The 135,260-nt window shown below is 42.5% G+C and overlaps 4 protein-coding genes across 11 annotated transcripts; 2 read left to right on the forward strand and 2 right to left on the reverse strand.

Moving 5' to 3' along the window:
- Positions 1-8,970: 8,970 nt before the first annotated feature.
- On the forward strand, positions 8,971-48,753 carry paqr8.L (progestin and adipoQ receptor family member VIII L homeolog). 5 transcript variants are annotated; one of them, NM_001085861.1, is given in 3 exon segments: positions 8,971-8,996; positions 20,751-20,850; positions 47,164-48,753. In NM_001085861.1, a coding segment is annotated over 1 exon segment (1,062 nt). In that variant the 5' UTR covers positions 8,971-8,996; positions 20,751-20,850; positions 47,164-47,203; the 3' UTR covers positions 48,266-48,753.
- A 6,158-nt stretch (positions 48,754-54,911) lies between these two features.
- efhc1.L (EF-hand domain (C-terminal) containing 1 L homeolog) lies at positions 54,912-67,116 on the forward strand. Of its 2 annotated transcripts, none has more exons than XM_018261925.2 (10): positions 54,912-55,392; positions 56,261-56,482; positions 57,553-57,840; positions 58,000-58,149; positions 58,381-58,573; positions 60,233-60,456; positions 61,289-61,429; positions 61,628-61,841; positions 65,150-65,280; positions 66,679-67,116. In XM_018261925.2, exons 1-10 carry the CDS (start codon positions 55,330-55,332, stop codon positions 66,706-66,708), a joined length of 1,656 nt encoding a protein of 551 aa, XP_018117414.1. In that variant the 5' UTR covers positions 54,912-55,329; the 3' UTR covers positions 66,709-67,116. The 2 variants fall into 2 exon arrangements, with proteins under 2 accessions (XP_018117414.1, NP_001086409.1); NM_001092940.1 differs by having other exon boundaries at positions 55,212-55,392; positions 66,676-66,829.
- Positions 67,117-72,056: 4,940 nt separating this feature from the next.
- Positions 72,057-96,669, reverse strand: tram2.L (translocation associated membrane protein 2 L homeolog; the record flags this gene model as incomplete). Its single annotated transcript, NM_001088641.1, is given in 11 exon segments — positions 72,057-72,601; positions 73,614-73,783; positions 74,352-74,495; positions 75,171-75,275; positions 78,510-78,580; positions 81,044-81,128; positions 81,208-81,266; positions 82,674-82,790; positions 84,891-85,000; positions 86,176-86,239; positions 96,478-96,669. Coding segments are annotated over 11 exon segments (1,116 nt in total). The 3' UTR covers positions 72,057-72,527.
- Positions 96,670-104,149: 7,480 nt separating this feature from the next.
- xkr5.L (X-linked Kx blood group related 5 L homeolog) lies at positions 104,150-125,724 on the reverse strand. Of its 3 annotated transcripts, none has more exons than XM_018264096.2 (7): positions 125,542-125,724; positions 124,892-125,075; positions 115,178-115,365; positions 113,067-113,276; positions 112,796-112,965; positions 111,145-111,256; positions 104,150-108,639 (listed from the first exon to the last, which is right to left on the reverse strand). In XM_018264096.2, exons 1-7 carry the CDS (start codon positions 125,612-125,614, stop codon positions 107,588-107,590), a joined length of 1,989 nt encoding a protein of 662 aa, XP_018119585.1. In that variant the 5' UTR covers positions 125,615-125,724; the 3' UTR covers positions 104,150-107,587. The 3 variants fall into 3 exon arrangements, with proteins under 3 accessions (XP_018119585.1, XP_018119586.1, XP_041419536.1); XM_018264097.2 differs by lacking the exon at positions 125,542-125,724 and adding an exon at positions 116,747-117,005 and having other exon boundaries at positions 124,892-125,024; XM_041563602.1 differs by lacking the exon at positions 125,542-125,724 and having other exon boundaries at positions 115,178-115,380; positions 124,892-125,027.
- Positions 125,725-135,260: the final 9,536 nt, after the last annotated feature.

Here is a 135,260-nt window from a genome sequence, read left to right on the forward strand (position 1 = left end):
GCAACCTGAGTTATACAGGGAACTCTGAGTATCACTCATGTATTATAAGGAATAATGTACCCCCTACTGTAAATGATAAGGATATTAGAAGTCACTGAGGGGTTGTTCTGTGACCATATAAAGGCACAAGGCTGCAGGCTGAGTTATACAGGGAACTCTGAGTATCACTCATGTATTATAAGGGATAATGTACCCCCTACTGTAAATGATAAGGATATTAGAAGTCACTGAGGGGTTGTTCTGTGACCATATAAAGGCACAAGGCTGCAACCTGAGTTATACAGGGAACTCTGAGTATCACTCATGTATTATAAGGGATAATGTACCCCCTTCTGTAAATGATAAGGATATTAGAAGTCACTGAGGGTTTGTTCTGTGACCATATAAAGGCACAAGGCTGCAGGCTGAGTTATACAGGGAACTCTGAGTATCACTCATGTATTATAAGCAATAATGTACCCCCTACTGTAAAGGATAAGGATATAAGAAGTCACTGAGGGGTTGTTCTGTGACCATATAAAGGCACAAGGCTGCAGGCTGAGTTATACAGTGAACTCTGAGTATCACTCATGTATTATAAGGGATAATGTACCCCCTACTGTAAATGATAAGGATATTAGAAGTCACTGAGGGGTTCTGTGACCATATAAAGGCACAAGGCTGCAGGCTGAGTTATACAGGGAACTCTGAGTATCACTCATGTATTATAAGGGATAATGTAACCCCTACTGTAAATGATAAGGATATTAGAAGTCACTGAGGGGTTCTGTGACCATATAAAGGCACAAGGCTGCAGGCTGAGTTATACAGGGAACTCTGAGTATCACTCATGTATTATAAGGAATAATGTTCCCCCTACTGTAAATAAGGATATTAGAAGTCAGGGGATAATGTAATGGTAACCTATCAGTCACAGTGTACATATCCTATAATATGGTGCACACAATATGCATCTTGCACGTTCCATATAAAAATATACATTGTTTGTTGCAGTGTGTAGTAGAGGCTAGGACTGTGCAGAAATACTAGGTAACAGTTGGCTGCTCCATTCATAATTAATGGCTGCCTGTGTAACCAGAGATGTTGTGGCTCTTGGCTCAGACTAGTCACCGGCTGGATCAGAGTAAAGTGACCTAGTTGGGAAGGTCTCTGTCTTTCTTATCAGGAATTAATTAAGCACTTCATTCTGGATTCTCGCTGTCCCTGTGCCAAGTTATTTAGTAGACTCCTCTTACTATGAAATCAAACGTGACCCATACAGGGGGCATCTGTGCCAGGCTCTGAGTCTGTGATATGTTGTGTAGTTTTGGGCTCTGTTTCTACTTTTATTTCTGTGTAGATGTAACCTACACAACACTTCCTATAGTTCACAGTTTTTACAGTTCATGGAGAGGTTATAAGAGATGGGTTTCTGTAGTGATTTTTACCCATTATCTTTTCTATTTCACCAGCTTATTCTACATTTACAATAGACGTAGAAAGCTACGGCTCCATTGCTGTGGTGTCGCTGTCTGTACCCATCTATGTACTAACGAACATAATTCTGAACAGCCTTTGTCCAACCCATTTCCTTGGGCTCAGTCCATAATAGGGTTGCCAACTTTTCCTGAAAAGAATACCAGCTTTCGTATATATTTTTCTTTTTTCCCTATTAATAACATTGGGATCAGCCATCATTTTTACCGGCCAGGCCGATAAAATATTGGCCAGGTGCAGTGGTGTAACTAGATATTACTGGGCCCCACAGCAAATTATTTTTCAGGCCCCCAAAATGTTTAGAGGTTGACTTGTTTCTCCAGTATCTATTGAAATTGTATATGAATTAGGGCCTCATGGGGCCCCTATACCTCCTGGGCCCCCCTGCAGCCGCAGGGTCTGCTTCCTCTATAGTTACGCCCCTGGCCAGGTGGCAACCCTAGTCCGTAAGAGTGTAAGAAAGCCTATGAGGGATATTGGTAAGCACTGCACCCTTTTTTTTTTTTTATTTAATTAGGTTGTACTAAAGTAATACAATAATAAGCATGACTTTTATTCGGTTTATAGGATAAATAAACCTAAAAAAAAGCCTACGGCTTAAAATACTGTATTTTATATGCTGCCTATATGCTGTCTAGCAGAAGGTCAGGAATTTAGGAAACCCAGGAACACGATTCAGCAATTCCTATAATCCAGACATTGAACCCGTGACCTGGAAGTGGTTTTATTTTCAATTTTCAACCAGGCGTTTAACGGGGTTACATTGAGATTGGGTTCATAAAAAGAAGATGGGAAGCTACTGGGGCATCTTCAGACACACAGATATTCCCATCCCTGCTAAAGGGCTGTGGTTGCCTTGGGCTGGTATAAATTGTGGCTAGTAAGTGAGGAAAGGGCTAAAGCTGAAGCAGAGTTGTAATGCACCAAACCTATAGGGGTTTTTCACTTTTAAATTAACTTTTAGTATGATTTAAAAAGGGATATTCTGAGATAATTTGCAATTGTTTTTCATTTTTTATTACTGTGGTTTTTGAGTTATTTAGCTTTTTTTTCAGCAGCTCTCCAGTTTGCAATGTCATCAATCTGGTTGGTAGGGTCCCAATTACCCTAGCAACCATGCATTCATATGAATAGGGACAGGAATATGAATAGAAGAGGCCTGAACAGGAAGATAGTAAATAAAAGGAAGCAATAGCAGTACAATTGTATCCTTACAGAGCATTTGTCTTTTAGATGGGGTCAGTGACCCCCATTTCAAAGCTGAAAAGAGTCCGAAGAAGAAGGCAAATAATTCAGAAACTATCAAAAATAAAAAATGAAGGCCAATTGAAAAGTTGCTTAGAATTAGCCATCCTATATCATAATAAAAGTGAACTTAAGGGTGAACCATCCCTTTAAGTAACAGCTTAGCATTGTACGGAGAGTATTTAACTTTCCTGTGCATGTATATTGAGAGGGTGTCTTGGCTCCAGAAGGTGCTGGGAGTTGTAGTTCAGCGCATTACTACGGCCACTGTTTCGACAAACCTGAACTGTGTGCATAAGCATGGGGGTTGTAGTCTCTCATTGAGCCCCGTAGGGATTGTTTTGTTTGTGTCTGTTTGCTCTATGTGCCATTGTGATGAGAGCAGAATAAACACGGCAGCCTCCCACAGGCTTTCTTTTTCCATAAGATGTTTGTATTGAGGCGTCACCGCGTTCCTTCAAATGCATCAGCAGGAAATCAAATTAGGGCCCCAGCGTCTGCTCCATATTCTATGGCTGGTCTTGTTTCCTTTGCACGACTTCTAATGGGAGTAACATTATGAGCAGCAACATTGCCTGAACACCGTTTATATCTCGGTAAAATCATAGCCCTTATGTTAGGAAGAAGATGGAACCTACCTGCAGGAAAATGGCGTTTCTTTAGGCTAGATGTAGCTGGAGAGCTCCCAAAAGCCTTACAGCAGCGATCCCCAACCAGTGGCTCGTGAGCAACATATTGCTCTCCAACCCCTTGGATGTTGCTCCCATTGGCCTCAAAGCAGGAGCTTATTATTGGCTTGGAGCAGTTCGGGACTGGAAGGCCCTGGCATTCCAAGTACACAAAGGCCCAAGTAGTCCTCCACCAGCCCACTAAATAGTGACTGTCTATGAGATTTTACAGCAGCCCCTCTGGCATTTGCCAAAACTCACAGATTGCCAATCCAGGCCTGGCTTGGAGACTGTCAGGAGGCCTATCAGCTCCCATCGGGTGTAGTCCAGACCAAGGAGTAAGCCCAGGGATCAAAGTCCAAGTTAGCAGTACAATTAGGGATCAGGCAACATCGAGATCAATAGGCAGGCAGATAAACAGCAAAGTCAAGATTCAGGCAGGGTCAGAAGTCCAGAAATCAGTTCAGCACAAATTACAAAGCACCCAGGCATGTTCCAAACAAAACCTATAATTGGGCATTGAACCCATGACCTGGAAGGGTTTGTATCTTTGAATATTGAACCAATCGTGTGACGTAATCGCGCCTGCTTCAGGGCGTAGGTGTCAAAATGCTGCTGCTACCCACGTGGACGGACGCGCCAGCTGCTGGCATTCCTGACAGAGATAAGTTTTGGTTGCATAAAAATTAGGTGTACTGCCAAACAGAACCTCCTATTGGCTGCAAGTCCACAGAGGAGCTGCCTATAGTCAATCCCAGCCCTTATTTGGCACCTCCAGGAACTATTTTCATGATTATGTTGCTCCCCAACAGTTTTTTTACATTTGAATGTAGCTCATGGGTAAGAAAGGTTGGGGACCCCTGTTTACAGGTTATGTTGATCCTATGTGGGAGCATATAGTGTCCCATGGGACAGACAGGATCAAAGGACACCCCTTAAAATAAAGTGCCATGGATACCTCTCCAGGAGTATCTTCTGAATCTGAGGCAGGGGACCCCAGTAAACATAAAATTGAGGACCCAGCCAATCAGGTTTGTTGAGTTCTAGTTGCACTGCTGTTGTGCGGTTGCAGCACAAGACGGAGAACTTTATAAACCAGAAAAGCACGAGTGATTTACAGTATTGCTGCCTGAAGATGTGGCTGACACAATTAACCAAAGAGCAAGAGTAGGAGAAAGCTTAGCTGTGGAGGAGGAAACAAAACAAGCATCAGTAAAACCAAGACTAAAGTTGGCCATAGACGCAAAGATATTATCGTATGGACCTTTGTTTCGTACAATTTTCAGACTGTGTGGAGTGTCCCGACATTTTTAGTAACATGGCGATCAAACAGGTTAGAAGATTTCTGTTGGCTAACGATAATATCTCTGCATGTATTACCTGTCTGCTGATATCAATGGGCGACTGACTGTCATTACTATTTGTCGGCCAACACTTTAATACGATTGCCGTCTGTCAATTAATGGCCCAAGCATTGTGTTATTTGTTCTCTTTATTATTTTAATCTGAATGGTTAGTTGTTGGAAGATTAGCAAAAAAAATGAAAAGCCAATACCTTGATCAAATGTGGGGTGTTCCCAAATTTATTGTAGACACGTGAGTCATGTTCAGACGTTTCGGGACAAACAACTGCCGTTCCTCACTTTTGGCTTTTAATTTTTTTTTGCTATATGGATAACTGGCGGTGGAGGAGGCCAGTACCAATACCTTTCCCCATTACCTCGCAAATTTACATAGTTGTTGGAGATTGGCACAGACAGTTGTTCGTCCGACATAGGCTAATAACCTGTACTGTATGTCCATGACCAGCTTAAGTGCATGAACACACATGTGGATATTTGGCGCAGTCCTCGATGCAGTTTTTTAAAAAACTGACCACAGTGTATATACGCTAGCGTAATGTGCCATTGCCTAAGCTTGAAACCACTAAGCATATTTACACTTAAACTTAAACTGGTCATAAAGGTACAGGTTAGTAGCCTAAGGGCATGAACACACATGCAGATTTTCGGCGCGGTCTGCACCGCATTTTTTTTTTTTTTTTAAAAAAAGCCGACCACCGCATAAATATGCTGTTTCAAGCTTAGGCAATGGCACATTACGCAACATATTTAAGTGGCGGTCAGCTTTTAAAAAAAAAAAAACGCGTCACGGACCACACTGAAAATCCGCATTTGTGTCCATGCCCAGGTATTTGCTAAACAATGCTTAGGGACTGCGTTGAGGTGTCGTTTAAAAAACTTCCCCTTTAATTAAGACCATGGGGCAGATTTACTAAAGGGCAAAGTTGCCCTCGCTAGCTAAAATTCGCAAGAAATCCAATTTATTAATAAACGTAGAAAAAGAGACCATTGTTAGCGCAGTTTCATGCCCTATCGCCAGGCGAATTTTTCGCTCAGGCTAACGATAGTTACACTTAAGGTGCAAATTTTACAGAATGTTACCTCTTTCACAAGAGTTTCCTTCTCCACCTTAGACCTGCCAAACTGATATGATGAAGCTACATCCTCCTCAATCTTATGTCAGTGACATCATATCCTGTATGCCGAAAAGTCATAAAAATTCCACAAAAAAAAACGCTGGCGGTTTTTTTTTTTCATATTTTAATGCGGGATTGCCTTTAAAAGTTCTAACTGTTGAAGATTTTTGTGTTAACATTTTTTTTCCAACCATTTGAGGGGCATGCCACATTTATTTTAGGGGGGGGCTCATGTCTAGGGCATAAGAGGATCTCTTTTGTCTTTATTTTGCTTCCTTGGACATGTGTAATAATAAGTGGCCACTTCAAGCATTTGCACCAACATCTCTAATAAAGACACAGTATATACTGTATGACTTATATGTACTCACCCTATTCAAATTGAGTGTAAGTGTACTAAGTTTCTCTATGCAAAAATGAACATTAGCGAAAGTTCGCTATAAAATGCTCATGCTGGCGAATTAACGCTAGCAAAACTTCATCAGGGCTCGGATACCGAGAAACAAGGGAAAGTTGTACAGGAGCAGTGACCAGCTCCATGTTGTAGCTCCCACCCTTCTCAGCTATAGTCAGGTGATCCCACTGGTGTCTAATAAAAGGGCAGCCAAGTTTGGGAGTTTTACTTTGAAAGCAGCAAGTACCGTATATACTCGAATATAAGCCGTCCCGAGTATAAGCCGAGGTACCTAATTTTACCTCCAAAAACTGGGAAAGCTTATTGACTCGAGTTTAAGCCTAGGCCCGGGGTGAGAAATGCAGCAGCTTCTGGTAAGTTTCAATCAAAAAATTGAGGGTTTCTGCTCCCATTGGAGGTGCCGGCGTCTCGCTTTTGGATGCCGGCGACCATTCTTGGATGCCAGCGAATATTCTTGGAGACTATTCGTGGACGCCGGCGACTATTCGTGGACGCCGGCGACCGTTTTTGCGCTTGACCCGAGTATAAGCCTAGGTAGAGTTTTTCAGCATATTTTGGGGGCTGAAAAACTCGGCTTATACTCGAGTATATACGGTAAGTTGTAGGTAAAACTTAGTCCCTTTGTAAAATGTATAATGAAGCAATTGAATTCTTAATGAATCAGATGAAAATTAAGCGTAGGACTGGCCAGATATGGGATGACTTTGACGTAGTTGTTCAGCTTAAATATATTGCAATATATGGACAAACAATCCCTGTTTTGTTTAAAGGGTAAGGCATTTTTCAGTAGCAGTATGCACAAAATGTCTCTGTCTTAAATATATTGATAATTGGTTGAGTGCAGAGGACTCTTGTATCGGATACCGAGACACAACTTCGAATTTTAGTGAATTAGTGTAGTGGTTATACATTTACGCCTAGCAAAGTGGTGTGATATGTAGCAGATCCTGCGCTGGCGAAAATTGACCCTTTAGTGAATTTGCCCCCAAGCATCTACTAGAATTCACCCGGCGCTGGGCTGTGAGTTGCACAAGGACAATACAATCTCTGTACCGGCCTTAGGAAATTCTTTGGTACTGAGCCAAACTGGATCTCGTTGTTAAGAAAAGCTTTTTCTAACCCTTCCAGAGAAAATAAGGAAAATATAATAAATGCAGGAAGTGGCAAGAAAGTGAGGGAAGGGCTAAAGGTGAAGCAGAGTTGTAATGCAGTGAACTGTAGTTCAGTGGCAAATCAAACACTAGCCCAGTTATTTCCAGTACTGACACGACGGGCCCCTGGAGCAGCGCCAAGATCCAGGAGAATGAATGAAGTGTGGGAAGCGGAGCTCAGGCCCCACTAAAACATAATACCCCTTAGCTTTCTCTGCTAGTCCCAACAAAGGCACTGTGGGAATAAGCGGCTTAATAATGCTCTCTCAATGGATCTTTTGTGGGGTATTTAATCAACCCGAACCTATTTTATCCTCTGGGATTAATTCTCCGACACTGATCTTACTGTACACAAATAAGTAAAAATATGCAAGGTCAGCTTGGATCCTGGTTAACACGTAGCCCCTCCAGTTATATATTTATAGTGATCAAAACTGTATTTTTGCAAAAATTCATACATGATCCTCTTCATGTTATAAAACAGTCTAAATGACCCTACTCAACTTGCAGAGGTCTAGTTGCGAGTATGGGGTGGGTGGCCAGATCTCCCTGATAACCATGCCTTAACAGCAAGGAAAACCAGGAACAGCTGCCTAATATATCCTGCTTTCTAGGGTTTTTGCAACTGTCCGGCCACCACTGTCCATAGTTGGATATGGACAAATAAGCAACAGAAGAGCAACAGTGAGTTGCTACCCTTGTTATTTCATAGTTAGATAGGTTGAAAGATACACGTCTATCAAGTTCAACCTTTTCTTTTTTTTTGTATTGAAAATTTTTATTCAAAAAAGAAAGGTTGTGGGTGCACACCTGAGGCCAATTTCAAAAAGTCTAATTCCCTGTCTCAATGATTCAAGTAAAAATGCTAGTGCATATAGTTTTGAAACAGGGTTGTTTAGTTACAAAGTTATGATCATAAAATTGATAAGCCACCATACCACGTCAAGGTAAACCCCATACGGTGGTCCCTAACTTGTTTACCTTTAATCATAGTAAAATAGGTATCTTACCTCTCTTCTTAATAGCATTACTTTATGTGAACAGCTCCTATGCCTTGGTTTTAAACTGTGTGCTAAATCCTCCCCCGCCAACTGCTATGCGGCTTATGGGGTTTACCTTGACGTGGTATGGTGGCTTATCAATTTTATGATCATAACTTTGTAACTAAAAAACCCTGTTTCAAAACTATATGCACTAGCATTTTTACTTGAATTACTGAGACAGGGAATTAGACTTTTTGAAATTGGCCTCAGGTGTGCACCCACAACCATTCTTTTTTGTATTTGCTGGGAGCTATGGCTAAGCTCCATGTGGTTTGTTGCACCCTCATACCCACCCTTTTAGATTTTTGGTGGTCCTATTGTCCCTTTAATTATTTGCTTTGGTTTGTGCAATCACTCTCCCTTAAAAGCCGAAAATGCTAGCGGCATGGGAGGATCTAGCCTGAAGGCAGTCTCTCCCATTTAAAAGCCGCATAGCAGTTGGCGGGGGAGGATTTAGCTCACAGTTTAAAACCAAGGCATAGGAGCTGTTCACATAAAGTAATGCTATTAAGAAGAGAGGTAAGATACCTATTTTACTATGATTAAAGGTAAACAAGTTAGGGACCACCGTATGGGGTTTACCTTGACGCGGTATGGTGGCTTATCAATTTTATGATCATAACTTTGTAACAAAATAACCCCTGTTTCAAAACTATATGCACTAGCATTTTTACTTGAATTACTGAGACAGGAAATTAGACTTTTTTGAAATTGGCCTCAGGTGTGCACCCACAACCATTCTTTTTAAAATTTTTATTCAGTTTTAATTGCCAGAAAAAAGAACATTGCAACATATGGAACGAAGGAAGAGCATGCTAGAGATAACATACAAAACTGAAATCTAATTGTACCATTAGTCTGAAGAACAATATATTATCCAAACATTTCTATCCATGAATGCTAGAATGAGACATCTCCTGTCCCAATATTCCAGATTTAGCACACCGTGCTTCATTGTTTCTTTGTTGGGGGGGGGATTAGGAATAGGGGAGGACAATCAGAAAGAGAAGGGAAAGAAAAGGGGAGAAAGATGGAATAGTATCATTATCTAGTTATAGTAAATGATAGAACATCCTGCATTCAGCAAAACGTACCTCTGGTCTGCAGGTCATTCAAGTACTGGGCCCACGGATGCCACTCCAACTCCCCTTCATAGCTTCTATCTTGAATCCGTATGGATTCCATTGCTCTAATCCAGTTTATCTTTGATATTAACGCTGGACGCCCTGGAATATTTGGCTGTTTCCAATTTGCTGCTAATAGAGATCTTGCTGCTGTAAGAATGTGTGTGGTTAATTTGCGAGATTGTGGAAAGTGTATTGCTCGGATCTTCATCCCTAGCAAGAATGTGTGTGGTGTTGCTTGTATAGTGGTATGTAGAACCTCAGAGAGCAGAGTCGCTACCATTTTCCAGAATGCTTGAGCTATTGTACAAGTCCACCAGGTGTGCAAGAAGGATCCTCTATCCCCACACCCTCTAAAGCAGTTGGAGTGATCTGGGTTGCCACTTAATTTACTAATGCGTGTTGGAGTATAGTACCAGCGGAATATGATTTTATAAGCTCTTTCACTAGAGACTGCACATATCGATGTTTTTTTAGCAGTATCCCAAATTGCCATCCAAGTCTTATCGGAGATTGCTAGGAAGTTCAACCTTTTCAATTGATATAATCTGCCTAACTGCTAGTTGATCCAGAGGAAGGTGAAAAAAAAAAAAAACCCATTTGAAGCCCCTTTGTCTCAGAGGGGGGGAAAAATTCCTTCCTGACTCCAAAATGAAAATGGGACCAGTCCCTAAACACCATCCAACCCCTTCTTATACCTATCTAATGTATCAGCCTGTACCACTGATTCAGGGAGACAATTCCACATCTTCACAGCTCTCACTGTAACAAACCCCTTCCCAATATTTAGATGGAACCTCCTTTCTTTTCATTGGAATGGGTGCCTACATCCAATCTTTTCATGCAGTGTCCATCTGCTGATCTAACTGGAAAGCCACGTTTACTTTCCAGACAGACCAGCTAGGAGCCAGTGGGAATGCAGCCTCCTAAGATGGCCCATACTTGCACCAGTGGTGGGTCAGTAAGGCCTGATCTGCTATTCTAGCTCATGGCCGGTTTGAGCAGAATCCAACTATTGGTGCAGTCACAGCTACATAAAGGCTCATTCACCTAATGGGCAAAATGGGTTTCTCATAGGGATGCACCAAATCCATAATTTGGGATTTGGCCAAATCCCAGAATCCTTTGTGAAAGATTAGGCTGAATCCGAATCCTGATTTGCATATACAAATTAGGGCAGAAAAGGAAAAAGTGGAAAAACATTTCTTTACTTCCTTGTTTTGTGACGAAAAGTCACGTGATTTCCCTTCCTGCCCATAATTTACATATGTAAATTAGGCTTTGGGTTTGGCTTGGCACAAGGATTCGGCCAATCCGAATCCTGCTGAAAAAGGCCAAATCCTAGCCAAATCCTGAACTGAATCCTGGATTAGGTACATCCATACTTTCTCATACATTCAAGTCACTCTCATTATACGTCAATGGCAGATGAACAATGGCCATTAATGGCTGCTGCCTGATGTACAGCTAGATATCTACCCACTAAATGGTGGGAGATTTGTAATTATGGCACCTACCTGGTTGCATAGATGGAGATTTGTGATCCCCCCTTCCCCAACCATTCTTGCCCTGTTTTTTTTTTAGTCTAAAGGGTAAACGTAGCGAAAAATCAATATCATCGAGCTTTCAGAGCATGAATCGTATAATACAAAATAGAGACTTGACTTTGTAGGGCAGTTTGTAGCTTTCTTTTTACGTCATGTTGTGCCATTTGAGGTTCCTTTGGTTCTAACCAAGCCTTCAGCTACTCATAGCGAATATACTGTACAGAATTATCAGTCCTACCTCTGCTGGATAGTCCTTGCAAGGAACAAGTAGGAGGAATACAGAACACAGACTTTTGTACGCAAGGCTCAATCTGCAGGAAGAAGTATAAATGCTCTAGAGCAGTGGTCCCCAACCAGTAGCTCATGAGCAACATGTTGCTCTCCATCCCCTTGTATATTGCTCTCAGTGGCCTCAAAGCAGGTGCTTATTTTTGAATTCCAGGCTTGGAGGCAAGTTTTGATTGTATAAAAACCAGTTGCACTGCCAAACAGAGCCTCAATGTAGGTTGACAATCCACATAGGGGTTACCAAATGGCCAATCACAGCACTTATTTGGCACCCCAAGAACATTTTTCATGCTTGTGTTGCTCTCCAACTCCTTTTACTTCTGAATGTTGCTCACGGATTCAAAAGGTTGGGGATCTCTGCTCTAGAGAAGTAAGAGAAATACAAAGAGTATACAAAAGTGGGATATGGTGAGAAACTGATATCTCCTATATCCTATACTTTAGTAAACACATTTTTCCCAAAAATTCTAAATTTAAATTATTTGCATATTTGGCCATGCCCAGACCCACTCCCAGTCTACCCAATGATTTATCAAGGAAGATTGCACACTCTGAATACAAAAAGTCAACATATGATTTTTACAACCAAAAGTTGCAAGGTACAGTTACTCGCCCTACGTGTTTCCACTAAGTGATCTTCATCAGGGGCACAAAGCAAGAGCAAAAATAAAAATGCAGAACCGTACAGATGCGATAATCGGTTTGCCTTTTTATTTTTGCTATTGTTTTGTGTCCCTGATGAACATCACTTAGTGGTCGAAACGTGTAGGGCGAGTTATTGTACTATGTAGCTTTTGGTTGTCGTAAATTTTTTACCTTTTTTTTTCAGAGTGTGCAATCCTCCTTTTTCTTTTTGATTGTTACCCACTGATCAAGAAATCAGGGACAGTAGAAAACTAGTGAGCCTCCTAGTGTCCTGACTTCCAGAGAATTCTGGATATGAGGTTGCTGGATAAGGGGTGCAGTTTCTGTAAAACTTTTCCATTTGGTTAATCTACCATAAAGTACTAAATAGGTCCCGGAGATTTGGGAGAAGAGGGGAGAAAGGTCCTCTGCATCCCTCCTATCAACTCAAACCATAGTATAATTCCCAGGAAACAATATCTTAAAGGGATCCTGTCATCATAAAACATGTTTTTTTCAAAATGCATCAGTTAAAAGTGCTACTCCAGCAGAATTCTGCACTGAAATCCATTTCTCAAAAGAGTTAACAGATTTTTTTATATTCAATTTTAAAATCTGACATGGGGCTAGACATTTTGTCAATTTCCCAGCTGCCCCCAGTCATGTGACTTGTGCCTGCACTTTAGGAGAGAAATGCTTTCTGGCAGGCTGCTGTTTTTCCTTCTCAATGTAACTGAATGTGTCTCAGTGGGACATGGGTTTTTACTATTGAGTGTTGTTCTTAGATCTACCAGGCAGCTGTTATCTTGTGTTAGGGAGCTGCTATCTGGTTACCTTCCCATTGTTCTTTTGTTTGGCTGCTGGGGGGAAAAGGGAGGGGGGTGATATCACTCCAACTTGCAGTACAGCTGTAAAGAGTGATTGAAGTTTATCAGAGCACAAGTCATATGACTTGGGGCAGCTGGGAAATTGACAATATGTCTAGCCCCATGTCAGATTTCAAAATTGAATATAAAAAAATCGGTTTGCTCTTTTGAGAAATGGATTTCAGTGCAGAATTCTGCTGGAGCATCACTATTAACTGATTCATTTTGAAAAAATGTTTTTTCCCATGACAGTATCCCTTTAATCTGCCACTGCTGGGGCCAAAGGGCTGCTGTCTAAGGGCCCCCCACTCCTGCCGCAAAGCCCCCTCTGAGTCCCCCCACCGCAACCCCCTCCAATCTGCTCCCCACGCATGTGCCTTTTTTGTACCAACAAAGTCGGAACCTGTATGTGGTATAGTCATTGCTGTAAGGGTCTGGCCACACGAGCAGATTCAGAGAGTTTAGTCGCCAGTTGACAAATCTCCTCTTCTTCGTGGCGACTAATCTCCCCGATCTACCTTCCCCCTGCCTTCCACCAGCTAAAATGTAAATCGCCTGGGAGCAAGAACACGCATCGATTTGTTTTCTAAAATCGCCTGAAGTTCCTCGTGAGGCAAATATAGACGACTTCAGAAAACGAAGTGCTCCGTGTGCCTGTCCCCTGGCGATTTTAAGAGAATTAAGAGAATAATTCTGTTTTCTGATTGTTGCCTGTGAAAGATTATCCGCATTATCGTAGTGCTAACAAACCATAGCAAGCCTGTCTGTACATTTGAATCTGGGCAATAAAATAAAATCCAATTAGTTGCCAGAAAGAATTTTATTGTGCAAAACATAAATATATTTAATATTCCTCTATTTCATAGAGCAAATATGCCCCTGGCTCTTTATTCTGCAGAGAAATACACATTACATTATCATGTCAAAGATAAAAAGGAAGTTCAAAGTCTCACCTGAATAAAGCTATTTCCATAGAAACCTATAGCTTGGATCAACACAATGCACACAGTAAACAGACGGCAGGAGAAACCCCTCCTGGATCTCACTGTAGATATTAAGCCTGTGTGTTTAATAAGCAGCTGATACCCAGACAAAGGTGGGAAATGAAGATGAATATGTGTTCACAAAGCACCAATGGCAGGGAATGATCCACAAGAGATGCACAGTCCAGAATGTTGTGTGATCCTTAGAGCTTACAGTCTGTCCTTCCAACACATGAATGTGATGGGGCCCTTAGATTGTAAGCTCCCCTGGACTTATTTGAAAGAGGTATTATCTGTTTTATGAATATAACTAAAGAATAATTAGTTGTACTTCCAGAGAGGTTTGTCCTATGGATATTATATGATTTGTATCCATAAAATATTTCTCTCAGTCTGTGTCGGTGCCTGTAGAAAACAAACATTTGCAAACAAAGGATTCTATTGTGTCACTGGCACAATAATAGGATTCTTTCGCTGAACTGAAGAATACTGTATTACATTTTTACAGCCAATGGATAATAACAGAATTTATACAATCTTAATGCATTTTGTCATATCCAAGAACTGTTTTGGAGGAGTCAAGATAGGATCTGATGCTCAGGGTCTCATACAGTGTTGGGGGCCCAAAAACATACTCTTGCACAAGAGGGAAAGTAAATTGAAGAACAACCCTAGATGAAGGGTGGTACTTCTGAAATGTGGCAGTTGACAAGTTGAAACAAGGGTTGTGCCGATCCCTGTAGCACCAGGTCTACAGGAAGGCTAGGGTGTGCTGGGGAGTCTTGGTTGAGACCCATAAAAGTGGTAAGAGCGGAAGAGACAGGAGGTATAATGCGGTAAGATGGAGACAGTAGGGCAAAGTGGCACAGGTGATGGGCAAGTGACGTGCGAATTTATTCGCCAAGCATGGATTAGTGGCGAACCTCCGGATTCAGCCGATGGCAAATTTCTGCATTCAGCCCAACGGCGAAACTGCCGCCAAAATTCACTGTGGGAAGACTAGCTGAGACAAAAAAATTGACGCACGTCAAAATTATTCGGACACCCATTGACTTTAATGAATTTGGACAAAAGAGTCGTATAAAATTGCCGCGCTTCAAAATAATATACCGCCCATTGACTTCAATGTGCTTCTCAAATTTTTTACCGTTCCACATTTCTCAGCGAAACGGGACAGATTCGCCCATCACTACTGGTGGCACATTATAGCTTCATAGCGCCTGCCATCATTGGGGTGGCAGTTGGCAATGTTGGACTGGGGTGTCCATCTTGGGGCCCCCCACCACAGCCATCAGAGCTTCCAAATCCCCTGCGAGAGCCACCAACCCCTCCTGCGGCACATCACGTACCTTACTGTGTACTCCTTGTGGATACAATTGAGCAGGGGTAGAAGGCCACAATCGGTGCCTGCAGTTTCCAGCCAGAAGAAGAAGCAGACTTGGGTTGGCGGTCATCCATGTGTTTTCCAAGTGTCCCACTGGCCAAGTCCAACCCTGGAAGTTGAGACTCCTGTCAGAGGATTTATAGCAATAGGGGCAATGACAAATGTGTTGGTCAAATTTGTGGACTTGAAAGAAAACAGGGCTTGTTGGTGAATGGGAGAAGTCTGGGTGTATCATGGGCATGTTTGGGTGTGATAGAGTGGATCAGGATGGGAATGATGAAACATGTTAAATAGGGGAGCATTTGTTTTTAGTTGCCAGGACCTACCATCCAGGGCTAAAAAGTCAGTTTCCCCCACGGGATGGGGGGGGCTGCTAACTAATTAGTATAGGATCCATGATCTGCTTAGAACGCTTTGCAAAAGATTTCAGGTTTGAGCTCTTTATTTTATTTCTGATCGGCTCATTGCCATTGTGTACTATTCAGTGTTGCTATATCTGTTGTCTGTAAAAAGAAATATATATATTTTTCTTTTTTTTTTTTTTTTGAGCTATAGGGTTTCTTAGGAGGGCCAAGAGAAAAGAGACATTTTCCATGGCGCTCCAAACTTCCTTATCATCAGGCTGTAATCTATATACACAGCTGGAAGGGACGGGGCACCACGTGAAGTCCCATTGTCACACGCTGTTGTATTGTCTCTACAGAATGTCTCTTCTGAGTCTACTAATATAGCATCTCCTATTGTTCACTGCAGATCAGAATACATGGAATATTATGTAGTAGAAAGCATTCCTGTACATCGCTGTTGCTCTATTATCCTTGTCTCCAGAAAGGAAGCTAATTATGGCATCCTAATTAGAAACATTTCCTCCCATCCTTCCTATGTCTGTTTTCTGTCTTCACTGTTGGTATTCACATGGGTATTAAGCATTATTGTTACCAGGCTAGCCTACAGACAAAGGAGGACTTGGACTGGCCTGTAAGGGTACCAGGCAATCTACCGGCATGCCCAGGCCCAACTCTTTATTATTTATTTAACTCCTGTAACATCTTCTATATTTTGTCGTGTCTATACAGGATGATACTTTAAGTATGATGTAGAGAGTGATATTCTGAGACAATGTGCAATTGGGTTTCATTTTTTATTATTGGTGTTTTTTGAGTTATTTAGCTTTTTATTCAGCAGCTCTCCAGTGTGCAGTTTCAGCAGTCTGGTTGCTAGGATCCGAATTCCCCTAGCAACCATGCACTGATTTGATTAAGAGACTGGAATATGAATAGGGGCCTGTATAGTAAGATGAGGAATAAAAAGTAGCAATAACAATACATTTGTAGCCTTACAGAGCATTTGTTTTTTAGATGGGGTCATTTGAAAGCTTGAAAGAGTCAGAAAAAGAAGGCAAATAGTTCAAAAACTATAAAAAAAAGTATTGAAAAGTTGCTTAGAACTAGCCATTCTATAACATACTAAAAGTTTATCCCTTTAAGATTTCTACTTGATGTCCTTGCAGAGGATCACGCTTCAGGATGCAGAACGTTGCTCCCTTCCTGAACTCACTCTGCTTGGCTCAGAACTCTACACAATGTGGTTTATTAACCCATTCACCAACAGATGCTAGTAACCAGGCAGTATTGACAGCTAAAAGGAGAACTAAAGCCTAACTAAAGAAGTAGGTGGAAATGTTGTACATGATGTTTTGTGCTTCTGTACCAGCCCAAGGCAACCACAGCCCTTTAGCAGTAAAGATCTGTGTCTCCAAAGATGCCCCAGTAGCTCCCCATCTTCTTTTCTGCTGATTCACTGCACACGCTCTGTGCTGCTGTCACTTACTGAGCTTAGGGACCCACTCACAATATACAGTACACATAGAATAGAAATGTCACAATATAAGGCTGATTAGTAATTAATACACATAATTACTACATGGCAGCACAGAAACCAGTGCAATTAGCATCAGAATTGAATAATCAGCAAACCTGTAGCATCAGCTTATATTACAGCCAGGGAAGCTCATTTTCTGCTGGATAATTAGTGACGAGCCCTAAGCTTAGCTTCTCAACAGCCAATCAGAGCCCACTGAGCATGTGAGTGTCACAGACACTTTCCAAGATGGTGACCCCCTGTGACAAGTTTGAAGTCCTGGATCATTGCTGCTATTGACAAGCTGAAACTTTAGCCTCGGGCAATAAGTTCACTATATAAAATATGCCATTTTTAGCCACATTCATTTTTAAGATTCAGTTCTCCATTAAAAAGATATGTGCCCAATCTGCCCAAAACCATGCATACTATCTCACACCCGAAATCAGGCACTGGTGTATAAAGAAGAATCCGCGCACTCATATGGGCTGATTTACTAAAACTCAACCAAACTCCATTCCATGAACTGAACTCATTCATCCATTATTTTTCTTAATATAAATCAGAGCGACAAAATGGAGCGCCCATTCATATCAAGTTTCCATTGAGAATTAACTACTTTTTTGGATTACGAAAAACTTTTTTGGATTTGGACGAAAACTCTTGACTTTTTCGGATTATCCGGCGCAGATCACGATGTCAAGAAACAATTCAGGGGCATCTGTCATTGACTTCTACATGACCTCGACAGGTTTGAGATGGTGTCGTTTCCGATTTGGATTTTTAGCAGCGTTGGGGTATGATAAATCTCAAAAAAATAGTTTTTTTTTACCCCTAAAAAAACTCAACCATAAAAAATCGAGGTTTAATAAATGAGCCCCATTGTGTATTATACCTGAAATGTATCTGCTACTAAACACCACCAAGTTCCCCTCAGCAAGGTGCATCGGCAGATGAAATTTCGAAACACAACAGATTCGCTGTGATCCAATCTCCATCCAAAAACCCACTACTGACCCGGAGTACATACAGTATGTACCAAAGTGCTTAGGAATTATGGTCATATGTGTCTATATATAGTGACTATAATGGCAGTATAATAAGAAATAATAACACAGCAGCCTCACTGGCTAAGGACATGTATATATTCATCCTCAGCGTTCATCAGTATTCTGTACAACCTCTGTCCAGGACTGAGTTTGGTAACACAAAGGTGTTAAATCAGCATTCATGTGCTCTGTATTATAAATTTAGCATTGTCTGCCAAAACCTGTCAGATTTAATCCACACTGGAAGAAACACACAGATCTCTCCTGATTTGTGCTATTCATCTGCAACTGCTATTTCCATGCTGTTTCCATGGATAGTGTTGGCTATGCAGTGCCATCTATTTGCTACAGGGTTACAGCCATTGTGCATTCAGGGTCCCACTGGCAACGTGCCATTCCTGTCAATCAAACTCAATAGGGGTATATTTATCAAAGAGTGAAGTAAGGGATCGACACAGTCCGCTAGAGTGAAATTCCACCACTCTCCATTCATTTAATTGGGATTTTGAAAGTCGTATTTATCAAATGATGAACTTTCACTTTCACCCATTGATAAATACTCTTTTAAGAATTCCACAGAAATGAATGGAGAGTGGCGGAATTTCACTCTAGAAGACTGCGGCGTTCTCTAACTTCACTCTTTGATAAATATACCCCAATGTCTGGTTGCCCTACACCCCCCACTATCCCTCTCCTGTTTGCGTCTGTTACAGTCCTGAGAGTATCAGACAAATGACTGTATTGTGTTACTGTATCTCTGCTACTGATGTGATACATTGAGTGACTGTAAGACTGTTGGCCATGTAGATAGATTACTGTGCAGGGAGCTGTATTGTGTCACTGCAATTCTGATACTGATGTGATACATGGAGAGAGTTGCAGCCTGTGTGTATCCCTGATACTGATGTGATACATGGAGAGGTCTGTGTGGATCCCTGATACTAATGTGATATATGGAGTGAGTCTGTGTGTATCTCTGATACTGGTGTGATACATGGAGAGAGTTGCAGCCTTTGTGTATCTCTGATACTGATGTGATATTTGGAGTGAGTTCCCTGATACTCAGGGCCGCCATCAGGGGGGGACAGGGGGGACAAGCGTACCGGGCCCGGGCATGAAGGGGGGCCCGGCAGCGCTGCATTTTTTGAAGATCCGGGCCCCCCTTACGAGCGCCCGAGCCGTACGTCTTGCCTCTTGCGTGCCGAATGCAGAAGTGCCGAAAAGCCGAAGCCGATGCGCCGAAAAGACCCGAAGTCACGGAAAAAGCCGAAGTCACGAAGCGCCGAAAAGACCCGAAGTCATGAAAACAGCCGAAGCCAAAGTCCTGAAGCAGCGCAAAGACCCGAAGTCACGAAAACAGCCGAAATTGAAGTCCTGAAGCGGTGAAAAGACCCGAAGTCACGAAAGGAGGCGAAGTTGAAGTACTGAAGCCATGAGTTCAATTCTACTGAACACCAGTTTGTGGTTTTTGTTTTTTTTAATCCCCTGACCACCAATGTATTATTTTAATATTCTATAGGCCCCTGCCACCAATCTTTTTTTTAAAACTTTTTTTTCGGGGCCCCAATTTTTTTTTTAACTCGTAAGGGGCCCCTTGCCACCATTGTTTTTTTTAAAAAAAAAAATTAATTTTCTTTTTGGTGGCCCCAAATTTTTTTAACTTGTAAGGGGGCCCCTGCCACCAGTTTTTTTTTTCAAAAAAAAATTATTTTTTTTCAAATTTTTTTTTCGGGCCCCAATTTGTTTTTAACTTATAAGGGGGCCCCTGCCGCCAATGTTTTTTTTTTTTCAAAAAAATTTTTTTTGGGGCCCCAATTTGTTTTTAACTTATAAGGGGGCCCCTGCCGCCAATGTTTTTTTTTTTTCAAAAAAAAATTATTTTTTTTTCACATTTTTTTTTGGGGCCCCAATTTGTTTTTAACTAATAAGGGGGCCCCTGCCACCAATGTTTGTTTATTTTTTAGGTTTTTTTACATTTTTTTTTGTTGGGGCCCCAAGTTTTTTTTTAACTTATAAGGGGGCCCCTGCCACCAATGTTTTTTTAAGGGGGCCCTGACCATCAATAGCTTTTTACAACTTGTGTGGGTGGGGGGGTTACTTTTTTAGCGCTGATGTCTGTGTGGTCTTTTAACTGCGATGTGGAGTGGGCGGGATATGGGGTGGAGCTTGGTCGTCAGTGTGGGCGGGGCCCAGGGGGCCCCAAAAATTTTGTTGTACGGGGCCCCGTGATTTCTAATGGCGGCCCTGCTGATACTGATATGATACATGGAGAGAGTCTGTGTGTATCTCTGATACTGATGTAATAAATGGAGAGAGTTGCAGTTTGTGTGTATCACTAATACTGATGTGATATGTGGAGTGAGTTCCCTGATACTGATGTGATACATGGAGAGAGTTGCAGCCAGTGGGCCCTGTGGGTATCAGGCGAGTAACTAAGCTGTATTGTGTCACTGTATCTGTGCTACTGATGTGGCTCCTCTGTGCTTGTTCTCTCCTCCCACCTCCTCTCACTTCTCATAAACACACCCTGTTTGTGATCCCTCTCCAGCCGAATGTTCAGAACCGTGTTGTGCAATGCGAGCGGCACTTTAAGAAGAAGCAGCCCCAGGAGGATCTCACCCAGTGATAAAGGGGATACACTGAGCAAGGTACAGTACTTTTATATCACTTTAACACCCTGGAATGTGGATGGCACAGAGGAAGGAGACAGCAACGTGAATCTCCTCTTGCTCTTCAGCTATGCTTGTTATTTAGAATTCTTTTGCCTAAGCTTTTATTGTACTCGTCAGCTGTAGGTGCTCTTAGAGGAAGAACTCATAGGAACAACCAGTAAGATGGTGTAGAGATGCAGCTGAAAGCTGCTGCAGAGCCTCTTTGACACTGGAGCTTCTCGTTGAGCTTTCTGTTGTATCTATAAAGCTTTTCAGCAGCTTAGGTCTGTGCATCAGCCACCTCCCAATAACTGACTTGCCCTGGCAAAGAGCTTTCCCAGCATCACAAAAACCGTACAGTGGGTGTGCGACTTAGCTGTCTAGTCAGCTGCCTGTCACATTGTAGTTTTGAACTTTATTCAGAAATGCTTTATTGTACCAGACACCTGTAGAATTCAGCACCGGCAAAGAAGAGGGTTGGGGGCTTGGAATGCTCAGTACAGATGTTGGATAATACTTTGCATAATGATTTTTGAAATATGTACACCATACAAAGGTTGGATTGCAGTTAGGGTTGCCACCTGGCCAGCTGGTATTTTACTGGCCTGGCCGGTAAAAAATGGTAAAAAGTCGGTATTTTTTTCCAGAAAAGGTGGCAACCCTAATTGCAGTTGGGGTGTATGACTTGTGCAGGAAATATTTAAGAGATTATGGGTTAGTTATTGCAGAATTACAGAGGTTGGAATGCAGTTGGATGTATGAATTATGCAGGAGAAATACTAGGGTCTGAGGGTGAGTTAAAACTCAATGCAGAAATTGAGTTGCAGTTGGGGTGTATGACTTGTGCAGAAGACATTTACGGGCTGAGGGTCAGTCATTGCTCAGTACAGAGGTTGGGAGATATAGAGGGGACTGAGGGTGAGTTAAAACTCAGTACAGAATTTAAGTTGCAGCTGGGTTGTATGACTTGTGTAGGAGATATACAGGGGCTGAGGTCAGTTATTGCTCAGTACAGAGGTTCACTTGCAGTTGGGTGTATGATTTATGTAGGAGATATAGAGAGCACTAAGGGTGAGTTAATGCTCAGTACAGAGGTTGAGTTGCAGTTGGGTGTATGTCTTGTGTAGGAGATATACAGGGCACTGAGGGTCAGTTATTGCTCAGTATTGAGGTTGAGTTGCAGTTCGGTGTATGTCTTGTGTAGGAGATAAACAGGGGCTGAGGGTCAGTTATTGGTCAGTACGGAAGTTGAGTTGCAGTTGGCTGTAGAACTCATGCAGGAGAAATATTGGGGACTGAGGGTGAGTTAATGCTCAGTACAGAGTACAGAGTTGAGTTACAGTTGGGAGTATGATTTGTCCAGGAGATATATAGGAGACTGAGGGTCAGTTAATTGTCAGTACAGAATTTAAGTTGCAGTTGGGTGCAGGAGATATTTTGAGGACTGATGGTGAGTTATTGCAAAGGTTGGGTTGCAGATGGGGCTTATAGAAGAGAAGACATTTAGGGGACTGAATGACTGTTATTTTAAAGCCAGTACTGATTATGGGTCATGCTGGGGTGTTTGACTTGGTCAAGAAGAGATATAAGGGGCAATTTAGAAACACTGGGCAAAAGTGCAAGAACACTAAGGGCTGCAAATGCTTTCCTGTCAGTGTTCATTCAAGCACCACTTCTTTCCCATTCTGGCTCTCAGGGGGTGCTCTTCTATATTCCTCCTATGTGCCACCCGTCTCTGGCCCCTCATGAATACATTGCTGCTTTTTGCAATGTAATGCACTGCTAATGCTCTGTGTTGGTCAGATCATCGACAGGGGCATGGTACCAGTTTTATGGAGCATCTAAAAAACGCTGTCTGTGCTAAACATGGGGACACTGCTTTGCCCCTATAGAACCCAGCACAGTAAGCCTGTAGGACCAGTCAGACAAAAATAATTTTTAAGACTGTTTTTCTCAAAAAAAACTGCAAAAAAGGTCAGGGGAGTGCCCTTTATATCCTCTGTTTCTGTAAACATTACAATAGTGTTATGATTCCCATGCACAGAAACCAAAGAGCTGTGGTCTTAGAAACCAGAATGTGGCTTGAACGCCTGACTTGGGAGGTGGCAGGGGAGACAAGTAGAAGTTATTTAAAAGCCACAAGTGTCCATAGAAACCCAATGTTGGTTGAAATCTAGCAAGCAGGAGAAGGGACTCCTCTTTAGCACAGCAAATCATTCAAAACCGCAAAAAGAAAGCCTTTCAGTCTAATATTTGGTTACCACTAACTAGAGCGTTTAAAAACCTTCAAACAGACGTGTGACATATTCCAAAGTTCTTATTTTATTGGTTTTTTTTTCTTTTTAAATGATACACCCTTTTATTCTTATTGGTGTAACATTTTTTAATGCTTGCCAGGGGGGAGTTTATTTTATGGTGGGCATATGAATGTGTCAACTTACTCTATGGTTTCAGAATCAGGGAAATAGTCACATAGGACTCCTATTCTGATCCTTTAACTTAATGGCTTATTTATTATTAAGCATATTATTATTATTATTATTATTATTATGAATTTATTTATTTATTGAGCACAAACATATTCTCCATTTGGGTGTATTTACCACTGCGACAGTGCTGGAGTGCTAAGAGGTAGGGGCAGCAGTTGGGTTAAAATTCCATTGCAGAGTGCAGCATCTGCCTCAGGGGCCTGTATGTCCTAAATGAACCCTAAGTTTGGGGCCTGTTTGGGGACAACCATCTCCCGCCCACATGGTGAAAGGAGCTGCATGCAGAAATGGATCCAACTTTTTTCTTTCCTCTGTGCAAATAAAAAACGTTGGCCTGTAGGAGCCATGTGCAAATCTTCTAGGGGCAAGGAGCAAAATGGAGCAGGTCATCTGTTTTTTGCACTATGTGCCTTGCCCTGGTGCTTATTTTTGTGCCACATGCACACTAAAGCTGGCCATAGACGACAAAGATTTGATCGTACGAATCTCCGATTCGGACAGGTTACAAAATTTCTCTCGGCTACTGATAATATCTCTGCATGTATTTTGTGATCTGACAATATCAGTGGGAGACTGTCACCAGCTTTTCTCGGACACATCTTTCACACGATTGCTGTTAAGGGGCAGAACATCATCCAATCTGTTCTTTTACTACTTTTTTTGATCTGAATGGGTAGTTGCAGGTCGGGAGATGGCACTGAACGATCGTTTGTCCAATATGTAGGTAAATCTGCATGTCTGTGGCCAGCTTAAGGTCAATTTAACCTTCCTGTATTCCTTCACACTTAACCTACCTGTATTCACATTTACATCACTTTTACTGAAGAGGCCTGAGATAAACGTAACTAGGAACACGCTGCATCCAATGAATGCTCCCTAGCCTGTGTATCATTTACTGTGGGTAGAAGTAGGAGCCAATGTCGGACTGGAACACCAGGGGCCCCCCAAAAATCGTAGACCAGGGGCCCACTCTCAGTACTAATATTCTTCCTCTCCTCACTCAACCTCTATTCCCCTAGTCTCTTTTCCTTACACACGATAATCTGTTATTCCATCTATTTAGCCTCTTTGTTCTCATAGAAATAGGGAATGGCCATGATGATAAGCCAAAGTTTAGCAGCATGAGGGCCCACTGACACCTGGGCCCACCGGGAGTTTTCCTGGTATCCCGGTGGGCCAGTCCAACACTGGTAGGAGCTGTGTATTAGGTAGTGTCAAGAACGCCGCCGGCTTCACTCCCAAAATGGCGGCACCCATGGCCGCAACGTGGGTGCCGCCGCATTGACGCTGACGCGGTGACATCACCAGTGGTGCCAAATTTGTAAATAAAAGGGCGCGCTGGCCATCTAGTCGCTGCCCAATTATTGGATTTGCTTATTAGTGTTCCTGGGTGCTTTATTATTGGTATTCCTGGATTTTGATTCCTGCCTGGACTTTTGATTCTGTTCCATTCTGCCTGCCATTGAACCCTTGCCTGGACTTTTAACCCTTGTCTGTACAACTTGATCTTTGACCCTAAAAGACTTCCTCCTTGGTCCTGACTCCCCCACTGGGAGTGGATAGGCCCCCTGACAGGTAGGCCACAGCCAGATTCTAAGATTAGCACTCAAATGGCATAAATCATTGGCACTTCCCTCTTGGAGCCATTTTCTGAGGCTGCCTTTAGCATCCCGTGTCAGGGTGTAAAATAGAACCCAAGCTGCGACTGGGTGTGCTGGATGCAACATGTAAATATGTGACATTATATGACATTTCCTATTTCCAACAATGGAGAAGTGGCATATGAAGCTATCTTCTCAGAATATGCAAAGGATATTTTTGTACTGGCTTCTCCCTATCAGCAGTATTCCTTTTAATTTCCCTTTTCAGAATAATTATCACTAAAAATGGGAAGCAAATCATGTAGCACAGATACAGATCTAAAAGTTCAGACAATAAAAAATATCTATAACCCCACTTATCAGATAATTGTTACTACTGCAACACCCAGAGGAGACAGAGAATTACTGTATGCATTAACAAGGGCAAAGTCTGCCCTATCCCATGTGCCCATAACAGATTGCTTTCATAAAGCTCACCATACACATAAAGATCTGCTTGTTTGGCAAGGCCACCTAATGAGCGGATATTTGCCATATACATTCTGGGCCACCACTTTGGGCTGATGGTTACCAGATCATAATGTAGGCTTATTCAGACCCTTTAGGAGAGGATCACATCAATGCTCCAATGCAGTCCTCATCCGACTGGATTTTCAAGCCTGCCGGATAAGATGTGTGCCCAGTTTTTGGCCAGATATCTGTCAGGTTATGCCCATACAGGAGCATCTGTCTGTGTGTGGGATAGCTTTGTTCTAACTGCACTAGACCAATAACCAGATAACAGCTGATTTGGTCCCTTATGTTCTACCATTTTCCCTTGTGTTCTGGGTAACTAGAAGCTAAAAATATCAAAAAAGATGGCAGCACTTAAGATTTTTTATTTTCCTATGTAAAAAAAAAAACCTTTAGCAGTGTTTTTATACAAACTGGCTTTAGGATAATACAGATGGACATTTGCACTTCGACACCAGCTCAAGAATTGGCACAGTTTTCCATTTTTTTCACCCACAATACTTTAAGTCCAGCCTTGGTACAATATAAGGTATTTTTAAACGTGCCGGTATCACTTTGATTACAAAGTGTGAAATGGAAATGCACATTGAGGCTAGAGTTACAGGTAGGGGAAAGCATAATGTTTACAGGCAATGGTATAGTGTAGCAGTCAAGTCAAAGCTGAAATAGGAAACACAGAGGCTTATTGCTTTCCAAACTATTTCAGCAGTGAAAAGAAATGCAATGAAAATACACTGGGATGACGAGAAGCCAAATGCACCTGAATTTATAATGTGGCACTATATAAAGGAACTCACATATACAAATGTATCCCTCAATCATTAGAGAAATATATAGAGTACTAGCAGTACTAAGTGCCTACCTGCCAGTTCTATATTGATAAAAAAAGTTCTATGGTATCTCTCTCTACAGGCTATGACTGTCCCCATATCTATAGAAAGGCCTGGCAGGGCTGCATCTTGAATGTGTATTGCCAATTTGTTCTCTAGTTCACGAAAAGAAAATCCAGAGAAGAGGCTGTTGATGGGTTCTTCTCAGGTGTGTTTACATTACAGTAGGTGCCTGTAGGATCTATTTATACAAATAAGTACATGGCCCCACAATAGTTTGTCTGGGAACTGATTCCCTATATATATTCAGAGGGCCCAGGGGTATTCTGTATAATTAGAAGGCAGGAAGGTTTCTTATTCAGTGATGGAAAGGGGAATTTACAGTGAGGTAAGTAGCCCATAGATTTTGTAGCATGTACTGGAGACACACACACTCACATTCTCAGAAGCATACGGGCAGGCTGTCTTTGTGTAATGAGGGCGGGTCTGTCACCATCCTGTCTTACGTTCTAAATCTTGCCTTACAGTCATCATCTTGCTCTACTCTATCAATGTCCTACTATCTTAGCCTTGCCCTGCTGTCTCCATCTTGAGTTACTCTATGTCCTACTGTCTCAGTCTTGCCCTACTGTTTCCATCTTCCCCTATTCTCCTTCTGTCTCAGCCTTGTCCTACTATCTCTATGTTCCCTGTCTTCATCTTCCCCTACTATCTTAATGTCCTACTGTCTCAGCCTTGTCCTACTGTCTCAATGTTCTCTGTCTCCATCTTCCCCTACTATCTTAATGTCCTACTGTCTCAGCCTGGTCCTACTGTCTCAATGTTCCCTTACTGTCTCCATCTTCCCCTACTATCTTAATGTCCTACTTTCTCAGCCTGGTCCTACTGTCTCAATATTCCCTCACTGTCTCCATCCTCCCCTACTATCTTAAAGAGATACCAACACCAGAAAATAACCTTTTTTTAGATCTATCATATCATTGCCTTTGAATGCGATATTTAATTTTGCCATAAATGTATTTGCATGATGCTTTTACATTACCTTTCTTACCTCTATGTTCCTCTATGAGGGGGCTGCCATATTTGTGCAGCAGAAGTCCGTTAGCATTAGAAACTCTGACAGGTTAAGAAGAGACAGTCAGGTTTAGGAACTTCAAGTAACAATTACTTACAAAAGCAGAATTATCAGCAAAAAAATGGCTAGCATGACCTATAGGTAGCTTTTAATGTAGATTAATATTTTGAAAAGAAAAATGTCATACTGTCTCAATCCCCCCCCCCTCATTTATCTGTCTTCACCTGCTCTCTCAATGTTGCCCTGCTGTCTGTCTTGCCCTAGTGTATCCATCTTGCCCTGCTGTATCAGTCTTATCTTACTGTTACCTAGGGTTGCCACCTTTTCTGGAAAAAAATATCAGCCTTCCTATATATTTATCTTTTTTCCCTATTAATAACATTGGGATCAACCATCATTTTTAACCCTACTGTCACCGTCTTTCCCTTCTGACAATATCTTGCTTTGCTGTTGCCATCTTTTTCTCCAATCACTATCTTGCACTACTTTCTTTATTTTCCCCTAAGATAACTCACTATCTTGCCTTTGCTGTCTCTATCTTTCCCCCACTACACCTTTTATCCCACACTATTTCCTATGTACATCTATCCTAGGGGCACCAATATTGCTGGGGCCCAATACAGTTGCCATGGGATTGGAAGAGACACCACAGGCAATAAAAGCAATGGGACACCCAGTTGCTACTGTGCCTAGAGCCCCAATCCATCCCTGAAAGCTGTGAGTGTGTTGACTTAACCCATCTCAGCTCTGCATGTGTTAAATTACCTACAATTCCCAATTTTGTAAAAAATATTTAACCTTACAATGAATTTTTAAGAGGGGCTGAATAGAAAGCAATAATAAACTGAAGCCTCAACATCAGTCATTCTGGGGTTTTTTTTGTTGTCAGGGTCACTGACCCATGACAACCAGATTCAATTTTTAATTTTGGTTGGAAAGATTCAGAACACACTATATAATAAAAAATGAAGAGCAGCTGAAAGGTTACTAAGGACAGGCCCATGACTACACAGTAAAAGTTTAATATTGAGCTAAACTTGCCCTGTTTTCTTTAGTTGCCATGGTCTTGGAGGTATAAACACAAATTCGTTCAATGTGACTCATTTGATGGCGACTTTACTGGTTGAGCAATATCCGCCTAAACTGCCGTTGGTTTGCTCAACTGGGAATGTGCAACAGTGCAATACTTCCTTTTCTAAAGGGATATTGTTTATCACCTCCGCAAACAGAGAAATAGCAGGAGACGACCTTGTTGTGCACTGTGGCAGCTCCCACCATGAAATGTGACTTTGGTTCTCTATAGACAATACACAAATCCTTCCCTGGAAACATTCGTTTATGTGCTTTGTGTATAGTGAATGGTTTACAGACTATGGCTCACTTTATGGCAACCAGCAAACAGATCCTAAAGATATTGTGTGATTCTCAGAAAGGTCTGACAGATTATGTACGTCTATGTTATTCTGTCACCATAGTAACACTAGCCTGACAGGAAGCTGCAAGGGTTTGTGGGAGATTGTACTTGAGGCAAAGTAAAACACATATACAAATGCTAATCCTTAGCTTGTGTGTCTGTCAGGCCGGTGTCACGCAATGTTCATTACTAGTTAAAGTACCAACAATTATGTATCCATGGCAACCAATCAGCAATTCACTTTTCTAGTCTTCAGCAGTTGTTTTGTAAACATTTCTGGGAACTTAGGCTTAGGGAACTCCTTGACAAGACAGATTTTTATAACAGTCCTAGAATCTCACGAGAGCTAGAAGTTCTATGTTATATCCCCCCGTGCCCCTACATTCTCCCTGTAATGATATTTTAGTGCACTTGGCACAGATTAAATGACTGAATTCTAGTGTCTTATATTAGTGCTCTGTTATACAGATAGCTAGAATCTCAGCTGCCATAAAGCAGGACAGGACTGCTGCTTACAATGGGGATCAGATAGGATCTGTGCAGCCACTGGGACAGAATGTTCTGTTATACAGATAGCTAGAATCTCAGCTGCCTTAATGCAAGACAGGATCTGTAAAACTTCTGGGATATAATTTTGTGTTGTGAAGATAACTAGAATGGGTATTATTCTTTTCCTCTACTTTACAAATTACAACACCTAGATTGCAAGCCATTTAGATGAGTATTTCATATTTGGAGCACCAAGGCTTCATTTGGGAACCTAAATATCCCAGTTGCTTTCTTTGAATTTCACTTGATGCATTTATCAAGCACAACAGGCAAGTAAATGCAGGAATGGGCATGAGTCAGATGGAAAGTCCCAATATAGGCTTCTCTTCTCCATTCTCACTGTTTGGGGAACCTCAGATGACTATGATGATTATGGCTTTATGTCATGTGTTTGGCAGCGGGTTGAATTGAGGATGAGGCTGTTACACGTCAATTTCATTAGTGGGTCCAAGTACATAAAAACACAGGTTGTCAAGGCAGGTGTGGTCCCTCCATTGGAGCCAAACAACTCACTCGTCCATTTGAATGCCATAGACTGCATCGTGGCAGTAAAGCAAATTCTGCACAGTTTCATGAGTCCCTGGTAACTTTTTTCATGAGATCATTGTGCTAATCCCATCCAGCTATTCCAACCTCAGTAGCATCAAGCTCAGCAAAGCCTCCATTGGCGATATCTAAAGGCAGAAGGCAAACAAAAAGTCATCTTTAGAGGATTATTGGTTAAATATTTACTACATTCCGCATTTTGGCTCCTTTCTGCAGGGAACATTATGTTTTATTTATATGAAATCCTAGCAACCCTTATGTACTGTACCAAGCTATGCCGAGCACTGGCAAACATATTGAACAGCTAGATATACAACTAACCCTGCCTGTATCTGCTGTATGCACACTAAGTACAAGCAAGGGAGATGCAGAATGGTTCTGGTCATTCAAGTAACTTGATACCAAAATAACTTTGTTCATTAATCTTCTGGCTTTTTTGGATTCGGATTCTGTGCGGCCATATATTATTATATATGGCTTGGTCATGGGTTGGATGGTCTGATTGAAACTCAGCGAATCTGAATCTTGCTGATTAAGGCCAAATTTTACCCAATTCCGAAACCAAATCCCGGATTCGGTGCACCCCTACTTTATACTCGATTACGCCTGCATGCACCCCTGTTTGGTGGAGACTTTCACCGAAACTGCTGAGTTGGACCAGCCTACCACAAGATTGGTGAGTCCTGGCCCTATCCTAGGAGAACTTCCATCAGCACAGGCCTATTTGCACTAGCCTAGTAGAGGATTGTGGGGCTCTGGCCCTAGTTGGCCATAGCCTAGGAAATTTTCCATAAGTTCATCCAGCCCAAAACATATATAACCAAAACTGCATGATTGAGCTGCCTATGTATAACCAATACTGCAGGGTCGGACTTGCCTACCAGAGGATTGGTAGGCCCTGGCTCTAGTTGGACCTAACCTAGGAAAATTTCCATTAGGAAATCCAGCGCTGGCCTACATGAGGATTGGCAGTCCTTCGCCCTATCCTCCGAGAATTTTCACCAGTCCATCCAACCAGGGTCAGACTGGAGCACTGGGGGCCCACCTAGGCTGCAACACCAAGGGCCCTCCTAGCAGGCCCCGAGGCACCCTTCCAACTAGCAAACTTCCCTGCACATGCATGACCACTGGCGCAGCATTTTATCTGTTTCTTAAGAGGGAGAGATCTGAGCCCACCTGGCTTTTTCCCGGTGTCCTGCTGGCCCAGTCCGAACCTGCATCTAGCCCATGCTTATTTAAGACATGTATAACATATGCTACTAATTTTATCTAATTGATGTGAGAGTGGTCCCAGGGTGCAGGTTCTCTGGTGGGGGTCCATGAAGCTGCAAAACTTTACTGTATGCTTTATATGGTGTCTAATGTATATTTTTCCTTCCTATTGATCATTCAATCAGGCTTATAATAATCACATCAGATGATCTGGTCTCTGTTTATGTGTGGGCCACTTGAGTGAGCAACCAGATTGGTTTATCAAAAAGATAAATTTGCTTCCTCTCCTCCCTGCCTCTTCTCAGAAGCGAGCCAACAAGCTCTGATTAAATGAGCGTAATAACTGTTTGTTTTGTATAGTAATGCCGGATGATCGCAGGGCCGAGACACTCAAGTGCCTTTCCAATCAATTACATCAGTGGTTCTACAAGCCTAAAAACACTCTCCTCGCTGCTTTTGAGTAAATAATTCATTTTATTGTTCTGAGACTTGTAGAGAATTGGTGACCTAGAAGAATCCGATGCTGCAAAAGGTTACCAGGGAGCGATAGGAATGGGCATTCAGGGCCACATCGGTGGACATAACGTCCCTCTTCACTGGTCACTGCACCTGATACATTTGAATTAAAAGGGACCTTTTGGACACAGGAGAGGTGACAGAAGGGCCTTTTGTCACCCAGAAGGGTGTCACTACTCCTGCACCCAATAGGTTGTTTTTCATTCAATAATAGTAGGTCCACCTGCTCCATATACACCCAGTAGGTACAGCAACTTTTCATTCAGTAGGATAAGAAGTGGTGAGAATGTTCCTTAAAGTCGTTGTTCCCCTTTAAATGAACTGTTTGGTGTAGAGAGTGATATTCTGAGACAATGTGCAATTGGTTTTAATTTTTTATTATTTGTGTTTTTTAGTTATTTAGCTTTTTATTCAGCACCTCTCCAGTTTGCAATTTCAGAAAGCTGGTTGCTAGGGTCCAAATAACCCTAGCAACCATGCACTGATTTGAATAAGAGACTGGAATATGAATAGGAGAGGCCTGAATAGAAAGAGGAGTAATAAAAATACATTTGTAGCTTTACGGAGCATTTGTATTTTAGATGGGGTCAGTGACCCTCATTTGCAAACAGGAACGAGTCAAAAGGGAAAAGCAATTAATTCAAAACTACAAAAAAATAAATAATGAAAAGCATATCTAGAAGTTAAAGGGGTACTGTCATAGGAAAACATGTTTTTTTTCAAAACGCATCAGTTAATAGTGCTGCTCCAGCAGAATTCTACACTGAAATCTAATTCAGTTCATTATCACAAAATAAATCACTTAAACTTTGCTTTCCTTCTGGCTCTCGAAATAAGCGCCGGGCCCAATCTACAATAAGATGAAATACCTAAACATTTTGCTGCACTTTGTAGGGAGTGTGAGCTCGTCCCCTTCTCCCTCTACTTCATTGGCTTTGGCCACGATGGTAAATTAGGGTGTTTCTCATTAAACATTTACTCGCAGATCTGAGTCACATGGAATCTTTTTTGTTTATTGTGGCCCTGACTCTTTCCAGTATATCGTGTCCATGTCAGCCCCAGAGCCCAAGGTGTTGGGGGGCAATTCATTTTATTCCATAGTGGAGTCATGGTGCTGCCCCTCTCCATTGCTAAAGAGAGTGTAGGAATATATTTTTTAAAACAGGCCATTTTGTAGGATTGACTGTCAAGATAGACATCACCATGTAAGCGAAGATAAGTCCAGAACATCACATGACCAGCAGCCTTTATTTGACAAATTAATAACAAATTATTAAAGGTTATTTTACTATAAAAATCACATTTTTAGATGGAAAAAAACCCTAACATTTTTGTGGAATTTATTAAACCCCGAGGATGTTAAAAGTCTGAATAAAAAAGTACTCCAACTCAGACCTGACGAGTTCATGCAGAAGAATATATGGCACCGCTCGCACACCCTGGCCTTCTTAAAATAATGCCACGGTGATGGAGGGATCGGCTCCCTCCCAGATGGACAATTCCAAAGGATTCACTGGCACTCAAGGCTAGTTCAAGCAGGGACAGACCCTTTTGATGTTTTCAGACAGAAATCTAAAAAAATTGTACGATTCAAATTTTTTCATGTTTTTTTCGAGCTTTTTCCCGCGTAGGAAATATTCGGCAAATTGTATCGATACATAAGAGGAAAAAAACCTGTGCAGATTTGGTCAGAGTAGCTTTCAGAAAATAATTTGATGTTTTCAGATTTTGATAAATATCCCCCCAAAAGTGGCAATAGTTCCCCAAAAGTGACTCAATTCTCGAACCTAAAAGTCAATCTTTATGAGTTGTAGATGACGACATGAGCTGTGTCCAGGTGGAAATGTTAAAACCTGAGTCCTTACATGTACAGGTATGGGACCTATTATCCAAGACCTGGGGTTTTCTGGATATCTAATTTGCATCTTCATACCTTAAAGGGGTTGTTCACCTTCCAAACCCTTTTTTCAATTTAGTTGTTTTTAGATTGTTCCCTAGAAATAATGACTTTTTCCAATTACTTTCCATTATTTATTTTTTACGTTTTTTCCAAAATCTAAGTTTAAAGTTGAATGTTCCAGTCTCTGGTGTTTTGAGTCTGACAGCTCAGTAATTCAGGTGCAGATTCTGAACTGTTACAATTTTGCAACATTTAGTTTATACATTTCTCAGCAGCATCTCTGGAGTATTAGCAACAATTGTATCAATTCTAACAGCTGCCTGTAATGAAACCCAGAGATTCTGCTCAGCAGGGACAAAGATAAGAAATGTATCAACTAAGGGTAGGGACACACTGGGCGATTTGGGGAGATTTAGTCGCCTGGCGACTAATCGCAGCGACTTTTCTCCCCGAATGCTTCCCCTCTCTCTGCGCCTGGCTAAAATGAAAAATCGCCTGCGCTAATGACACGCAGCGATTCGTTTTCCGAAGTCGCCCGAAGTTGCCTCACGAGGAAACTTCGGGCGACTTCGGAAAACGAATCGCCGCGTGTGATTAGCGCAGGCAATTTTTCATTTTAGCCAGGCTCAGAGAGAGGGGAAGCATTCGGGGAAGATTGGTCGTGGAAAGTCGCGGCGATTAGTCGCCAGGCGACTAAATCTCCCCAAATCGCCCAGTGTGTCCCAGCCCTAAATGTATCAATTTAGAACAGTTTACAGGATCGGCGACCCCCCCTCCCAGAGCTGCTTCAGAAGGAGAGAAATGACACTTTATACTTCAATATTAGAAAAACCGTGACACATAGAAAATAGAAAGTCATTGGAAAAAGTCGTTATTTCTGGTGATCTATCTGATAACAACTAGTTGTTTGAAGGTGAACAACCCCTTTAAGTCTACTAGAAAATCATATAAACATTAAATAAACCCAATAGGCTGGTTTTGCCTCCATTAAGGATTAATTATATCTTAGTTGGGATCAAGTACAAGCTACTGTTTTATTATTACTGAGAAAAAGGAAATTTTTTTTAAACATTTGGATTATTTGGATAAAATGGAATCTATGGGAGACAGTCTTTCTGTAATTTGGAGCTTTCTGGATAAGGGATCCCATACCTGTACTTTAACCCCAAATAGCAGTCATAGGTTAAAGGGATCCTGTCATCGGAAAACATGTTTTTTTCAAAACGCATCAGTTAATAGTGCTGCTCCGGCAGAATTCTGCACTGAAATCCATTTCTCAAAAGAGCAAACAGATTTTTTTATATTCAATTTTGAAATCTGACATGGGGCTAGACATTTTGTCAATTTCCCAGCTGCCCCCAGTCATGTGACTTGTGCCTGCACTTTAGTAGAGAAATGCTTTCTGGCAGGCTGCTGTTTTTCCTTCTCAATGTAACTGAATGTGTCTCAGTGGGACATGGGTTTTTACTATTGAGTGTTGTTCTTAGATCTACCAGGCAGCTGTTATCTTGTGTAAAGCTGGCCATAGACGCAAAGATCTGATCGTACGAATCGAGGATTCGTACGATTTTCGAACCGTGTGTGGAGAGTCCCGACATTTTTCGTCCAGGGGAGATCGGTCGTTTGGTCGATCGGACAGGTTAGAAAATTTCTGTCGGCTGCGGGTAATATCTCTGCGTGTATTGCCGATCGTACGATTTTCAGTGGGAGACTGTCACTAGCTTTGGTTGGACATAGATATCGTACGATTGCTGTCAGGGGCAGAACATTGCTGATCTGTTCTTTAACTAATCTGACTGGTAAGACTTTGATCTGAATGGTTAGTGGCGGGTCGGGAGATGGGAAAGTCCGATCGTACGATGATTCGTACGATCGGATCTTTGCATCTATGGCCAGCTTTAGGAAACTGTTATCTGGTTACCTTCCCATTGTAATGTTGTTAGGCACTCCAACTTGCAGTACAGCAGTAAAGAGTGACTGAAGTTTATCAGAGCACAAGTCACATGACTGGGGGCAGCTGGGAAATTGACAATATGTCTAGCCCCATGTCAGATTTCAAAATTGAATATAAAAAAATCTGTTTGCTCTTTTGAGAAATGGATTTCAGTGCAAAATTCTGCTGGAGCAGCGCTATTAACTGATTCATTTTGAAAAAAATGTTTTTTCCCATGACAGTATCCCTTTAAAGCGAGAAAGCTACAGAAAGAAACAAGAATTCCCAGAAGGTGTCGCTGATATCATAGTAACAGTTCATTTTAGGATCAACTTCTCCTTTAAACAGGGTTATTTAAAGGGGAACGTCATCCAGATAGATTTTTGCACAATGAAAGGAAATGTCACTCTTCTACATTGTGAGAAACTTCCATTCAATACTCAATTTCATTCATTGTTTATGTGTAATTGTTATTGAAAGTGTCCTGGCGACTGTAGAGACAACGCAACAGACAAGGTAGACTAATGGCCAGAGGCACTGCAGCAACTTTTAGCATGTTATAGAATGGCTCATTCTAAGCATCTTTTCAATTGGTCTTCATTATTTATTTATTTATTTTTATAATTGTTGATTTATTTTCCTACTTTTTCCAGCTTTCAAGTCACTGACCCCCATCTAAAAAACAAATGCTCTGTAAGGCTACACATTGAGGGGGTTATTAACTAAACCTCAAATTTATCAACTTTAAAAAGCTCAGGCTTTTTGGGGTAAAACTCAATATTTTTTTTACAGAATCCGAAAATCCACCATCTCAGACCTGCCGAGATAATACCTGAAGTTAATAGTGAAGTTCCGCCACTAGAGTGAAATTCCGCCACTCTCCATTTATTTCTATGGGATTTTTATAGGCATATTTATCAAAGGGTGAACTTTCTCTTTCACCCATTGATAAATACGCCTTTCAAAATCCCATAGAAATTAATTGAGAGCTGCGGAATTTCACTCTAGTGGCGGAACTTCACTCTTTGATAAATTTACCCCAACATTGTGTACAAGTCAATGGCAGAGGCCCCTATCCTAATTGAAAGTTATCATGGTCTGTACTAGATGTAGCCCGAAAATCCAATCTTTTTGGGCAAAAAACATTACCATTCATGGAAAAGTCTGAAAAAATCATACAATACAATTTTTTCTGTTTTTTCCCCTGAACTGATTAATTGAAGCTTTTTAAATAATAAATAAGGTCAAATTGAGTATGGGAGTTTGGTAGTGTTTTTTTTATTAAAATAATGAGATAAAATCGGATTTTAGTAAATAACCCCCTTATTAACTTAATATTTCTATTCAGGCCTCTCCTATTCATATTCCTGTTTCTTAATCGAATCAATGCATAGTTGATAGGGTAATTTGGACCCTAGCAATGAGACTGCTGAAATTGCAAACTGGAGAGTTGCTGAATAAAAAGCTAAATAACTCAAAAACCACAAATAATTAAAATTTTCAAATTGTCTCAGAATTTCACTCTCTATGCCATATTAAAAGTGAACTCAAAGTTGAACAACCCCTTTAAACTGAGATTTTCTCTATAAGGTGAAAAGAGACTGCACAAAAGCACAAAAGCAAAGGGCAGAGTGAGGGGCGCAGGACAGAGATCTCAGGAGTGTAGCGCTGATCTTTCAGGAGTAGTTCCCCTTTGTGCCCTTGTGTCCTCTGTTATTGTTCTTGCACAAATCCCCTTGTTCCCCTGTAAATATTAAAATGACATCATCTCGTTGCCCAGCACCGGTTCTGTTTTCGACCAGCACAAGAACTGCTTGTTCCACACACAAAGAAATCACTATTTCTCTTCTCTCGATAGGATGAAAAGACCTAAACCATATCAGCGGGGGGGGGGGGGGGAAGGACACTTGAGTTTATGTTTAACGGCATTTCTCTCTTATTTATACCCTGGGTACCCCTGGAACTATAGCAGGGTGACTGTTACCCCAATGTTTCTATATATCTGTAACCTTGTTATGAGCTAAGGGGGCCCAGCCTGAAGGTCAGTTAGGGGGAGATTTGGGGTGAGTGTTTATTTGTACCCTGGGTACCCCTGGAACTATAGCAGGGTGACTGTTACCCCAATGTTTCTATATATCTGTAACCTTGTTATGAGCTAAGGGGGCCCAGCCTGAAGGTCAGTTAGGGGGAGATTTGGGGTGAGTGCTTATTTGTACCCCGGGTACCCCTGGAACTATAGCAGGGTGACTGTTACCCCAATGTTTCTATATATCTGTAACCTTGTTATGAGCTAAGGGGGCCCAGCCTGAAGGTCAGTTAAGGGGAGATTTGGGGTGAGTGTTTATTTGTACCCCTGGAATTCAGTGCATATGCAGAGGGCAGGTAATGGGGGTTAGTATCTTTAGCACTGGACATACATATAAGTCACAGACATAACCTTTAATATGGTATATATTATTCTCCCTTAATATGTTTTTTCTGCCCCCAGAGCTCAGAGCGGTTACAGTGCAATGGAGAAGCAAATCATTGGTTGGCTGGTGACGCTGGTATTTGTAGTTCAGCATCTGCCTGAGAGAGTTAAAGGCTGGCAGTTCCCTTAGAGAAATGACTGATTTTAGCTAATGAAGTTGTGCCATTAGCCCTACTGCCAGGCCCTTTTACATTCCCCTGCAGCGAGACCTATAATTATTTTTTCCGGTTCCCCGGTGCGCTAGCAAACTTTTCCATTGACTCCCTGTGATTACAGGTTCCACTTGAGCAATTTCACCCGCATAACCACTTATTAAATTTGGTATTTTAGCTTCTGAGTATATGATAAATATAAACAGTGGATAAGAAAAGGCAGCGAGCGTTTGTTAGAAATTGAAGATATTCATCTATTTATAAAGGGCAATTATTAGGTGGAAGGGGATTTGTATCTTGGGTTGCACTTTTTTTATTTATTCTACTAAAATGCTCAGAACTAATCCAATAGGTTAGGCCGAGGATACTGTGTATTATGGCCAAACCAATCATTAGAGCATTAGAGAACAGGCCCACCCGAGAGGGGCCCAGAATCTTCCTAGGAGGCCTTGTCTGATGGAGAGATTTGGAAAGAACTGCAGAAGAAGAGTAACTGCAGAGGAAGAGTAACTGCAGAGGAAGAGTAACTGCAGAGGAAGAGTAACTGCAGAGGAAGAGTAACTGCAGAGGAAGAGTAACTGCAGAGGAAGAGTAACTGCAGAGGAAGAGAAACTGCAGTGGAAGAGAAACTGCAGAGGAAGAGTAACTGCAGAGGAAGAGCTAATACAGAGGAAGAGTTAATACAGAGGAAGAGTAACTGCAGAGGAAGAGTAACTGCAGAGGAAGAGTTAATACAGAGGAAGAGTTAATACAGAGGAAGAATAACTGCAGAGGAAGAGTAACTGCAGAGGAAGAGTAACTGCAGAGGAAGCAGACCCTGCGGTTGCATGGGGGGCCCTGACTACTGGGTCTGCTTTCTCTATAGCTAAAAATAATAACCCCCTGGCCGCTCTTTTACCTGCAGCAGGGAAGGGGGGCTCGAGGGGGGTGCTGGTGGCTGGGAAACTCCAGCAGGGAGTAGGCAGATGGGGGCAGGGAGTAGGTAGCCATAGGGCATGGAGTGGGCAGACACAGGGTGAGGAGCGGGTGGACAGGAGGGAGGTTTTGCGCAAGGGGCCCAACTTACTCTAGTTACACCACTGTCTTGTTATGAGTAAGTGGGGTCCCAGCCAAATTTTGGGTCTCAATGTGGGGCTTGATTAAAAAAAAAAGTCCAGAAACCACTGCATTAGAGGAACCAACTCAGGGGCTCATAATATTGTTCAGTGGGAGTGAAGGATACTTTTGATAGTTTAATACTCCTACATAAAATTCCCATGATGCACAGTTAATAAATAATCATTGAATTAATCTGATAGGTTAATACTTAGCTATGGGTCTATATTTGTCACTTCAGTGTTGAGAATATACAAATTTAAAAAAACTATGCCCCCTCAAAAAAACATTTTTTCAAGAAGACGCAGGGTGGATAGACCAGGGAGCGGGGTCGGACCCGTTGGGCTCCCAGCTCTTGTCGACCCCGCTGGCCCAGATCCTGTGGTTCTACTTCTTGCCGCAAATGGCTTAAAGAAGGGCCCAGGGCCCGAAGAACACAGTGCGCACATTGCTGATATTGTTTGGCTCGTCTCCCACCATATACGCACCGAATATTGAACGAAAATTAGTACCACTTTAAAAGTGGACAGATTTCGACTAATGGAGTAACCCATGGCAACCAATCACATTTTTACTTAGCAGATGCCTGAAGAAGGTTGATCCCTGATTGGTTCCTATTGGTGACTGCACGGGTGTAGGTTTTAGACAATGAGCCCGTGCTAAAGTTTAGGTAAAGATCATTGTGAGTGCAGGTAAAGTCTTTTTCAGTTGGTTGTGGATCCAGCCGGTGATGGGATAAATAAGCAGAAGAGAAGAAATGTTTAAGTTCAGGGTAAACAGTTTGTGCACAGAGCCCTGGGGACCAACACCTCTCAGGGGCAACTGCTTTAATAATGGAGTCGGGTTTCCCATGGGAGTCACTGGCTGTGATGTCTTAACCCCTTAATGGCAAGATCCACTCCCTGCTTTACAGTACTGATGCTCCTCATACTATAACAGTGCCCCAATCTATTATTTATACTTGCTATATGTGAAGGCAAACTGTCATCACATAATCACCCCATCCTTTTACTATCACACCATTTAAGGTTTTTGCACCAATATAGTGCAATATGTCGAAGTCTGAATGTTAAATTCTAGTATTGACTGCATCAATTGACTTTAATTGGGTTACAGGAGACTCTGACAAAGCAAATGTGCTTAATGCATTCTATTCCTTGGTATCTACAAATAAAGGAACCAGTGTTACAAAACTTACATTGTAGTAGTATAGAAGGCTTATCTCAATCATATTGGCAATGGGTGACATAGAATAGTGTACCTAAATATTAAATCAAATTTAATGTGAACAGTGTGGGTCACAAAACTTGATTAATCATGGCTTTGCAGAAGGAGGGCCCGATGTAATTGTACAATATGTGGGTCACTGGGGGGGATGGGCTTTTGAGGGATTGAAAAGGCTTTGGGAGACTGTTGGCAGGACATAATGGTGAGTGGCCTAAGTAGATTACCATGTCTCTGCCGGGCATTTTTTCCCCGTTGAGGTCCCATTCTACTAGTGGAGAGTTTTTCCTTCAACAAGCATGCCACTGGTTGCCATGGGTTACTAGACCCCCTGTGTGTCTGAAAATTCATTTGTTTGAATGAGCTGTGATCTCAGATTGGGAAATCCCTTAGCCTGAGCTTATGAAACCCAAAAGTTAGTCAGCGAAAGGTGTGACATTTGCTTTAACGATAAGATAAGGGAGTGAAAGAATGTGCTGTGATCTAGGTCCAGCATCAGACGCAGAGGCTACGCTCCAGCAGTTACTACTCATACAACATGGCAGTTACAGTAGTTTCAGTATGTGTATGGAAAAGGCCTCATTCCCCTAAAATACATTTTTTTTTCTACTGGTTGGCAGGACCCACTGCCCAGGAGGTCCAGGTTGCCCAGGTGGCTAATAATTGAGGCCCCTTTGGGGCAATAGGGGGAAGGCCCTGCTAGCCTAGTAGCATACCTCCCAACATTCAAAAAGTTGAGGCGTGAACATTTTGGCCACACCCATTTTATGGCCACACCCCCTAACTACCATGTCCATTTGGCATGAAAGTCTGAACACACTTTTGGGAGTGCAATTTTTTTTCTGTATTATAACAGTTTTGTTAATGAAAGCGGATTGCCCTTTCAGCTGCGTGTCTCTGTTCTCCCAAGAGACCGGCTTATCTTAAATAGTTACAGTTGTATCTTTGCTTATCTTAAATTGTTACAAAAGTATCTAAGTGCGGCTGCTGAGTGTTCTGGGCTCTCTACCAAAAAAAAAAGCCTCTTATTTTAATTACGTTTCAGAAACATTGTATCTTTTTCTGGGGTCAGTGCAGGAGATCAAAGAGAAAGTCGGGACATTTCAGTAAGAATCCCCGAGCTGAGCTGTCAAAATTGGGACTGTCCTGCAGAAAACGTGACAATTGGGAGGTATTTAGTAGTAAGTAGAGACAAGTTTACTGACGTCAGCCTTGATTATCCCCCCCAACATTTCACATAATGCTCTGCCCTGGCCCCACACACCCCTGCCAACTTTTTGGTAAAGCCCCGCCCATTTTTGGATTAAACAATGAGACTTCCCTAGGGGGGGAATTATGTATTTCTGTATAACGACCATTAATAAATGAGTGTCAGATGTAGTCCCCTCCTGGTATTTTATTATAGACCCAGAGAAGGGTAACACACACCCCCATGTCTGTACAGTGCAGCAGACAGACGGACGCCTGGTGTTCTTATCAGAGGGTGTCACACATGCAGGGCCCCCACTATCTGCTCAAACCATTAATACACATGGGGCTCAGCCAGGGACTGGAAACCCGCAGCTTCCCTAATCACCAGTATAGCTGGGGTGTTGGGAGTTGTAGTTTGATAACATTTGGAGGGGCAAGTTACCCTTTGCAGCATAATTTTGTGTGTTTTTGGTAAGAGGTTTCACTGGCTGCTTCCTGAGCCAATGCCCTTGGGTTATGTTTTATGGCAGTCAATCAGCACGCGTCACATATTTGTTCCACTTCATAAAGTCACGGCTCCATGAAGTTTAAATTAAATGTAGAAACACCTTAAAGGGGAACTGCGCCCCAAATACCTTTTTTTTTTTTTTTTTACAAACAGAAAATGCAATTCTAAGTACCTATTCATTATGCTTCAATTAAAAGATTTCAGTGGTTTCCTAGAAATGTAATTGCAGCTGAAACTAGTGTCATCACTCAGTACCACGTGGAAGGATAAGTTCTGTAGGTTGCTTGTGGCTGCTGGGAGTAATCGTTGGAATAAACTAATTTAAATGGAAACTAAGATGCCTGTCTCCTCTGCACTGCTGGTTACCCCTAGTGAGTGTTAGGCTAAAGAACACGTGTCTCCTCTGCACTGCTGTTCTCACATAGTGAGTGTTAGGCCACAGAATGTTTGTCTCCTCTGCACTGCTGCTTACCCCCTAGTGAGTGATAGGGTACAGAATGACTGACTCCTCTGCACTGCTGCTTACCCCTAGTGAGTGTTAGGCTACAGAATGACTGACTCCTCTGCACTGCTGCTTACCCCTAGTGAGTGTTAGGCTACAGAATGACTGACTCCTCTGCACTGCTGCTTACCCCTAGTGAGTGTTAGGCTACAGAATGACTGACTCCTCTGCACTGCTGCTTACCCCTAGTGAGTGTTAAACTACAGAATGACTGACTCCTCTGCACTGCTGCTTACCCCTAGTGAGTGTTAGGCTACAGAATGACTGACTCCTCTGCACTGCTGCATACCCCTAGTGAGTGTTAGGCTACAGAATGACTGACTCCTCTGCACTGCTGCTTACCCCTAGTGAGTGTTAGGCTACAGAATGACTGACTCCTCTGCACTGCTGCTTACCCCTAGTGAGTGTTAGGCTACAGAATGTCTGTCTCCTCTGCACCGCTGCTCTACAAATAATCATTGTAGAAGTTGTTTTGATGGCATATATCAGCAGACAGGTAAATACTGTCATATTTCATTCATTGCTAGTGATGCTGCACGGAGCCCTGCCTAGTGACAGCCCCAGTCATAGGGAGAGGTGTGTAAGTGGTTTAGCCGGTTCATAGGGGTGTAGTTACTGATTGAAACCTTCCTCACTTCACTCCAGAGAGCCACAGAGAAGGGCCACAGTCTCAGAGCCAGGTAACATATTCTGACATCCTAATCCTTAATACAGGCAGGAAAATGAACTTTCTTATGCGAGGATGAGTCTGCCTCCTACAGGTCTGGGGTGGGGGCAAAATGGATTATTATCTAAAACAGAGGTGATCTGTAGAAGTGTATATTCTGTACAGAACCAAAGAGGTTAACAAAAGGCAAAACATGTATGTTTTCGAAAGGCCAATTCAAAGCAGCTTTTTAATTGGTCTTCATTTTTTTATGTTTTAGAGTTTTTGTTTAATTATTTGCCTTTTTCTTCTGACTCTTTCCAGCTTTCAAACGGGGGTCACTGACCCCATCTGAAAACAAATGCTCTGTAAGGCTACACATTTATTGTTATTGTTACTTTTTATTACTCATCTTTCTATTCAGGCCTTTCCTATTCATATTCCAGTCTCTTATTCAAATTAGTGCATGGTTGCTAGGGTAAATTCGACCCTAGAAACCTGGTTGCTGAAATTGCAAATTGGAGAGCTGCCGAATAAAAAGCTATATAACGCAAAAAAACACAAATAATAATATAATTAAAAAAAAGAAGGCACCAATTGCATATTGTCTCAGAGTATAACTCGTTAAATTATACTAAAAGTTAATTTAAAGCCGAGCAACCCCTTTAGTATGATGCATATTAAGTCTTCATTAATGCAGTCTGTGGCCCCTTCTATGCTTATATGGGCTCCCTGTATAGACCCCCATGCTACCTGCTGATCGGTTGCTATGGGTTACTAGACCCGGTGCAAACTTTGAGTTACCCCATAAAGTGCTAGCTGAATAAACTGTTGCTCTAGCAACCAGACGGTTTAAGATTAATAGCAGTCTTTTAATCAGGTACTATACCAGTATGTCCCTTTATTAGCTTGGTAACTGGTTGCTATAGACAATCTTCCCTGTAGTAACAATAAACGAGCACCCAAAAGATTCCATTTTTTATTGGGTAAAACAGTAAACAGGCATTCTGATGGCTCCTCTACTCCTAAAGTACTGTAAAACGACTTCATTATTGGTCTGTGGCATCTTTATTATAAATCACAGATAAAGCAACTTATTGTAGAGCTTTACTGTTCCTTTGATGTTACTGTGGAGGAAGATAGGGGACTGATCTATAAAGGGTTTGCTGCATGGGAAACACCAAGATCTAAATAGAAAGTGCCGAGACTGTCTCTCATCATCCAGCAGCTAAAAACAAGTCATTATTCTAATAACAACTCTGAGCCAGTCCCTTCTTACTAGTGCACTTACCTGCTTATAGTAACTGCACCAACACTGCTCATATTATACTAGATTTGTATAAACCACCGGAGTGGTCCCGGCCTAGGGGTCCCCTATGTATAAATGCTGCCCTGGTACCACTCATGTATTATAAGGGATAATGTACCCCCTACTGTAAATGATAAGGATATTAGAAGTCACTGAGGGGTTGTTCTGTGACCATATAAAGGCACAAGGCTGCAGGCTGAGTTATACAGGGAACTCTGAGTATCACTCGTGTATTATAAGGGATAATGTACCCCCTACTGTAAATGATAAGGATATTAGAAGTCACTGAGGGGTTCTGTGACCATATAAAGGCACAAGGCTGCAGGCTGAGTTATACAGGGAACTCTTAGTATCACTCTTGTATTATAAGGGATAATGTACCCCCTACTGTAAATGATAAGGATATTAGAAGTCACTGAGGGGTTGTTCTGTGATCATATAAAGGCACAAGGCTGCAGGCTGAGTTATACAGGGAACTCTGTGTATCACTCATGTATTATAAGGGATAATGTACCCCCTACTGTAAATGATAAGGATATTAGAAGTCACTGAGGGGTTGTTCTGTGACCATATAAAGACACAAGGCTGCAGGCTGAGTTATACAGGGAACTCTGAGTATCACTCATGTATTATAAGGGATAATGTACCCCCTACTGTAAATGATAAGGATATTAGAAGTCACTGAGGGGTTGTTCTGTGACCATATAAAGGCACAAGGCTGCAGGCTGAGTTATACAGGGAACTCTGAGTATCACTCATGTATAATAAGGGATAATGTACCCCCTACTGTAAATGATAAGGATATTAGAAGTCACTGAGGGGTTGTTCTGTGACCATATAAAGACACAAGGCTGCAGGCTGAGTTATACAGGGAACTCTGAGTATCACTCATGTATTATAAGGGATAATGTAAATGATAAGGATACTAGAAGTCACTGAGCAGTCGTTTATGTAATCTAATCCTAAAACCTCACCCATGGTTTTCGAGTACTCAGGAAACCCCTAGAGGTTTGTAGCACCATTTAGTTGACATGGCCCAGGATTCCATTCTATGAACTGATTGCATAACACTTGCATAACAGATCTTTTCAGATTCACAGTCGCAGACACCTTTGTTTGCAGCTTGTCATTCATCCCTTTTGTTCTAAAAATACATTTAGCATTTAAACCTTGCGTCTGTTTGTATCAGATACATACAATCCACAAATACAACCCACATTTTATTTATAAAACAGAAAACAGAAAGCCCCGTATCTGTGGGCGACCCCCTTAGTGCACATTAATATGATGGTGGCGGTCAGTGCTCTGGCATCCAACTCACAACTGTCAAATGGACATTTATTAAAGGCGTGGTTCACCTTTAAGTTAACTTTTAGTAAGTTATAGAATAGCCAGTTCTAAGCAACTTGTCAATTGGTCTTCATTTCTTCTTTTTTTATAGTTTTTTTTTTCATTGTTTGCTTTCTTTTTCTGACTCTTTCCAGCTTTCAAATGGGGGTCACTGACCCCATCTAAAAAACAAATGCTCTGTAAGGCTACAAATGTATTGTTATTGCTACTTTTTATCACTCCTCTTTCTATTCAGGCCTCTCCTATTCATATTCCAGTCTCTTATTCATATCAGTGCATGGTTGCTAGGGGAATTTGGATCCTAGCAACCAGATGGCTGAAACTGCAAACTGAAGAGCTGCCAATAAAAAGCTAAATAACTCGAAAACCACAAATAATATGAGATGAAAACCAATTGCAAATTGTCTCAGAATATCACTCTCTATTTCATACTAACAGTTAATTTAAAGGTGAACAACCCCTTTAAAATTAATTTTAGAACTTCTTCTAATGCTGTTATTACTCATCAGAGTCCTATTTACCCCTTTTAGTATGATGTAGAGAGTGATATTCTGAGACAGGTTGCAGTTGGTCTTTTTTTATTATTATTTGTGGGGGGGGGGTTTATTATTTTGTTTCTTGTTCAACTCCCTAGCAATTAGGGAGTGGCTTGAATAAGAGACTGGAATATGAATAGGAGAGGCTTGAATGGAAAGCTAAGTAACAAAGAGTAACAATAACAATCGTTTTTTTGTGACCCCCAATTCAAAAGCTGAAAAGCTCCAGAAGTAGAAGGCAAATAATTCAAAATGAATTAAAATAAAAAAATGAAGACCGATTGAAAAGTTGCTAAGAATTGGCGATTTTATAATATACTAGACGTTAACTGAACCACCTCTTTAATTAGGGGAAATAAGGACCCAATGGGAATCTCTTGCAATGTCCATAAATCCCAGGATTGTAGAAGAGACCAGACATGTGATACAGCGGTGTTACCCATAAACATTGTGCCTTTTGGCTCTTCTGTTGCTAACGGGGTGGGGGGGATGGAGGCCGCTGGGCCGCAATTAAGGCCTTTAAACTGGTTAAAGGGAAGAAATTGTATAATCATCAGCCATTTGTCTTTATTTGCCATCCCAGTGATTACTCATTGCCACTTATTCCTCCCAAAATGTTATTACAGTGAGCAGCATTTATTTATCGGTGACCTATTCAGAAGGGAGGCTAGACTTGTAGTTTATCATGTGCACCTTCCTTCCAGCTCCCATACTAATGGATCTCTGGATCTTTGTTTCTCCTCTGTCAGGTTGATTGTATCCACGGGTTCCTCAGACCCCCCTACTACCATGACTACCGCAATCCTTGAATGTATCAGCACCCTCTCCATCAGTTTCCAGCAGCTGCGCCGCCTCCCTAGGTTCCTGGAAGGCGGCACCACCAAGATGCCCTTGACCGTTACGGATTCAGACGTGCCTCGCCTGTTCCGGGAACCCTATATCCAGACAGGGTATCGACCGACGGACCAAGACTGGAAATATTACTTCCTTAGTCTATTTAAGAAGCACAATGAATCTGTCAATGTGTGGACACATCTGCTAGTGGCCCTGGCTGTGGTTCTCCGGGTTGTTGCCTTTGTGGAGGCCGGTTCTCTTTCTCTCAATGTCGTATCTTTCCCTTTATATTTATACGTGCTATCCTCGCTCACCTATCTCACATGCAGCATCCTGGCTCATCTGCTCCAGTCCAAATCAGAGCTGGCTCATTACACCTTCTACTTCATAGACTATGTAGGAGTAAGCACTTACCAATATGGCTGTGCTTTGGCTCACTACTACTACACTTCCAATGAAGCTTGGTATGACAAGGCCTGTTACTTCTTCTTACCAGGAGCTGCTTTCTTGGGTTGGCTGTCTTGTGCCGGATGCTGCTATGCTAAATACTCTTATAAAAGGCCCTATCCGGTGATGAGGAAAATATTCCAGGTTGTCCCAGCTGGTCTAGCGTACATCTTGGACATAAGCCCCGTTGTCCACCGGATAGTTACCTGCCATATGGAAGACTACACAGACAAGGCCGTCTGGTTACACTCTCTACAAATGATATTCTTCATCATTGGAGCCTATTTCTTTTCCTGCCCCGTACCGGAAAAATATTTTCCAGGTTCCTGCGATTTTATAGGGCACGGTCACCAGATTTTCCATGTGTTTCTGGGCCTCTGCACCCTCTCCCAGTTGGAGGCTCTCTTTATAGATTATCAGACCAGGCAGGAGGTTTTTTCTGCCAGATACAGTTCCAACTACACCTTGATGTGTTGCGCCTCGTTCTTCTTACTCATATTATGTAGCACCTTCACTGCCGTTTATGCACGGAGAAGAATCAAGGAAAAGTTGGCCAGAAAAGAACTTTAAGGCAGGACAGTTTGACCCAAATCACTTAATTGGAAGCACTGATCAACACGAGTAAAAGACACATTAGAAGACCTGTTCCAGCCAAGTCCGTTTTATATATTGTCAAATATAAGAGTTTATACCTTACCCTCTGATAAACATATTGGGTCAACGGCTGGTCCTTGGCCCACTACGTTTTATTTAGGGTTCCATTTTTTTTTATATATATATAAAAAAATGTGGTTGACATTATGAAGGCCGTTGGGAACCCCAAGAATAGAATCTGCATGTACAGAGAGATGTTCCTCAAGGCCTACTGTACCCATTTGTATATTTGGTACTGTTTTGGGGGGGAAGTGATGTTGTTACTAAGTGTTATTACGATCAGAAGTCCACATAGATATGGGACAGCACTGATGGAAGTCCTGTTAGAGACCATCATCTAATACTGAGTTGTCCTGTTTAAAGGAAACTTGATGTATTGAGTAAAAGGCACTTACTATGGTTGTAAAAATTGTTTTATTTCAGGGAAAAGAATTAGAAAGTTCCTAGAAAATTGGGGTTGTTCCATTTAAGGGTGGGTGAAGCTACCTAAATTCTGAAAACAAATTAGGGTACCTAGGACCATCTTTAGGGATCAGCAGCTGTTTTTCTTCATTTCCGAACAGGAGGTAGAATTGATTGATCTGCTGTATTAAAGCAAACATCAGATTGTTTATTATGGATTAAGTAGACCTGGGCCAATCTTTGCTACTGAACGTCAACTTAGGATCTCAATAAGACCAGGTCTTTGAGGAAACTTGCACATTTTGAAGACACAGGATTTTTTTAGCCCCTTCCTTTGGCTTGCTACTGGTTAAGAAGTAACTTTTTGTATTAAAAAATAACAAATACTTACCGGGTGCAGACCACCCCCATTTCTTTTTATACTTGAAGGGGTTAAGTTTGTAGTACACTTGACTCTAGTTTTCTTTGGTGCATCTCGTTAATGAGCTTTGATATGGTTGAGGTATCTGGGATCCTTCAGAAGGAATAAAACTCCGAGATATAATGAGACCTGCTCTTTAATGAGAAATTCTGAGGGGTCCCCCTTGTTCCGACACCTATGAAATATGGTGCAGCATCTCTTTAACCTGGACATGATTAATGTTCTTACAGAGCACCAATGTCCCTTCTTCTAGTCTCTTTAACAATATCTTATAATTTGCAACTTAAACAAGGATTTTACTTGATTTATTTACAAAAACTGTAACTTTTTTATATATAGGAAGAGATAAATAAGTTGGATGGATGAACTTCCCTGCAGAAGGCACTTTCATAGATGATGTTGGTGTTTGCTCAGCCAGCTAACATATGAGTCGCGACCATTCTTATGCTCTCATTGGCTGCTTCCTCAATCCCGAGTTTTGATTGGCTGCAGGTTGGTTCTAGTTGAGTCGTAGAGATGAAAAAAGTTACAGTAGGTGCTCAAACCCCAGTCAAAACAACTAAAAGCCTCTCCTATTGGTACTATGTATTGTATGTATTATATATACTAAATATCTGTATTGATTAGTTATAACAATATAAATATATATATATATATATATTCAGCTTCCTGAGAAACCAAACCGAGTACTCTGTGTATCCAACAGGGATACTACTATACTTGATTCCTACCATTTGCCTTATAACTACTCACTTGCCTTAAGTGTTGAACTTTAGAGACAGGGCTGGAGTTAAGCTGGACATACATGGGTTGATATTAGCTGCCATGCCAAGACCAAGATGGATGCTTGTTGGCCCTTGCATGGGGCCCATATGACAGCCTGCCAAACCAAAATCTGACCAATGATTAAACTAGAAGGAAAGCCACCGAAGCAGTTTATTGCCAACAGATTAGCCACAATAGTGCAAGCTGTAACACTATATTTAAGGAGAGAGGAGCAAACTGAGCATGCTCAAGCCCTAGCCCTGGAGGTTTAAGATGAAAACAGGAAGTCTGATACAGAAGCCCATGAGTACACAATAGAAGGAAAATAATGTGCTGTTTCTTTTGACAGAGGACTCAGAGCAGCATTACTTTGAGGGGTTACTGGTGTATTTATATAGACCTTTCTGATAAAGCTACTTAGAGTTAACCTTTCCTTCTCCTTTAATGCATCATCTCCTGATCTGTATATAATTTTATTACCTCTCTCTGGTGAGTCAAAATATCTGGCCAATGATTTATGTATCATATCCTGATCTCTATAGACTCTTATTACCACCAGGTGGTGGGACAAAATATCTGCCCAATGACCGAGGCCTCATCATCTGATCTGTATGGGCTCTTATTACCTCTAGGCAGGGTCCCAGGGGCCAAACTGCTGGATGGGCTTATTTTGTCCCACCACCTGGAGGTATGTGTAAATGGTCAGCTTTATTGTAGAAAGGGCCTTGTAGGCTAGGGGTGAAGGACATTCAGCTACCTACTCAAGAATGTTGGAACTTTCCTACTGGCTTTGGACTGCAACACCCAGAGAAGCGAGACCAGAATGAAGCTGCCAGCAGGCACCTAGAACAGTAAGAACGTTGGTCATTATCTCTGGTTGAAATATCTCCAGTCACTTCATGCCTGGTGTAGAGAGGGACCCAAGTGGGAAATAAGTGCTGTATTCTCAGCCAAGAAGACTAGGGTCCCATGCCGACACCCTCTTCTGCTCTGCCTACACCCAGCCGTGTTTGTAGATGTTAAAGGGCATGTAAAGGCAAAAAAATAAAATCCCATTTTTACTTTCTTTAAGAAACCCATCTCCAATATACTTTAATTAAAAAATATGTACCGTTTTTATAAGAAACCTGACTGTATGCAGTGAAATTCCCCCTTCATTTACTGCTGTGGATAGGAATTGTCAGGCGGTCCCTAACTGCTCTGCAGGGCGGGGAGCCCCCGCCTTACTTCCCAGCCATGCAGAACTCAAGCAGCTTTGTTTGTTTCCCTGTAGAGCAGTCAGCGACTGTGTAGAGATTTGTATTGGATTTTATTTTTGCCTTTACATCCCCTTTACTGTTTCCAACTCCAGCTGCAGGGACAAAGATCATGGAGCCAGATTTAAACAGATAAACTGGGATTCTATTTGGAGGATTATTTTGCTGCAGCCACTGGTTCTGCAGAGTTGGAGAAAGTTTGTATTAAACAATACAAAAACTATAAAATCCACATTAGATTACATGACAACACAGGAGCCAGTGCAGTCTGTATATTCTGATTATTAATCAGTCTTGTTGAATCTTCTTCTGTCAGATATTAATTATTTTGTGCTGTTTTGATAATTGATGACGATCCCTAGGCAGCCCAGACCACACTGAGCATGTGCACAGTCTTGGTCTTGCAAAGATGTTTAACAAAGTAACAAGATGGTGACCCCCTGTGGCCAACTTTGAAAGCATAAATCATTTGTTTGATTAGGCTTGTGGTGCAGTAAGTTCATGTTTGTGTTTAGTATACAAAATACAACATTTCTAGCCTTATTCTATTGTAGATTTTACTTCCCCTTTAATCTTTATTCTGTATCGTATATACCAGCCAAACAGTTTGTGCTCCTGTATCTGATAGGCTATAACAATAGGGACACGGCCAGGCATCATTCCAACCTGGGAGCTGGATTTATCAGATTTACATGTAGTGACCAAATAAAAGAGATTAAAGCAAATCTGTGTCTTTCTCTTATTTATTTCAATTCCATCTGAGTGGGATCCTTTACAGCCTGTACTTGTGTCCCACTTCTGCTGGGAACCAGATCCAGGCTCCTTCTTTGTACTCCTTTTTCCACGCCCCCTTTGTAGCTGATTCAAGCTGATCTTCCATTCCTTGACCAATCCCGGGACACAAACAAAAGTAGCAGCGGGGGGCAGTCAAGGTTTCCCCAAGAGATAGTTACAATTGTTTCTTAAATTGTTACAAATGTATCTAAGTGCATCTGGCACATATTCTGGACAAAAGCCAATTAAGGTTTAGAAACTTTTTCTGGCTGTTCAGTGCAGGAGATCAAAGAGAAAGTCGGGACATTTCAGTAACAATCCGGGACTGGAGGTTGAGCTGTCAAAATCAGGACTGTCCCGCGTAATACAGGACAGTTGGGAGGTACAGGGGCAGTGATTACTCTTTTGCTTCATACATTCACAGAAGTGCAAAACATTTCCCCATTGAGCTCTTAATAATTCTGTAATACAAAGGGAAATATATATAATGAGGCCCTATGCTTGGAGGCAGAATTCCCCTTCCTGCACAGTGGAACGACCCAAAGCTTCTCACAGCAGCATTTTATTGCAGGAGAAAACCCCTGTGTGCTCACTGCTGGAAGAGTCCATCACAACAAGGGTGGGGCCGCCAGATTCCCTTGTGCAAATTATTTATAGTGTGTGTGTGGGCGTCAGATTTAACCCAGAGAACAAAACACACCAAGTTAAATAGGACTGAGGCCTCCTCCAGCCCATCCCAGGGTGTGACCTCCTCAGTGACTGATTCAAATCTGATCTCCAAAGAAACTACATGTAGCAACACAAACACTCACTACAAACAGACACTCACTCTAAACAGACACTCACCCCAAACACACTCACCCCAAACAGACACTCACTCCAAACAGACACTCACCCCACACAGACACTCACGTGATTTGACACTTGTTAGAGACAGAGTGTGTGCAACAATGGGGCAGATTCACTAAAAGGTGAAGTGACTAATCTTATCGACTTTTTGCCAGCGTAGCGTTGCCACCTGCAGGGACATCACCAATTCACTGGCGTAAGAGACCGTCGCTAACGTTCGTTCACACTATCACCAGACGACTTTTCGCTCTGGCGAATGATCGTTACTCCGCAAATTCACTAAAGTGCAAATTTTACCTCTTTCACTAGAGTTGACTTCGCCACCTCAGACCAGACAAGTCCTATAAAGCAGCGAGATCTTCCTCAATCTTCTGTCACTTACATCATATGCTGTGAGCCGAAAATGCATTAAAGTTGCAAAAGCGCTGGCGACTTTTCTTTTTTTGAAGTCCGAACTTGGACTTTTTTGGGGTAACTGGTTTTCTCCAGACATTTCATAACTCTATTGTCTTTATTAAGGTTCCCTGGACATTTGTAATAGAAAGTAGTAACTTCAAGAATCTGCAGTAACATTTATAATACAGACCTCCATTTAACTTTAAATTTCCCGCCCTATGCAAATGGGCCCTCAGTGTCGCATTGGAAAGGCCCAGACTGAGGAGACAGGAGAGGCTGAATCTGCACTGGGTCTGGATGGGAGATACAAACAGTGAAATTCTCCTGCTGCCCAGGGCCCAGTACTGCTGTGAGTAGAATTAGGGTCACTACAAGGGCCAGGGCCGGTATCAGGGGTGTAATTACAGAGGAATCAGACTCTGGGCCCAGGAGGTATAGGGGGCCCCAGGAGGTATAGGGGGCCCCACGAGGCCCTAATTAATGAGAAATTTCAACATATATTGGTAACAGAACAAACTCTGGATATGTTGGGGACCCGAAATGAATTTGCTGTGGGGCCCAGTGACATCTAGTTACACACTGGCTGGTAATAGAAATTTAGCTGGAATTAACCCTATCCTAACTAATGGGAGGACAAGTCACCCCCCCCCCCCACACACACACACAGTCAGATATTGTAGATCTAGAGATTGGTCCTACTTTGATTTGATAACCTTCCAGTCTCAAGCTGGACAGCCTGGTTTTAATTTGGGTTCAACATTGTCTGTCCACATTTAAGTTATCTGAAACCTTATTGGGTATCACCATCTCTTCACAAATCTAATTCCCTGGGGGTGGACCTGTACCCATCCCTTTGGGGTACAACTAGGGTTGCCAACTTTTCCTGAAAAAAATACCGGCCTTCCTATATGTTTATCCCTTTTCCCTATTAATAACATTGGGATCAACCATCATTTTTACTGGCCAGGTGGCAACCCTAGTCACAACAGAAGACACAACACACCAACTCCGCTGCCCATAAAAGCCCTTAGCAGCCAACTTTGCTATTAGAATATTTGGGAATTTTCCCCTTTTGTGTTGGTCCAGCAGGAACTGTTGGTATTGCGCCAACTAGTGGGACAAATCAGTTGCCTGACCCTGGAAACTGAACATCAGTTAAAGGGGTTGGTTCACCTTTAAGTTAACTTATAGTACTTTATAGAATTGCTAATTCTAAGCAACTTATTTTTTATAGTTTTTTTCAAATTTTTGCCTTCTTCTGACTCTTTTTAGCTGTCAAATTGGGGTCACTGACCCCATCTAAAAAACAAATGCTCTGTAAGGCTACAAATTTATTGTTATTGTTATTTTTATTACTCATCTTTCTATTCAGGCCTCCCCTATTCATATTCCAGTCTCTTATTCAAATCAGTGTATGGTTACTAGGGTAATTTAGACCCTAGCAACTAGACTGCTGAAAATGCAAACCGGAGAGATGCTGAATAAAAAAAATCGAAAATAACTAAAAACCTCAAATTATAAACAATGAAAACCAATTGCAATTCAACCACAGCCATGTGGCGGTAAGTTCCCCTTTAAAATACATAGCGCCATGTACAAGGGGTGCCGTAAGATATTATGGAGTTCATATATAAACACCATAGCAACCAATCAGGGATTAGCTTTTATTCAGTCAGCTGCAAGTAGAACAGTGAAAGTAAAGATTTGATTGGTTGCCATGGGTTACTGCCCAGGTGCAAATTTATAACTGAGCCCAACAGGGTGAGCTACAGAGAGAGCTCTGGGCAGTGACATACAGAGAGTAGAGCGACGCAGGCAGTTGATTGCAGGCATAGAACAGGCAGTTGCAGATGATCTCCAGCACGGAGTGGGCGGAGTTACAGACTGTTTACTGGCACCATGGAGACTGGATGCTGCTGCTGCTGTGTGTAACCTGGAGACGGGAGCTGAGGGGAGAGAGGAGACAGACAAGAGCTGACGGGCTGTAGGGGCACCGAGAGTCTCACTCAGGAGCCATAGAGAGAGAGGGGCAGGGAGTCCACCCCACGAGACACCTGCAGGGACTCATTGAAGCAGAACATTTGAGGGGAGCGCCCCCAGTTTACTGGACATCAGACATGGCTTCTCACCCTGTGCAAGGGTTGCCCTTCCTTCCCGGGAACACCTACAGGGACCCCACGGTAAGTACCAGCGTCTCTCCATTCTGCACCAGGACAGGTAACTCTCGGGGGGCTTTAGGGGTGTTTTTTTGGCAGTTGGACAACAGTTTTCTATTGATTTCTGTAATAGACTTTCCCTTCCATATCTGGGTCTGTTTTACCTTCTCTGATTCAGTTATACCATGTGACACGCACACAGAGGATGATGGGTAAGTAGGTGGGGTCTGTTTATACGCTCCTCGTATTTGAGGCGTATTATATACATACAGTACAGACATTCTGATACAGGCGCTGCCAATGTCGGACTGGGACACCAGGGGCCCACCCAAAAATCTTAGACCAAGGGCCCACTAAAAGATCTTAGATCAGGGGCCCACTCTCAGTACTATTATTATTCTTCCTCTCCTCACTCAACCTCTATTCTCCTAGTCTCTTTTCTTTACATACTGTAATCTATTATTCCATCTATTTAGTCTCTTTGTTCTCATAGAAATAGGGAATGGCCATGAAATAGGCCAAATGTTTTGAAGCACGAGGAACACTGACACCAGGGCCCACCGGGAGTTTTCCTGGTATCCCTGTGGGCCAGTCCGACACTGGGCGCTGCAATTGTAGTTATTAGAGACCTTGGGGTATATTTATCAAAGAGTGAAGTTAGAGATCACCACAGTCTGCTAGAGTGAAATTCCGCCTCTTTCCATTCATTTCTATGGAATTTTAAAGGCGTATTTATCAAAGGGTGAAAGTGAAAGTTCACCCATTGATAAATACGCCTTTAAAAATCCCATAGAAATGAATGGAAATAGGCGGAATTTCACTCTAGCAGACTGTGGTGATCTCTAACTTCACTCTTTGATAATTATACCCCCTTGTACCGATTCTGTTCCAGAAAAGCGCATTTCACCGCTCCCAGACCTTAACCTACAGGAACGGCTACAGTCGGCCCATTCTCCCCACTGTCGGCATCGGACGGGAACCCATCACAGTCAACCAACTGTCCCAAGCGGAACTGGATGAGCTTTCCAACAAAAGACCGACGCTGACCTATGGCCGTGCCAAGCCGGCTCCACCATCAGATTTTATCCCTTCCTACGTGGCCTTCGATAAAAAGGTAAGAATTAATAAATATAGCAGTGAGGGACCACTTCAAGCCCCCACTAATGGGCCAATCTTTGGGCAATCTTTCATACTGTAGGCAGCAAATAAGCACTCACCCCAAATATCACTCTTACTGGCTTTCAGACTGTCCCCCTTATCTAATAACAAGGTTTAGATATATAGAAACATTGGGGTAACAGTCACCCTGCTATAGTTCCAGGGGTACCCAGGGTACAAATAAGCACTCACCCAAATCTCCCCTAACTGACCTTCAGACTGGGCCCCCTTAGCTCATAACAAGGTTACAGATATAGAGAAACATTGGGGTAACAGTCACCCTGCTATAGTTCCAGGGGTACCCAGGGTACAAATAAGCACTCACCCCAAATCTCCCCCTAACTGACCTTCAGGCTGGGCCCACTTAGCTCATAACAAGGTTACAGATATATAGAAACATTGGGGTAACAGTCACCCTGCTATAGTTCCAGGGGTACCCAGGGTACAAATAAGCACTCACCCCAAATCTCCCCCTAACTGACCTTCAGACTGGGCCCCCTTAGCCCATAACAAGGTTACAGATATATAGAAATATTGGGGTAACAGTCACCCTGCTATAGTTCAAGGGGTCCCCAGGGCACAAAAAAGCACTCACCCCAAATTGCCTTCAGACTAAGCCCTCCCATGCCACTGCTTTAGGGTTCCATTTCTGTATTTATAGTATTGGTAATTAACCAATCAAATCAGTAAATAGTTATGCCCATATAGAATGGGGTTGGTCTTAGTGGGGAGGCCCAGCCCAAAGCTGGGTTTAAGGCTAGAAGAGACTCCATATTGTACTATACAGGAGTAAAAGTTCTAACCATAATTTTGTGTGGGGGCTTGACTAGTTGGACAGCAAAATTGGGGCAGACGGGATGTAAAGTTCTAAAGAAGAAGTTCTAAAACCCCCATAGGTTACAGAACAGGAATTGTATGTGTTCCCCTGTTGGATCAACACAACATTTTCTCAACAGCCCGGTGATCCAGTAGCCATAGATCCAGTAGCCATATCCAGCAGCCGATTATTTCTCTGTAATGTTTCAGGTGCTCAGGTTTGAAGGCTATTTCCAAGAGACCGTCCCCCTGTCCCCCGACGAGCATTACCGAGTGCGCAGAATCACCCTGTATTACTATCTGGAAGACGACACCATATCGGTGGTAGAGCCGGCCGTGGAAAATTCTGGCATCCCCCAAGGAACTTTTATCAAGCGCCAAAGACACCCCAAGAATGAAAATGGGGATCCCTATCACTGGAAGGATCTGAATGTGGGGATCAACATCACTTTGTATGGCCGGACCTTCCGCGTCATCAACTGTGACACTTTCACTCAGGTACCTTTGTTCTAATGGGTTTAGAGTGGGTTCTGGGGATTGTAGGAAGCCTGGAGCCCCAATATTAAAGGTACACATGGGCACCCTATGACTATGAACTGCATGAAACATGCTGGTGAGGTTTTTGATGAACATGATTTTCTTGCTTGGCACGGGCAGGAATTCCTGGAGAGTGAGGGCATTGAGCTGAACCCACCAGAGGGCATCCCTTCAGACCCATATACAGAACTGAGGAGGCAACCTGATCGCACCTTTATCACCCCATCTGACTTCGATAAGCTCAAACAGTTCATCACTATGGACCGAAAGGTGAGTCACTGTGCATCAATAATCAAGGTCACTGGCCTTATAAACCAACCTCTAGCCCCACTTTTGTGCCACCCTAAGACCAATAGAACAGCTCCCCTAGTGGTCATATACACACAATTCTATTGTTTTACCTATAGAGAATTACTTGCCGCCATATTGTTTTGTCAAAGAAGTCCTTCTAAACCAACCAGGCAATAAAACCAGAATAAAACTCATTGGCTCCCTCCATAGGTTCTGCGCTTCTTTGCTGTGTGGGACGACACGGACAACATGTTTGGAGAGAAGCACCCAGTGCTCATTCACTACTACCTGTCTGACGATACCTTGGAAATCAGGGAGGTGCATGAGCGAAATGATGGACGAGACCCGTTCCCAGTGCTGATGAAACGCCAACACTTACCTAAAGTGGTAAATAATACAAAAGGTGAGAGCAGGGCCGCCATCAAGGAGCACAGGGGGAACAGTTGTTCCGGGCCAGCAGGTTTTTGTGTCTTATGGGGGTCTGGCCATGCTTCACTTACTTGCTTAGGCGGGCCCCCCTGCTGTAAGCTTCAGAAGAGAGGACGGGAGCTCCTGTGTACAAGGATTGGATGGGTGAAGTAGAGACTTACCCTCCCGCCTATCTAATCCCAATTCAGCTTTACCGGGACTTAAACTTCAGTGACAAATGAGGGTACAGAGAACCAAAAAGAGAGAAATCATGCACGCACGGGGGCTCCTGTCCTCTCTTCTGGAGGCCCTGGCTATTTAAGTAAGTGAAACATGGCTGGGTCCCCTTAAGAACCAAAGTTTTATGGGGGACCCTGTCAAGCAATTTTTTTTTTAAATTTGGGGGGCCAGGCCACCAATATTTTTTTTTTTTACTTAAAGGGGAAGGAAACCTAGTTGGCGCAAAAACCCTCCCCCCTCCCGTGTGTTGCCCACCCTCCCTCCTCCCCCCTGGCCTACCCGTCCCTCTGGGCAAATGCCCCTAACTTGTTACTTACCCTTCTGCGCAGGTCCAGTCCAGGGAGTTCACAGACGACATCTTCTTCCACGCGATCTTCTTCCTGCTTTGAACGGCGTATGCGCAGTAGGAGCATTTCGCCGGTATGATCTACTGCGCATGCGCCAAAAGTACATCGTGACTTTTGGCGCATGCACAGTAGATCCATACCGGCGAAATGCTCCTACTGCGCATGCGCCAAAATGCCGGTCAAAGCAGGAAGAAGATCGTGTGGAAGAAGATGGCGTCTGTGAACTCCCTGGACTGGACCTGCGCAGAAGGGTAAGTAACAAGTTAGGGGCATTTGCCCAGCGGGACGGGTAGGCCAGGAGGGAGGGTGGGCAACACACGGGAGGGGGGAGGGTTTTTGCGCCAACTAGGTTTCCTTCCCCTTTAAAGGAGGGTCCTGGCCATCATTGGCTTTTTATAACTTGTCGGGGGGGGCCTAGGCCATCAAAGAATTTTTTTTTTTACTTGCGTAGGGCCCTGATCACCAATGGCTTTTTATAACATGTATGGGGGTTGTGGCCACCAATAGCTTTAACTGTCTGTGTGGCCTTTTTACTGTGGCGCAGGGGAGATATTGGGTGGGGCTTGGGGGAAGGTAGTGACCAGAAGTCCCAGAAAATTTTGCAGCAGAGGGCCCCGTGATTTCTGAAGGTGGCCCTGGATGAGAGGCTACCTGAGGTAGGAAACCTGCTGCTCCTAAAACTAGTTGCTTCTGGGAACAGCTCCACAAGCAGAAGCTCTGGATCCCAATTTTCCTCCACCACCACCCTTATATAGTTTAGCTTAGACAACACATAACTCAAAAGAAACTCAAGAAAGCTCAAAGAATGTTGGGATAGTGTATAAAACGGGTTTGCCAAGAACTGGATGTGGTCCTCCAGGAGCCCAGTAGATGTCATTATATATATATATCTGCCCCCCAAATAAGTGTTTTATCAGATAAATTCTGCTACATATGGAAAATATTTGAAAGTGTTAATGGTGGTGGAGTGGAGGCACCATTTATCCAGTGAGGTGATTGAATATGCAAATGCTTACAAACCATGTATTGATGGTGTGTTCCTGATTCTCCATATTTACCTTGGCCAGAAACCTTCCCAGTGTCCGTGCTGGAGATTTCAGACCAGGAGGTGAAGGAGTGGTTCTCCCCCAAGGATTTCTCAGTGGGGAAGCACGTTAACATTCTGGGACGCAAGTTCTTCATCTATGACTGTGATGCCTACACTAGAGACTTCTATCAAGAGAAAATGGGGGTCCGTGACCTTCAGCCTGTTGAGGTGAAAATGGACAGAGTAGATGAGAAGGTCATCCAGGTAGGCTTCTAACCAATTTACTTCTGATATCTTCAAGCTACGAGTATGTTTCATGGGTACCATCAACGTATTTTAGACACCAAGATGGTGTGATTGGAATATGTTTGTGGTAACATCTACATAGTTATTAACAGCTTTTAGAAGGTCTTGAAGAGTGGTGGTGTGTCCAAAATGTGCCAGTTTATCCAAGAATGAGCTCTGAATTGGAAGTGCAATGCACTAAGGGCCACAGTTCAGGCCGCTGCTTTTCCAAAGTAATAAGAAGACCTGTTATGCGACTGAGATTGGAGACTGGAAAGGACCAGGCTTCATCTTGTGATATAGGGTTTTGAAGTAGGCTTTAAGGAGGTAATTAAAAAGCTTAAGATAATTTTTTTAAACATATATTTTTTAAACGACCAATGGGCAGGGTCATCTTCCTCTATAGTTACTCCCCTAGTAAAAGGTGTTTGAAAGAACACCGTGATGCTTGTCCTGGGCACAGTTTTATTATTTTGCCCGGTTCCTCTTCCTCAACCTGTTATCCCTGGGGTTCTTTCCTTAGATTTGCCCCTGGGGTTTTGTCTTGTAGAGTCCCTGCTGTTGGTTCTGATTAATAGTTATTGACCCCTGCCCTGGCTGACCATGTTTATCTCCACCTACATCTGAACTTGGGCTGATGATGGTGGAGATAATGTATATGGTTTCAGATGTATAGATTGTGGTCACAATCCACAGTATAACACCTGGGGGCAGTACTTATGGGCTCCTAATGAAAGAAAAGGGATCGGCTTCAGTTGGATGGAGGCATTGTATTATACCCAGTGTATATAGCACAATTGTCTGATTGCAGGAGGTCCCTCCATACAATGGATTCGGTTTGCTTGAAGACTCTCTACAGAACTGCCTGTCCCTGGTGCCCAAGCCTCCCAAAAAGGATGTTCTTAAAATGCTGGAGAACGACCATAACGTCTTGAGATATGCAGTTATTCTGGTAAGGAGCTCCACATCTGCCCAACGGGCACGTTGCTTGTTGTCCTATAGAAAGCACTTTCACTATTTTGGTTCTTACTGATCCTTGAAGCTACATAGGACTTCTTCCTGTGACCAACTGTACGGCTTCCCTCTTGAAGCTGTTGGGCCTTTTCATCCTTTCAACATCTGACTTGAGTCACAAAAACTATTTCCGTAGGACTCCCCAAACCCAGAAGACAAAGTGCGTCGCTTCGTCCTCTCATACTTCCTGGCCAACGACATGCTGAGCATCTTTGAGCGTCAAGTTCGGAATTCTGGTATCATCGGAGGGAAATTCCTAGAGAAAACCAGAGTTCCGGTACCGGGTTCTACCATAGACAACCCGATCTACTACGGACCGAAGGACTTCACTATTGGGGCTGCTATTGAAGGTAACTAGTGGCAACACCATACCCAAGGGCATCAGCTAAAACTCCCCATGGGTTTCATGGTTGGCATAGGGATGGATCCAACCAAGGATAACAGTAAAGTGCTCTCCTGTGCGCCATCTAGTGGCAGAAAGCAACATCCATTAATAAATGTATTCTATTTATTAATGGAACACTCCAGTGTAAAAATAAAAACTGGGTAAATAAATAGGCTGTGCAAAATAAAACATGTTTGTAATATAATTAATTAGCCAAAAATGTAATTTATAAAGACTGGAGTGACTGGATGTCTAACATAATAGCCAGAACACTACTTCCTGATTTTCAGCTCTCTAACTCTGAGTTAGTCAGTGACTATAAGGGGGGCACATGGGACATAACTGTTCAGCGAGTTTGTAATTGATCCTCAGCATTCAGCTCAGATTCAAAAGCAACAGTTATGACCCATGTGGCCCCCCATCAAATCTCTAAATGGTTAGTGCCTGGTAACCAATCAGTGGAAAGCAAGAGAGCTGAAAAGCAAGAAGTAGTGTTCTGGCTATTGTGTTAGACATCCAGTCACTCCAGCCTTTATACATTACATTTTTGGCTAATTTACTTTATTACAAACATGTTTTATTTTGCACAGCCTAGTTATTTACCCAGTTTTATTTTTATACTGAACAATTCCTTTAAAAATTCCTTCCAACACTTTTTTTTCAGTTCAGTTGGTTTCAGACAGTTCACCAGAAATAAAGACTTTTTCCAATTACTTTCTATTTTCTAGTATCGAATTCGTAAAGTTTCATTTTTCAACTTTCTAAGCAGCTCTGGGAAGGGGGGTCGCCGACCCTGTAAACTGTTCTAAATTGATACATTTAGTTGATCCATTTCTTATCTTTGTCCCTGCTGAGCAGAATCCCTGAGTTTCATTACAGGCAGCTGTTAGAATTGATACAATAGTTGCTAATACATCAGAGATGCTGCTGAGAAATGGATCAACTCAATGTTGCAAAATTGTAACAGAATCTGAATTACTGAGCTGCAAGACTTAAACACCAGAGACACCAACATTCAACTTTACACTCAAATTTTGTAAAAACAGTAAAAAATAAAAAATGGAAAGTCATTGTAAAAAGTCTTTATTGTTCTGGAGAACATCCCCTTTAACGCATGTATAAAATAATGAGAGAGCGTGACTGTCAGACCTTTAGGTTATTCTCAATACAGTGGCTTCTGATCATAAGGATAAATCCAGGATAGAAAGGGAGTTTGTACAAGAATATACAGATCCCTGAGCTGAACACTGCACAGACACATTCAGCTGTGTAATAAGTGGAAAGCAGCTCCCCCTTGTGGCTAGAGGTGGATGAAGCCTGTTGGCTCTCAGCCCAGGGATTAGACCAATGCTGATTAAATCATGGGGGGATCTATGGATCTTAAGGGGCTGCACATTACACACTGTGGCACTATAGGACCCCAAAACCTCCAGTCTGTTATACCCAATTTTAACATATACGAGCCCTTCATGGGCTTTGAGTTTAACCAATTAAAGGAGAACTAATCCCTAAAAATTAATATGGGCTAAAAATGTCATATTTTATATAGAGAATTTATTGCACCAGTTTAAAGTTTGAGCTTGTCAATAGCAGCAATGATCCAGGACTTCAAACTTGTCACAGGGGGTCACCATCTTGGAAAGTGTCTGTGACACTCACATGCTCAGTGGGCTCTGATTGGCTGTTGAGAAGCTAAGCTTAGGGCTCGTCACTAATTATCCAGCAGAAAATGAGCTTCCCTGGCTGTAATATAAGCTGATGCTACAGGTTTGCTGATTATTCAATTCTGATGCTAATTGCACTGGTTTCTGTGCTGCCATGTAGTAATTATGTGTATTAATTACTAATCAGCCTTATATTGTGACATTTCTATTCTATGTGTACTGTATATTGTGAGTGGGTCCCTAAGCTCAGTAAGTGACAGCAGCACAGAGCATGTGCAGTGAATCAGCAGAAAAGAAGATGGGGAGCTACTGGGGCATCTTTGGAGACAGATCTTTACTGCTAAAGGGCTGTGGTTGCCTTGGGCTGGTACAGAAGCACAAAATATCATGTACAACATTTCTAGCTACTTCTTTAGTTAGGCTTTAGTTCTCCTTTAGGTGCCAGGCGATACACATTACACCGCAACAGATTTTACCTTTCCAGGTTTCCTATTGATCTATGTCGGATCCCTTTATTTTCTGGCAACATCAAAAGGTACCAGGTAAATTAAAGGGGAAGTAAAACCAAATTCCAGCCCATAGGCCCCCTGCATAAGCCTCCCCACTCTCCAAACACAGCAGCCCTGCTCTCCGCTAGAGGGAGTTTTAAGGCAGAGTGGGGGTTGGAGACCACATGTTTGTCCTCTCCACTACCAGTTGCCGACTCAACGGTGCTGATCACAGACCCCGAACAGAAGCAGTGTAAGTCAGGACCAGATCAGCACCCAGTGTTAATGTGTCTGTGTGACTATCAGTGCCAGGGAGTGGAGTGCAATGGGCAAACATGGCAGGTTCTGCCTTCTTTGGAGCCAGGTTGCTGCAGTTGGTCCTGTGCAGGGGTCCCTATGGTCTATAATTGGCTTAACTTTCCCTTTAAAGGGTGTTATAGACTGGGCAATTCTAAGCAACTTTTCAATTGGTCTTCCTTATTTATTTTTTTATAGTTTTTGAATTATTTGTCTTCTTCTTCTGACTCTTTTCAGCTTTCAAATGTGGGTCACTGACCCCTTCTTAAAAAATGCTCTGTAAGGCTACAAATGTATTGTTATTGCTATTTTTTATTCCTCATCTTTCTATTCAGGCCTCTACTAATCATATTCCAGTCTCTTAGTCAAATCAATGCATGGTTGCTAGGGTACTTTGGACCCTAGCAACCAGATGGCTGAAATTGCAAACTGGAGAGCTGCTGAATAAAAAAAAGTTAAATAACTCAAAAAACCACATATAATAAAAAATTAAAACCAACTGCAAATTGTCTTAGAATATCACTCTCTACACTAACAGTTAACTCACGGTATGCAGTGCAATTCTCCCTTCATTTACTGCTGTGGATAGGAATTGTCAGACGGTCCCTAACTGCTCTGCAGGGAAACAATCATATATACACTTTACTTCCCCTTTAAGAGACAAGGCCAACCCAATGGCAGCTCCCGTCCATAGGAATGGATACAATAATGCAGGGAGTGTACTTTACAAATGAGTAAGAAAAATCTCAGGTTAGACAAGGGGGTGCGCTGTGCCTTTAAATAATCAGTTAATAGTTGTATTAACAACCTTTCTCTCTCTCCAGTCTTCAACCACAGATTTATCATCACTGACGCCGACAAATATGTGTTGAACTACATCAATGCGCACAGCGAGGAGTTCCCGGCCCATGTACTCGACTCCCTGCAAAGACACCTGCACCCCCACAATGGCAAGGTGAGGGCACTGAATGGGTTACTGCTTTTGGGAGTCTCATTTTGAATGACGGTAAAACCCAATATATCTTATAGGGGGGCTCCTTTGGCCTATAAGATGTATTAGAGCTCACTCTATTAAACTCACCAGACATCATGTCTCTCTACATGCAGGATTTGTGCAAAAGGCAGTTATTTTGTTAGATTTTGTTTGTACTGGAATCAGTTATTTGAGTGAGCTCTAATACATCTGCTAGGAAAGGAAGCCTCCCTTATAAGATACATTGGATCTAACTGTCAGTGAATATCTGACACCCAACTGCTGCATGAAGACAGAATGAAGAGAAACAGATGCTGAGAGAGGAATAGTGAAGATAAACTTGATTATTTCAGAAACAATGCAGAATATTTAATTGACTGTATTGAGAAAGTTTCATATTTCAGTATGAGGAAGCTTATATTAAAGTTTCATTTTCACAATAGTTCCAGTCCCCATTAAATGAAAGGTGAACCTCCCCTTTAAAGCAGTTCTTTTGGAACATTCCGTTAGAGTAGCAAAGCCAATAGAGTAACAACATTCTATGGATCAAACAATTAGATCAGGAATATTGCTGGAGAGTACATAGGAAATAGCCGTGTTATGTCGGAAAATACCATAAGAAGGTCCCGTGGGTAAGTAACTGTGATCATTTATTGCACAAGCGGCGTTTCTTTGGTATTTACCATGACATCAATGTTCTGTGACCATGAGCCAGTACAACCGCCATTGTTACTACTCTTTTTCACTGCTTTACTACTCATTGTTACTTCTCTACTACTCATTGTCACTGCTCTACTGCTGTTGTCACTGCTCTACTACTCGTCACTGCTCTACTAATCGTTATCACAGCTCTACTAATAGTTGCCACTGCTCTACTACTGGTTGTCACTGCTTTACTACTAGTCACTGCTCTACTACTCATTGTAACTGCTGTACTGCTGGTTGTCACTGCTCTACTACTGGTTGTCACTGCTCTACTACTCATAATCACTGCCCTACTACACATTGTCTCTGCTCTATTACTCGTTGTCACTGCTCTACTAATTGTTGCCACTGCTCTACTACTGGTTGTCACTGCTCTACTAATCATTCTCACTGCCTTACTATTCGTTGCCACTGCTCTACTACTGGTTGTCACTGCTCTACTACTCATTGTCACTGCTGGTTGTCACTGTTCTACTACTCGTCACTGCTCTACTAATCGTTATCACAGCTCTACTAATCGTTGCCACTGCTCTACTACTGGTTGTCACTGCTCTACTAATCATTCTCACTGCCTTATTATTCGTTGCCACTGCTCTACTACTCATTGTTACTACTATCTGAGTGATGAGACTCTCCCTTCTATTTGAAATTTCCTTTGAAATTTCCTTTCAGCAGATCCATGGCATTGGGGAGACCAACATCTAGTTGAAAGACTTGACCAAAGCCTCCAACTGCAGCCCGGCCGCTTAGAGAGAAGTCATTGAATGATTGGATGTGATTGGTCAGTGCTGTGCATGACTCTGCTCATATTAAAGCCAATTGCAGAGACTCACGTGTTTCTCCAAGATTCATGTTCTTGTCCCCAGTCCAATGTCCCTAGTTCTGGCCCAACAAGCATTGCTCATTTTTTTGTGGATCACTCATTTGCATATGCCAATTAGGCTTCCAATTTATTTAGGAAATTCAACTGAATCTTTTGAGGAATTGGTGTATCCCTTCCCATAATCCTGTTCTCTAATGAGCCCCAGAGTTTAACCACAGAAAGGAATGAGTATTGAAATTACAGGGGTTGTTCACCTTTGAATTAAAAATTTGCAGTTGGTTTTCATTTTATTATTTGTAGTTTTTGAGTTATTTAGCTTTGTATTCAGCAGCTCTCCAGTTTGCAATTTCAGCTGTCTGGTTGCTAGGGTCCAATTTACCCCTAGTAACCATGCATTGATTTGAATAAGAGACTGGAATATGAATTGGAGAGGCCTGAATAGAAAGATGAGGAATACATTTGTAGCCAAGAGTGATGGTTCAAGGACTGATTTTGTGTTGGTGCAGCTATTGGAGGCTGATGCAGTGATATAGTTGGTACTATCTGGAGCGTTCCATTCTCTCACTGCAGGACTTTCTTCCCACAGCTCCAGTACTACAGGTAGCGGCTTCTCTTGGTGTCTCTAGTAAGTTTTATTGGGCTAAATACCTGTATGAATCAGTGTCAGAATATTCCCCAACTCTGAACACAAGGACACCTAACTAAAGACTTGAGATAGTAGGTATAAAAGACCCGGTCAACAAGGCTGACAATCTAAATAAAGGAATAACGTTTTAACTATTCAGCTTGCAATTTTAGCCATGCCTATGCAGCCATTGTGTCTCAGGCTGACCAAAATCACCTCCCATTGCTCCCCTAATGTGTTATACTATTGTAACATGACATATGATCGTTTGTATGCCCAGCATAGGTATTCCCTGTACTAAGCACAATTCAGCAGGAACAGTCCCCTAAGTTTGCTCATAGTCTGTACAGAGAGATCCCATAAAACTATGGCAGCATAGGTATTCCCTGTACTAAGCACAATTCAGCAGGAACAGTCCCTAAGTTTGCTCATAGTCTGTACAGAGAGATCCCATAAAACTATGGCAGCATAGGTATTCCCCTGTACTGAGCACAATTCAGCAGGAACAGTCCCCTAAGTTTGCTCATAGTCTGTACAAAGAAATCCCATAAAACTATGGCAGCATAGGTATTCCCTGTACTAAGCACAATTCAGCAGGAACAGTCCCTAAGTTTGCTTATAGTCTGTACAGAGATATCCCATAAAACTATGGCAGCATAGGTATTCCCCTGTACTAAGCACAATTCAGCAGGAACAGTCCCCTAAGTTTGCTCATAGTTTGTACAGAGAGATCCCATAAAACTATGGCAGCATAGGTATTCCCCTGTACTAAGCACAATTCAGCAGGAACAGTCCCCTAAGTTTGCTCATAGTTTGTACAGAGAGATCCCATAAAACTATGGCAGCATAGGTATTCCCCTGTACTAAGCACAATTCAGCAAGAACAGTCCCCTAAGTTTGCTCATAGTCTGTACAGAGAGATCCCATAAAACTATGGCAGCATAGGTATTCCCCTGTACTAAGCACAATTCAGCAAGAACAGTCCCCTAAGTTTGCTCATAGTCTGTACAGAGAGATCCCATAAAACTATGGCAGCATAGGTATTCCCCTGTACTAAGCACAATTCAGCAGGAACAGTCCCTAAGTTTGCTCATAGTCTGTACAGAGAGATCCCATAAAACTATGGCAGCATAGGTATTCCCTGTACTAAGCACAATTCAGCAGGAACAGTCCCCTAAGTTTGCCCATAGTCTTACTTAGTGTAACCCGTATATAATGTGACTGTGAAGCTCTTGCCATATAGTCAGTTGTGAGCCCCACAGACCCACCCAATAAGAAGTCAACACGCACCTCTATAAGAAACGATTTAATATTCTCATATGAAAATGTCACTGGTGAAAGGTCCAAAAATGTGTTTTTTCCCCACAAGTAACAATCCCTTTAGAAACGGCCAGACAAGCCCAGAATGTACAGATTGTGCCCAAGTCTTGTACACACGGCCCACGTCTGACGTCAGGTTACAGTACACGGAGTATAAACGGCGCGGGACACGGATACACGCGTGTTGCACAGAAACAGCCTGGTAACAGAACAGCGAGTGGTTTAACCCCTTGTGCCCATCCTGAAGGGGTTAAACCACTCTTCATAGTCATTGGGGATTGTATGGATAGAGAAATTCACTTTGATCTGCCATATATTTTCCCTTTAGCTACAACAGGGGGTGCACACTGAGCCTTCCCTCTCTCGTTATTACATTAAACTGCGGGAGCCGTCATATCGATTGCCTGGGGCAAATGTAGCCGTCTATGGGGAAGCCTCACTTAATTCAGCAACTCGCACTCCTATGGATATGGTATATTTTATATAAAGCACCATTGCTCTGCCTGGATGTTGACGGACTACAATTCCCAGCATGCCTGAACAGGTTTCCAAGGCATAAAGCATGCTGGAAGCTGCAGTCAACATCAGGCATGGCTTCTTAAAGGAGAACTAAACCATGAAAATAAAGAGGGCTAAAAATGCCATATTTTATATAGTGAACTTATTGCACGGGGCTAAAGTTTCAGCTTGTCAATAGCAGCAATGATCCAGGACTTCAAACTTGTCACAGGGGGTCACCATCTTGGAAAGTGTCTGTGACACTCACATGCTCAGTGGGCTCTGATTGGCTGTTGAGAAGCTAAGCTTAGGGCTCGTCACTAATTATCCAGCAGAAAATGAGCTTCCCTGGCTGTAATATAAGCTGATGCTACAGGTTTGCTGATTATTAAATTCTGATGCTAATTACACTGGTTTCTGTGCTGCCATGTAGTAATTATGTGTATTAATTACTAATCAGCCTTATATTGTGACATTTCTATTCTATGTGTACTGTATATTGTGAGTGGGTCACTAAGCTCAGTAAGTGACAGCAGCACAGAGCATGTGCAGTGAATCAGAAGATGGGGAGCTACTGGGGCATCTTTGGAGACACAGATCTTTACTGCTAAAGGGCTGTGGTTGCCTTGGGCTGGTACAGAAGCACAAAACATAATATACAACATTTCTAGCTACTTTAGTTTAACTTTCCTTGTCCTTTAAAGCAACACAGCTTAATTAAACCACCCCAGCGTCTCATGCAATAACATCCAATGGGAATAGTTCCAGCTCCTCTGTTCATTCTTCACATAATTGTCCCTAGAGGCATTAACATAATTAATGTTTAAAAAAAAACCAAAAAAAAAAACACCTGTGGGTGGGGCTTCATCCAATAAGACCACAGGAAGTGGGAGGAGCTCTTTTACACTTTGAAGACATCGGATTGGCTAGACTAGTCTGTACACTACAAATGTGGCAGCTGAATTGTGGGATATTTATGGACTGATTGTAGGGAGGAATTGTACAATTCTTCATTGCTCCCAGTTCCGCCCGTGAATAGAGTAATGTCCATTGAAAGTTTAATGTGTCCAAAGAAAAGCAGTAAAGAGGCGGGGGAGGGAGTAGAAATCCCAGCATTGTCCAATGGCTGACAGAGCATCTCAACAGAACACCAGCGCTGCAGGTTTGTCTCATAACACTACAATTTCCCAATTCTGAGATGTGTTGCAGGGGTCTCAGTCACTGAAAGGGTTAACAGTCTGCCTGCCAGAGTCGGCCAATCGGCTGCTAGAAGGGGGGAGAATTCCAGAGACAGCCAATCATCTGCAAACATCAGCCACTAGTGCGAATACCTATTAGTCAGTAACATTGTCAAATGAAGCTCACGCGGGTCAGTACTCAGCGGAAAGGACATCATTAGACTGAAGAAGGAAACACAGGGGGCGGTCTCTCGAGAGTCACAGCCCCTTATACACAGGGAAGGCCCCTTACACACGTACTCACTGATCCCATGAGATACATATGGGTCGGATCAGCAGCATATACAATGCGTTGTGCTTCATACAAATATATCCGTTCATTAGTGATTGGGGGGCGGCACAAGACATGCAGCAGCTGCAAGTTCATTTGCAGGTCGGGGGCCTCTACTTCAGGTCCTGGCAGGGTATAAGCAGTGACCCACTACCGTGCCCAGTCATTTGGGAGCAGCGTCTGAGCTCCCCATAGACCTCAACCTTAAAAATAAAACACCCGGCACAGCTGCCAATCACCAACCTCTCTATACCGCAGAAACAAAAGAGGCTCCTCCTCTCTATACCGCAGAAACAAAAGAGGCTCCCCTCTCTACTGCAGAAACAAAAGAGGCTCCTCCTCTCTATACCGCAGAAACAAAAGAGGCTCCTCCTCTCTATACCGCAGAAACAAAAGAGGCTCCTCCTCTCTATACTGCAGAAAAGTGTCCTTCCCAGTCTGCACTGGTCCCTGAGGTAGATTTTTATTAGTTTCCCATAATGGTTCACATTGGGCCTTCTGCTCCTCTCTTGTGTTTGGCAGCACAATATTCATGAAGGGCATGCTGTGGGCAGTACATTGGCATCCCCTGGGACACAGGTGTTAAAGGAGAAGGAAAGGCTAAAACTAAGTAAGCTTTATCAGAAAGGTCTATATAAATACACCAGTAACCCCTCAAAGTAATGCTGCTCTGAGTCCTCTGTCAAAAGAAACAGCACATTTCTTTCCTTCTATTGTGTACTCATGGGCTTCTGTATCAGACTTCCTGTTTTCAGCTTAAACCTCCACGGCTAGGGCTTGAGCATGCTCAGTTTGCTCCCCCCCTCCCTGCTGTAATCTGAGCTCAGAGCTATGAGTGAGCAGAAAGACTCAGCCAGGAAGTGATGTCACAACAAGCTAATATGGCAGCTGCTATCGTAAACAAACAGAAAGCTTCTAGAGCTGTTTACTCTGGTATGGTAAAGCATTCTGCAGAATAAATATAGTGTTATAGCTTGTGGCTAATCTATTGGTAATAATCTGCATCGGTAGCTTTCCTTCTCCTTTGAGCTAAGAGTCCAAAATCTCAGGGAGGAATATTGGCAAATCAGCCCCATGGCCTATCAAGCTCAGCACAACAGACCCCCACAGGGGCAGGCAGGACCTACAGTTAGAATTCATGTGCTTAACCCTTTCAGTGACTGCAGGACACCTGCACAAACTTCTGACAGTTAGATACACAGAGCTCGCTACAAAATTGGCGCCGAGGTGTTGAATAATAATCACTTCCCTAATGCGTTCGCCTTAATCAATATTTTCTTTTTTTTGTAACCGCAACGCAATTCTTCAGTCACAGGATTTTACCCAAAACTCAACCACGAGTTTAATGGCTAAAAGCAACTGCCATCCATGATTTGCCTCCTCGCAGGGTCAGCCATTAGTCACACTGAAGAGATGTGGACCTACAGAGGCCAATGAGGAGGTTCCGGAGATTTGGATTGGTGCAACTGATGCTCTGTATGATGAGAATAGCAACACAGACTAGAATAATTCACTCAATAAACGGGAATGTACATACCCCCACCCCAGCCCCGAGGCTTGATTGGACCTGGCTGGGGAGTGGGTGGGGACAAGGCAAGTTGATTGCGGTGTTTAATTATATAGTAAATAGTTCCTAGTGAGGGTTCCAAAAAGGCACTTGTTATTTGCCCACTGGGCAGGCAGAAATGTGGAGGATTCAGTCCGAGGCTCGCGGTCTCCTCCAAATTCTGGTATCACTTCGTTTGGCCGTTAAGGAGATTTGATTTTCTTCTGTCGGGGGGTGGATCCATTCTCAGCTTTCACAACTCCATTTTCGTGATAACCTGACGCAAAAGAGAGGGAGAGAATGTAAGAATATCCCCTAAATAAAGTTTCATAAATCACTGTTCTAGTATTTTTTTAGGGATCCACCAAATCCAGGATTCTGCCTTTTCCAGCAGGATTCAGATTTGGCCAAATCCTTCTGCCCGGCCAAACGGAACACGAATTTGTATATGCAAATTAGGGGTTGGGAGGGAAATCACGAATTTGCATATGTAAATTAGGATTCCAAATCTTTCGCGAACAATTCAGGGGTTCAGCCAAATCCAAAATAGTGGATTCGCTGCATCCCTAATTTTTTCGGAGTAACTGAGACAGTAGTTGGGAAGACAAAGTGAAATGCTGGTGACATTATTATTATCACGATGTAGGAAAATCCCCAAAGTAAGGTTTCATAAATCCATTTTTTTGCAGGTATGGGATCCATTATCTGGAAACCCTTTATCCAAAAAGCTCCAAATTACGGAAAGCTTGTCTCCCATAGACTCCATTTTATCCAAATATTTAAAAATGATTTCCTTTTTCTGTGTAATAATAAAACAGTAGCTTGTACTTAATCCCAACTAAGATATAATTAATCCTTATTGGAAGCAAAACCAGCCTATTGGGTTTATTTAATGTTTACAGGATTTTCTAGTAGACCAAATCTTCTATGAAGATCCAAATTACGGAAAGAACCATTATCTGGAAAACCCCAGGTCCCAAGCATTCTGGATAACAGGTCTCATACCTGTTGTATTTTTTCAGAGTGACTGAGACAGTAGTAAGGGAAGACAAACTAAAATGCTGGTGACTTATTATTATCACCACGTATTTATGAAGGCCAACACTGGTTTCGAGGTCGGACTGGGAGACCCCCCAATAACCCCGCGGCCCCAGTGACGAAGAAACCTCAGGCCACTCCGGTGGGCCCGCCAGGCCCTGCCGGCCCATTCCGACCCTGCGCATATGTACAAAGCAGCCAATAACTGCAGAGGATAAAGAAGGTCCTGTCTTAAAGAGCTGACACTTTACCAGATTCCCTTTTAATGACTTTGGCTTGCTGCTTCATCATGGCTACTGCTACCGATCTCTTCCTGGCCGCTTGTTCTTTACAGCACTCACGCCACCGACGCAACTGGAAGTGGATGAACCTCCACATCATCCAGGTCTGGGATACGCACATCAGCAGTAACACCACCATCCTACAGACACAGGAAAGTCTTATCCAATGAGACAGATACACAAGCCAATCATTGCTTATAGATATGTGTGGATTTCAGAAGGGTTAAAGGAATTGTTCACCTTAAAATTAACTGTTAGTATGATGTAGAGAGTGATATTCTGAGACAATTTGCAATTAGTTTTCATTTTTTTATTATTTGTGTTTTTTCAGTTATTTAGCTTTTTATTCAGCAGCTCTCCAGTTTGCAGTTTGGGTGCCAGGGTCCAAATTCCCCTAGCAACCATGCACTGAATTGAATAAGAGACTGGAATATGAATAGGAGAGGCCTGAATAGAAAGATGAATGATAAAAAGTAGCAGTAACTATAAATGCGTAGCCTTGCAGAGCATTTGTTTTTAGATGGGGTCAGTGACCCCCATTTGAAAACTGGAAAGAGTCAGAAGAATGGCAAATAATTCATAAACCATAAAAAATAAATAAATAACGAAGACCAATTGAAAAGTTGCTTAGAACTGGCAATTCTATAATATACTAAAAGTTAACTTAAAGGTGAACCACCCCTTGAATATGAATATTAAGAGAATTACCTGAAGAGAAGAGTATTGAGGGTCCCTTTGTCCGGGTTGAACGTATGAACCTCGGCTCGCGCAAGACCAAATCCGATGGTCAGAACAGAGAGGGTGAGGGTAAAAAGGCGAGTAATGACAAAGACTACGCCCCAGGCATTAAATCTGCGGGTGGAACAGAGTCAAAAATGGTTTTATTAGACCTGGTATAGGCAGACTGCAATTGTATCACTGCCAGGACCCCCACTAACCCTCCAAACTGCTGGGAGTTGCAGTTCTGGTGCAGGGTGCCAAGGCTGAGATCTGCTCCTGCTATTTAAATGACAGTATATAACTACTGTATAGGGTCCAACTGTTAAAACACGCAGTGCGATAGGCAGGCCCGGACTGGCAATCTGTGGGTTCTGGCAAATGCCAGAGGGGCTGCTATAAGGCCCCATAGAAAGTCAGTATTTAGTGGGCTGGTGGGGGCTGTTTGGGCCTCTGTGTGGGCTGATTGGGCCCCTGTGTACCTGAAATGCCAGGTACACAGAGGCCCAATTTTAGGCCTATTTTAATTCTCAGTCCGGACCTGGCGATAGGAACCTGGGAGTTGTGGTTTAACATGTAGGTAGCTGCAGGTTGAAATCCTTACTTTACATCCTGAGAGCAGCACAGAGCATGTGCAGTGAATCAGCAGAAAAGAAGATGGGGAGCTACTGGGGCATCTTTGGAGACACAGATCTTTACTGCTAAAGGGCTGTGGTTGCCTTGGGCTGGTACAGAAGCACAAAACATCAGGTACAACATTTCTAGCTACTTCTTTAGTTAGGCTTTAGTTCTCCTTTAAGGTATACTTACAGCCTTTGATTGTTCTCGTCGGTGAAGTAGAAGAGGCGGGCGATGTGGAAGAGGAATTCTGCCACTGACTGCAGGAGCAGCAGGATCAGCCCCAAGCGAGTTAAACTGGAACAACAGACAGAAAGTGAGAAGCAGAAGAGGCTGATCTGTACTGAGAGCAGCCCCTGTCTCACCTCAATTGTTTGTGCAGAGAGATCTGACACCCCGGATCTGCGTGACTCCAGTCAGGGTTTTAAAGAGATTCTGTCATGATTTACGATGTCGTTTTTATTTCTAAATGACACTGTTTACACTGCAAATAATTCACTCTACAATATAACATTTCATTCCTGAACCAGCAAGTGTATTTATTTTGCCTGGTCATGTGCTTTCAGAAAGAGCCAGCACTTTAGGATGGAAATGCTTTCTGGCAGGCTGTTGTTTCTCCTACTCAATGTAACTGAATGTGTCTCAGTGGGACCTGGATTTTACTATTGAGTGTTGTTCTTAGATCTACCAGGCAGCTGTTATCTTGTGTTAGGGAGCTGCTATCTGGTTACCTTCCCATTGTTCTGTTGTTAGGCTGCTGGGGGGGAAGAGTGATATCACTCCAATTTGCAGCACAGCAGTAAAGAGTGACTGAGGTTTATCAGAGCACAAGTCACATGACTGGGGGCAGCTGGAAAACTGACAATGTGTCTAGCCCCATGTGAGATTTCAAAATTAAATAAAACAAAATCTGTTTGCTCTTTTGAGAAAAGGATTTCAGTGCAGAATTCTGCTGGAGCAGCTCTATTAACCGATGTGTTTTGAAAAAAAATGTTTTTTTTTCCCCATGACAGTATCCCTTTAAGCTTTTATTTGTTACCATGTCAGGCTGTGCTATAGATGAACTTGGCACCTAGCCAATCATTCCACAGGTGAAAAATAAATGCCCGCTGAAGGGACAAAACCTACTGAGCCCCAATTGTGCAGAGCCTATTCCCAACAACTACTCTAGCTTTACAGTACTTCACTGCTGGTTCTGGCTCCCCAAATAATCTTAGCAAAAGCCAGCCGTTTAATCATTGTGCTACAATGTTTCAGAAGTCAAAACCACAGAACAGAAAGGGATAAACAAACAACACAGCCGATAGGAAGGACCCAAAGTAGAAACCCAGACATGAACATTTCCTATGCAGAACAATCTTCCGGGCTTTATGTCAGGGTAATATCACTCCATGTATTTACTGCACTGGTGTTAGAAGATAAACTGTGTGACACTACTAGCAAAAAGCTGCCTCTTGTAACTTTAAAGGAACAGTTCAGTATAAAAAAACTGGGTAAATAGATAAGACTGTGCAAAATAAATAATGTTTCTAATATAGTTAGCCAAAAATGTAATGTATAAAGGCTGGAGTGACTGGATGTGTAACACAATAGCCAGAACACTACTTCCTGCTTTTCAGCTCTCTTGCTTTCCACTGATTGGTTACCAGGCAATAACCAATCAGTGACTTGAGGGGAGGCACATGGGTCATAATTGTTGCTTTTGAATCTGAGCTGAATGCTGAGGATCAATTACAAACTCATTGAACAGTTATGTCCCATGTGGCCCCCCTTATAGTCACTGACTAACTCAGAGTTAGAGAGCTGAAAAGCAGGAAGTAGTGTTCTGGCTATTATGTTACACATCCAGTCACTCCAGCCTTTATACATTTTATATTACATATAATACACAAAAGCCATGAATATCCTGTAAATTATATCCTTATAAACGGTGAGTTCTGATGTCATCAGTTATAAACGGTGAGTTCTGATGTCATTTCTGTCACATGACTTACTTAAATTTGTGTATTATAATAAATAAAGTACCCCCAGTTGTAAAATATGAGGATATTACAAGTTACCTTGGAGTTCCATGACCTGTATAAAAACACTCAGCCTTCGGCCTCGTACTTTTATATGGTCATGAAACTCCTCTGTAACTTATAATATCCTTATATTTTACAAGAGGGCGTACTTTATTCACTATATATTACATTTTTGCCTAACTAACTATATTAGACACATTTTTATTATGCACAGCCTATCTATTTACCCAGTTTTTATGTTTACACTGAACTGTTAAAGGGATACTGTCATGGGAAAACCACATTTTTCAAAATGAATCAGTTAATAGTGCTACTCCAGCAGAATTCTGCACTGAAATCCATTTCTCAAAAGAGCAAACAGATTTTTTTTATATTCAATTTTGAAATCTGACATGGGGCTAGACATATTGTCAATTTCCCAGCTGCCCCAAGTCATGTGACTTGTGCTCTGATAAACTTCAATCACTCTTTACTGCTGTACTGCAAGTTGGAGTGATATCACCCCCCTCCCTTTTTCCCCCCAGCAGCCAAACAAAAGAACAATGGGAAGGTAACCAGATAGCAGCTCCCTAACACAAGATAACAGCTGCCTGGTAGATCTAAGAGCAACACTCAATAGTAAAAACCCATGTCCCACTGAGACACATTCAGTTACATTGAGAAGGAAAAACAGCAGCCTGCCAGAAAGCATTTCTCTCCTGCAGGCACAAGTCACATGACTGGGGGCAGCTGGGAAATTGACAATATGTCTAGCCCCATGTCAGATTTCAAAATTGAATATAAAAAAATCTGTTTGCTCTTTTGAGAAATGGATTTCAGTGCAGAATTCTGCTGGAGTAGCACTATTAACTGATGTGTTTTGAAAAAAACATGTTTTCCGATGACAGGATCCCTTTAAGACTCAAATTTCCGTGTTTTAACATGTAAATTCGGCTCAGCAAGTGCAAAGAGAGCAATTGGGAGTAGTAACCAATGGAATGATGTGCTTAGGCTACAGCTACATGGGGCCGATTGTTGGATGGAGGGTAAATGCAGGATGAGAATTAGCCAATCCGCTGGCCTACACTGGCTCCTGTATCGGCACAAAAAGCACAACATCAGCTTTGGTGCAGACGCAGAGAGGGGATTTTGGCGTGAAAATGCAAACGCACACATTTCTGTGCGAAAATCTTCACGAAGGCTGATGCTTTGACAGGGTAGCCCCGTAGATTGGCCTGCATGACTGTAGCCTCAATCTCATAACGGCTAAAAATGGCAGTGGAAGGGATGATACACAGTGGGGGTCATTTATAAACACTGGGCAAATTTACACCTGTGCAGTAGCCCATGGCAACCAATCAGATGATTGCTTCCAGTGCTCAATCTGCAGCTATCTGAAAAAAAAAGCTAATCACTGATTGGTTGCCATGGGTTACTGCCCAGCTGCACATTTGCCCAGTGTTTATAAATGAGCCCCACTTGTGTTCTCCAACGCTTTCCACTGGAATAAACGGTTCAAGTGACTTACTTGAGCAGGTAAGCTCCTGCTATATGGAGCAGATAGAGAACAATATACTGCAACTGACGCGGAACTTCCTCCTGGGAAGGAGAAAACGTATTAGAAAAGGTTGTGGTTCAACAATGAAGACAAACGTGGCACCAGGCAAATACACAGGCACGTGGTTTATAAAGTCCGCAATAAAAGATCATTTGAAAGACTTTCAGTTTCTTTCCCCCTTTGCGGTTTTCTTTCATTTTTTTTATCGATTGAACTGCCCGACAGATCTCGCTGAAAATCAGGTAAAACTCTGCTGAGATGCATCTTAAAAATCTCACTTTGTAGCATTATCTTTTATGTAACCTTGTGATACATTCAAAGGACAAACCCATAGGTGTTTCTATGGAAACTCACTGGTGCAGGGGAAGGCTGGCACCAATTGCCTGGAGGGACCAAGCCACCAGCTTATATTGTCCCGTATATATGCCCAACTTAAAGGAGAACTAAACCCTAAAAATGGCATATTATATATAGTGAACTTATTGCACGAGGCTAAAGTTTGAGCTTGTCAATAGCAGCAATGATCCAGGACTTCAAACTTGTCACAGGGGGTCACCATCTTGGAAAGTGTCTGTGACACTCACATGCTCAGTGGGCTCTGATTGGCTGTTGAGAAGCTAAGCTTAGGGCTCGTCACTAATTATCCAGCAGAAAATGAGCTTCCCTGGCTGTAATATAAGCTGATGCTACAGGTTTGCTGATTATTAAATTCTGATTCTAATTGCACTGGTTTCTGTGCTGCCATGTAGTAATTATGTGTATTAATTACTAATCAGCCTTATATTGTGACATTTCTATTCTATGTGTACTGTATATTGTGAGTGGCTCCCTAAGCTCAGTAAGTGACAGCAGCACAGAGCATGTGCAGTGAATCAGCAGAAAAGAAGATGGGGAGCTACTGGGGCATCTTTGGAGACACAGATCTTTACTGCTAAAGGGCTGTGGTTGCCTTGGGCTGGTACAGAAGCACAAAATATCATGTACAACATTTCTACCTACTTCTTTAGTTAGGCTTTAGTTCTCCTTTAAGGCAGGCACCATTCAAGCAATGTTCACTAATAAATAATACATGAAGTGGAAGGGAGAAACAATTTCAGGAGTTTTGCCTTTGATATGTAGAACAGTTGGGGTAATTTGCTGGGAATCTGTTCCCCAACAGCCCTCCAGCTACCCTCATCCTCTTTATACAGCTGCCTCCCTATACAAACAAAGGCCAGAAAATCATACAAATAAGACTCAAGGAACCTGAGGTGCAATCTCCATCAGCCACTGAATTGAGCAGCCCGTTATTGTCATTAATGAATTAAGCAATAATGGTAAGAGGTAGATTCCATTAATGCAAATAATAAGCTGCATGGACATGTTTGGGCATATAAGCCTTAAAAAGTAGAATGTGCCCCTGCCCAAAAACATAACAATGTTAGAAGATGCGTCTAACTCAGCCTGCAGCCTTGTGCCTTTATATGGTGACAGAACAACCCCTCAGTGACTTCTAATATCCTTATCATTTACAGTAGGGGGTACGTTGTCCCTTATAATACATGAGTGATACTCAGAGTTCCCTGTATAACTCAGCCTGCAGCCTTGTGCCTTTATATGGTCACAGAACAACCCCTCAGTGACTTCTAATATCCTTATCATTTACAGTAGGGGGTACATTATCCCTTATAATACATGAGTGATACTCAGAGTTCCCTGTATAACTCAGCCTGCAGCCTTGTGCCTTTATATGGTCACAGAACAACCCCTCAGTGACTTCTAATATCCTTATCATTTACAGTAGGGGGTACATTATCCCTTATAATACATGAGTGATACTCAGAGTTCCCTGTATAACTCAGCCTGCAGCCTTGTGCCTTTATATGGTCACAGAACAACCCCTCAGTGACTTCTAATATCCTTATCATTTACAGTAGGGGGTACATTATCCATTATAATACATGAGTGATACTCAGAGTTCCCTGTATTACTCAGCCTGCAGCCTTGTGTCTTTATATGGTCACAGAACAACCCCTCGGTGACTTCTAATATCCTTATCATTTACAGTAGGAGGTACACTTCTAATATCCAGTATATTTGTGGATAAGTTAGGCTGGAATTACACGCCTATGAATCACACTGACTGAATCAACATCAGTCTTACTCGACATTTCCCATATGGGTAGAGACTAAATTAGAGAGTCTCCTAAAAACAGAGAGGCTGGAAACCATCACATTATAATTATGTGCCCCTTTCTTCCGACTGCACGTGCCACTGAGGAAGCAGCAAAGTGTATGTTACAAACCTCAGTGGAGATACAAACATCACACACACTTCTCTGCCGTGGCAGGACCCGCTTTCATCCGCTTCCGTGGTCACCCCTAGGGGGAGCGGCTCCATAGTTTGGGAAGCAACCACAGAGCTGCATTATTTCTCTGTGCAGTTCAGTACAGGTACAGGAGTGCCCATACTTTACTAATGCCAGGTCTACTTTTAGTGATGTTGTCAGCCATGTTGCACCCACCTTTTTCACCTTCTGGAAGTATAACTCAGGCAGTGCATGTAGCCAGTAAGCCAGCTGACACAGGTAGAAAAACTTTACTTGGAAGCTGGAAAGGAAATAAATAGAGAGTTTAATGGAAAGCGTCAAATCACCGGATCCCCAGGACATCGGCTGAACACACTTACGGCAGGTAAACGTGAGGGTAACTTTCCCACAGGGTTTTTGGATAAGATAAATAGCCTTCCTGCGTGGGAAAAGAAAACACATTATCAGCTCTGTATCATCATTAACAAGCACGACAATGTATATAGTAGGGATGCAATGAAACCAGGATTCGGTTCGGGATACAGCCTTTTTCAGCAGGATTCTGATTCGGCCAAATCCTTCTTCCGGGCCGAACCGAATCCAAATCCTAATTTGCATATATAGGGGTGGGGAGGGAAATCGCGTGACTTTTTGTGACAAAACAAGGAAGTAAAAACGGTTTTCCCCTTCTCACCCCGAACAGTTTCGGATTCGGTTCGGTATTCGGCCGAATCTTTCGCAAAGTATTTGGGGAATTGGCAGAGTGGATTTGCTGCATCCCTAGTATATAGTGCCAACATATTCTGCAACACGGTACAAAGATATAAACAAATTCAGACTGGGGTATGGTAATCCTCATGAACCCCTTTCGCTGCCACTGCAAACTTCTCACTAATTCCTCTCCCTGTACCTTGTCGGCTCAAGTCCGACCCTGAAAAATTTGTGGGGGAAAAGCTCTCTGAATCCCCCCCCCCCCTATTTATTTCTGTTCTAATTGCCTGGATTGATGGGTGCACAACAGGTCAAAAATTGTAACCTGAACATTTAGTCAGCTTTTTCAGGAAAGGTTAACACAAGGCAATTTTGGGTTGTTTTTAGGTACCCACCAAGCTGTAATTAATCACCAATATGCCTACTCTATCTTCTATTAAAGGATAAGTAAACCTTGTGTGGTTTACTAGTGGGAAAATGACCATCAGGTGGCGCTGAGACAAAATTAATTCATATTAACAATACGTGTATCCCTTAAAGTAGAAGGAAAGGCTAATATTAAGTAAGCCTTATCAGAAAGGTCTATATAAATACACCAGTAAACCCTCAAAGTAATGCTGCTCTGAGTCCTCCAGAAACAGCACATTTCTTTCCTTCTATTGTGTACTCATGGGCTTCTGTATCAGACTTCCTGTTTTCATCTTAAACCTCCAGGGCTTGGGCTTGAGCATGCTCAGTTCGCTCCTCTCTCCCTCCCTCCTCCCTGCTGTAATCTGAGCTCAGAGCTATGAGTGAGCAGGTAGAGATTCAGGCAGGAAGTGATGTCACACCAAGCTAATATGGCAGCTGCTATCCTAAACAAACAGAGAGCTTCTAGAGCTGTTTACTCAGGTATAGTAAAACCATAAACAAAACAAATATAGCATTCTAGCTTGCAGCTAATCCATTGGCAATAAAATGCCTCCGTAGCTTTCCTTCTCCTTTAATATATTGGAATTAAAGAAAAATAAATAATCAATGTAAACTGCAAAAGTTCTTAGAATAGCCCCCTCATCAATTTTACATTCACTCATTTTAAAGGTTTACTTATCCTTTAACCAGATGGGATAAGTGTAGAGGGCGCACTGCTACTCACCGTAGCAGATACATAGAGGCACCAAAACATGGAGGCGAGATGAAAGGCCGCTAGCTGCCCCGATTCATTAAACCTGCTCTGCTTCACTTTGGACAGATGAAGACGTTTATTTATTTTCTACAGAAAGAGTAAAAATGAAAATCAATATAGGTCATGTGACGTGTGTAACAAGAGGGGGGTTATTTATCAAAGTCCGAATTTATCTCAATATTTTCTGCTACAAACTCCGATCAAATCCACTCTGTTTTTTTTTACACTTATTTATTATTACATTTCCCGAAAATTTGCTTTGCGGGGGGAAACAATTATTTTTTAATAATTTTCTCAGACTTTTCACCCGAAAACCCCAGGGTATTGCACGAAACCCAGCGCACATCAAAAAATCATTGTGATTTCTCCCATTGACTTATATGCAACCTCGACATGTCTGAGATGCCGGATTTTCAGATTCAGACTTTTCCATCCTCAGGGTTTAATAAATTCCGAAAAATTTGTGATTTTTTAAAAGTCCGATTTTATAAAAATAAATAAATAACTTTTCCTGATATTTGCATTCGGAGTTTAGAAAATAACCCCCTTAGTCTATATAATGTGTTCCTTACACCTAGTTGTGGAAATGATGAGTGAACCCAATGATGCTTTGAAAATGATACATGTAGGATTTGTATAGTCCAAGGTAATATTACAGGTTTTGTTCACCTTTAAATTAACTTTTAGTAGGATGTAGAGAGTGATATTCTGAGACAATTTGTAATTGGTTTTCATTTTTTATTATTTGTGGTTTTTTAGTTATTTAGCTTTTTATTCAGCAGCTCTCCAGTTTGCAATTTCAGCAGTCTGGTTGCTAGGGTCCAAACTCCCCTAGCAACCATGCATTGATATGAATAAGAGACTGGAATATGAATAGGAGAGGCCTGAACAGAAAGGTGAGTAATACAAAGTAGCAATAATAATACTAGGGATGCACCGAATCCAGGATTCGGTTCGGGATTCAGCCTATTACAGCAGGATTCAGATTCGGCTGAATCCTTCTGCCCAGCCGAACCGATTCCTAATTTGCATATGCAAATTAGCGCTGGGGAGGGAAATGAAGTGACTGTTAGAAAACAAGGAAGTAAAAAATGATTTTTCCCTTCCCACCCCTAATTTGCATATGCAAATTAGGATTCGGACAAATCTTTTATGAAGGATTCGGGGGTCGGCCGAATCCAAAATAGTGGATTCGGTGCATCCCTAAATAATAGGGATGCACCGAATCCACTATTTTGGATTCCGCCGAACCCCCGAATTCTTTGTGAAAGATTCGGCCGAATATCGAACTGAATCCGAAACCTAATTTGCATATGCAAATTAGGGGTGGGAAGGGAAAAACATTACTTCCTTGTTTTCTAACAAAAAGGCACGCGGTTTCCCTCCCCACCCCTAATTTGCATATACAAATTAAGATCCGGATTCGGTTTGGCTGGGCAGAAGGATTCGGCCGAATCCTGCTAAAAATGGCCGAATCCCGAACCGAATCCTGGATTCGGTGCATCCCTACTAAATAATACATGTGTAGCCTTAGAGAGCATCATTTGTTTTTTTAGATGGGGTTTCGTTTGAAAGCTGGAAAGAACAGAAGAAGAAAGCAAATAATTAAAAAACTATTAAAAATAAATATTGAAGACCAACTGAAAAGTTGCTTAGAATTTCTAGCTACTTCTTTAGTTGATCTTCACTTCTCCTTTAAAGGTGAACAACGCCTCCTTGCTTATTAGGCAGCACATTTCCCATAGATTATTATGGGGACCAGGTAGAAGGAGCATTTTGACTGTTTTATACCAGATGGGCATTTAAGAGCTGTATCTGCCCCCCCCCCCACCCCTCCTTCATTTCAGTGCAATCACTTTGACCAGTTCTCAAGGACAGGCAACTGTCACTAAAAATGCATTTTTTAAAATGCACACCGCTTTCTTTGATGCCACGGATGTTTACAACATTTACTTTATGCCACATTTTATATGCAGGTTTATGTCCCGTTTAAGGTATAGTGGCCCTTTAAACTGGACACCATTTATCCTGCACCAATATATAAAGAGCTGGTTTGTCGGCACTGCTGCAGTCAGCTTCACATCTAGGTGAGGAGGGCCCAGAAAGGTAAATACATTCCAACCCCAGAGAGATTTGGGCCTCAGTTTGGACGGACTTCAGGGAAAGGCAAAAAGCGGTAATACTTACGTCGAGAATGTACTCTTGTACGATGGCGTGCAGAATGATGGCGATGACCACGTAGAAGAGGATGGTGACCAAATCTTTCACCCCGTAATGATAATACAATATCTCGCCATCTGAAATTAAGGAAATCACGTGGCATTGCTTTAGTTCCCCTTTAAGCTACATCTTGCTCCACACTTCTTAAAGGGGAACTATCTCGAAAATGAAAATGTAACATAAGCTTCCTCATACTGAAGTAAGAAACTTTCTAAATACAATCAATTACATATTCTGCATTGTTTCTGAAATAATCAAGTTTATCTTCACTATTCCTCTCTCAGCATCTGTTTCTCTTCATTCAGTCTTCATGCAGCAGTTGGGTGTCAGATATTCATTGACAGTTAGATCCAATATATCTTATAGGGGGGCTCCTTTTGCCTAGAAGATGTATTAGAGTTCACTCAAATAACCGATTCCAGTACAAACAAAGTGTAACAAAATAACTGCCTTTTGCACAAATTCTGCATGTAGAGAGACATGATGTCTGGTGATTTTAATAGAGTGAGCTCTAATACATCTTCTAGGCAAAAGGAGCCCCCCATGAGATATATTGGATCATTCAACTGACACCCAACTCAAGTCTTCATGCAGCAGTTGGGTTTCAGATGAATGATCCAATATATCTTATAGGGGGGGCTTGAAGAGAGAATGAAGAGATGTTGAGAGAGGAATAGTGAAGATAAACTTGATTATTTCAGAAACGGTACAGGATTTTTAATTGATTGTATTTAGAAAGTTTCTTATTTTAGTGTGCTGAAGTTAATTTAAAATTTTTATTTTCACAATAGTTCCCCTTTAAAGGAAAACTTTACCCCCAAAATGAACACTTGAGCAACATATATTTTTTATCAAATGATGCGACATATTAAATATTAAAGAATATTATCAAACTGGAATATATATTTAAGTAAATCTTGCCCTTTTACATCTCTTGCCTTGAGCCACCATTTCATGATGGTCTGTGTGCTGCCTCAGAGATCACCTGACCAAAAATACTGCAGCTGTAACTGTAATAGGAAGAGATCACCTGACCAGAAATACTGCAGCTCTAACTGTAACAGGAAGAGGTGTGGAAGCAAAAGACACAACTCTGTCTGTTAATTGGCTCATGTGACCTGACAAGTTTGGTTTGTTTTGTATGTTTGTGTGCACAGTGAATCGTACGATCTCAGGGGGCGGCCCTTATTTTTTAAAATGGCAGTTTTCTATTTATGATTATCCATATTATGTTTGCCGATGATTTACTTACCTAGCGTCTGAATGCTGCTGTTATACTGAGGCAAGATGAAGATGAAGGCAGTCTTCGCAGTGACCTGTTGGACAAAGAATAATCAGATAAGATGGAGTTCCGTAAATATTGCACAGATGGAGCGGCTTCTGCACAAGCAGAACTTTACTTGCCCAGGAATTCAGCTTATCAGAGTGACAAACAACTAGGCAGCTCCCGCATGGCCTCCTGATCAGATCTGTGACCCAGCAGCCCCCTGTGCCCATCATATTTAGGAGGGTGTCGCCTTCACAGATTCAATTTAATGCTACAGACCCAAGGGACACTTGGAAGTATCTGTATTTTACCAGCGGAAAGGCTGCCAGGAGTTCCCACAAGGCATCGCCTATTATATACTATTAAACACTACATTGCTTTGGTGTTTAATTTTTTCTTTTGTATTTTTTCCATTTACAGTCTTCTTTATTTTCTATTCTCATTATGATATGTTTTTGTTATTTTTGGTTTGTTTTGTATGAGTATATTGCAACCCAATGTGTGAAGCCTGTATGTAAATTGGTATCTAAATTTTATTTCACTTTTTGTGATTGGGTGAGACATGTGTTGCTTTGATTGGTCACAATCCCTATATAAACAATGTACAGGGGTGTGCCCATTAGCCTATGAGTAAGTGCCTCAACAGGCACCAAATGTGTTAGGCTTTTATTCAAAAGGTCCTAATAAATACTTTAAAGGGATCATGTCATCGGAAAACATGTTTTTTTCAAAACGCATCAGTTAATAGTGCTACTCCAGCAGAATTCTGCACTGAAATCCATTTTTCGAAAGAGCAAACAGATTTTTTTATATTCAATTTTGAAATCTGACATGAGGTTAGACATTTTGTCAATTTCCCAGCTGCCCCTGGTCATGTGACTTGTGCCTGCACTTTAGGAGAGAACTGCTTTCTGGCAGGCTGCTGTTTTTCCTACTCAATGTAACTGAATGTGTCTCAGTTGGACCTGGATTTTACTATTGAGTGCTGTTCTTAGATCTACCAGGCAGCTGTTATCTTGTGTTAGGGAGCTGTTATCTGGTTACCTTCCCATTGTTCTTTTGTTTGGCTGCTGGGGGGAAAAGGGAGGGGATGTGATATCACTCCAACTTGCAGTACAGCAGTAAAGAGTGATTGAAGTTTATCAGAGCACAAGTCACATGACTTGGGTGGTTGGGAAATTGACAATATGTCTAGCCCCATGTCAGATTTCAAAATTGAATATAAAAAAATCTGTTTGCTCTTTTGAGAAATGGATTTCAGTGCAGAATTCTGATGGAGCAGCACTATTAACTGATTCATTTGGAAAAAATTTTTTTCCCATGACAGTATCCCTTTAACTACTCTTGGTTCACTTTTTGGAGGAACTCCAAACAACTATTGCTGTTTTTTCATGTACATGCACCCACAGACTGGGGTGAACTATGAGTATATCCTCCTCTCCACACTGGCTTTGTGCACCAACATTTTGTTATCACCAATTATATACTAGATATGTGCGGGCCGGCCGATACCCGCAGGACCCGGGAGGGAGGGTGTGGGTCGGGGGAAAACCCGACTCGCACATCACTATTATTTATCCCTTGCAGGAATTAAAGGGCTGCTGGCAGCAGTAGAATCACTATGCACACTGGCATGGAAATGTCTCATTTTGCCTACCTACAGTAAATAAATGCATCAATAGCAGCAGAATCCGACTTCGCATTTCACAGCACGGCTACTGGAGCGAGACTTGGGCCCGAGCCAGACCCGGCCTGTGTAAACACTACCAGCAGCTGGGCAACACAGTATTCCGAGCAAGGCACCTGCTGGGTATCCACACACCAAAAATTTTAAGCCACGAAAGGAGCTTAAAATGAAAATAGTGCAAATAATAAAATAATTTACTAAATTTAAAGCCCCCCAAACAGGCGACTCAATGTTTTAAAATGAAAATAGTTGTAAGACCTGCCGGGAGATTTTCCCATTGCGTCTCTTCTCGTCTGAGGGGGCAGATCCGGAGCGGAGTCCTTGAAGTGACGCATGCATCAAGATGTCATCATTCGGCACAAATTTGAAATTTTGGCGCCATTTTAACTGTACCCAAGCTGGCTTCAGTTTACTGATCCTTCTGAAGCGCAACTAATCTGTTTAAATTTTAAGACTCCTGCCCGACTTTTTGACTTTGATTCCTGCCTCCTGCCTTGATCCCTTTGCCTGATCTTCGACTACGTTTTTTGCCTCATCCTTGCCGGTACCTCATTTCTGACTTATCTAAAACACACCTTATCTCTGTGGTTCCACAGCAGAAAGCCCAGGGCCCCAAAAGGGCTTCGGTGAACACCGGAAACCCTAGTGAGTCCGAGTGCACCCACCATCTTCTAAAAGGTTCCTGATTGATGTGTACGTTACAATAGTGCAAAAAAAAAAAGCTTGGAGGCAAGCTTTCTGCAATGCATACAGGATCAAGAGTGGGTTCATTAGGTGACCCATTTGGACCATATCTATGGGACGTTTCTGTTCCTTGTAGTGCTTTGAGCTGTGGAACGGCCCTGCCAACCCGCAGAAAGATTTGGTGCTTATTTATCTATACCCTAAAGGTAAACGAGGGCACTGGCAGTTAAACGGCACGCTTCAGACACTGTAATTAGTCTATAAAGTGCTGTCATTAAACGTGTCTCTTCATGTCTCTCTGAGAGCATAGTTACTACACTTTACTACAACGTAAATGTACGTAAAACGGCAGGGAGCTCCCATACATACAGTGTACATCTGGGCTCTGATAATAACGGGGGCACCACCATAGATCCTCACCCATGGTGATAACTCAGAGACCAGCAGTATGGCTGCCCCCACACCCAGGAAGAAACCCAGAGATAACAGATGTGGCAATATATTACAGAACAAAAGCTAGAAGTGCGATAAGATCATGGTGCAATGTGCTTTTAACATATTCATTATTTTAGTTTTATATGGGGTTCGGTGCCAGCTAAAGGCCCCCAGAGACCCTTAGCAGAGAAGATGTGGCCTCTGAAGATGCTAAAGTAGCTCCCCATAATACAAGGCTGCTTAGTAATTCATTCAGATTCTCTTTATATGGCAGCATAGAAAGCAGTGCAGTCTGCTTTAAAATTTAATAATCAGCCCTATAGCATTACCTTCTATGACCTCACTTTCTACTTTATTTCCCTCCAACCCCTAACTTTATTTCCAACAACAGCCGAGAGCCCACTGAGCATGTGCAGTGCCACTGACCTACAAAAGATGTCCAACAAGATCCAAAATAGGGAGCTGCTGGGGGCAACAGTGAAGGCCTAGATCATTACTGTTATAGGGCTGCTGAACTTCTGGCCTGGTAAAGCAAGTTCTAAATATAAAATGCAGCATTTCTAGCCAGATTCATTTGTACTCTTCAGTTCTCCTTTAAAATGTTCATTTTTCCATACCCAACAATATTAAATGAAACTAGATTTCTACACTGACATTTCAACCATCACATGACTTTCCAGCCATCCTATCACAGTTTATAAATTCTTCTCTCTTCAACTCTCGTTGCTGCATAGGTTACAGGCCTCTCCGGGTAGCAGATTTCGGGGGTGGAACACAGAACCTTAGAAAGCTAAAATTCACAATGGCGGCCTCTGGTTATCTGAACCCAGTGAAGACCACAGACTCACACCTGTTAAGTAGGCAATAAACAGGCCGTTACTTTTTGGCAGTGCTGCCTATATATTATTAAATGTATGCATGTTGGTGTGTGCTTAAATGGTCAAGCACAGACTAGGGCCTTGAAGGTCTATCTTGGAAACTGGTAATGAAAGACATGCAATAAGGCCCTTGCTAATGGGCTGCACATATGCTTGAGTGCCAAGTTCCATCTGCAACCACAACCCTACATACCAACAGGCCAGTGTATCTTGAATAGACTTGCCAATTTCATGGGTGTAATTTGGAATTGGTTTGGCTGTCGGTAGCCCATGTGTCCTTTTCACCCCTAGTGACAACAAGCAGCAGCGAGTGATGCAGGGTTCCTGGCTGCCAATTTATTTTCTGGGTTGGCATTAAGTCCATGGCTCCTATGTGTTGGTGTAGGATATACAGGTTTTTTACTGCTGCCCCACAGCACTGAATTCTTGGGTTTGATACTGAACAGGTCAGGGCAAAGCATGGTGCCGGAGTGTCCCATCCACAAACAGCTTAGTTTGCTCCTGACAGAAAAGTGTTGAGTGTGTACTTGTCATAAAACAAATGCTGGATATCTATTGAGCAGGTTAGAAAATTCCATCAGTAGAGGACTGCTTCTACATCTTGATGTGTTCCTCTCCTAATGGGTGTGCATTTGGCCATGAGAGTGACCAAATCGGGTTAAGGTCTGCTTGCTTGGCAACTTTGGCACTTCAGTCGCTATTAAAAATATCAGACTGATGGCGAAAGAAAAACAGGAGGCAGCTGCCAAGAGGTCTTAAAAATTGGAGCGGAGCACATTAAATTCAGTCCCAGGGTCCTTGGTATTGGTGCATTCTCACCAATCTGCTTGGTTTTGGGCTTTAAAGCATTTTTTTCCCTTTTGTTTTACATTTCTAGGTATCGGTTTCTAAAAGAAGAGCTGCAACTGAAACGACAGAGCAGCAGTTAGTTTCTTTGCTCCCCTCGATGGATACACGTGTGTTTTTCTTCACCGCAACGTATAAAAAAGAAAACTGTTCTTGCTCTTCAGCATTCATCGAGAGCAGGATGTCTGGGTATATCTGCTAAAAAAAATTTCTACTCTCTCCCCCCCCCCTTCCCTCCCTCCCAGTTACAGTTAGGCTCCTTTCAGTTTGATACGTGGCACTGAGCTGTGAGTGGAGGGGGTAGAAAAAAAAAAAAAAAAGAAACCCTCCATTTATAGAGGGTCTGAGAGAAGAGAGAGGTGCAGGTCCGGCCGCTAGTTTCCCATGAGCCAGGTGTACAAGGGCCGAGTTGTTTAACACACAAGATTTACTCAACTTCCCAATCCAGGAACAGACAGTAGAGAGGGGGGGAAAACCCTCCTCACTTAGGAAAGACACATTCCTGGCATAGTTTGGCTCTGCGGAGAAGCTTTAGAGAATGCTTTCCTTTCACTTCCTGCGGGGAAGGAGGGAAACACAGAGTTTTTTCTTCTCGGCCACTATATAATGGCTTAAATTAACTACAGGTCGGCTGGCACTTTCCATTATATGCCAGAGTATTCTTTGCTTCAACTGGCACTTTCCTTCCTGTAGTTAACTGGAAAAATGGTAGCAATACTAGAAATGCTTAAACGTACTCCGAAATATAATGGTGGAAAATAAGGAAAGCAGAAGATTGTGGATCATAAAAGTCTGAGCCTAGACAAAAGCTGGGGTGGGGAATACTATACGGATTATAGGGCCACGTATTGCGTTTGGGCAGGCCCGGATTTACAAATGGGGCGCCCCTAGGCCATCTCCGCTCATCGCCCCCCTCGTTTGCATACCCCTCTCTGTGTCCCCTTCCGCCTCAGTGTTTCTCTTCCCTTACACTGCCCTCCTGCATCGCGTCGTCCTCCCCGTCTCCTTGTGCCTGCACGTATATGCGCATATTCAAGATGCATACGCGGGATACGCGGAAGGGGAGCAATTTAATTGAATGCGGCTGGGCGGCATGCAGCCCGTGAATTTCTGCCACCCTAGGCCCGGGCCTTTGTGGCCTTGCCACAAATCCGGGTCTGCATTTGGGGCCAGTTGGATAATCATGCACTTTTCCTTAAGGTGGCCATAAACATTAAAATCTTTCCTGGAAAAAACCTTTGCAGGAAAGATTGTTCATTTCAATAACCACGTGTAGAGCTGAATTTTCATATATACTGGTAGAAATAATAGATTTCTACCTGTATCGGACTATTCAGCACTAACAGTGGGTGATGTTCAGATGCTTTCAAATCCTGATGAAGGGAGGTTTATCCCCCCGAAACGTTGATCACGAGGTGATATAATAAAGAGGGGTGTCCCCCCAACTGCTGATTATAGCGTGTGTGCGGATCCGTTACTTGTTTGCTGTTGCTAAGGGACCTGGCCGGGGTCGACGGAGAAACCAGCACCACCAACGCAGTGAGAGGAAAGGCGAGTGTGCGGTAGGAACATATATTACAGATGCTTTCAAAGGCACATGATCAAAATTTTCGGCCAGCCCGATCGATGAGACAACCAATATCCAAGTCTTCTGCAGATATCAGTGGGTTCGTCTCCCATCATACACGCACCGAACATCCTACGAAAATGAATTCTGTATGATATTATCTGTGCATCTATGGGCACCTTCATTGTCACGGAGACTCATCTGGGGAAATGAGACAGATAATATTGTCCATTGGCCCAGTACAGTCACTCTCAGTTGTTTCCAGTTGACACTTATCTAGCCTGCCCTGCAGATAACCTCCCTTCCTCAGAAGCTGGCGCTTTATTTGGCTCCAACACACACTAACACAAAACAAAAGGCCACAAAGGACAATCCACAGGGGCGCCTCAGTGCAACGGAACAGCCCCAGTATCTTTTGGTATTGTCCTTACCATCATTTTTGGATTTCTTTGAATAAGCAAACTAAATCTGAACCCTAATTTGCATATTCAATTAAAATAGAATCACCAGTAAATACAAATGCGCTATGTTATTTTTCCCAGCGCTATACAGAGCATCCCTAGTTCTAGGAGTGGTATGAAAAAGTGAAGTGATACGATACAAAGAACAGTTCTCGGTTGGCATTTCAGATGGCTGAAAAACACCCAATGCATTGCCCGCCATACACCTGAATGGAGACCTCCTGTCTCATGATGGTGGTGACAGTTAATTTCCATACATGTCAATACACCGGCAGAGAAGCTCAATGTGTGCCATTGTGCAACAACACCTGGCTGATGTGTGATTGTAAAGATGGGGTACAAGGCAATAGATCGTGTTCTCTCTGAGAAAACACAATGCTTTAAATTAGAATATGAAAATGAGAGCATTAATCATCCAAACGTTCTGACTTTGGACCCTCAGGCAGTGAACTGGATCCTCCTGGGAGATCAATGTATGAACACTATCCGCAGCCCCTTAAAACTCTGACCAACAATTCCGCAGCCAATGGGATTTTCCAGCTGACTGATCTATAAAATGCCCTTATCAGATATGGATGGTGATCTTTTCGGCCCCATATGTCCATTGGCATTCAGTCTTCTAATTCTGTCAAGTAAAACCTAAAACTGGTTTTCCCGAGTTATAACGTTTACTCTCATCAGAGCAATCATCGTCATCGTCATCATCATCATATGCAGGCTCCAAACCATCCCCTCCAAAAGCCAAAATGCCATTGCAAAGAGAAAAACTTAACCCCCCACCATGCCATTTTATTGTAGAGATCCATCGAAGCAGCTTAAGGTGGCCATAGACATAGAGATCCACTTGTTGTCGCCAAACGAGCGTATATATCTCCCCGATATGCCAACATTGAGGTGGGCGATATCGGGCTGATCCGATCGTGGGCCCTAGGGCCCAACGATCGAATCATAATGCATCCGATACGGACGGTCGAAACACGGAACCACATAAAGGTACAGATCGAGATCTGCCCGACTTTTGGCCAGATATTTGGATAATCCAAATTACAGAAAGATCTGGAAATCCCCACGTCCCAAGAATTCTGGATAACAGGTTCCATACCTGTATTATAATAATAGTTGTAAAATATATGGATATTAGAATTCACCTTGGAGTTCCATGTCGTGTAATAAACAGCTTTTCAGAAAAGTGGCGAAACACGTCAATCGTGTGGTTTTTGATTTGTTCCTGAAGTCTCCTCGATTTTAATGAAATCAATAAAGGACTATTTTTAAGAGGCTGTGTCCCGCTGGTGCTCCGTGCTAAAGACGTTTCTTTGAGTGTAACTGCCTTCGGGGGGCTGGTTTGTACATGGCAGCACAGCATATGCACGATAAGCAAAATGGCAGGAACATTCACCATGACGCTTTCAGATATGGAGAAATTTGCTTAGAGTGGAGCGTGCGCCAAACTACTAATCCCTAACCAGGGTTGCCAGGTCTAAATTCCAAAACCAGCTACAAAACCAGCCCAAAACTAGCCAAGAGGCACTTCAAAAGTAGCTCAAAATTAGCACAATACGTGGAGTAAAAAAAAAGTCCAAAAAATTAAATTGAATATATGTGAAAATGTGTCTTTTTAAAATGTTCAGTTTTCCATATTTTTCCATGCAGCAAAATGGCACAGATTCGCCCCACCAGGGGTGTAACTACAGAAGGGGGCCCAGGAGGTATAGGGGCCCCCATAATAAATAAATATTGGTAAAACAGGTTAACCTCTAGACATTTTGGTGGCCAGCAGATTTTTGCACCCAAATTGTCTGAAATTGATTAAAGTCAATGGAAAATACATAAGTGACTGGATACTGGGTGTAAAGGCCCCGAAATCCAACTTCTACACAACTTAGTCCCATTGCATGCTGGGTATTATAGTCTTACATTCAACTTGGCAGTTTGGTCAATTGTTAAAGGGGTTGTTCACTTTCAAATTAACCTTTGGTATGATGTAGAAAGTGATATTCTGAGACAATTTGCAATTGGTTTTCATTTTTTATTGTTTGTGGTTTCTGAATTATTTAGCTTTTTATTCAGCAGCTCTCCAGTTTGCAATTTCAGCAATCGGGTTGCTAGGGTCCAGACTGGAATATGAATAGAAGAGGACCTGAATAGAAAGCAATAGCAAGAAAAAGTAGCAATAACAATAAATGTATAGCTTTACAGAGCATTGGTTTTTAGATGGGGTCAGTGACCCCCATTTGAAAGCTGAGAAGAATCCAAAGAGAAAGGCTATAAATAATGAGGACCAATTGAAAAATGGCTTAGTATTGGCCATTTTATAACATACTAAAAGTTAATTTAAAGGTGAACCACCCCGTTTAAACAAAAACGACACTACCCATCATGCACTTGGAGATGCAGGCTTGGCACTTTAGGGCAAGAAACAACTTGTTACAAACCAGCCAAAGGCCCAAAAAGTCACCCAAATCTGTACCTTGGCTAGTTTGTACTTTCAAAACCCGCCTGGGCTTTAAATTAATAGCCCAATTTGGCTGGAAAACCGCCAACCTGGCAACCCTGGACCTAACTGTGCCGCTATAATTACACTGCACTATGGCGGACGGCTGCCCCCGGCTCTGTGAAGGAGTGCTGGGAGTTGCTCACTGGACAAAAGGTCCCAGCCAGGAGTATCTGTGAGTGTGATATCCCAGGGGGGGACACAATCTTCTGCCCTCCAGTTGTTGCCCAACTACAACTCCCAGCATGCCTTTGGAAGCTTTGCTGGGGGTTGTTTCTCCATACTAACCATTCACAAGCAGCAGTACTAATCAATTTAAGTTATAAGGACAGTCGTGCATCGCCGGGGCCCAAGGTTTGATTCCAACTAGGGCACGGTCTGCAAGGAGTCCGGGTATAACCTCTGTAAAGTGCTGCAGAATATACAATGATAGTAAAGAGCAATGACTGCCATTTCTATTGCAAGACGCATAATGTAGCCTGGCATGACCTCCCCCGCCGGTGTTCTTTGGACTGTCCCACTGGCATTTGTCAGGGTTGCACGGGGACACGGCCACAACTGTATCTCTGGCTCCACAAGAGTCACAAAGGGAAAGAGTTGGCAGTTGTGAGCAGGGGTGAGGGCATGTTTGGGAGGAGGACAGTGGAGGAATGGGATACTGTATCCAGCTGCCTGTTCCCTGCACTCCCACTAAAGTCACTTGGTCAATTCACATACAAGCCAACAAGTGAAAACAAAGCACATACCATTACCCCTTCCCATGGGGGGGCAGCCAGGGATTCAGCCTGCAGACTCACTCCCAGCAGCCCTCAGTGAAAGCCACAACTGCAGGACAGGGGGAAATTCTATATTGTTGGGTTTATAAACTACCCAGGACCAGATTTGCCTACAGAGGAACAGAGAGGGTCTCTTTCATTATTCAGAACCCCACACAAGCTCATACAAGTAGAACCCCACTTTATCTTCTTACTCCCACCACCCCCATTCCTCAGTGTAATGGCGCATCCCTACCCTATGGGCGCCCCCCATATTCCAAGCCCGGGGGGGGGGGATAATGATGCGGCCATAGGACTCTCACTACTTAGCACTGCGGGCTTCATTGTATCGACACCCCCACCTAGTGAGTAGGTACGTGCCAGTTCGTCACTCTCTGAGGAGACAGCTCTGACACAGCGGAGCGGCCCCTTTGCTACATACCCCACGGGCTCTCCTACTCCTATGGGGGGGGAACGTACCTCAAACATAAGCCCGATGAGCACGCACAGCACGAAGAAGAAGCCGATATCTGCATGGTTGTGAATGATAAACTCCTGGCTGAAGAGCGGATAACTTTTCCTCCTCCTGAAAGCCATGTCCGGGAAGAAACTGTGCCGGCTCTCCGTCTCCCCCTCCCTTTCCCTCTCCTGCCCGCTCCACCCTTCCCCTCCACTCGCGCTAAACTTCTCCTTTCCCAGTCAGAAGTTACACAGCGGGCTCTCCGCCGCTTTACCGCGCATGCGCGCATTCACCACGCCCCTTTAGCCGTGACAGCGACGGTGAGGGAAGAGGAGAGGGACTGGGATCCAGTCAGGCAGGGATTTAGCCACTGAGCCAGGTCTAATTTTGAAAAACAGCCAAAGTCAGCTGCAAAACCAGCCCAAAACTAGCCAAGAGGCACTTCAAATGTAGCCCAAAAAAGCACAATATTCAAAGTGAAAACAATTCTAAAGAAATTAATGAATTTATGTGAAAATGAATTTTGAATTTTTCACTTTTTAACAAATGTCCCCACGAAGCAAAATGGGACAGATTCGCCCGTCACCAGGGGACGTAACTACAGAGGGGGGCCCAGGAGGTACAGGGGCCCCAGAAGTCCATAATACAGATACAATTTCAATAAATATTGGTAAAACAGCTCAACCTCTAGACATGTTGGTGGCCAGCAGATTTTTGCCCCAAAATTGTCTGAAATTGAGCAAAGTCTCCGGAAAGAGTGACGGGAGACTGGGGTACAGAGCCCAAAATCTGGTAACAACCGTCTTCTACACAAGTCAGCCCCATTGCATGCTGGGTATTGTAGTCTTACGTTGAACTTGGTAGTTGGCAAAATGTTAAACAAAAACGACATTACCCAACATGCCTTGTGAGATGTAGGCTTTGCACATTAGGGCAAGAAACAACTTTGGCTGGTTTCCAAATTACAAACCAGCCAAAGGCCCAAAAAGTATCCCAAATCCTAGTTTGTACTTTCAAAACCCGCCGGGACTTTTAATTAGTAGCCCAATTTGGCTGGAAACCCTCCAACCCTGTGAGGAGACGTGAGGTGGGACGCTGGGAACAGGTATAGTTCCTTTTATTATGATTAGTAGAGTTATTGTCATTTATAGCAATATTTAGTAATGGTGGGGCTCTTACATTTTAAAACCAAAAAGGGGGACAAAAAAGAACCCGGGTTTAACATCATCAAGAAGTCCCCAAAAAACAAGGGGTTATTTTTGAGGTAATCTGACCTCTTACATGTTTCTCAAGCTGGCGAGGTCACAGTATGGGTTAAATTGGGCTGATTCTCTTGTTTAGCCCCTGGTTAATGCTCGGCTCATAATAGGGCCTACAGATATCTATTAGAGACAAACTGAATCAGAGGGACAATGCGCTTCCCCTCAAATGAATATTTAAAACCTGCTCCCCATACATAGGCCAACAGGGTATGGACTCCGCCTGGCTTTAAATTAGAAGCAAACCCAAAAGTTAAAAAAACCCTACCCTACATAGACCCCCCTCCCTCCAGCCTAAGTGTTACCCCAGGCAAATGCCCCTAACTTTTTACTTAACCCTCGGTGCAGATTCAGCCACCGGAGTTCATGGACTTAGGGGCATTTGCCCAGGTTAACACTTAGGCTGGGGGCAGAAGGGAGGGGGGGGGGTCTATGTATGGTAGGGGGGTAGGTTTTTTTTTTAAACTTTTTACCATTATAAACATAAAGCATCTTGATATCTTTAAGACCGCTACAGAGCCCCCACTGCAGCTCCGATGAGCGTGGGCACTTCTGCACAGGAATGCACTGTGTTTTATGCTGGTCGCGGCAGGAAGGAAGTAGCGTGAAAAAGACCCTGCCTTCAGGGACCCCTGCATGCATACGAGAATGCCGGCACGCAGCACAAATTTTTTTGGGGGGGGCGGCAGATCGGGGAAGGGGGTCTGGGTCGGCGGGGGTCCACTGGGTTTTTTCACTGTGTCCCGCCGGCCCAGTCTGACTGGGAAGAAGAGAACTGAGGGGTGAAATGTAAATAACAAAAAGAATGAAGAGAAGAGCAAAGGATGCCAGCTGATGAGATAAGAAGATGACAGGAGAGAAAGCGCAGAAAGCATAATGGCTTTAGCACACGGGCAGATTCAGGGAGATTTAGTCGCCTGGCGACTAATCGCCTCTTCTTCATCTCAGTCATCAGATGTCCAACAAGCTACATCCAGTGTAAAGGTCCCCATAGACGCAAAGATTTTTCTTTGGGGAACGAACGATTTTAGTGCAATCCAACCAATCCGTCAAATCATCGTGAAGTTAGTGGGAATCGAACGATTGTACATCTTACGATTTTTCGTCCGACATCTGTCAGAAACTTGATCGGCCATGTTAAAAGATTTTCACTGGTCACAGTGAAATCTATCTGTGTTTGCAGGGCCAAGCAGGCAGCTACCCTCAGTTTTCCTGGCTTCAACTAAATAACATCGCTTGAAATTGTCTTTTTAGTTGATGGACAAATTTAAACATTTAAATGATCGTTTCAAGATAATCTTGGTCTCTCGATAACGAAAAGATCTTTTAAAAATCTTTACATCTATGGCCATTGTAAGACTGTGCCTCATAGGGCCCAACCTCACAACAAGGACATGTACAGAGCACTCAATTCTATAGGGTTATAGAGGTCTAAATAAGAATGGTCTGATGGGGATTTTCCTATGTTGGGGCCCACCGGGAGATCATGGCTAGTCTGACCCCGGCTAAAGCTGGCCATAGACGTACAGATTTTATTTTTTGTACGTTGATCGAAAGATCGTTATTTTCAATTAAATTAACTACTATTAACCATTCACATTAAATTAAGTAGTTAAAATAACAAATCAGATGTTAATAGACAGACAGCAATCATACAAAAGTTATGACAAATAGTAGTGACAGTCACCCATTGATATTGTCAGATAAGCAATACATGCAGAGAAATTGTTAGCCAACAGAAATCTTCTGGACTAAATGACCGATGGTACAACAAATGTTGGGATGATACCCACACGATCCAAAATCGTAGGAACCTGTGCAACTTTAACCATGTGTCTATGGCCATCTTAAGTCCCTCATCTTCTGTGAGGTTGGAGAGGAAGTACAGGGAAGTCCTCTTCAAAGCCAATGTATCGCAGGAGGTCAGATCTCTGCTGTGTTTGTTGTGAAGCATTTTCCAGACTGACATTTAGAAAGAATGTTTGTGACTAAACAGTGAGGCCATACGTATTCATGAGACACAATTACAATTTAGGTGAGGCCTGAGTGAACTCCTTGCACCCTTACATGGTTCCTAAATAGAGCCTTTTTACCGTAAGGTCCAAACTTTTGTTTTGAGGATGAATGGCATTCCGCTGGTTGCACATTTTGTCTTCGTAGCCAATGTAAATCTTTCTTGCACTCACCTGTGACCCCTATTGTAATTCTAAAGGTGTTCCAAGTGGGTGAAGCCTGGGTGTTGATTAGGATAAACACATGAAGTTTTGATAAATCAAAGGTAGAAAATCCCTGGATGAACATGGCGTGGCCCAAAGGTGGAGCAGTAATTAGGCCTGGGCATTAAATGTACTGTCACGCCAGGCTATACTTACTGTATACCACCCCATTCAACGCCATCATTTCGTATGAACATCTGTGTTCCTCTATGAACCCTTGTTATATATACAGCCACGATGGAGCCAGATAAGATATTGCACACTTGTGCTGACTTGGTCTGGAAGAGATGAGCTGGTGGCTTTAAAGGGATCCTGTCATCGGAAAACATGTTTTTTCCAAAACACATCAGTTAATAGTGCTGCTCCAGCAGAATTCTGCACTGAAATCCATTTCTCAAAAGAGCAAACAGATTTTTTTAATATTCAGTTTTGAAATCTGACATGGGGCTAGACATTTTGTCAATTTCCCAGCTGCCCCTGGTCATGTGACTTGTGCCTGCTCTTTAGGAGAGAAATGCTTTCTGGCAGGCTGCTGTTTTTCCTTCTCAATGTAACTGAATGTGTCTCAGTGGGACATGGGTTTTTACTATTGAGTGCTGTTCTTAGATCTACCAGGCAGCTGTTATCTTGTGTTAGGGAGCTGTTATCTGGTTACCTTCCCATTGTTCTTTTGTTTGGCTGCTGGGGGAAAGGGAGGGGGTGATATCACTCCAACTTGCAGTACAGCAGTAAAGTGTGATTGAAGTTTATCAGAGCACAAGTCACATGACTGGGGGCAGCTGGGAAATTGACAATATGTCTAGCCCCATGTCAGATTTCAAAATTGAATATAAAAAATCTGTTTGCTCTTTTGAGAAATGGATTTCAGTGCAGAATTCTGCTGGAGCAGCACTATTAACTGATTCATTTTGAAAAAATGTTTTTTTCCCATGACAGTATCCCTTTAATCATATCCTTACCCTCTGCAACTTTGCGTCACAGAGAATACAATGGCATAGTTTCCAGAGATTTATCCCACAGCGCAACATCCCTTACCAGAATTCCCACGTTACTTAACTTTGCCAGCTACAATCAGATACTGGTGGGACATGGTTGCACACTTACAGTCAAGGGAATCTGTACCTGACTCCATGTGGTGTATTTGAATAGCCTGCTACATAGCACCATGTGCATTTGTGGTTTTAGAAAGTTGCTCATCCTCATTCCTCAGGGGAACAGAAATACTGCCAGGCATTTGTTATAGCACCTTAACTTCATCACCTACAAGCTGTACTTGTGAACATGCATTTGTGCTTGTTTCTTTCTTTGGCACAAGCCAATGTCACACATCTAAGCACTCGGTCTGGTGACATCCTTAGGAATAGTGGACAAACTAAAGTTCCACTGGAACAATAACAGAGAGCAGAGGATCCAATATAGATATAGGCGGGTAGCAAGTAGCAGGTAGCAAGTCTGTAACCTGTAATTAGGGTTGCCACCTTTTATGGAAAAAAAATACCGGCCTTCCTATATATTTATCTTTTTTCCCTATTAATAACATCATGATCAGCCTTCATTTTTACCAGCCAGATGGCATCCCTATCTGTAATCATCAGCTAGATTCTTCCGTAATATTTACTGGAACGGTACTAGAAAACCCGCAGACCCACACCAAGAGGGGCCCAAACCTAAGATTAATTACAGTGGGAATTGGGGTAAAAGTTTCTGTCACCCCAATGTTTCAATATATTATTATGAGCTAAGGGGGCCCAGTCTGAAGGCCAGTTAGGGGGAGATTTGGGGTGAGTGCTTATTTGTGCCCTGGGTACCCCTGGAACTATAGCAAGGTGACTGGTACCCCAATGTTTCTATATATCTGTAACCTTGTTATGAGCTAAGGGGGCCCAGTCTGAAGGCCAGTTAGGGGGAGATTTGGGGTGAGTATTTATTTGTACCCTGGAACTATAGCAGGGTGACTGTTACCCCAATGTTTCTATATATTTGTAACCTTGTTATGAGCTCAGAGGGCCCAGCCGGAAGGCCAGTTAGGGTGAGATTTGGGGTGAGTGCTTATTTGTTCCTTGGTTACCCCTGGAATTATAGCAGGGTGACTGTTACCTCAATGTTTCTATATATCTGTAACCTTGTTATGAGCGAAGGGGGCCCAGCCTGAAGGCCAGTTAGGGGGAGATTTGGGGTGAGTGCTTATTTGTTCCTTGGTTACCCCTGGAATTATAGCAGGGTGACTTACCCCAATGTTTCTTTCAGTTAACCTGCTGTCGTGAATGATTCCCATACTTCACAATACGTAGGGTGATTGTTACCCAGTGTTTCCATATTTCTGTAAATTAATGAGCTTGGGGGGGTCCATACAATTCTTTTTTACACAAGATTATTAAGGTTAACCTCCTGCTGCACCTCCCTGTACTTACTTCTTCACTTGGACAAGGTTAAGGAGCAACTAGTACCTGTTCTTTTACTTAATATGGTGAACTGTTGTATCTCCTTCTCTCTCTGTATTTAAATACTGCATACAACACGGCTTCAGCACATACATATTTACAAACTGTGGTTTATTAAGGCTCCCTAAAAAATAAAATTATGACTGGGATATTTAATAAGAAAGCCCGGGGGCAGCTGCTGAATGACGAAGAAGGGATTTTGTTTGAGAGAACAAAATGTTGCCTATTCAGTTGTTGGCACACGGGGCATCTAGCAATTTATTTTATGTGATGTGTGAAGCCCAACGTCTGCAGTAGATTTCTATTCTAATAATAACTTAAAGGAGAAGGAAAGCTATGGAGGCATTTTATTGCCAATAGATTAGCTGCAATAGTGCAAGCTAGAATGCTATATTTATTCTGTAGAATGTTTTACCATACCTGAGTAAAAAGCTCTAGAAACTCTCTGTTTGTTTAGGATAGGAGCTGCAGTATTAACATGGTGTGACATCACTTCCTGCCTGAGTCTCTCCCTGCTCTGGGCTCAGATTACAGCAGAGCAGGGGGAGGGGGGAAGAGGAGCAAACTGAGCATGCTCTTGCCCAGGGCAATGAGGTTTAAGCTGAAGGCAGGAAGTCTGATACAGAAGCCCATGAGTACACAATAGAAGGAAAGAAATGCAGTGTTTCTTTTGACAGGGGACTCAGAGCAGCACTACTTTGGGGGTTTACTGGTTTGTTTATATAGACCTTTCGGATAAGACTTACTTAGTTTTAACCTTTCCTTCTCCTTTAAGTGGATACTTAATATTTTTTTCAGCTCAACCATGCTGTGCATCAGTAGTGTTTTGCCAATTGCTGACTCATGCTGGGATCAGCCAATTACAGCAGGGCAAAACCTGTCAGTGCCTCGCAGCATCATTGTTGTCGACTGCAGCCAGGTTAGGTTGTGAAAACAGCAGTTCCCAAATATCACGATAGCTGGTAATAATACTGGACACAGGTACTCCTAGACTGGCCAGCCCAACACTTTCGAACTATTGGAAATAATAGAATATCTTGGAAATGCAGTAAAGTCACAGGCCAAAACATATTGCAGGGTGGAAGAGTGATCAATGGATGGTTATTATAGACAAAGTAAAGATCAAGTAAAATCTACACCTATGGTCTGACTATGCTTGCCAAAGACTCTACATAGAAGACAGAGGCTTTATAGAATACAACTTAGACACCCCCAATCATCGTTAGTGCCTTGAAGAAGCTGAAAGGGGTTAGCATGCTACCTTTACCCTCAACCATAGATTGGTTCAGCATTGGGCCTGAACAAGGTATTGGACATATATTTTATAAGGATAATGGCAGGTGCAGTCCATGGTAGAGTCCTGCAGCGGGTCGGGTACCCACGGGTTACTCGCAAAAACCTGCGGGTTGCAGGATGACGTTTCGGGAGCGGGTAGACGCGGGTCGGGGTCTTCTCAATAGCGAATTTTAATCATTTTTTTCTGATCACGTCTACTACAATGACAACACGTCCTGGTTTACTGCTTTTTTTTCTGATCACGCCTACTTCTAATGATGTCACTTCCGGTTTACAATAACAGCTCTTCCTGTTTCTTGATGGTCAGAGGGTCGCAGACCGGGTTGCGGACAAGGACTTGTGGGTCCAAACGGGTAAGTATGCCGGTTGCACAAATTGGTTCCACGCAGGACTCTAGTCCATGGGTGTGGAAGTAAAACAAAGGAAGCAAATGTGAATTGCTATGTTTCGAGGAAATAAAAAAAAGACAAGGGCCAGAAATATTACATTTCTTTTATTTATGGATTAACCTGTTCCACAGCAATTACAAGCCTGACCAAAGCTGATCTGGGAGGTAAAAGCAAAGAACCCAGAAAAGCAATGGCAAGCATAGATATTAGTATATATAATATACAGTATAACATACATGATAATGCATGCAAACGATAGCTCACATATTCCAGCCTACAGTAATGTGTTAAATAACTAAATATAGTTATATGTCTATAGAATAATTATAAAAAAAATCAGAATGAATCAATATTTATCTGGGCGTAGACTTCTGAAATGCCCCCATTCAGGCCAATGGCAATCATCCCGACCCACATATTAGTGCTGAAAACCACTGACTGCCACGTGCTTGAAAGACAACTAAACTGAGTCCAGACGACGGTCGCTTGAAAATCGGGTCAGAATGCCCAGACTACTGTAAGCTTAAACCTCGAGCTGTGCCTGCCCATTTCATTCATGATACATATAAAACCAAGCATATGTTTTAGGATGCATTTCCCTTTTAAAGTATTCATGGTTATTATTATTATGACGTGCAAAAATATTCTAGCTAAAACATAAACACGGTTTAATTAGAATTACATATATGGAGTACTGAGAATAAGACAAAGGTGCCAAATGGGGGAGCAATAAATAACCCAATCAATGGGTAAGGCAGTATCTATTCTCAGCATTTCCTTCATAATACTCAGAAGTAACACAAATACTAACAATCTAACAAGTATAGAAATATCCGGGACCTTTATATCATAAGTTTCCAAACCAGTTGACTGGAGCACAACTGGACTACTTGCTTTACATATCTCAGACCAGTTCCTGAATCTGAAGACAATCGAAGCTGTATATTGATTCTCTTGCGGAGTAACTCAAGAGGCTGCCATGTCAGATTCTTTGCTTAAAAGTGATTGGTCAAGCAAATATTCCATTTATCATGAAATACTGGCCATTAAGGACAACATTTCAGTGGAGTGCAGCCACAGCTTATCTTTAGAAAGTCCTAATGGGCGACTACCAACGGTTCTGCACACTGGCATTCCAAGGTGCAGCAGTTGTAGGCAGGATGAATTAAGAAATTGTTGGGGGACATTAACACCTTGGTGGTTATTTATCAAAGGTAGTGTTTTTTTTTTAATGCTTATTTTAGGAAAACCTCAAATGGCAAAAACCGAAATACACGAGTTTGAGTGGGAAAATTTAAAATTGCTGAAATCATTCGGGATTTTGGTCGTGTCGCCTTTTCTGAAGAGGAGCGAAAACCGAGTTTCTGTAAGTTATTTCTTAATAAAGACTTAGCGATTTAAAAGTTTAATTTGTTGTGGTTTTTTTTTTTTCATTCTATACCAACAATTTTTTTTTTAAATTTATGTTACTGATCCTTTAAGTAATAATGAATCATAAGACAATAGAGCAATGTAAACTCCTACACAAGCAGTGGAATGAAAAGAATTGAAATGTCTGTCGGTAAATGCCCACTATCAACAGTGAGAAAAGCAGCCACCAGGCCCCATATAGAGGGTCCAACTGTCAGAACTTGGCATGCCATGTGACATGTCATGTGACTGCACAACATTTGATCCTCCCATTGATCAACTTAATTTGGGGGTGAAGATATACAGTACATGTGATTTGACGTTATGACAGTGGTGCAATTACAAAATATCGGGGATATTTTCAGCTAATTTTAGTCAATATCAGAGTTCTGTGTAGCTAAATTAAAGGATCGCTCTCTTTTTCTAATTTTTCTTTTTATTATTATTCATTCAAATAAATATATTATTACTATTATTTAGGGATGCACTGAATCAACTACTTTGGATTATGCCAAACCCTTCACGAAAGATTCGGCCAAATACCGAACGCTAATTTGCACTTTCCAATTAGGGGTGGGAAGGGGGAAACATTTTTTACTTCCTTGTTTTGTGACAAAAAGTCTCACGATTCTGCTCCCTGCCCCTAATTTGCATATGCAAATTAGGATTAGGTTCTGCCGGGCAGAAGGGTTCGGCCGAATCCCATACCGAATCCTGGATTCGGTGCATCCTTACTATTATTAGTAGACTATCAGGGCTTCTTTGCCCAAATCTTGCCCACTCTGTGCCTATTCCACAGGTACCTGACCTGATGTAAGTACTTTGGTCTGTGGAGCTACAAATCACCCAGGCAAGAAAACTTTTGGAATCCTCCCCTTGTGCCATTGCTTTTAAAGACAGCAGTGTGCACCTACATATAAACCTTTGCACAATAAATAAGGCTTGTACTAAAAATGTGTTCTGCCTATTTTTTTTTTTTTTAAATAAAACAAAATCCGTATTTTTGACATTTTTGGTATCACGAAGCACTAATGGAGAAGCATTTTGTAGACGAGCATGAGCTCTGTATAAACAAACTGCTCCCTTCAATCAGTTGCAGCCTTTGAGTAGTAGTTCATTATAGAGTGATTTAACCAGCTGGTAATTTGTTTTACTACCTACTCCAAACAGTGACTGGCAGAACCAGGAATTTGGAAAGAGGCTTAAACATTGTCTAGAGCAAGAGCAAAAACCATTGATTTGGTTAATGACCAATATGTTATAAATAAAAGGCAAAACATATGTTCAACACAAGACATATTCATTGAGGCCAGATTAAAAAAAATGGGGGTTTATATTGCAAATTTAAGCCCTGAATTTGCCCTTAGGGTAATCTCACATGGTGAGATTCGGTTTCCCGGCGACTAATCACCTCTTCTTTGAGGCGACTAATCTCCCCTCGAACTGCTTCCGCCTGCTACAATGTAAAAACGACTGCGGCATGGCACACGCGGTGCTTAGTTTTCCGAAGTCGCCGGAAGTTTTCTTGTTAGAGAGTCCATGCTAAGAGAAAGCAGATGAGACAAATAGCAGATAGTGGTTCTTTTCAGCTTACTCATAGAAGCAATAATACACGGAGTGTCTTGATACTAAGACCGCATAGTACAAATATATAGATTATTTTCTAAAGCTGAGGCTTTGTCGTTAGTAATAGAGATGGGCACCCCCTGCCTGTTGTGCATTTAAACATACTACATAACCCATGTGCTACGAACACACCACGCAAATACTTATCAGGTCAATAACTTCGCTATTTCAGGATTAATTATTAAGTCTCTGTAAGCATAATATGTTTTACAGGCATTTTAGTACCTGTATTAACCCCTAAGATGGTAATTTCAATGGCATTACAGACATGATAAAACTTATCTGCCCATAGCAAACACACGTGTACATGATAAATGACTCATCGCACAACCAGGTGCTTCCTACCCACACTACAGAAAACATATTACAGATGTGATATGCTTCCCAGTACCGCCCAAAGGAAACGTTCCTTTGTATGTACCCATTCAGGATTCCAGTATGCAAGAACTTTGGCACTTCCAAATGTGATAAACCCGGTCCACTACACGGTCACTTATGGCTCAAGCAATTTTCGCTTTATTTTACTGTCCTCCCGTAACCCAGGTTCAAGGCTTGTGGACTGGGGTTTAGGGGTGGAGGTGAAACAGGGCTTCTCCTCCTGAACCAATCTCCCTCTCAAAGATGGGGCTAGAAGCCCAGGAGGCAATAAAAGTCGTTCTTTCTCCATAAGTGGTTCCTCCGTTTCCGTAATATCGGCATCATCATTAGATAAAGAAGACTCGTCACACAGGCTTCCTACATCGGGGGCAATGCTCCTCTGGAAGTTACTGTTGGTGGCCAAAGTTAGGATAGGGCTGACACATATGACGGGATACATCTCGGTGCGCATTTTTTCCTGTGCCGGGATTTCTTTTGTAGGGGTTTGAATGGGTTCTACGAAACCAGCACCAGGCTGCTCAAGTACAGACCCCAGCTCTTTAGCAGAATGTAAAATGTCTTCTGTATTTGCGCTGAAGTACAAGGTTCCATTCACTTGGGGAGCGTCTCTGCTGCTCTGAGAAACACCAGGATTCCGTACTTCTCGAGCTTGGTTGACCTTGTTGTCTTCTGCACCAGATTTACCCAGAGTGACATAAGATGAGGATTCAACATCCGTCTTTCCAAAAACCCACTTTTCCGACTCTAAAATTACAAAATCAGGAGATTCCGTTTGATGGTGATGGTCACCATTTGGCATATCTTCTGGACAGCTCGGAGAAAAGGTCAAGCCAAAATCGCAGTCACCAAAAGCTGCGTTGATCTTGGACATGTTGCCGGTTTTCATGGCCAGCTTTAAGAGCAGCCAGTAATGGCACCTGCTGGATTTCTGGAGCCAGTGAACAAGGCCCTCGACATCGGATGTGGTTTCCTTGTTCCTATACTTCAGATTAGAAGCAGCGCTCCTGAAGGCATCACTATCATCTCTTTTAGCGGCTCCATGTCGGTTGTTTCGTGGAAAGGCGTCTCGCTTTGTTCTGACTACGTGCGCCATTTTCCTAAAGCTCTGGGATATTTGTGTGGATTTGGGGTGCAGCAGGGTGTAGTATATAATCAATGCAGCACAACCTGCAAGACATAAACAACAGGTATGCTTTTTAGTTGTTCTTCTCTGTCCTGTCATACGAGGTCACATTAAAGCGGATCACTGCGTGAAGTAGCACTTCTCTGAACCTCAAGTCCCACAACACTATTTCAGATGGGGTCACTAATCCCCCCATCTGAGTCAGGACAGGCATGTTGTGATGACGTTTTAAGAATCATCAGCTGACTTACAGGGATTGCCCCACCCTATTGCCAGGGGGCAGGTGCCCAACCTTCCTACCCATTCTTTCAGTTGAGGTTTCCTCATTCCTTTGTATCAGCCCTAAGGCTCTTTCTACTACAACACAATGATTTACATCTCTAGGCAAAAGCGGCTGTTAACCCAATTTTAAAGAGACATTTCTTCACATACATGTTCTTTTCATATTTACTACCATGATCCCAATGGCTTGGGCATACAAATTAATACTAGGGATGCACCGAATCCACTATTTTGGATTCGGCCGAACCCCCGAATCATCCACAAGAGATTCGGCCGAATAGCGAAACAAATCCTAATTTGCATTTGCAAATTAGGGTTGGGAAAACACTTTTTTCCTTATCTAGTATAGGTAAATGTAAAAACAACTGGACTTGCCGAGTAATCATTGAAGACGTTTCACTACTCATCTGAGCAGCTTCTTCAGTTCAACTGACTGGTGTGGGAAGTTCTCGACATATAAACTCTTCCACTAATCCAATCACAGTAACTACACAGAATCTACACCTCTGTGAATCTCAGATGTCACCTCTTAAAAGAGTTACAATGTGCCATTGTGATTGGATTAGTGGAAGAGTGGCATGATGGAGAAAAGGCTCAGGTTACACAGCAGATAAGATCTGTAGAACATAATGGTGTTATCTGTTATCCACTATTTAAACTGTGCCATAGTCTTTTTTCAATTTCCACCATGGCTACACAGCAGCTTATTTATATGAACTATAGTAGTACTTATCTGTTATCTACTGTGTATCCTGTGCTTGAATGGCTGCCCCCATGGCTACACAGAAGCTTGTTTATATAAACTATAGTAGTACTTATCTGTTATCTACTGTGTATCCTGTGCTTGAATGGCTGCCCCCATGGCTACACAGCAGCTTGTTTATATAAACTATAGTAGTACTTATCTGTTATCTACTGTGTATCCTGTGCTTGAATGGCCGCCCCCATGGCTACACAGCAGCTTGCATATATAAACTATAGTAGTACTTATCTGTTATCTACTGTGTATCCTGTGTTTGAATGGCTGCCCCCATGGCTACACAGCAGCTTGTTTATATAAACTATAGTAGTACTTATCTGTTATCTACTGTGTATCCTGTGCTTGAATGGCCGCCCCCATGGCTACACAGCAGCTTGTATATATAAACTATAGTAGTACTTATCTGTTATCTACTGTGTATCCTGTGTTTGAATGGCTGCCCCCATGGCTACACAGCAGCTTGTTTATATGAACTATAGTATTCTGAAGAAAACACACCCGTTTTGCCAGTGCAGGGCAACAGTACATGATATTTTCATTACTTTAAAAAAAACTTCTGGTGTTACTGTTCTTTTAATGACACCTCCCACAGCAAGACAGGGCTTTGGTCTCATTCATTTAGAAAGAACTTTATTCCCCCACCATATAAGCAGCAAGTCTCCTGGGATGTGTGTCAATATAACCTGTACTAACCTGTACTGACGGACGGGGTGTCACATGGCCCACTGACACAGATTCCAGCTTAGTACATTTGCCCAATCGGATAGAACCTGTTCTCCCAGGAGTTGGATTTATATCTCAGTACATTATGAAGCATTATGATGTTTAGCAAATTTAAGTCTAACAAAATAGCACATTCTATAAATAAAATGACAGTACGAGAGAACCCTGGCACATTAGGGCGAGGTGTTTTTAAAAACGCTTGGTCGACTGTAAATGAAAACACACACGCATGATAATATGCTTTTTCAGCCTGTTGTTTTCCGAACATGCATTTCTGTTTCCTCATTCCACTCGGAAGAATATTAGTAAACTTTTGTGAAGAAAATAAAAAAAAAAGCCAAGTGGTTAATCAATTTACATGAAAAATGTAGCCGGACTGATAGTCAATACACAACGTAATTACGTCACCAGTAGGGATGGGTGAATTTTTTCGTCTTGTTTAGCAGCGGAAATAGACTTTAATGGGGTTGATGACATTTCGCCGGCTGCAAATTTTTGGCAAAACAAAACGGGTCAAATTCGCCCAAGCCTAGTCACCAGCATTCAACGCCGCAAATACATATATGTGCTATCCATCTCGCAGGGGTTTGGCCGCCATATTATTATGCTCCGCTGCCCATTTATAAAAATGCAAGATAAAAACTCAGTGTGTGACCTTGCCCTTACGATTGGGTGCCACTGCCTGAAGTACTCGTGTGCAACAAAGTGAAGGATCCCAGAAAGAGAAGTACAACTGGCACAATTACCCACAGGCCCGACTCATCCATCAAATTCCCATTCTCACCAATAAGGAATCCGCTCATCACAGCCACAGTCACTTTGACGTTGCTCCACAGCACCTCCTGCAGGAAGTCCGTAGCAAGCAGCAGCAGAACTGCATTTTCTATCAGCATAACCTGCAAGGAAAATAGGCATTAGGCCACCCAAGCACAATCCATTCACTTATAATCACATTACAGGTATGGGACCGGTTATCCAGAATGGTCAGGACCTGGGGTTTTCCGGATAACGGATCTTTCTATAATTTGGCTCTTCATACCTTTAGTCTACTAGAAAATCCATGTAAACATTAAAAGGAGAAGGAAAGGCATATTTAATCAGTGGCGCCAAAATTTAGGCACCCCCAAGAATTTATATACATCACACCAGGGCCGGATTTGCATAGCTGGCGCCCCTAGGCCCACTGTCATTCATTGCCCCCATCCCTTCCCTTTTATTCGCTCAAATCATAGAGACCAGAGCAATGGGGGTTGGCGCACGTAAAAATTTCTCCTCCGCATCCCCAGTGTTTCGGAACCAATGTGGGTGTGGTTGGGCAGCATGCCGCCCCATAAAATTCTGCCGCCTAGGCCCGGGCCTCGGCGGCCTCTCCACAAATCTGGGCCTGCATCACACCCCGGGCCGATGCTCCTATTAAAGGAGAACTATGCTTTTTTTTTTTTTTTTTTTTAGAATGGAAGTTTTCTATTTATGATTACCCAATGGCACATACTACTAGAAAAGTATATTATTATTATGAAAATGGTTTATTTACATGAAGCAGGGTTTTACATATGAGCTGTTTTATGCAATATATTTTTATAGAGACCTACATTGTTTGATGGGTATAGTTTTCCTTTAAGAGAAAACTGCATCGGTCCAGGGGTTCTTCAAGTGAAACAATCAGCTTCCATCTTCTTTCTTTTTCCCTGGGCAGATGCATGTGCAGTAGAACTAAATAGCTGGCTTCTTCGTTAAAGTTCGACTTTTCATGCTACTGCGCATGAAGAAAGACGATCACTCCGTGGTGCTCGCTGCAAGAACCCCAGGCCAGTGCAGTTTTCTGCCGATAGGAGCACTGGCCCCCCAGCGTGTCAGGTAATTATATACAATCACTTGGGGATGCCTAACTGTTGGCACCCCCAAGTAAATAGCGCCTTTCCTTCTCCTTTAAATAAACCCAACAGGCTGGTTTTGCTTCCAATAAGGATTAATTATATCTTAGTTGGGATCAAGTACAAACTACTGTTTTATTATTACTGAGAAAAAGGAAATCATTTTTAAATATTTGGATAAAATGGAATCTACGTGAGACAGATCCCATACCTTCACGGTTTGAAACAGCTCAATATAGCCCTCACTTTCCAAGTTGCATTGATGGGCAGTCTATGGAAGACAGCCTTCCTGTAATTTGGAGCTATCTGGATAACGGATCCCATACCTATACTAGAATGGGATGTCAATCCCCAATGTATGGCATATAGGGGTGTGACCGGCATGCCTACTATAGAAACCTCAATATTCAACTCTACAATTCACTGCTCCTCCGCAGTTTCATTATTTGCAGGTGCAATTGCTGATGCCAATAGGCCGCATGGTACAGATATGGCAGGCTCGAATATAGAAAATTTGGCATTACTTAAATCTGATAAATATACAACTATAAAAAGCCTCACCGTATAAAAGATGGCAACGCGGTACCTTGAAGGTCCATCTCTGACATTAAGGAAGCAGAAGACGTAGACGGCACCAACTAGGGCATTGAACAACTTCCAATAGCAGGGTCTGGAGATGAGGTCCGTTTGCTGGGCTACTAGCCAGAAGGACATGACCAGCCAGTGGGCACCTGCAGAAGGAAGAACAAGAAAACCTCTATGTAGACATTTTTTGATATCTATGGCCATGAAGGAGAGACATATGGCAAGTGGTGAAGATGGACAATCTTACCTGCCACAGCAAACACCCAGAAGTGATAGACCCTGGCAAACACCGCCAAGGCCAGGGCCCTAGTACCGATCATTCCGGCCCTCCAAAGCAGCTGGCAGAGTAGCGAGGCCCAGGGCATGGAGAGGTGTCCGGGCTTGAGGAGGCAAAGGAATCGGCTGTAAGAAACCAGGGCCCAGGAGAGCGAAAGCAGGGACATCAACGCGCTGATGACTGGGGAAAACAGACGGTTTTTATGTTGCTTTTTTGGCCTGAATACAGAGGTGGTCACAATGCTCCCTGTGCCATAGCCCTTGGCCATAAGGTAGCCTCTCCTCTCTCACTTAAAGGGGTGGTTCACCTTTATGGTAACCGTTATGATGTTATAGAACAGCCAATTCTAAGCAACTTTTAAATTGGTTTTCATTATTTATTTTTTATAGTTATTTGCCTTTTTTTCTGATTCTTTCCAGCTTTCAAATGGGCGTCGCTGACTGCCTTCTAAAGAATAAATGCTTTGTAAGGCTACAAATGTATTGTTACTTTTTATTACTCCTGTTTGTATTCAGGCCTCTCCTATTCACATTCCAGTCGCTTATTCAAATCAATGCATGGTTGCTAGGGTAGTTTGGGCCCTAGTTACCAGATCAGTTAAGATGCAAACTGGAGAGCTGCTGAATAAAAAGCTAAATAACTCAAAAACAAGGCTTGAGAAAGGGCGTTGGCCTGAAACGTTGCCACAATAAACCACTTTTCACAGGATTCGGTGTGCTGCAGGGTTTGTTTCTTGGAGTTATACGTGGGTCCCTGGCAGGGGGACCAGCAGCTTGCACCCGACGCTACAACAAGCGGACAGTTATAGTTTAGCATCGCCCACATTTGATTGTGCTACAAATGTATTGTTACTTTTTATTACTGATCCTTTTATTCAGCCCCTCTCCTATTCATTTTCCAGTCTCTTATTCAAATCAATGCATGGTTACTAGGGTATTTTAGGCCCTAGTTACCAGATCAGTTAAGTTGAAAAGCTGCTGAATAAAAAGCTAAATAACTCAAAAACCTTCAATAATAAAAACTGCAAACTGTCTCTAAAAACTGAAAATCACTCTCTACATCATACTAACAGTTAATTTAAAGGTGAACAACCCCCTTAGCACCAGTAAACACTCAGCATCACTATATGGCAGGGATGCCCCAAATCCACTATTTTGGATTTGACCCGAAAACCCGAGCCCTTCATGAAAATTCGGCCGAATACAGAACCAAATCCTTATCTGCATATGCAAATTAGGGCTGGGAAACGTAAAAGATGGAACTTTTTTTTTTTTACATCCTTGTTTTGTGACGAAGTCACGGGATTTCCCTTCCCTCCCCTAAATTACATATGCAAATTAGGATTCAGTTCGGCCAGGCACAAGGATTAGGCCAGTTCCTTCTGAAAAAGGCAGAATCCTGGCTGAATACCAAACCGAATCCTGGATTCAGGGCATCCCTACTATATGGGGCTTGTGCATTCGCTTAGTGCCCAATCGTTTACATAAGATTTGTTACTTGTTGCTCCAAATAGAAAAAACATTCACCTTTCACTTGATCCCCAGGGAAAAGTCAACTTGCCCCAAGTCATTAGGAAGATTATACAGGAGATTTTAAAGCTCCTGTATAATAAAACTCCTATGTAATGGTAAACACAAGCAGCAGCTGGGGGCTTGTATGTACTTACCCTTTTAAATAGGGATGCACCAAATCCACTATTTTGGATTCAGCCGAACCCCCGAATCCTTCGCGAGAGATTTGGCCAAACCCCAAACTCGAATCCTAATTTGCATATGCGAATTAGGGGTGGAAAAGGGAAAACAGTTTTTACTTCCTTGATTTGTGACAAAAGGTCACGTGATTTTCCCTCCCCATCCTTCGGTTCATCCGGGCAGAAGGATTCAGGCTGAATCCTGGCTGAATCCCGAACCAAATCCTGGATTCGGTGCATCCCTAGTTTTAAATGTACAGAGTATAAATAGCACGTACTTCAAATGAATTATAACATTTTGTTGTGCTAGTCCTTTAAACATCAACAAAATGTGGGTGCATATTTAAACCTAGGACAGATCCCCTTTAAAATCATCCCTGGCAAAGCTCACCTGCATAAACATTGGTATATTCCAAGGTCAGGTAGATATAAGTCTGTAGCAGCAAGTGAGGCAGAGCCTGGAGCAGAGCTTCCACAAGCCGCAGGAGGGCCGCATCTCCCTGTTGCATCAGCAGCTCTCGCTCATTCCCCGGCTCATTTCTTTTTCCTCGTAGCACCACCCGAAGGCAGCCCACCTGTCTGTGGAGAGATTAGCTTTTAATAATTTTTATTGGAATTTTTCAAAAGACATTACAGTCATATAAATGACATAACTTACATCAATAACATAAATTTACATAATAAAGAACAGTTACAGAAGGACCTGTTTAAACATCCTACAGAATAGGTCTATAATATTAAGGTACTATAACATCCACACTTCTAAAATTATATAACGACAGCTAGTCACATTACATCTACTTGTAGATCCTTCTCGAATGAAGCAAATCCTTCTGGAAAATGGGGGATTAAAACCACCCTACTGAGATTCCAGAAGTCGCATCCATATCATTCTTGTGATGCAATGTAATCTGGAAGTCTATACGGATGGAAGTAATACAAATCCCTTCAAAACAATAATGGATGAATCTGAATAGGATGATATAACAATTCCATCTATTAGAACCAATCAGTGTTGAGTTATTTATCACCAATTATAATTTACCTGCTTTTGTTTGATTCCCAAATGGAGTTGATCCTCTCAGAAACTGGGGGGGGGGCAGGGGCGCGCCGCCAATGAGGCGAGCTGAGACACTCGCCTCAGGCGGCAACGCCGAAGCGGTTTCCAGGGGCGGCAAAAAGCCGCTCCTGCACCTTTAAGAGCCGAATTTCCGGTTTTTAAACCGGAAATTCGGCTTTACTAATGCGAGAGAGCGCAATTGCGCTCTCCGCATTAGTGTTCCTGCCTCCCCTCCCGACAAGTAAGTCGGTGAGGGGGGGGCGGCATTGCAGGAGCCGCCTCAGGCGGCGCTTAGGTCCGAATCGGCGCTGGGGGGGGGGGTAAAACCACCCTGCTTAGTTCCTGCGAGTCGCAACCACATTTTACCTATATTGTAGTCCAATTTTGAGGGTTTTATTGGTAAAAATGTAATATGGGTCATATCAGGAAACTATAGATAAGTCTAAATAAAAGTAAAATCTTCCAATAGGAGTCTTCTTTCTATAAAACAACAAAACTTAAAAGAAAATGGTCCAACGGGACATGCTGTCATTAACATGGTTATGATATCTGAAGATGTTACGGTTATTTTACACTCCAGCAGAGTCAACGAGTCAAAAATTATTAGTGAGAGGTGAGTATACAATATATTTAAACATCTGATAGTTTAGACTCCGGATAAATCGAAGGCCATAGACTTGCCCTTTTTTGAAAAGCCTGCAGATCACCACATCGGATAGCCCAAGATATTTCCGCTTTAAGATTAAAATCCACTTTTTTAAGAATTTCTTCAATTGTTGGTATAACAGAAGATTTCCAGTTTTCAACAATAAGCATTCTACTAACAATGAATATGTGGTTATAAAATCAGTCTCTCCCTAGGGGGAAGGTCCATAGTCTTTAGATGCAACAAAGCCATACCTGGGGGTATCTGAGTAAGTGACACGGGTAATTGTCCAAGGAATTTTTCCAATTCTTCCCAAAGTTTTTGTATCCTTGGGCAGAGCCAGAAAATGTGCATCAAATAACCCACTTGATTACAGTTCCTCCAACATAATGGGGATGTTTTATTATCAAATTTGGCTATTTTTTTAGGTGTCATGTACCATTGCCAGGTCATTTTAATGAAATTTTCATGGTGGGAAACACAATGTGTTGTTTTCTTTAATTCCCAGTCTATCTGTGGAGAGATTAAAGGGATTCCGTCATGATTTTTATAGTTTTTATTTCTAAATTACACGGCAATTAATTCACTCTACAATACAAAATTTCATTCCTGAACCAACAAGTGTATTTTTTTTAGTTGTAATATTGGAGTGTAGGTGCATCTCATTTTGCCTGGTCATGTGCTTTCAGAAAGAGCCAGCACTTTAGGATGGAACTGCTTTCTGGCAGGCTGTTGTTTCTCCTACTCAATGTAACTGAATGTGTCTCAGTGGGACATGGGTTTTTACTATTGAGTGTTGTTCTTAGATCTACCAGGCAGCTGTTATCTTGTGTTAGGGAGCTGCTATCTGGTTACCTTCCCATTGTTCTGTTGTTAGGCTGCTGGGGGGAGGGGGGTGATCTCACTCCAACTTGCAGTACAGAAGTAAAGAGTTTATCAGAGCACAAGTCACATGACTGGGGGCACCCAGGAAACTGACAATATGTCTAGCCCCATGTCAGATTTCAAAATTAAATATAAAAATAATCAGTTTGCGCTTTTAAAAAACAGATTTCAGTGCAAAATTCTGCTGGAGCAGCGCTGTTAACTGATGCGCTTTGAAAAATAAATGTTTTCCCATGACAGTATCCCTTTTGTGTTTCTTCAACCTCAAACGCCATTCCCCAGCCTTTGACCAAAGGGGAGATGCTGGGAGTTCTAGATCTGGGAGTAAAGCTGTAGAACGGGGTTATCTTGTGAAAGGGGCCGTGCATCAGAAATGGATTTAGGGGAGAAATAATATAAACACAACCCCCTGCAGGGAAAGGCAACAACAGCATCTGAATGTATAGGGTCAGACCATGACACGCAGGTGGTGACACTGGATATATGGTGGGATTTGGGTGCAACACGGTGTCACAGTAAGAAGCAAGAGCATATTTTAGAGTGCAGAGATTCTGCAGACGGGGGCCTCTCCCCAGTTCACTCACATTATGGATGAGCTGAACTGATCCCAGAAAGGACACAGAGCCCCCTGTGAGAGACATCTGGAAAGCTCCTCTCTGCTGCTTGGAAAGAATTGTGCACTGGAGACGATGCCCTTTACAGGAAATATGAATCACAGTCTGAATCACGTTGCTAATAAGCGCTGTATTCCAAGTAACCCTGTGCGGCCTGCGGCAGGAACACAACCCGGGGGGGGGGGGGGTCATTTGGCACCGGAGGGAGGGGTGGTTAACCCCTTCCTTGCCAAGGGATAAAAAAAGGAAACAGTAACTTATTTATGATCATGCTTTTTATTGCCAGTTTTTGAACATTTTGTGCTCTTTCAATTCAGGGACCTTTCCTTGAGGGGAATTAAAGGGGGGGAAAAAAATTCAAACGCATCAGTTAATAGTGCTGCTCCAGCAGAATTCTGCACTGAAATCCATATTTCAAAAGAGCAAACTGATTTTGTTATATGTAATTTTGAAATCTGACATGGGGCTAGATTATACTGTCAGTTTCCCAGCAGCCCCCACTCAGGTGACTTGTGATCGAATAAAATTCAGTCACTCTTTACTGCAAGTTGGAGTGATATCACACCCTTCCTTTCCCCCCACCCCCCCAGCAGCCTAACAACAGAACAATGGGAAGGTAACCAGAAAGAAGCTCTGGATAGAAGTGGGACCTGGATAGAAATGGCAGAAATTGAAAAAAGGCTATATGGCACAGGTTAAGTTTACACAAGGAGTTTTAGTCGCCTGGCGACTAATCGGCTCTTATTCTAATCGACAATCTTCCGGAACTGCCTCTGTGTGTCTTCCCATCCGCTATAATGAAAAGTCGCCTGCACTAAAGCACAGGCGGCGCTGCGTTTTCAGAAGTCACCCGAAGTTGCCTCACGAGGAAACTTCGGAAAACGCAGCGCCGAGTGCTTGAATGGCTGTTCCCATGGCTACACAGCAGCTTGTTTATATAAACTATAGTAGTACTTATCTGTTATCTACTGTGTATCCTGTGCTTGAATGGCTGCCCCCATGGCTACACAGCAGCTTGTTTATATAAACTATAGTAGTACTTATCTGTTATCTACTGTGTATCCTGTGCTTGAATGGCTGTTCCCATGGCTACACAGCAGCTTGTTTATATAAACTATAGTAGTACTTATCTGTTATCTACTGTGTATCCTGTGCTTGAATGGCTGCCCCCATGGCTACACAGCAGCTAGTTTATAAAAACTATAGTAGTACTTATCTGTTATCTACTGTGTATCCTGTGCTTGAATGGCTGCCCCCATGGCTACACAGCAGCTTGTTTATATAAACTATAGTAGTACTTATCTGTTATCTACTGTGTATCCTGTGCTTGAATGGCTGCCCCCATGGCTACACAGCAGCTTGTTTATATAAACTATAGTAGTACTTATCTGTTATCTACTGTGTATCCTGTGCTTGAATGGCTGCCCCCATGGCTACACAGCAGCTTGTTTATATAAACTATAGTAGTACTTATCTGTTATCTACTGTGTATCCTGTGCTTGAATGGCTGCCCCCATGGCTACACAGCAGCTTGTTTATATAAACTATAGTAGTACTTATCTGTTATCTACTGTGTATCCTGTGCTTGAATGGCTGCCCCCATGGCTACACAGCAGCTTGTTTATATAAACCATAGTAGTGTTTCTGACGCAAACACACCAGTTTTACCAGTGCATTATATTTGTATTACTTTAAAACACTTTATTTTAATGTTACTGTTCCATTAACCGATGCATTTTATAGAAAAAAAAATTTTTTTCCCCACAACAGAATCCCGTTAACGAGGCTGTACGCTGGCTGATAAAAGCTGCAGACAGACAGTTGGCCTCTTATTGGCCCTTAGTCTGTGAATCCCACTGGAGGGATCCATATGATCTGTCCAGACCTCACCAAACGAGCAGATCTTATGTGTGACCAGCTTTATAATCTCCTCTTTGCCCTACTATAACAAGCTCTTCCCTAGAGGGATCGAAGTGGGAAATTTGCCTGTAAACTAGCCAAGCCCAAAGAAAGAATCCTGACTAACTGCTAATAGGGGGTTTCTGGTTGATTTTCTAAAGGGAACGGCTAATGTAAGCAGTGTCTTCCTGTACCTTGCTATTCTCTGCACTGCTGGTTCTGACTACACGTACCACTGAAATCATGCAGCAGTATTCATTTCCCCTCCAGCCAAGACTCAAATTCCCACAAAGCCTTGCAACACGTTTGTGCGTTCTTTACAGGTCTGTTTATTAGAAAACATGAAACAGCATTGTGGGAAATGGAGTCTTGACTGGAGGAGAGCTGCCCTGAACAGCAATTCCACATCTACTAGAAAATCACTGAAATAGTTTAATCAATGTGTGTTGAGACGTTGCGATTATGTTTCCATAGGGAGCTGGAGATGTAGCAGTAGTAGTATTTACAGGAGGCGTTCGCCAGGAGTCCGTCGGAGGGCATCCAACCCAGAGTTTGCCCCTATACGGAATACAGGAACGTTTCTCTGCACATATATCTCTGGGACACACAGTGTTAAAGGGGAGGTTCACCTTTAAGTTACTTTTGGCATGTTATAGAGCAGCTAATTCTAAGCAACTTTTCAATTTGCCTTCATTATTTCTTTTTTAAAGTTTTTTAATTATTTGACATTTTCTTCTGACTCCTTCCAGATTTCAAATGGGGGTCGCTGACCCCATCTAAGGAATAAATGCTCTAAGGCTACAAATGTATTGTTATTGCTACTTTTTATTACTCATCTTTCTATTCAGGCCTCTCCTATTCATATTCCAGTCTCTTATTCAAATCACTGCATGGTTGCTAGGGGAATTTGGACCCTAACGACCAGATGGCTGAAATTGCAAACTGGAGAGCTGCTGAATAAAAAGTTAAACTCAAAAACTACGAATAATAAAAAATCATAACCACTTGCAAATAGTCTCAGAATATCACTCTCTACATCATACTAAGAGTTAATTTAAAGGTGAACAACTCCTTTAAAGGAGAACTAAATCTTAACTAAAGAAGTAGCTATAAATGTTGTACATTATGTTTTGTGCTTCTGTACCAGCCCAAGGCAACCAGTCTTTTAGCCATAAAGATGCCCCAGTAGCTCCCCATCTTCTTTTCTGCTGATTCACTGCACATGATCTGTGCTGCTGTCACTTACTCAGCTGTATGCAGTGAAATTCTCCCTTCATTTACTGGATAGGAATTGTCAGACGGTCCCTAACTGCTCTGCAGGGAAACAATCATACTTATAAACAGCAGCGGGAGCCCCCGCCTTCCTTCGCAGCCATGCAGAACTCAAGCAGCTTTGTTGGTTTCCCTGTAGAGCAGTCTGTGACTGTGTAGAGATTTGTATTGGATTTTTGCCTTTACATCCCCTCCAGCTGCAGGGACAAAGATCACGGAGCGAGATTTAAACAGATAAACTGGGATTCTATTTGGAGGATTATTTTGCTGCAGCCACTGGTTCTGAGTTGGAGAAAGTTTGTATTCAACAATACAAAAACGATAAAATCCGCATTAGATTACATGACAACACACGACTCCGTGCAGTCTGTATATTCTGATTATTAATCAGTCTTGCTTGTGCTGTTTTGATCATTTATGACGATCCCTAAGCAGCCCAGACCACACTGAGCACGTGCAGTGTCTTGGTCTTGCAAAGATGTATAACAAAGTTACAAGATGGCGACCCCCTGTAGCCAACTTTGAAAGCATAAATCATTTGTTTAATCAGGCTTGTGGTGCAGTAAGTTAATGTTTATGTTTAGTATACAAAATACAGCATTTCTAGCCTTATTCTATTTTAGACTATACTTCCCCTATAATACACATAATTACTACATGGCAGCACAGAAACCAGTGCAATTAGCATCAGAATTTAATAATCAGAAAACCTGTAGCATCAGCTTATATTACAGCCAGGGAAGCTCATTTTCTGCTGGATAATTAGTGACGAGCCCTAAGCTTAGCTTCTCAACAGCCAATCAGAGCCCACTGAGCATGTGAGTGTCACAGACACTTTCCAAGATGGTGACCCCCTGTGACAAGTTTGAAGTCCTGGATCATTGCTGCTATTGACAAGCTCAAACTTTAGCCTCGTGCAATAAGTTCACTATATAAAATAGGACATTTTTAGCACCATTCATTTTTAGGGTTTAGTTCTCCTTTAACGAGAGGCTGTGGCTCCATGTTTACTCTGCTTATTAAAACACACAGATGTGGATAACGAAAACAGAGACAATGTTTACTACTGGTGACAATAAATGACAAGCAATAAATTTCGTGCAGGATGTGTATTCTTCAGGGCAGGTCTGGGCTAATGCTGGAAAGCAGCACAAATATATACAGAACACTTGAGAACAGCTCAGCATTATTAGTACACGTTTGCCTAAATTTACATTTAAAACCTTTTAACCAAACAAAATAACTGAAAATATCCATTTATATACGAAGCACTGCATAATGTTTAAGGGATCTCTCTGTACAGACTATGAACAAACTTAGGGGACTGTTCCTGCTGAATTGTGCTTAGTACAGGGAATACCTATGCTGTCATAGTTTTATGGCATCTTGCTGTACAGACTATGAGCAAACTTAGGGGACTGTTCCTGCTGAATTGTGCTTAGTACAGGGAATACCTATGCTGCCATAGTTTTATGTGATCTCTCTGTACAGACTATGAGCAAACTTAGGGGACTGTTCCTGCTGAATTGTGCTTAGTACAGGGAATACCTATGCTGCCATGGTTTTATGTGATCTCTCTGTACAGACTATGAGCAAACTTAGGGGACTGTTCCTGCTGAATTGTGCTTAGTACAGGGGAATACCTATGCTGCCATAGTTTTATGTGATCTCTCTGTACAGACTATGAGCAAACTTAGGGGACTGTTCCTGCTGAATTGTGCTTAGTACAGGGAATACCTATGCTGCCATGGTTTTATGTGATCTCTCTGTACAGACTATGAGCAAACTTAGGGGACTGTTCCTGCTGAATTGTGCTTAGTACAGGGGAATACCTATGCTGCCAAAGCTTTAGATTCTCTCTCTGTACAGATAATTAGAAAACACACAGGTCCCTTTTACAAAAAGATCAGTTGGCCACACCCTTTTGCCTAGAAGGAAATTATAATACAATAGTGAAACAGGTGACAAGGAAGGTGGTTATGACAACTTTCTAAATAGATAAAGGCTGCACAGACAATGGAGAAACGTCAGCGCCATTTTGTTCTATAGCTCTTCTGTTTGCCATTTAATCACACATCTGGTTGCTAGGGATACTCATTCTTGCAACTAGGGAGCGGTCTAGACTGGCAGATAATTAGAAAGATCATTTTTAAAAACAATTAGCATCAATTAGCAGAGGGGGCAGCATCAATGAGAGCAGAAGCAAGAGGTCAGTGTCACCCCCATGCGAGAGTCGCAATATAATGAGTGCACACGTGCAGAACTAAATGCAAGGCTGCACATATCAGTCTAATGCACAAGAACAGGGCCAGCTTTATACTAATGGGCAGCCATAGTAACTGTCACACCGACACCCAGTGGGCTTTTTATTGGACATTTAGCTGCAAACCAGCAAACCTGGGCTACTAATTTAAGTGGGTTTTGAAAGTACAAACTATCCAAGGTATGGATTTGGGCCACTTTTTTGGGTATTTGGCTGTTTTTTTCTTTGGAAACCAGCAAACATTTTTTTTTGCCCTAATGTGCCAAACCTGCACCCACTTTAAAAATTTGCCAACTGCCAAGTTTAAAGTAAGACTACAATACCCAGCATGTAATGGGGCGGATTTATGTTCTCGCTTTTTCTGGTGACTTTCCATAATTTCAGACAATTTTGGGGTTGAAATCTGCTAGCCACCAAAATGTCTACATACTGACTTGTTTTACCAATATTTATTGACACTGTATATGTATTAGAGTCTCATGGGACCCCTAGACCTCCTGAGCCCCCCTCTGTTCTTACTCCCCTGGTGAAGGGGGCGAATCTTTCCCATTTTGCTTCATGGAAAAATTTGCAAATCAGTGAAAAATGCAAAAGGCGTATTTTCACATATATTCATTTATTTTTTAGACTTTTTTTTTTCACTGCACATATTGTGTTATTTTAGGCTACTTTTGAAGTTCGTTTTTTGAGTCGTTTTGGGCTGTTTTTTTAAAATTAGACCTGACAACCCCCCCCCATGCACATGGCACTTTATTAATTAGAGCACATCAGAATTATCCATAATCGAATCGATTGCACAGGTCACTTTATATTGTATATTTTAATAAATTGCAATAGTAAACCTCTTATTGGTTGAATTGATTGGGACGTTCAGAGCGAATTTAATTAATTTATGAATGAATCGGAATCCTTATAAAACACTGGCACCTTAAAATAAAAGGGATTGAATAGGGAGTAATTAACCCCGACTTTTATTCTGGTGGTTATTGATCTTGTGGGTTAAACCCGAATAAAATAACAAACGATACCAACTGATAAGTTTTTTTTTAGAAATATTTATTGTGAGGTCTTTGAAGGTGAATGTTGCACATGGCTTGTTATATCTAGTAGAGAGGAGTTAAATCTATCAAACCACAATAATAAGCAACATTGTAATTTGCTAACCTGGTGTTATCAGTCCATCTTAAAGACCGCAAACATAGTTTCAATTCGGACTACTGCAATAAGATAAGGGTATCCTTTTCTAAACCATACAACGAATTGAAACCAAATTATTCTTTTGAGGGAAGTGTTGAAATTATAGAGGTGTAGTAATTGATACAGTTACAAAACAAGTTTCTTTTCTTCTCCTTTTTTATATAATTGACTCATACCTTGTGTGGCTGTAGAGTCTGAGCATTTAATTACTCATTGTAAGAGTTAACTTTTTCCTTCTAATAAACCCCCCTCCCATGTGATCATCTTACCTGGTCAGGATTCCCAGCTGCAGGACATGGATCAGGGTCACAGCGAAGCCCCTTGAGGAGCCATCTTTCCGGAACCAGGTGAAACTCAGGGCTTGGACCAAACAGCCTGGAAGCAGCAGCGCCAGAGTGCAAGTGGCCCACGTGTACTGAGCCGTCAGTAAGTAATGGACCAACACCACCAGCTCTGAAACACAAACACATATGGGCAGTGTATAAAGTATAACCCCATGAATGTAATGAATAGATTTTACACCTATTGCTTTATAGGACACAGGGAAGTGCATTGTGGGTACTGCTGTCAGTGTAACACTATGGAGCCAGTCACATGACTCCCAGCTGCTGCTGCTGAACTAGAACAATCAGCCGGTCTGTATAGCGGGAGACATTCTGCAACTCCCAGTACCTTTCCCTGTGTCTGTGACTTCCCCGCTGGTGAGATTGAGGCAGTAATGAAGCAGCAGAACTACAACTCACACCCCAGTACTTTAAGCTTCTGTGGAACTTCATCTAACTCCCTATTCCTTTCTCTGTAGCAAGTGAAGCAGTGAGAGGATTTGCAGTCAGGCCTATCCCTGGGCCCAGCAGCCCCGCATCTCCACACAATAATCAGCTCCGAGCTAATGTCCCTCCTATAATAGACTAACACTCACCCGCTCCTCTCTCAGTCACGTACAGCAGGAGGGAAACAGCCGCGCAGCCCACACTGATCCCGGCGGCCTCCATCCCGCTGCGGCCCGGGGAAAACCGTTTCCCGATCGTGAGCAGATCCGAAATTCCCGCCTTCCACCGCCCCTTTTCCCTGATGGCCCAGGATCGACGTGACCACGCCCGCGCTCCTCCTTATTGGCTGAGACGCTGTTAGACTCATTTCACCACGCCTACTTTCGGCAATGATTCTTCTAGCCATGCCCTAACCCACTTTCTAAATTCACCACGCCCACACTGACCAGCAGCCGCCTGTTCCGCCAATAATGGAAGGACCCTCCTTCGTTCCCACAGCAACAGCAGCAGCCAGTGACGGGAGACTTGTAGTACTGACAGCGGGGTTTGCGGTTTTCCAGCCAAATTGGGCTACTAATTTAAAGCCCAGGCGGGTTTTGAAAGTACAAACTAGTCAAGGTATAGATTTGGGCTACTTTTTGGGCTTTTGTCTGGTTTGTACTTTGGAAACCAGACAAAGTTTTGTCTTGCCCTAATGTGCCAAGCCTGCGTCTCCCAATGCATGTTGGGTAATGTCGTTTTTGTTTTACAATTTGCCGACTGCCAAGTTGAATGTAAGACTACAATACCCAGCATGCAATGGGACTGACTTGTGTAGAAGTTGGGAGTTACCAGATTTTGGCCTCTGTAGTCTCTCATTTTCCGGTGACTTTCCCCAATTTCAGACAATTTTGAGGCAAAAATCTGCTGGCCACCAAAATGTCTAGAGGTTGAGCTGTTTTACCAATATTTATTGAATTTATTTCTGTATTATGGATTCATGGGGCCCCTGAGTCCCCCTCTGTAGTTATGTCCCTAGTGACGGGCGAATCTGTTCCACTTTGCTTTACAGAAAAATGTGCAAATCTGTGAAAAATGAAAAAGGCACATTTTCACATATATTCATTTATTTTTAGACCTTTTTTCACTGCACCTATTGTTATTTTGGGCTACTTTTGAAGTGCCTCTGGGATAGTTTTGGGCTGATTTCGTAGCTGACTTTGGCTGGTTTTGAAAATTAGACCCGGGCAACCCTGACTGACAGCGAGTTCCACTGGTGATCAACTGGAAACCAATTCGTTATTTGCCTCCCCGAATGTTACAGAACTACAACTCCCATAATGCCCTGACCCCAGCCTTTGTACTGGATGATTATGGAGGTTATAGTACTACTGATCCAGAAACTGTATAAAGCTGACCAACTGCATAGATGTATTTCACTATTCCTATTAGGGATGCACCGAATCCACTATTTTGGATTCGGCCGAACCCCCGAATCCTGCGTGAGAGATTCGACCGAATACTGAACCGAATCCTAATTTGCATATGCAAATTAGGGGTGGGAAGGGGAAAACATTTTTTACTTCCTTGTTTTGTGACAAAAAGTCATGCGATTTCCCTCCCTGTCCCTAAATTGCATATGCAAACTAGGATTCAGTTCGAATCCTGCTGAAAAAGGCCGAATCCTGACCAAATACCGAACCGAATCCTGGATTCGGTGCATCCCTAATTCCTATGATCAGAAGCAAATAACCAACCCGAAGGGGCCCTGAAAGGGGCGGTTCACCTTTAAGTTAACTTTTAGTATGTTATAGAATGGCTAATTCTAAGCAACTTTTCAACTGCTCTTTATTTTTTATATTATTTGCCTTTGGTTTTCTATTTGAGAAGTAGCCATGTTCCGATATGTTGCACCAATGAGATCTAACAAGATCGAAACAGACTGTCTGCAAGTTTGGACATATGGCTCTGAGCCACTAGGCTGTATCTGTGCTATGAACCAGCAATCTGGATGTATAGTTGGCCAAAGGGACATAAAGGACTGATTTGCATGTATTCAGGCCTCTCCTATTTATATTCCAGTCTCTTATTCAAATCAATGCATGGTTGCTAGGGGAATTTGGACCCTAGAAACCAGATGGCTGAAATTGCAAACTGGAGAGCTGCTGAATAAAAAGCTAAATAATAGTGATGTGCGGGTAAAACTCGACCCTAACTGCCCTCCCTCCACCCTCGCCTGACTTCCGGCTTTCATTTATAGACCCGCACAGCCCCGGCGATGACGTCACAAAGGGGCAGGGCGCGTATATAAAAAAGAAAGTCAGAAACCGGCAGTATAAGATGGCGGGCGGGGAGAGCAGGAAGAAAAACTCAACTCAGACCCGCCAGCCTCCCGTAAATGGGGGTGCGAGGACGGCCCTCACATCACTACTAAATAACAAAAAACACAAATAATAAAAAATGAAAACCAATTGCAAATTGTCTCAGAATATCACTCTCTACATCATACTAAGGGGCAGGTTTATCAAAGGTCGAATTAAAAATTTGAATTTCGAGCTAATTTTTGTGTACTTCAAATCTCGAAATGTATCATGTATGGTCTCTTTAAAAATTCGACTTCGACCATTCACCATCTAAAACCTTTAGTCTGGGTCCCCTTAGCACATAACAAGGTTACAGATATATAGAAACATTGGGGTAACAGTCACCCTGCTATAGTTCCAGGGGTACCCAGGGTACAAATAAGCACTCACCCCAAATCTCCCCCTAACTGACCTTCAGACTGGGCCCCCTTAGCTCATAACAAGGTTACAGATATATAGAAATATTGGGGTAACAGTCACCCTGCTATAGTTCCAGGGGTACCCAGGGCACAAATAATCACTCGCCCCAAATCTCCCCCTAACTGGCCTTTAGTCTGGGTCCCCTTAGCTCATAACAAGGTTACAGATATATAGAAATATTGGGGTAACAGTCACCCTGCTATAGTTCCGGGGGTACCCAGGGCACAAATAATCACTCGCCCCAAATCTCCCCCTAACTGGCCTTTAGTCTGGGTCCCCTTAGCTCATAACAAGGTTACAGATATATAGAAACATTGGGGTAACAGTCACCCTGCTATAGTTCCAGGGGTACCCAGGGCACAAATAATCACTCGCCCCAAATCTCCCCCTAACTGGCCTTTAGTCTGGGTCCCCTTAGCTCATAACAAGGTTACAGATATATAGAAACATTGGGGTAACAGTCATGCTGCTATTCTGGATGATACATTTGTATTAAAAGCAATAGGGAACATGGTTATGAGACAAGAAGCTGCCATGTTGATTGCAAGCACACATATCCCAGCTCACATGCTATAGGGGTGGAATGGAAGACAACATGAACCTGGAAGCTGCACCTGAATAATAAGTCAGTTTTACACTGGGCGCCATTAACAATAAGTTGCTATGCAGCCAAGACATAATTATGTTTTCTCATCTCATTTTTCCGTTAGTTGAGGTGCAGAGCTGGGGACTGTTTTGTTTTATAATATTGTGTCTTGGTATCCGTTCTCCATAGACAGGAGGCATGAAACACATATATATTGGGCTCTTGTGCAATTTCCAGGGCATTTTGGTGAGTCCATTCTGCATCTCTCTATTATATCAGCGAGAATGGGGAGTAGCAGGGAGCAAATATCCCCACTAGATGGCACTGTCAGTCAATGGGAAATGATTGATACTTCCAGTGTGAAATTGATTCTCCTGTGCTTGATGCTCATTAGTTCTGCCCATCTATGTTTACAAATGCCTGTTTGGTTGTAGGATGATCAATAGAAGCATCTTATTGCTGCAAAGAATAATAACAAAAACTCACAGTGTAAACTGTCTGGATCATTCTTAAACTGCCGGACACTAGAGATCCTTCAGCCTCAAAGTCAGGAACTTATAAACCACGTAAGGGCAATGGCATGGGGCCAAAACTGGTTAGATAAATGTTGTTCTGGAGGTGTGACATAGGCAACTAGCCTGGCACCTTATTATTAAATGTTGATGATGATGAAGGTATATAGACACCAACTGTTGTTGCTAGGAAACAATGCTCGGCACATATTTAAGTCCTTATTGATGGCAGATAATCGGGGACTGTGACTGCTGTGGAATGGGAAGAACCTGCCTTGGCCTGGGAATCTGAATGCACTATTCACTGCCGGTTGGTTGCACTGGGCACAACAATAACACAGTTTATAGGGAACTGTTGGCAAAGGTTGGTATGAAATGACACCTAATTATTTCTTATTAGTTCTGTGACTGGCAATAGAGAGCCACAATGGGAAACTAATGGGCAATTTAGCAGTTGGTGAGTCCTATTGTTTCCATCTTCCATCTTGCCCTACATTTTCCATTTTGCCCTACTGTCTCCATCTAGTTCTACTGTCTTCAACTTGCCCTACTGTTCCCACCTTGCTCTGCTATCTCTATCTTACCCCACTGTCTACATTTTGCCCTACTGTCTCCATACTTTATTGTTCCTCACTATATCCATCTTGCCCTATTGTCTCCATTTTGCCCTATTGTCTCCATCTTGCCCTATTGTCTCCATTTTGCCCTATTGTCTCCATCTTGCCCTATTGTCTCCATCTTGTCCTACTGTCTCCATCTTACCCTACTGTCTCCATCTTGTCCTACTGTCTCCAACTTACCCTACTGTCTTCATCTAGTTCTACTGTCTTCATCTTACCCTACTGTTTCCATCTTGCCCTATTTTCTCCATCTTGTCCTACTGTCTCCATCTTGCCATACTGTCCCCATCTTGTCCTACTGTCTCCATCTTACCCTACTGTCTTCATCTAGTTCTTGTCACGGTCGGCACCCTAAATCCAGAACCAATGCTAAGCACCCTGTTCACGGCTGTTGCTTTTGGCTCAAACAGCCGCCTTTCACCACGGGAGGAGCCCTCGGCTAATCAGATGCTGCCAGGTCTTATTAAGAGAGGTGCCAAGCTAAGGGTTCTGGACGAGCAAAGGGGCACGACGGTAAAGCAAAGTCTTTTGGGCAGAAGGTCATAGTACAAGGAGTAAACAGAAGGTGTAGTCAAATCAGGCCGGGTCGGGGCAGGCAGAGTACAAGCGGAGTCAGACAGGCAAGGGTCAAACCAGGAGATCAATCAGAAGGGATAAGGATACAGAAGGGTCGGTTACCAGGCAGGGTCAGGATACAGAAGTCAGAATCGTCAAAACAGGCAGGGGTCACAACAGATATCAGATAACAGACAGGATAACAGAAGCACCAGGAACTCACTAAGAATGATCCTATAATGGGCAAAGATCTGCAGACTGAATACCCCTTTTATACCATTTGAATTGCGTGCTGACATCATAACGCCAGCGCGAATGCACCTATAAAAAGAGGAGACGCGTGGCGCACACGCCCTAAGAAAACAGGACTTCAGAGGAGCGGCAGCGTGGCGGGCGTCCCCGCCTAGGGGGCCGCAAGCTAGACCACCAGGGTAAGTACAGGTTGTTACAGTTCTACTGTCTTCATCTTACCCTACTGTCTCCATCTTGTCCTATTGTCTCCATATTGTCCTACTGTCTCCATCTTGCCCTACTGTCTCCATCTTGCCCTACTGTCTCCATCTTGTCCTACTGTTTCCATCTTGCCTACTGTCTCCATCTCACCCTACTGTCTCCATCTTGTCCTACTGTCTCCATCTTGCCTACTGTCTCCATCTCACCCTACTGTCTTTATCTGTTTCTACTGTCTCCAACTTGCCCTACTGTTCCCACCTTGCTCTGCTATCTCCACCTTATCCCACTGTCTACATTTTGCCCTACTGTCATCATCTTACCTAACTGTTGGCATCTTACGTAACTGTCTTCATCTTAGTCTTTTGCCTTCTTGTCCTTCTATTTCTGTATTTATCCTCCAGTGTCAATCTTGCCTTACTGTTGCCATCTTGGCCTACTATTACAATGTTGCCATGTAGTCACTATGGTGCCTCACTGTCTCCATCTTGCCCTGTCATATACTTAATTAAAATAATTCCAAATGTTGTCACCATTTTGTCCTCCTATCTCCATCTTACCTTTTTATCTCCATCTTGCCCTGCAGGCCTGGGCTGGCAATCTGTGGGTTCTGGCAAATGCTAGAGGGGCTTTTGTAAGAAAACCATTATTTAGTGGGTTGCTGGGGGGCTTTTTGGGCCTCTGGGAACTTGAAATGCCAGGGACTATTTTACTCCCAGTCCAGACCTGTTGCCCAGTTGTCACCATCCTGCTCTTCTGTCTCCATTATGCTCTAATGCCCCTTGTAACTGCTGCTCTCACATTGCCCTATTTGCTCTTGACAACCCAGCCTGTGTCCTGTTACATATCAGGATCCAGTTTCCCAGTAGCCATTAGTGGGCCTGGCTGTGTGGGCAGACAGTAACAAGGCATCACTTGGTCCCAGAGTTGGATAAGGCCTCGCTGATAAAGCCAGTCAGTAACAGACATGTCCAACCCAACGCGTTTGATGTTCCAGCCTTGAGGTTCTGCAGGAGCTTGTCCCTCTGCCAAAGTAACCAGCAACCCCCCTGTCTCCTCTCTGCATCTCTCTCCCCTCCGTGGGGCCCTTAGGAAGCTGAGGTCACTGGTGATGTCATGTGTTTTCGGTGCTCAGAACAAAAGCTGTGATTGGCGGGTAGACGGGTGGCGCCGGGATTAGCTGCAAAGTCTTCCTTTCCCTCCCCCGCCCTTGGCCTTATCAACGAGGGAGACTGGTTTGGGGGTGCACATAACAGTAGTGAGGGGTGTCAGACATGTGCAATGAGCTTGTGCCACACATTAAGTACAAAGGGAATATTATCCTGTGTATACACAAAGAAATATTAGGGGTGTCCAACCTGCAGCCTTGCCACCTTTCCAAACTTCTCCCCTGTCCCTCTCTTCTCTAGATCTCCCCCATCTCACTGGATCATCAGCAGGTTTAGTAAGTGGGAAAAGTAAAAGTGTGCCTTGCAGTATGGCAGCTCTATGTGCTCCACCTCCTTAAAGCTTAACTTGTTATGATGCAGACACTGAATTTGTATATTTTAAAGACGACCAATTGCAAAAACATTTTCAACTTGATTTAAAGGTACATTTCTGAACCAGTCTCCTTCCTATTCTGCAGGGGGGCCTTGTAGAACTATAGCTGGCCTTTAGTGCCCAGGGTTGGGTTAGCAATGGAGATGGCATGGATAGAGCACCACATCTGGTGCCTTGTAGGTCATTTCAGGCATAATAATGAACTTTTACAAAATGCAACTTTCCGTTGTGACATTGACCCCTAAACAGCAGGTTTGATGGAACAATTTTGATAAAGTCTAGTGTGTTTCCCACAGAGACCAGAAGTTTAACTGAAATTCACTTTCATGACCCTTTATGATCAAAAATACTCAAAGTAACCAGTAGGTGGCGCAGTATCCATTCACAATAATATACTGATTAAACCACAGCAGCACAGAGTAGAGTTCTGCATAAGGTCGGGTACCCAAGGGTTAACCGCAAAAAAAGTGGGCACGGAATGATGGGAGGATTTTCAGGTGCGGGTATAGATACGGGTCAATTTGTGGGTCTCATGTAAATTTCTTATCTTATGTAATATTGTCTATATTTTACTCCTTTTAAAGTTTTACAAAACTTGTTTCTGTCCCCAGCCACTTTTGATGATGTCACTTCCGGTATGCAGCAACATCACTTCCTGTTTGATGGTGGTCGGCGGGTTGCGGATAAGGCAGTTGTGGGTCCAGGTCGGGTAGCGGATCAAAGTGGGTAAATATGCTGGTTGCGGTTTCGGCTGCGAGTTGTGGGGTCGGGTCCGGGTCTTAGAAATTGGTTCCGTGCAGGACTCTAGCACAGAGTTGAACTGGGTTGACCATAGATCAAATAATAAAAATTAGAGTATACTTTTAATGGCTAATTTATCAGATTATAAAATGTGATATTTTGGGACACTTGTTGGGTTCATTCTTCAGGCCTGGTATTATACAGCAAAATTGTTTCAGGAGTCAGAACTAGCAGTGCAGAGAATATGAAGAGGGCAATGCAAGGCCCAGCTTCTCCAAGTACAGTTTCTTATCCTACCAGTAAGACTCCATAATGGTGACTGGCAATGGGACAATGAAAAGGAAATACAGATCCAAGGTTGGTGAGGATTAATATAGTGAATAAAGTACCCCCTCTTGTAAAATATAAGGATATTATAAGTTACCGAGGAGTTTCATGACCATATAAAAACACGAGGCCGAAGGCCGAGTGTTTTTATACAGGTCATGGAACTCCGAGGTAACTTATAATATCCTCATATTTTACAACTGGGGGTACTTTATTTATTATAATACACACATTTTAGTGAGTCATGTGACAGAAATTACATCACTACTCACCGTTTATAACTGATGACATCACTACTCACCGTTTATAAGGATATAATTTACAGGATATTCATGGCTTTTGTGTATTATAAAGAAATATAGCCCAGGACTATATTATATCAGATAGATCTTGCCAGACTGACTTAATTTCTTTTTATGAGAAGAGACATCGTTTCTGGGATGGCAGTGGATGTGATTTACTTAGACTTTACTAAAGCATTTGATACAGTGCCACACAGAATGTTACTGGTTAAATGAAGGAATGTTGGCCTGGAACATAGTATTTGTACCTGGATAGAGAACTGGCTAAAAGATAGACTACAGAGAGTGGTGGGAAATGGAACATTTTCTAATTGGACCAGTGTTGTTAGTGGAGTACCGCAGGGCTCTGTACTAGGTCCCTTGCTTTTCAACTTGTTTATTAATGACCTGGAGGTGGCCATTGAAAGTATGGTTTCTATTTTTGCAGATGAGACTAAATTGTGCAGAACTATAGGTTCCATGCAGGATGCTGCCACTTTGCACAGTGATTTGTCTAAACTGGAAAACTGGGCAGCAAACTGGAAAATGAGGTTCAATGTTGATAAATGCAGGTTATGCACTTTGGCAAAAATAATATAAATGCAAGTTATACACTAAATGGCAGTGTGTTGGGAGTTTCCTTAAATGAGAAAGATCTTGGGGTTTTTGTAGATAACAAGTTGTCTAATTCTGGGCAGTGTCATTCTGTGGCTACTAAAGCAAATAAAGTTCTGTCTTGTATAAAAAAGGGCATTAACTCAAGGGATGAAACATAATTATGTCTCTTTATAGGTCCCTGGTGAGGCCTCATCTGGAGTATGGGGGCAGTTTTGGACTCCAGTCTTAAGAGGGATATAAATGAGCTGGAGAGAGTGCAGAGACTAAGTGCAACTAAACTGGTTAGAGGGAGGGAAGAGTTAAATTATGAGGGGAGACTGACAAGGTTGGGGTTGTTTTCTCTGGGGGAAAAAAGGCGCTTGTGAGGGGACATGATTAGACTTTACAAGTACATTAGAGGACATTATAGACAAATAGCAGGGGACCTTTTTACCCATAAAGAGGATCACGTACCAGAGGTCTCCCCTTCAGACTAGAGGAAAAGAAGTTTCATTTAAAGGAACAGAGTAGGGGCTTCATCACAGTCAGGACAGTGAGGTTGGGGAATGCACTGCCGGGTGATGATTCAGTTAATGACTATAAGAGGGACTTGGATGATTTTTTGGACAGACATAATATCAAAGGCTATTGTGATACTAAACTCTATAGTTAGTATAGATATGGGTATATAGAATTTAATTAAAAGTAGGGAGGGGTGTGTGTGTATGGGGCTGGGTTTTCATTTGGAGGGGTTGAACTTGATGGACTTGTCTTTTTTCAACCCAATTTAACTATGTAATTATGTTAATTTAATTTAACTATGTATCAGAGTAGTAGCTGCACTCCGGCTCCATCTGCCACATGCACTGAAACGTCCAGACCTCCAAGTGACAAA

The sequence above is a fragment of the Xenopus laevis genome, chromosome 5L (assembly GCF_017654675.1).
Source record: "Xenopus laevis strain J_2021 chromosome 5L, Xenopus_laevis_v10.1, whole genome shotgun sequence".
Taxonomy (NCBI): domain Eukaryota; kingdom Metazoa; phylum Chordata; class Amphibia; order Anura; family Pipidae; genus Xenopus; species Xenopus laevis.

Bases quoted from the DNA above. Each gene is read 5' to 3' on its own strand.
- paqr8.L (XM_041562059.1), top strand. From the start codon at position 47,204: ATGACTACCGCAATCCTTGAATGTATCAGCACCCTCTCCATCAGTTTC.
- efhc1.L (NM_001092940.1), top strand. From the start codon at position 55,330: ATGGCTTCTCACCCTGTGCAAGGGTTGCCCTTCCTTCCCGGGAACACC. The intron at 57,841-57,999 runs GTACCTTTGTTC...TGGCACGGGCAG, and splicing joins ACTGTGACACTTTCACTCAG to GAATTCCTGGAGAGTGAGGG. The intron at 65,281-66,675 runs GTGAGGGCACTG...ATTTCCTTTCAG, and splicing joins TGCACCCCCACAATGGCAAG to CAGATCCATGGCATTGGGGA.
- xkr5.L (XM_018264096.2), bottom strand. From the start codon at position 125,614: ATGGAGGCCGCCGGGATCAGTGTGGGCTGCGCGGCTGTTTCCCTCCTG. The intron at 115,366-124,891 runs GTAAGATGATCA...ATCTCTCCACAG, and splicing joins CAGCTGGGAATCCTGACCAG to ACAGGTGGGCTGCCTTCGGG. The intron at 108,640-111,144 runs GTGAGAATGGGA...TATGTCTTGCAG, and splicing joins GATGAGCGGATTCCTTATTG to GTTGTGCTGCATTGATTATA.